The sequence below is a fragment of the Polyodon spathula genome, chromosome 17, assembly GCF_017654505.1.
Source record: "Polyodon spathula isolate WHYD16114869_AA chromosome 17, ASM1765450v1, whole genome shotgun sequence".
Lineage (NCBI taxonomy): Eukaryota > Metazoa > Chordata > Actinopteri > Acipenseriformes > Polyodontidae > Polyodon > Polyodon spathula.
Genome location: NC_054550.1, coordinates 19,978,285 through 20,090,483, shown reverse-complemented (window position 1 = coordinate 20,090,483; position 112,199 = coordinate 19,978,285). Strand labels below are relative to the sequence as shown.

Below are 112,199 nucleotides of genomic sequence, written 5' to 3'. Positions count from 1 at the left end.
TTGCACCAATGAAAGAAATTGCCCTAACGAGAACACAATTACCTTACCATTGGCCTCCACCTGTGAACCAGTAAAGTTGCTGTCACATTTTCTGGATAAAAACCCCACTGTTGAAGGATAATTGGTAAGGCTGTGAATCTGAAGGAAAATGAAGACCAAAGAGCATTCTACAGAAGTTAGAGATAAAGTAATACAAATGCATAGATTAGGGAAAGGGTACAAAATAATATCCAAGTGTTTGGATATCCCAGTGAGCACAGTTGGATCAATAATCAGAAAGTGGAAGCTGCATCACACCACCCAGGCACTGCCAAGAAAAGGCTGTCCTTCAAAACTCAGTGATCTAACAACAAGGAGACTTGTGAGAGAAGCCACAGAGAGGCCAACAATCATTTTGAAGGAGCTACAGAATTCAGTGGCTGGGAGTGGAGTAATGGTGCACCAGTCAACCATATCAAGAGCTCTGCATAACACTGGCCTGTATGCGAGGGTGGCAAGAAAGAAGCCGTTACTCAAAAAGTACCATCTGAAAGCACGTCTGGAGTTTGCCAGAAAGCATGAGAGTGACCCAGCTGCGATGTGGGAAAAGGTTTTGTGGTCAGATGAGACCAAGATAGAGCTTTTTGGCCAAAACTCAAAGCGCTATGTGTGGCGCAAACCTAACACTGCCCATGCCTCAAGACACACCATCCCTACAGTGAAGTATGGTGGTGGCAGCATCATGCTGTGGGGATGCTTCTCATCAGCAGCAGGGACTGGGCATCTTGTTACAATTGAAGGAAGAATGGATGGAGCAAAATACAGGAAAATACTGCAAGAGAATCTGCTTCAGTCCGCTAAAAAACTGAAGCTTGGGAGGAAATTCACCTTTCAGCAGGACAATGATCCCAAGCACAAGGCCAAAGCAACATTGGAATGGCTCAAGAACAAAAAGGTGAATGTCCTACAGTGGTCCAGTCAAAGTCCTGATCTCAATCCCATTGAGAATCTGTGGCACTATTTGAAAATTGCGGTCCACAAGCGTTGTCCAACCAACCTGAACAACCTGTAGCAAATCTGCCAAGAAGAATGGGCCAAAATCACTCCGACACTGTTTGCAAAGCTGGTACATACTTGCCCCAAAAGACTTAAAGCTGTTATTGCAGCGAAAGATGGCTCTAACAAATATTAATGTGTGGGGGTTGAATACTTATGCAAGCAAGATATTTCAGTTTTTTATTTTTCTTAAAAATATTTCCCAACATAAAACCAATGTCACCTTACAATAATTGATTTTGAGTTTAAGTGTTTTAAAATAAAATATTGAACAGAACAAAATTTCAATGTACCATTTGTAATTCAGTAATATGAGAGAATTGGTCAGGGGTCTGAACACTTTTGCAAGCCACTGTGTGTGTGTGTGTGTGTGTGTGTGTGTGTGTGTATATATATATATATATATATATATATATAAAACGAAACAGTTGATCAAGTTAAAGAAATCTAAAATACAGAGCAATAAATAACACAAAAGGAGAGTACTATAGATGGCAGAATGGTATGCTAATTGCATGTATTTCATTCCGAAGGCATCTGTAAAATAATGGCAAATTCGCTTTAACAATAAATAATCTTTGTCTGAGGATTACTCAGAACTGTAGTGCATTGCTGTAAAAACCACAAAAAATGCTCACACACACACACACACACACATATACATATATGACTGACAGACAGAGAGAGAGAGTGCAGGTTTCTTTAAACACTCTAAAATTAAATAGGAATGACAACAAGAGCGATAAAGTATATATCCATGACAAAAAGAAAAAAAAAATCTCCTGTTTAACTACACCTAGCCAATGCTATACGGTCTTGGCATAAACAAACAGTTTAAACATGCATCATATGAAACCATGAAAATCTTTTCTTCTCTTTTTTGGCAAGTCGTTTTCTTGTGTGTGTTTTTCTTGACTGGATTGTAATAAAGGTGTCTGACTGTCACACGGTTATGAGATGCATAGAAATATTCAACTTATAATGAATGTGTGTTAACAGGAGTGTAACCTCATGCAGCATATTGTGTTACATAGAGGGAGAACTCCATCTCCCCTTGCAGTGCTCTCCTACAATCTTGTGAAGGGGCTTGAGAGCATGCTGTCGTGTCCTCATCATCCCCCTGTAGGACGACTCCGTCCCGGGGGGCGCTGTGTGAGTGTTCTGGTCCTTTGTTCCCCCATTTCTCTGGGGCAGCTCACACTTCAGCCCCCAGCTCCATGACCCCGGTCTCAATGATGGGTACGAGCTTGTCCTCTATCTGCACCAGCAGGATGGTTTTATCAATGTGGGATCGGCTCCCTGGATCTCTACTGCAAGGCACCCAGCGGTGAATCACCTACAGAGAGACAATTCACAATTAGAAATAAGCAGAAAACAACTGAAGAGGGGTCTGAGTATAGTTGCTACTATTTAGTCGGCTTTTTAATAAACAAAACTATTTTCCTGTTATTAATATGCATTGCCCCTCTATTTTACAGTTCAAGTAATGTTGACATGAAATATGTATTTTACTGTATAAGGGTCCTTTCCTAATTGTCCATACAAACCGGCATACTTCAAGAGACAAATTGCAGAGCTCAATGAGACAGTCTTTGAACAGCCCTGCTCTAACTTACTTCATCCTGTAAAAGGAGCGCTAACTAATGATTTACAATCCAGTAACTCTTATTAGCCTTTTTATCATTATAATTGATCACCCTTTTTATTGGTTCTCACTTAAGAACATAATGTAACAAAATGATTGAACTATTGAAGGCCATTTGGCCTATCTAAGCTCGTCCGGTTCCTGATAAACTTTGTCAAGCTGTGCTGTCAAAGGATATCTGCCTCAACAACATGACTAGGTAGCTCATTCTATACTCTCACCACTCTCTGGTGAAGAAGTGTATCCTTCCCTCGGTCCTAAACCTCTCCACTCCAACTACCTGTTCTGTGGTCCTGGACCGTCAGCAGAAAAACAGGGTCCAACAATAAAATAGCTAGCGCTAATAACAGGTATAAAAACAGATTTTAAAACTATGGTAAGAACTTCTGTAAGGGGTTAAGTCAAGGGAGTTTAAAGAGTCTGGTGGGATCCTAATACCTGCTGGGAATAAATCTAGAGTGTAATGGCAGGATAAATGGACTTTACCCAATTCAAAATAAAAATGTAATCAGTAAAACAGAAAAACGACGCTGTGTTCGAAGGTTTGTTCGCTAGCTAGTTTTAAACCGTCAGGTTCGTCAGGTGGTATTCATGCTCTACTTTCTCTGTTAACAGAAACTGTTTGACAATGTGTGAATACTATAAAAATCACACATTAAATATCACTCACATGCAAAAATGGGATCTTTGATTTGATAATGCATATTACATAAACAAAAGTAGTTGTATTAAAATCTGCTACCAAAGCATACGTAGCAATTCTACATTGTGTTGCTGCCGTGTATGGAGCAGTGTATAGTATCCAAAGCATTGGGGGTACCTACAGCGGTTGTAGTGCTTCAGTAAAATATGTATGGGACAGGGTCACCCCCATCCTGTGTGTATGTTTGTTGTGTGGGTTATGTAACACCGGTGAGTTAAAAGGTATGTTGGTATAAGAGCACGGGTGTGCGTGCGTGCGTGTGTGCGTGCGTAATAGTGGGAGATACGGAGGAAGATAAAATCCTTCCTCCAAAATCACGTGGGAATGTGGCTGGAGCCGTGAATTGAGCAAGTGATTAAATAATTAAGGCTCCAGCCACAGCACCTGTGATCGGGTGATCACGGGTGATAGAAGGTTGATGTGTTCAGAGGCAGAATGTGAGTCGGGAGGTAAAGAGTAAACAGAGAAAATATGCGCTACTTGATTTTATTTCGTATGATCTGGTTGTGAGCTCTCCCTTAACCCCGGGTTGTAATTGTTTGCAGACTCACGTGTCCCTCCATGCCCTCCTGCGGGCTCCACTCCCTCCAGCAGCTCCTACCAGCTCTCAGCCTCATCACCTCGTCTGGCCACTGTAGCTCCTTGCGCTTCGACAGGTTAATGGTCTCTAGCACCTGGCTTGAGTCAATGACCTGCAGCAAAGCGCACATTGAGGGCTTACAGCCAACAAGACCAGCTCAACTTCATGAATACATTTCTGGGATTTACAAAGTAAAGGCACACAGTGATGCCTAACTCTGCATTTTAGGTGTAACAACATGCAGGAAGTCATTTAATAGAAGTGATATTACTATTGCCTTTAGCTTTTGTTCTTTAATACTAAAAAAAAAGGGACTCCTTAAATAGCGGAAAGGAGAGAAATGTCCATCTTTCACAGAATGGAAACATCTAATGCTATATGTACTGCAGCTGGAGGATCCACCAGACAGATTCAAGAAAATGTAATTGCTTCTTTAAAACGTTGGGGCTGTTTATAAATGAATATATGATGTATATTACTGTCTGCTTACTACAGTGACTTTAAAAACAATGTTGCAACATTTGTTATCATATTGTTTCTGTAATAATTATCACTGAAGGCAGGGGTATCGGTTGTGGGTTTAGATTTATACATGTATGAATCTTAAAGTTATATATTTGAGAATATATTAGTATTATACAATTGCGTGTATGTTATTTAACCCTTAGCAGTCCATTTATTCTGCGCTTGTTAGGTCCAATTTATTTTCACACACGCTGTTTATTTTACATGCACTGTTTAAAACTTTTTTTCACAGTAAAATAGGTTTAAAAGGCACTGCATATCAAAACGACCCTTAGTACTGAATCTCCCACCCCTTGTTTGCTGTGCTTTTTCACATACCTCTTCATAGTTGTGCATACTGATAAATCCTCTACTGATCGTTTTATCACCAAACTCCTCAATAATGCGATCCAAGTCATTATTTTATTACTATAACGTCTTAAAAAGCTTGGAAAATGTCTGTGATATTCTTTGAGCGGTGGATGCAGAAGCAGCTATCTTCTTTGTTTATGTCCGTGTTATCTCTGTGGTGCAGGGACTGTGTATTGCTCAGATCCGCACCCTTTTGTGATCAGATTGTGATCAGAACATTACATTCCATGGTTTTGACACTGAAAAGCCACACAGGCCCTCAGATTTCAGAACCCAGAGTATAAACCACTTTACTTGAATAGAGTATAAATCACTGTTAAAGCAACATCAAGATGACTTTAGTCATGTCTCTGGCTTCGGCTCACCTGCACCCTGTAGACGATGTCATCTCTGCGGTGTGTCTCAGGGCCACCCAGCCCCTCGCTCCCCAGTAGCCCTGCCAGCGCGTGCCTCTTGCAGGGGGGGATGCTGTGGCTGGACAGGCTGGCGGAGGGCCCAGCCGGGTCACTGCTGGCGGTTGCGACGGACAGGCGCAGCTGTAGGGAGGTGGGCAGGGTGCGCAGGGAGAGCTGGCTGGTGGAGGAGCGGCGGCAGGGCTCCAGTCCTGTGGCAGAGGTGCGCAGGGAGGAGTGACGGCTGCTGCTGTAGCGGTACGAGGACTGGCTGGCTACCGAGGCCCGGGCTGGGGAGTGACGCACCAGGCCTGACTGCACCGACTGGGAGCTGTGACTGGTGCCTGTGTGGGAGGAAAGGCGGAGAGGGAAGGGGGTCATACAGAGAACAAGAGTCACCCAAGCACTCGCAGTTCATTTTAACACTGTATTTATACTCAAAAAAGGTGTAGGTATAGAAAAAGTTATCTCCACTCAACACAGCAGAGCACTCTATTGGTATAGGAAAGAGAACTCCACTCAAAACTGTAGACCAGTAAACTATTCTATATACCAGGGGTCTCCAACCCTGGTCCTGGAGAGCCCCTATCCAGCAGGTTTTATAAGTGTCTTTACATCATCAGTGGCTAAAGATCTGGAACACCTGTAAATCTTGACTAATTAAGCCAATAATTGGTTGAATTAAGTAACAGAGATTGGTTGAAACAAAAACCAGTAGCCACAGTAGCTCTCCAGGACCAGGGCTGGAGACCCATCCTATATACCAATATGCCTTTATTTGTATTTCTTTTTTAGTATTAAAAAGACACTACTTAATTCTGTAAAGTTACTTTGTGCAGAAAGAGAGAACTTTTTTTTAAATCTATCTACACTACTGGTCAAAAGTTTTAGAACACCTCCATTTTTCCAGTTTTTATTGAAATCTACGCAGTTTAATGTCTCAATGTACTCTGAAATTAAAGCATAGAACAAATAAACAATTGGCGATAAAAAAGAAATCATGGAATCGTTTTGTTTAATAAAATTTAATCTAAATTTCTGACATCAAAGTAGCCACCTTTTGCAGATATAACAGCCGAACACACTCGTGGCATTCTTTCTACAATGGAAATCAAATATTGTTCAGAAAGTTCTTCCCAACACTGTTGCAGAAGTTCCCACAAATGTGTTGCACTTGTCTTCTCTTCACAGTTGAAACTGAGACTTGCTTACTTCGACCAGTGTTAAGCTTTGCTTGAAGCTGTTGTCCTGTGAGCCACCTATCACGCAAGCTGTTGACTCTCAGAAACTTGTCTTTTGATTCTGTTATGGCTTTGGGTCTGCCAGACCTCTTCCTGTCAGAGTTTCCTCCAGTTTCCAAGTGCCTTTTGATGGTGTAGGAAACTGTACTCACTGACACCTTGGCTTTCTTTGCAATTTCTCTAAAGGAAAGACCTACACTTTTAAGGGTTATAATGGTCTGTCTGTCTTCCTTTGTTAATTGCCTTTTTCTCGCCATTATGATAGCAATATACTACTTCCTGCAGTACAATACTGTCCAAATAATGCTTAAGAGGGTGTAGTAACACAGTCTGTTCCACCGCTGCTTTTATACAGACAGAGGGTTTGTAAGTAATCAACAAAAGTTGGGACACCTGTAGGAATTGTTAGCATCAACTTTCAAGGCTTAATTTACTTCCATTGCCTCAGAACAGCTGTAAGTTGTTACCCATTACTTGTTCCCTGAAAAAGGCCTTTTTGTATAACTCTGAAATGTACATTATTTTTCAGTTTTTGGTAACCTAAACTTTTTTTTTTAACCTCTGGCAGTTTACCGCTTACCTTTGTACCATTTCAGGTTATTCACTGGACTTGAACTGCTTAAATTTCAATAAAAACTGGACAAATGGGGGTGTTCTAAAACTTCTGACCGGTAGTGTATATTTCATAGGTATTTTGAAACACATTGCTGAGCTCCAGTCTGTGTTAAGAACAGTGCTCACCCATGGCGTGGGGCTGGTAGGAGACAGGGGGTGCCAGTCCAGCTGTCCCTCCCTGTGAGATGCCACTCTGCTGTAACTCCACCCCCACCCCATTGCTGTTACCACACAAGACCCCTCCTCCAGCGTCAGACTCCTCGATGTTCCCGCCGCTGTTGCACCCGGCTCCACAGCCTTTCCGCAACCTGCTCGGGAGAGCCAAGCAAGATTTGAGACATTATATTCTACTGTTCTCAGAGATTAAATGTTTCTAAAGCAGTGTAAAGCAGTTCTAGGCACCCCAACTAAATCTGCCAAAACAGACATTAAAAAAACAATTCTTTAAAGTTCTTTATAAATTTTTTTTTTTTTCTCAAATACAATTACTACTTATTCCCTTAACAATAGTATGGAGAAACAGTGAATTAAAGTTTCCATCAATAACAAACCTTAAGACAAGTCACATAACCTCAATATGACAGACATATTAGGTGAGAGGTCTATGCCAAGTTCACCAACACATTTACCATTAAGTGCTCATATTAGGGATCCAAGTGGTTTATGATCAGTTTGGTTATTTATCAACTCTTTCAGCCCTTTTTTGAAGTACAGTCTATAATTGTTAAAGATGCTGCTTTATTATAGACCATTAAAATAATACATATGACATCAGGGATAAGACCCTTACACTTGAATTTCATCAATATGCCAATTGAATGCAGTAACAAAGTAATCAGATTAACTGAACTAATTTCAATACACGCACACTAAATTAAAACGACCTTAATAAAAACAAACTGACCTGCTCACAGGAGCATCTAATTTAAAGCATCTTCCAGATATCTGCACTATGACTCCAAGCAGTAGGCAAGCACTCGCCTTTGAATCCAGGTGCTTCGTCCCTCAAATTACTATCAAGTTCTTTCCCTTTTTTTACTGTTTATTCCAGTTTCACAATGGTTTGGGACCTCAACTAACACTTATTTTCTTTCAAAAAATGCATTTGGCTGTTTTATTTAAATTATTAGGTCAAAATGAAGCCTAAATTAGAAACTCACTGAGGGCTGTCAAAATCAATCAGGTAAGTCTAGTCGTAACTTTTGACTTCTGCTGCTATATTAAAATTAAGGGATGGTAATATGAACTGCCTACATGCAGGAAAGTGGGGGGTGGGCTCCCAAATATGCCGCAAATGCATTTTCATTGTACATAAAATTTGGTTCGTTTTACCTTTTTAAAATAATGGGCTGATGGTTCTTGTACAATACCCAAAATCATATCCAACCCAGGAAACCACAGAATACAGCAGACTACAGAGAATGAAGCAAATATCTCAAAGGGTTTGATATTTGCAATCAAAAGGCGCAAGATATACTATATGGCACTCATATTAGGTCGTAGGTCAAAACAAAGGGTGCAGTTAGGTTTTGCCCAGGGAATTTCTAGAACACACTGAAAATATAAAAAGTCTGCATAGTAATATTTTTAAGGTATAAGCAGTGTTAGCACACTCCTCCCTCTGTACCTGTGCCAGGTGTTGACGATGAAGTTGCGGATGTTTCCGATGCTGATGGCCCCCCCCATGATGTCCCGCAGCTGGCTGTGGGAGTTGCAGTAGGACGTGGTGAGGGGGGACACGTAGATGGGGTACCCGATGGGCTGGTCGCAGGACGAGTTGATCATGTTGCGCAGAGCTTGCTTAGCGTTCTGGATGCTGCCACGCTCGGGGTTGCGGTTCCGCAGGAAAACCAGCTCCTGCTGCTGCCCGGCCCATAGCCCGCGCACGCACTCCTTATTGACCTGGAGAAAGAGAGCACACACACCCGTCCTTAACCCTTTAGCGGTCCATTTATCAGCGCTTGTCAGGTGCGTCAGGTCCAATTTATTTTCACACGCGCTGTTTAAATCCCCCTCCCCCAGAGAAAACAGGTTTACAACGCCCTGCATAGCAAAAGGACATCAGTACTGCATCTCCAGCCAAGCCCCACCCCTTGTTCCCTGTATTTTTCACATACCTCTTCATAGACGTGCATACTAATAAATCCTCTCCTGATCACTCATTTTATCACCAAACTCCTTGATAATGCGATCCAAGTCATTATTTTATTACTATAACATCTCAAAAAACTCTGCAAATGTCCGTGATATTATTTGAGCACTGGATGCGAAAGCAGCTATCTCCTATCTTTTGTTTGAGTCCATGTTACCTCTGTGGTGAAGGGGCTATGTGTATTGCTCAGATACGCCCCCATTTTTTTAGTTTCGGCTTCATTCGGCTCCTATCGGTCTCACTCGTTCATTTAAATGTTTTCTCTGCTTTTTCTGGAGAAAAAAACGACTAGAGCTGTGTCTTTTTGATGATGTCGAACATGGTTCGACATCGGACTGGAAAGGGAAAATTGTAATGTCAGACCTGGTCCGATAATACAATAAATACAAGAGAAAAAACATCTCTTCTTCCTACTTAGACATCTTTAAAGACTGGGTTACAGTAGAAAAATAAACTTTTTTTAAGAGAATTAAGAACTAAAATGATGATGAGAAACTAAAATGTTCCTTAAAAACTTTTTTTTAAGCTCCAGACAACAAGCTGCTTTTAAATTTGACCTTTACACTTATCCCCTGGTACAAACCATTGCAACATAATTGTAAGACTGCAGTACTGAGCAGCACTGGTTTTTCTCCTGCCTGCCTGCCTGTCTGCATGGTTCTCACCTTGATAACACGAAAGCTGAGGTAGCGGCGGTTCAGCATGATGATCTTGTACTCGTTGGTGCCCTCATCCATGACGTGGCGGAGTGCCAGCAGGGAGGGGGCATTAGAGAGCACCGCACTGCGCCAGGCTGGGTCCCCCTCGTGCGCGATCACCAGGGTCTGCTCGTGAGTCGAGATCGCTTCAAACAGCACAGCCGGCTCCTCGTACTCATCCGGGGAGGTGAAGTGATCCTGGGAGAGCAAGAGCCAGAGGGAGAGTTCAGGACCACACCATAGCAATAACACTTGCTGTATATATTGTCCTTCAAGCACAGGAATTCCAAGAAGCTTTATGAAAGTGATTCCTACAAAGCTAAATTTAAGATAAGGACATGGTTTTGACTTAGTGTATGTTATTTTATTTATTTTTAGGAGTGGCACATGGTTTTGACTGCGTATGATTTTTGGTGGGCTGGTGGCGAGTATGTTGTCGAGTTTTATATTCTCAATCTATATGTGGTGTTGGGGCTTCACAAATGACGGTATTATCGAGTAGCGCGTTATTTTTTATATTACCATCACAGTATGAAAATCACAATATCGATACAACTTTACAAGAAGGGGACATTTCAGGTGTCTCTTGTTATTTTTACATTCATGTATGTTTTTATTTTGTTTGATAACAATGTCTTTAAAAGGTGGATCTAAAAAACTAAATATTGTACAATTTAGAATTTACTGTTTTTCAGACAAGCATTTAAATATTTAGGGATATTTGTTGTGTAATAACTAGAGAAAATGATCAATTTTGAAAGTGATAAGGCTATTTTTTATACTTTAATAAATACTATGTTTAAATCATGACATATCTTGAAATACCTACTTTTAGAACATGAAATAAGCAATTTTTTACAGTGAGAAAATACAGCCCTAGCTACAGCTGTCAATGATGACGGCCCCAGCTCTGTGCAGCTACCTGGTGCAGTTTGAGAGACATACGTATCCCTGGAACCACCACTTTCTTGAGGAGCTCCATGTCTGCGAATATCCACTCGTCCCTGACCGAGGAGATGCGGAAATCTCCCTTGAAGAGAGCGTGCAGGCCGTACAGGAATGACTCAAGATTACTGCTGAGAAGCACACCAACAAAAAAAAGTTATTGTGCGCCTGTGATCACGTGTCGAGGATAGCTTCAAGATAAGACTTAAAGGCCTTACAATCAGATGTCTTACTTCTTAGCACCACATTATCACTGGGCCCCTTGCATTCAATATCATTTCACTTTTCTACATTAAAACATACACCTAAATCGCCTCCGGTGCTATAGTGCATTAATAATCCAGTGGTACCATGAAGTAGAGATTTAAACTTGCTTCGTCTGTTAGATAAAGGCAGGCAGTGTTACCTGGACATGTGGTGAGAGGCGGTCCCCAGAGCTCTTCTCCCCAGGACACACAGCCCGTAGCACAGAGTCACCACAGCAGAGTCCTTGTCCGAGTTCAGAGGCTGGGAAAGAGCACACAACACAAACAGTCTGATTGTGAATGGGGTTATACAGTGTATGTCAGCACCAAAAAAAGCACAGATTCAGCTATTTCAACAACACCAACAACAACATTTCTCAGCATTTTACAGCATGTCCAGATGTTGATCAAAGGTACCCTTGTCTTTAAGTTTTCAAAATGGAATCAAACTATACAAGGTAATTAAACACTTTGCACATAGTTTAGTTCATATTCTGAGGAAACAAGTATAGTAAAAAAAGAAAAATGTCTTTGGGAACTACATTAGCGTTACAAGACACCCCATGAAAACTGGGATTGTACATTAGGGTTACAAAACACCCCATGAAAACTAGGATTGTCGCAGTTTTAGCCTTAATTTGTTGTCCTGGTTGGAAACAGTAAAATTGTTAATCGTCCCAGTTTTGCTATTTTAATTAAGTACAAAAATCAGTGTGCTCTGCAAGTTAATAACAGAGTATTAGGTTGTGCGTCATTCAAAAATAAAATAAACATTTATATGGATTATTTGTTTAAATCATTCTGATGTGTATAGCATATATTTAAACAGTAATAGCGGATCTAATTTTTAAATGTGGCTTTTTGTATATTTAACATGTGCTGACTGAGACAATATAAACAAAACAATTATTTTTAACAATTTTTTAACTATTGTGTTATCATGTACTGTTATTTTAACGGCTTCAGACTTGCTGCGGCGTCAGTGAATTGAAAAAAGAAAAAAATGTCCCAGTTTTTCACACTGGAAATCTGGACAGTGGGAGAAACAGTCTGACGCTCCGACAGAAATTTGGTCAAACACCAAAACTCACAAAAAACTCACTTCATAAAATTACTCTGTTTTACCCTTTGCGGTCCATTTATTCAGCACCTGTCAACCGCATCAGGTCTAATTTATTTTCACACAAGCTGTTTATTTTACATGCGCTGTTTAAAAGTAATTTTATTCAGAGTAAAACAGGGTTAAAAGGCACTGCATATCAACATGACACTCAGTACTGCATCTCCAGCCCTGCCCCGCCCCTTATTCGCTGTATTTATAACTATGTCTTCATAGTTGTGCATACTAATAAATCATCTCCTGATCACTTGCTTTAATCACCAAACTCCTCAATAATGCTATTCAAGTCATTATTTTATTACTGTAACATCTCAAAAAGCTTGGAAAATGTTAGCGATTTTCTATGAGCGGTGAATGCGGAAGCACCTATCTTCTATGTTCATGTCTGTGCTGTCTGTGGTGAAGGGACTATGCATACTGCTCAGATCTGCCCTCATTTATTTTTCTGGCTTCTCTCGGCCATTGAAAGCTTTTCTCTGCTTTTTCTGAAAAAATATCCAACGCTAAACCGAAAATAAATTTTTTAATGTCGGATTTGGTCACAAAGGATTAATGCAGGAGAGACGTGCAGAATTGGGTAAACTGCATTATTCTCCTACTGTAAGCATTCAGTACATGTATTGATTAAATTAATGAAGTGCTCCTCCAGTAGTTTCTTCCACAGCAATAATGTGAGAATCTAAAACATGCTACATTAAAAACCGGAGCAATATATCAATAGCTGCCATCTTTCAATATGCCTTGCACTATATTATAAATATCCGGTTCACACAACATATAAAACAAACCGAGTGCACTTAAAACTGCATTGTGAACACAAACTGATTGGCCCTGAAAAAAAAAAAAAAAAAAAAAAAAAAAAATACAAGGACCAAAAAACAAACTTTAGTTTGCATCCAAACGAACTCGGTCCCTTTGTTCGCAGAGAAGTGTGAACAGCAAGCACACTGGTACATTGTTTCAAACTAAACGAACCAGACCGAGTCTGTTTGAAACTTAGTCAGTGTGAATGTAGCCTAAGAACGCTTATCCTGTCATTTTTATTGCAGGACCTGTAAATGAGCTTGCAGCCCAGCAGCCATTGCTCTGCGCGTTACCTTCACCCGGCGGGAGGCACAGTACTGGATCCAGCCCAGGTAGATCCCGCAGAAGCTTTCCCTGGAGATGCCGGCGAGCCTGTGGTCGTAGTCCTCGTCGATGTTGGGGTTGAAGGTGGGGTCCACGTCCACATAGCCCCGGTCCCGGCAGCAGCGCAGTCCCTCCTGCACGCTCTCGCTGGACAGCCACTCCTCCAGCTTTGTGGAGGCCGTAACGTAGTAGATGATCCCCTGGAGGTTGGAGAGCAGGGGAGGGGTGAACACAGAGGCAGAGGAAGAGCGGCTAGCAGACACAGCAACCTGATTCTCCCCTGATTGCGAAGCAGGGTAGGGCCTACTCAATACTTCGATGGGTCAGTTTGACACCATTTTATATATTAAAACCAAGACAGCAAAAGAGTTTATTTACATAATATAAATTTTTATTGTCATTACCAACAATTTAATTTCTCTAGATCAGTGGTTCCCAACCTTTTTCAAGGTTTGGATTTTTCCCGTGGACCACTTTTTTCACAACAGCATTTTCATACTAATTTGTATGCGTATTTGTATATGTACATGTAGAAAGTAAAATATTTAAATAACATACCTAAGTTAATGAGAACCCTGGGCTTGAACCTTCACTACCAGTTAATTAAGCAAATTTGAACACTGCTGATGGCAAAGTTTCTGTTTCTTTTGTTTAAAAAGTTTTTCACATTCTGAATGTGTGTAGATAAACGGCATCTCAATTTTGAAGATTTAAGAGCTTTATTTGACAAAACCTCCTGAAAAAAATAATGCACTGGAGCTTTGGTTCATCCTCAGATCCAGTACGTGTAAATATTCTGGATTGTATTTGTGACACGGAGGCTTCCTTTTCTTAGAAGGTAGCCGAGATTGTCATGAACCAAAACAGGAACTGACCAATGTCAAGAACAGACTGAACACATTACTTCCAGAAGTAGTTTTAAGAGAATTTCCTTTTGGCATATAGTCTTGGAAGATATTACACCTGGCTGAATAAACCCCTATAATAACATGGACTGAAATCGATCATTCCCACTACGGTACAGTTCACAAGTCAAGCAACAAATAGCTTCTTTTTGTTTCACATTAACTTCTGTTACTATTCAACTAACCTCTCAAGAGACATATAATATGGAAATAATAGGGATATTCCTTTATCCCTGGCAACACCTACACAAATTTTAAAAATGACAAGTACTAAAACTGTGATTTTTTAATTTTAATTTTAATTTATTCATTCCAACCGAGTTATGCAGAGCAAAAAGGCTGGAGACAGACTAGTTTTTTTTTTTTTTTTTTTCCAGAACAGTGAAACAGTCGTAGAATGAAAGCACAGATTAGAAAGGAACCACTGCTCTCTATATAAACGACAGACAGATACATAAACCACAATTCTGGGGTCCTATAACTTGTGCTAAAGAATGTCAATTGAAATTCAATAAGTGGTAGATGTAAGTAAATATGTTAGCTGTGCATATGTATGGACCCCCTTTATCCTGCTATAACAAAGCACAGCTGTGTTTCCACTGCAATGAACCCCGTTCTAAACCCCATTCATTTACCCCGTGCTGTTCCAATGACTGCCCTCCCCACCCTCTGCAAGCAAGCTCATTCAGGTGTCAGTGTAGAGAATGGTTAGTAAAGTATTCTCAGGGCAGGCTGATGCTCAGTGTGACAGTGGCGCTGGGAGTTACCTTGACGTAGTATGTGGTGAGGATACGGCGCAGGTCAAACACCTGCAGCATGGAGGCGGCGCTGTTGTCGGTGATGCTGTACCCCTCCAGCACGTACTTGGTGACTAGGACCTCCCAGGCCAGCCAGCGCTGCCCGAAGGCTGCATTGAAGGACAGCACGTGAGGGAGGTGACCTGGCTCACAGCAGCAGAACCCCTCGTCCTCCTCCACCCCCTCTGTGATCGCCTCCACCTCGCGCTGCTGGCAGTACGTACCTGATGACAGAGGGGAAATGGTCACTCACTACTCACTCTGTGTCTCTCACGGCTACACAGAACCCAGCCTCTGCTCTCTCTGTAAGGAATCCCAACAATGACAACCACTGGTCTGTCCTTATTCTCAGGTGGTAAGGCTGGTTCAAGATGTTTAATGCTAAATTTTCAGTCAAGGAATTGTTGTCTACACTCAAATTAATATACTTGCAGTAAAAGTCCCCATTTTTTAGAGCTCTCATTCAAAATGTGGACCATTACGTACTATCACTTAGACTGGTGAAGTCCATTTAACCTGCCACTACGATTCTCTTTCCAACAGGTGTTAAGGCCTCACCTGCTACACAAGGAGTGAATCTACAGTGTAGTGGCAGGATAAATGGACAATTCAAAGCGAAAGTCTGGAAAACTAGAACACCTTTTATGACAAGAGCAAATAACGTAACTGTAGATAGAAGCAGTTAATTTTTGGAGCACAAAACTGATTGCAATAAAAATAGTTTTTATGCCATCAGCACTGCTTCAACGCAGAGTTCATGAAGTTGCGTGCATTAAAACAGATCCACCTATATTCGCCCCATCACCAGGCTAGCCAGTCTACAAATTCATACAAATAAATTCAGAACTGAGAGAAGCAGAGCACCCTCACCCCTGAACTCCAGGCCCCTCAGCTGGAAGGTGACCAGTCCATTTCCGATCTCGATGAGGTGCACCAGTGCATTGAGGTAGTCTGATGCCAGGATGAAGCAGTCTCCCGTGCTGTAGTTACCCCAGCGCCCCAGCAGCAGGTCCCCACACAGGCTGTGCTGCAGGGAGCGGGTCAGGTGCTCATAGAAGATCGAGTTCAGGTTATTGTCATCAGAACCTGCATGGAAGAACAAAGCAATACATATGTAATGCAGGCATGAACAATGCTTTTGAGTGTTATGAAGGAATCAAATGACTGATAGGATTCACAGTTGTTGTTTTTTTTTTTTTAAAAAAGGATTAACTTAACTTTCCTATTCCCCAATCAATTACAAATTAATAGCACATCTTATAACCAATTGTCTTTAACAAAAAAACTATACCCTAGATAATTCCTTACCTCTTCCTCTTTCTTCCACCCCCTCCTGGGCCTGCAGAGAATCATCAATTGTAGTTTGGAATCTATAGTTTGGGATCAGGGAAAATTCCTAAAATGTTCCTAATCTAATTGATCAGCTGAGTAGCCAATGCTGCCCTCCATTTGCGCTTGGTTTCGCATCCCTCTAGCTTCCTCCACCATATCCTTGTAGCCATCCCTTCCTTTACTAATCCTAACAGGGCTCCGATTGCCTCGTCCACATGGCCAGACAGTCAAGGCAAACTGTCTGTATAACAACATGCACAAAATGTTACCAATAAAAAAAAAAAATCTATTCAATTCAGTTAAAGTTGTGGGCCAGTTTTATGATCTTCCAAATATATCAAATATATGGTATCTACAATTGATTCACACAGACAGGGCCAGTTTCTTTTTTCTGTGAAAACCACAACAATAGTCTAATCACTACACTGACAGCGGCACTAGATTTGTTTGTCTACTAGTTTTCCCATGAAGTGAACTTGCTTAGAATTGGTTCTTGAAATTGTAATGATTTCCTTTAATTATTTTTTGGCACCCTAAAACATCACGTTTTGTTTGTGTGATTTTAGTAAATGGATCGCTTTCTTAATGAAACTCCTTGATCCTACCTGGGTTCCTGTCAAGCTGAGATGCCAGTCTGGTGTTAGAGTTATCGACCCGCTTTGTGCTACGAGAAAGAAAAGGGAAAAAATAAGTTAATTTAACATATAAGACAGCCACTGAGGTCTTACTGCTTTCCAACCAGCAGTAGAATAAAATAAACAATGTTGATTTATTCTAGACTCTGATTACATTGTGCCCAACTTTAAAATCTGTGCAAACCCCCCCCCCCCCCCCCCCCCCCCCCCCCCCCCCCCCCCCCAGATTTAGTCTATTTTTCCTCTAACACAGGAAGTAAAACCTTGTTGTTTTGTGGTAAAGTTAGAACAGAAAGATCAACAGTAAAACTGAAGGTTCTTGTGAAAATTTTATGTGCATATCGAAAAAATGGTAAAATAAATGAGTATTCCACCGTACACTTACTATTTTATAAAAACTATGTTTTGACAATGGTTAATGTTTAACACTTGGCTAACATTGAAACTAACACTCTAACCCCAGTAAGGAGTGACCAGAAACACCTACTTGTAGTCCCTCTCCCAGAACTTGACAGGCCGCACGTAGGAGGTGATGAATATAGCGCTGCCCAGGAAAGGGTTGAGGGGAGTGGAGAAGATAGCAGAGACCACAGCCTGAACAAACAGCATCGCTGAGTCTGTACAGCGCTGGTCAAGGACAAGAACTTACCAGTCTAGCACTTCTACAATAACTCATCATTCATTAGTCCAATAAAAATATTCAATTGAGCAAGACCAAGCCTTGGAAAACCCCAAACAAGCTACAACAAAACAATAAGAGACCAAGAAGGCTGTTATGCTCAGATATCAGGTTATCAAACCCTGGAAATGGTTACTGGAAATACTTTGAGAAACTAGTGCAAAACATTACTGGTATGTGTTGAATGCAAGAGAGGTTTTCCCCACAAGGTGGGAAAGAAAAAAACAGTAGCTAACGAGCTGCACCAATGAAGCAAATTAAAATGCAACACATGTAACTGCCAAACTAAATAACTGCATTTTCTACCCGAGTTTTCAATCTGCAAATCTAGAAGCTATACTGAGCATCAAAAGAAATGTATCACTTATATTTGAGTAGCTACAGAAACATATCTCTTATATTTGAGCATCAAAGGAAAACTTATCACTTATATTTGGATAAAATGCACTAGATGCGATTGAAAAATGACAAACACCGTTTTAGATCAGGTGCAATGACTTTCTATTGTGCCGATTAACCCTCTTACCCTCCTGATACAGTAAACTACAACAGTAATGTCCTCTATCAGGGTTCTATTGCTTCAGTGAACAGCATCTCTATGATGCAACTTCCAGTGATGCAGCTTTTCCTATTGGCAAGAGGCTGGTTTGTGGTGGGAAGGATACGAGGCACAGCGAAGGGCTGGGCGAAGGCGTGGAAGGCGGATCCCCAGGTGATCTGCCAGGGTGCAATGTAGGTGTACACAAAGCGCAGCTTGTAGAACAGCTCCCATAGCTGAAAAGAGAAAAGGCCAGCCCTCACAAACCAAACCAACTCATTCCACATTCCCATGCTCTGTTATTGTGTTTGCAATCATTCCGAGTAGTTATGTTACTTCAATGTTGAGTTACTGCTGTAAACCAGCCTTTACCTTCCTGTCTTCCTCATTGTATTCAAATCATCTGACAGTGTAACCTTTCAACTCTGTCGATAAAAATGTAGAGTAGGTGGGGCTATGAGAGTTGAAGGGTAACTGTCACATGAGCTGAATGGAACAAGAAAGGTTCAGTCTAGGTACTGGGACGAACATGGGTAAAGTTTAGCCATTTAGTAAGTTAGCCAGTACCATGTTACAATACAGAAATCTCACAGGAATATAGCAAACCTGGTACCAAGCTGTTCAGTACATTAGAATGTCTGCGATATCAGATTTATTTGCAGTTTTGTTACAAGTTACAAATATACAGAGTCACTAATGGCAAATACAGTCGACACCACCTAACTGGGATATTGATAATTTGGAATTTCTCCTTAAATGGGATGAAACTGGCAGACGGTTCTTCCCAATGCTATATATGTCATTTAATTGGGATACAGTATTTTCAAATGATGAACAGAGAATGCTTTTCAGAGCAAGACAGGTTCGCATAGCACAGTGCAGTGAGTACGTGATTACGTCTCCTGTGGTTTCTCGGGAAGCTGCTGCAAAGAAAGTTGTCGTGTCAACATCTCAGGTGTCTCGCCTTATGGTAAGATCTAATTTCATTCTTTTTCTTCATGTAGATTCATTTAGCTTTTTTAGGAATAAAAAAAAAAAACAATTGACTCTTAAATTATATATTTTACATTTAATCAAGTGTGAATAAGGTAGTCTCAAATGCCTCTTGTTTAAATGGGACTGTTGCTTTTTCTGGATATTTTTACTTCTCCCGAGTCGTCCCGATAAAGCGGCACCGACTGTAGTATGAGCAGTTTCAGGGTGTGTCTGGTTTTTAAGCCAGGTCGTGGCATCAGTTTAATAGACAGTCTCAGTGTTTAAGTAGTGTATAGCTACAGAGACTGCTCTTTTTTTAAAACCACCAGGATACAAATGAATAAAATAAAATAAAACGCCAGGACCAAAGCTGAAAACCACTACACCAGGGAATTAGTGCGAGAAGCGATCAACGTCACCCCACACTACCAGTGGGTTGTGGAAGACGTCTGGAAGGGCATTTACCTTGCTGAAGACAATCGACATGAGGAAGAGGTCCAGCAGCAGAGTCTGAGAGAGGGGCTGGTAGTCGAAGGTGAAGAAGAGCACCGTGAACAGGACCGTCACGTACTGGTAGGTGGGACTGCTGAACGAGGAGCGCAGGAGCTTTAAACCAGCGATGGTGATCATCAAAGCACCCATCCTAAGGAAAACACAGGCAGGGGGCTTCAATACACAGCTACACGTACACACGCTGCCAGATACTAAACCTGCCGGACAGGTAAAACACAGGCAGGGGAACGTCAATGCACAGCTACACGTACACGCACTGCCAGATAATAAACCTGCCGGACACCTAAAACACAGGCAGGGGAACGTCAATACACATCTACAAGCATTGCAAACTATCTAACCTTTCTGATGGCTAATGCACAGGCGGGGGGAACATCTACACGCAGTAACAGGCATTAAAAACTACTGGTAACCTTTCTGACAGCTAGAACACTGTAGCTAAAGCAAGAACAGCTTGAAAGGAGTGCTAACCAATTTTTATTTTTTAGGATTAGCAATAGCAATATGATAATTTGCAGATCTTTGCTTGTATTTTATACTTAAATATACAGATACTTAAAAAACAACACTCTAGGAGTAAAAGTTGCTGCTACTTCCTGGGAAGAAATTACTTCCTGTGGTGTAGCTCAGTTTTACTACAGTGGCCTAGCTGAAATCAGGCCATGTGACATACTCCACAGTATGGAGTAATGAAAGACCCAATCGATCTTCCACCCAAAGATGTAATAGCGCTAATACAGTAGTATTGGTAATAATAAAAATGAAAATGTACTGGAACGGGTGGATAAATAGGCTGATTGATCACTCGCCCAGGTTTTATATTTGGCCATACTATTCATGACGTGACAGTGAGTACTTCTATAACAATCAGATCTGTAAAGCAGGCAACACCTGTGCACTAATGTTTCATGACAGCATGAAAATGATATAAGCCTACCGGTTACTGTCATTTATACACCGGGTATACAGCCTGAAAATGAAGACAAACTGTCCTCAAAACACCAAATAAAAGCTTTATTCAGACAGAAGATGCACCATAAATCTTGGTTTACTGAAAACACATTTACTTAGGGGGAGCTAGGCTTGATTGCCAACCAGAATTATTTCATACCAGTACGTAAGTTTGTATCTTGAATGTCAGGAGGAACACTCCAGTGGGTTTATACGTTCATAAAAGGTGGGAGCAGTTTTATTAAAACAAATTAACCTAAGTTGTATTGATACCAGTAGTAACCCAAGACAAAGATGCAAGCCCCCTGATGGTGATTTGGACTCACTCCTTGTCGAGTTTCTTAGAGCTAGCGATGACTGGGGCGCTGCCACTCAGCTCATTGAGGACAATGAGGGGGTACAGCACATTCTTCTCCATGAACAGCATCCACACGTGGATCTTCTCAAACCACTTCACCTGCGCAGCATCTGCAGAGAACAAAGAGATGGGTGTGACTGCTATCAAAGTGGGGCTGAGCAAGACTCTCTAAACTGGCTGGAAATCCATGTAACACACTTGTGTGAACTCTTTTTAGTGTTAAATATTAAGGGCTTTACTTTGTTGGTTTTTATTTCTTGTTGTGTTCGGGCAGAGGGGGGTTGTTATCGGTTTTTATTAATATTTGGCAAAACAGTTATTCTCGGTTATTAAAAATAAACACCACTCAAACACATCAATTTTCAGTTTCTAGAATACACTGAATGGATGTTTCACTAATACATATACAAACGTTAACTTACTGTGTTGCAGGGAGGATGTCCACATTAGGATTCCGGCAAGGTATAAATCTGGATGCATTTTGAATCCGAGAATTGTGAGAAGTAACATGTTACACCCATTACTGTCTGCGTTTCTATCACACCACAGTTTATGCTTTTATTTTCTGCTCACCCAATCGTATGACTATAGCGTAAGGTAGTAATTAATCTCAGCATACAAGAAGTTATTTAAATGTTTTCCTAAGATTAAACATGCATCATTGTACTCTGATTAAGATTTGATATTTATGTAGCTATAATAATAATAATATAATAATAATCATTGTACACAAGAAGATGTGTATTAGTAGAAGCAGAACTGTATAGCAGTTTTATATTTACAATAACTTTCGGTTCACCACTGAATAAAACTAACGCCATAAAAAATAACTGTCTGTGCCATGTTGCTGGTTTGTTTGGGTTCGTGGTCATTAAGTCTGTTGCTAAGCAAATGATGCACTGACATAAATTATGCTTATAACGTAGTACACAAAACTAATGATTGATCAGCAATGTCTTTGCACACCGCCCGCCTTATGAAAGCTGTTTTCTTTACATAGAAAGAGAGTAGTAAATAATTGACATGATTTAAAATATATTGCCAAAACCCACGTTTATCAATTTAAAAAAAATAAAAGCTGAAACTTCTAAATAGGCTTTCAGGGGTGTTTTTTGGTTATTGTTGGTTAAAACTGAAAACTTCAAACCCTATACATATTCTATTTAGTATTGGTATACCTGAGCAAATGGCCATTCCTTCTTGAAGGCAAGGTGAATTATCCACTGCAAAGAAATGCCTACTGCAGAGGTTATTAATTGCATTATTAACCAAAAAATGATCTTTTTTTAAAATGTTATTTTATGGCCCCTTTCTGTTGAGCAAGTGTTTTAAGATTCTAAAAGTCCAGAGTCCCATGCGGATCTACTGGAAATCCTGATTGTGGGATTCTCTCAATTTCTTTGGAATTCCAGACAGATTTGTATGGACAATATTAAAGTTTACAGTATTTCAAGGTACTGTATACAGTAGGTTACAAAGTGAAGAAGAAAAGGTTTCTGGCCATCAATGGCATTTGACTGTAGCAGACTGGATTTTCAGCAACTGCTAAAGTAGTACATGACTGTAATAGCCACCTGGGGAATAACCATCACTTGGAGAAAAGGTATTAATTACAGAGAGTGCAGAAACAGGCAGATTGCAACATGATTTTCTTCGCATTGTCACAACTTCCACTGTGGCTCCTGGATGTGCATTTACCATGAATCAGGGGTTTGATTTTTCGACTTGCTTCTATTGATAACCGGTGATGTTTGTTGGCATAATAAAAGAAAAGTGTTCAAGGGTTATTCCCTATTCACTACATTGTCTGTGACTAACGTAATAAATGCCTGGCTTACCTCGGACCTCAAACTGGTAGTACTCCTTGGTTTTGAGCAGTGGGTGGGAAAAACAGTACCAAGGCAGCTGCTTGCGGAGCTGAGGCAGCAGGTAATGCGTTCCCAAACCAACAACACCCACCAACGCATACAACACGTAGCTCAAGTAAGGCTAGAAGGGGGAGGACAGGGAGAAAAGAACACAAATGATAAGTGTCTTTTTAATTCTTTCTATTTCCAATCAGCCTGGTGGCAAATGATTGCTGCTCTTGGTACTCAATAGACAGCCCCACAACTATTAAAAAAAAAGATAGATATACAGACAGAGAGAGAGACAGACAGCATAATTGCAACAGCTTATTGTAAACGCATACAAATAATATTATCTCTTTGTAGAAGTTAATATTCCTAAAAGTAGGTACGGCCCTCTTCGTTAGGCAAATCCCAAAGCTGTTTCATCACGAAATCCAACTGCTATTTTTGTCTAAACAGTGTTTATTCATCATTCAGTCTGTTCCACATCCACATCAGCGTTGTACGGACATAGTCTTACACACATTAATATTGTAATCGTACTGTATGTTCTGAACTGTGCTGGAGTGCTTACCAACATTCCCAATATGTTGAGTTTTAAAACTAAGCAAATTTAAACGTTTAGGAAATGAAACATAATCTAGTATTTTACAACCCCCAAACTAAAACAGTCTGACACAGCTTAAATACTTGAATACAATTACCTGCAATGCAATGAACACTGTGCTGACATGGATTGCGAAGTATAAAACAGCAATCACAATGCAGATGATGAAATCAGACTGAAGGCGTTCACTCTAGAAAGAGGAGAGTATGGTTAACAGAACAGTCACTGGGTGGGAAGCTGCAAAACACACAGGAGTGGGTTATTCGTGGTGTGATGCGAAGTGTGATCAGCTGACAGCTGATTTACCAGCAGCCTGATTGTTCAAACTTCTGGAACCTGTTCATTTCAATGTATCTAAACAGGGGAAGTTCTGAAACCCAGGACTGGGTGCAGGGCTAGTACAGGTTTCAAGTTCGGTTGCTTTGGGATTGCTGGGTGGAGGAAGTCATCACTTCCTTAGCAGCAAGGGGAAAGGGAAACATGGAGGATAATTACAGACACAGACAAAAAGCAACTACAATGGCCAAAGCATACAAGTTCCTGACAGTTTCATTAGCGTGAGCTAAGAATGAACTAAGACTAAACTGTTAGCACTTGCAGTCATGGCACTCCTCACACACTTACCACAGAGTTCCTCAGTTTCTCCGGTAATGGATCCTTCACTTCAGAGAGTGGATCCTCTGGATTTTTATCCTTCAGGTTGGGAAATACCTTCAATTGCACCAATGAGCTGTGAGGAAGGGAGGCAGTGTGTAAGAACTGAATCAAATCAACTAAAACCCAACTTGAGCTAAAATCTGGACTATGCCTACTGATATACATAATATACATAAATAAATGCAGCTGTTATAGAATATCCCCTGGAGATACTGTGTGGTTATCAGGACCCATTCCATGTGGCTGCACTGCTTTTCTTTTCACTTCTTTTACTTTATGGATAGGCCCAAAACGACATACCAAATAACCACAAGGTGGCAGCACTGAATAAGGCACTAGCAAAAGGTTTGTCTACTTGAATTAGTATGTTATACTCTTGTAAAATGTATTTTATTAAATGTGTAATGGAGACACATTAAATTAATTCAAACAGTTCTAACATTTAAGCCTGGCCAATTTCTTTAATATTTCAGAACTTCTCTACATAAAAACTGTGACGTACATACAGACAGCTCCACTATATCTCAATCTCTAGGAATGTGCATCCCAAGTGGGCGATAACAATGCCTATATTCCATATTACTACATTTTACAAATAATTTTCTAAAACAGCTTTTCAGTTTGTCATTTAATTGATCAATTTAAGTTTAGTATTTAGAACTTTACTAGTTATGGATGACACTGCATTTAAACTCTGGACAGGCTAACAATACTACAGTGTGTCTTTTGCTTTGCAAGTCATTTAAATGAACACATTTCTGTTGTTTTGTTCAATAGGTGAGCCAAAGCAAAGTCATTTTGAGAACCCCTGCCCTAGACAGTAACCTGCTATGAGCCCTACAGAGTGGTGCTTACATGAGAACAGAGGGGTCGCTGCTCTGCCTGCTTAGGTGATAGGACACAGCCACTAGGAGACCACAGAACACAGAGAAGAGGACCGGAATGTGCTGGGCATCCCACGATTCCTGAAACAACATGAAAAAGCATTCACAAGCACATCATATACAACAGCCACAGTGAATACTAACACAACCCAGTCTGCAAACACATCCTATCCAACAGTCACAGCGAACACTAACACATCACACTCTCCAAACACAACATATCCAACAGTCACAGTGAATACTAACGCTACACATCACAGTTATTGAGGGAGAGATACTGCTCCCTAGTGTTGATCTAGTGGAAAACTGTCCCAAACTCAGACACTTGGGTAGCTTTTCTGCAAAACTAATTTTGAATTATGGCAGGAGATCAGACCTCTTGTTATCCAAAGGCACCAGTGACAACAACTTGACCATTTACTTGATTCTTATCAGCTGTCAGCATGCGTTAGGACACATTGACTTTGATTACAAAAAGGCAGGCAGGAAGGCATGCAGTTGCCATGACAGCATTCCCTTCAGAGAAAGATCACCTCAGTCCTGGGCCTCTATCAGGCATAGACTGACAGTTGTACAGTGTACCTCAAAGAACTGCTACTTTTCCAAACCAGAAAGTTAGACATGAGGAGAGGTTTACCTTCAAAGCACCATAGCACAGACCGTATAGCAGGGCCACCACTATGATGCTGCGAACAAAACTGTACAGGGCTGACAGAAGGCTGGTTGAGGCTGGAGAACAGAGAATACAGATGGCATTTAAATCTCTATCAAAACATGTACATAGACAGAATTAACAAAACAAATTCAATACAGTGCTTCCTTCATTATTTCGCCATTCAATAATTCACATTTGTTTAAATCACTGTTAGGCTAGGTTGACAGTAAATTGTAAAAGTCCTGTATTTTTTCTGTACAAAGGCCTTTCATTAATTTAATGTTTACGATGTTTAACGTCAGACAGCAAAATAAAAAGCGAGCCCTGTATACAGGGTTTCAAATATGTGGAGGTTCTGGTTTCATTTAGTTTTTGGATTAAATCACTAGCTTCAATTCTGTACACATACACAGCAGAGCTGAGGAAAATCAAGAATATATCCCAGCTACACATTAGCTAGTTATAAAAGCTACACAACATTAATCAGGAGGCAAGGTTATTAACTCAACTTCACATTATTTTCAGTTTTTTTTATTTTTATTTATTTTTTAAATTACTGAATTCCATTCAGTAGGTTGAGGCTTTATTGGGTTTAACTCTAAAAATCGGATCCCCTTCAGATAATGAGCAGCACTAAAAAGAAACTTGGTTATAAAATTAGAAATCACATATTCTGCTACCCGACGCCATAACGCAAAACTTACAAAGACATGCCCATGGCATCTGCACTGCACACATTTCCTTGAAAATGAATAGGAAGCAACTTCCTGTGTACAAAATGTAATGCAATTTGGATAATTGTATCCACTCTTACTTTGTGAAGTGTGAAAAAGTGATTTTATAACCACCTTGTACATGTGTGAATGGAATGGTTTAAGAAAGACAGTTCTACAGTTTTAGTTCTTTTCAAGCAGGTTATTTAGTTCAGATTCCTGAGAGCATTGGGGAATCAGCATTTAAAACTAGCTTAAAATATCTGTGAGCAGACTCACCGTTCCCACCAAAGATGTGAATGTCGATCTGCTCAAAGAAATACATCACAAAGGTGTTGACTTGAGGAAGCAGACCAATGAAGAACACAATGGGAAAGCAGAGTGTAAACACTGGGGAAAAAGAAAAGAGAAGCAAATTTAATATGTAGCTGAACTATAACATTAATAACTGCTAGTTTGTGGTGTTGGAGCATTTGATGTATGTCTTACCCCCAGCTCAGACTGGCTTGTTTACTAAATATCTAAGAATCCCTGTTCAGAGAATCATCTTCAGATATATGTAGATGATTTTAACAAGCAAGCCACCTTACAAGTGGCTCTGCAAAATCAATTTTCTAGTAATACAGTTGTCCTGCGTTATATCGCCCCCCTCGCATACCGCCAACTATTCTCTCTGAACAAACACCAATATAAAACCAGTGCTATTTGTACCTGTTATAATCACCACCTCGCTGTCCAGCACCCGCCAACTTCCCAAGAAAAGCAAAAGTAAATATAAGCATTGCTGTTTCCCTCACTGTAGCGCCAGTGAAATAATCATGGCCAATTAAAACAACAAAGTTATGCAGTTATCCTTTGACTCATACCAATGTCATCAACACTCCTGCTCCCAAAGCAAAACAGAAAGTACAACATGGCGAGTCGACCCTACGGTTAACACCAGAGCAAAATAAACAAATCTGCATGTATGCAACTGAAAATAAGAAAGCAAGTTAACAAGACATCGAAAATGTTTTCTTGTCTAAGTGAGACATACACTGTTAATCGATGGACAATTGGAGACATTAAAAAAAAATGGCTTACCATGATGGAACGAGTCGATTTGTTTAACCTGAAAAAGGCTTGATGTAGTCTAAAATAAGTGACTTTTACAAACCACAGTAAATGTAAAAAAAATAATAATTAAAAAGTATGGTATTTTGTTTGTTTGCTAACGCGCATGTTTTGTACAAATGAAGGCTGACAAACTAAAGCATCAGTTTTGTAAACAGCAGAATAGTTTTTTTCGTTTTAAAAAAGTGTTTGCCTGTACATATTCAATTTTTTTTTTTTTTTTTAACTGCTTAAAAAACAATGCTGTTGAGCTTAAATTGCTTTGTGAAATAAATAGATGGCATTGTTCAATGGGGGATAATATTCAGCAGGCCTACAAAGTTCAAATGACCAGTACAGTACAATCAAAAAAAAAAAAAGTATGTTTTTTGTTTTTAAGGAATTGTTGGGTGATTTGACACGAAATGAGTGTTTAATTTTTAACATAAACTGCTCCTCAGAAGTAACCATGTATGTTTCATACAGATGGGAAAAGATGACAAAACGTCACTAGTGGACCGACTGTTGTGTTAAGAACTAGTACTGTGGTTTTAAAAAAGATGAATGTTTTATTCAAATGGCCTGGAGATACTGTAATTGTATAACTAAAAAAAATAAACGTTTGAATGTATTGCAAACATAGAAGGTTGCGTGTGTGTGCATGTGCGTGATTTTTTTTTTTTTTTTTTTGTTGACCCTCACTATAAAGCCACCCTCGTTTTTGCCCAGGTCCCTTACCTGGTGGTATAGAGGGTTGACTGTACCTAACAAATGGGGGTGGGACATGGACTGCCCATTCAACTCCAATCAGACCCTGTGTTCACTAAAGAGCTTGATATCCTGGAAGAGATAATCTTCCCCTCAAATCAAAAAGAGTTTCCATATTGAAATGGTCCTACAAAATATTTTCCATGTACTACCAATGCAAGCAGAACGACAGGGTATAAGCTGTCAGTGTGCATTGAGTTTTATACAATTTTTGTACAGATGTTTGTTTTCATATCACCTGGTTTCACAGGACCTGAGCACCTCTAATCCTGAACTACCTCATGTTCCCTCAGGTAAAGTAGTCCAGGGTTAGTGCTAATCAGCTTCTGTGAAATCAGACTTTTAAAATGTGTGAACAACTTGTCAGATTGATTTGAAAATGTGTATTTGCCTTCATAACGGTTGAGAGAAGGAGCGCCCAACATTGCAGACTGTTGTAACAAAGCGTTCCCCTGAAAGACCCAAAACACTGTGGGTCTTATTTTCAAAGTGTTTCCTCCATTCTTTAAATTATCTGATTGTTTGAAAGGAAAAAAAATAAAATCATGCTAATATTACGAGATACAAAACACACTGAGCATGCTTAAGAGAACTCACCATTCAGATTTTTGGTTTTAATTTTGTAAAATTAACAAGTGGTTTATGTTATTCAAAAAATAGTTTGAAAATATGGTCCTGTAAGCACAATTAAAAGCACTCAATGGTTTTGTTTGCTGTGTTAGACAAACACCCTTCTTGTTCTTCATTGGCTTCTAAATGTTGTACCAGTCACCATAGCAGAGCCCCACTTTCCAGGTCTGTAGGATTACCTATGATGAGGTCCCTGGCTGAAGTCAGGAGCAGTGTGCTGGTGAAGGCCACTCCGTACAGTGTGAAGCGGGGAGTGCTAGGCCTCACACTGCCATAGTCCAGCAGCCAGATCAGCCCGCAGCACATACAGAAATACACGGGCCGGCTGTAGGCAATGACACGGTTGTGGCCCTAGAGTGAGAAGAAAAAGAGAGAGACAGAGGATACTATAGTTATTTTAAAAAGAGTACATAGATTCAAATGTCAGTTTAATTATTTTCTTTACATTTCCTCTTATTGTCTAGTGTTTGTCTTCAGGAGTGGTTCTGGTGATCCCATATTGAAAACGTTTCTCTGTATCTGCTATTACTTGGCTTTCAGCTGCTCTAACCTTGTCTGGAGAAACCCAAGTGACTGAACAGCCTTCCTCATTCCACTCAAATCATTCAAATCATGTGACACTAAGCGTTCAACTCTTTCAACTCCACCAACTCCCTCTGATTTTATACTGAAATATGCTTCCTTGGTGTTCATTTGCCACATTCATCCAGAACTGAGGCTTCTGCACACACGGTTTCAGAAATGAATGCAACTGTACATCTCTAAATATGACATGCATACTTTCAGGATCAACCACGTTATAATTATTTATATAAATAGGCACAAAAGGAGCTATTGCTTTTGTAGAGGCCGGTACTGTATACTCAGCAGTCTCATTTTCCTGAGAAATGCACAGCACTGTAAACCAGTTAGGACAGGGCAATACCAGAGACGTTTTTTTTTTTTTTTTTAATGAATAAAAAATAAATAATAAAAAACCACTTACATGTCTTGGAGATGACGAATCAGGCTGCACACTCTATAATAAACCAAAAAGTAAAGATTCATCATTAATAATAACTACAGTTTAAATACTCTAAAACCACAATGACTTACTAAGACCAAAGTCTAGTTTTCACTTGGTGTTGTGGCCAGACTAGAGTCAGCAAAGTTTTAATGTATCAGGTATCCTGTATAAGTGAGCTGTAAACGCCATATTTCAAGTGTGTTCTGTGCTGCTGAATTAAGTTACGAACTATGCTATTAATTTAATTGCTCGCCTAAATGATGACAATTGCAGTACCCCTCATATACAGACATAATGAGCTATTGGAATGTACCACGAAAGATTTCTTTGCTTGGCGCAAAGTGTACAAACGTTAGGTTACTTACCGTAACTCTGGTTCCCTGAAAGAGAAGATGACTACCACTTACATTGGTATGGGATATTCCTGCCCTTCGGGTAGGTATTGCTGAGCTCTCTATACCAGAGTTGCCAAAAGGCCCCTTCCTGTGAAGATGCACTTGGTCCCGCCTACCGAGGGAATAAAACCGTCATTCGCAGGAAGATCCTCCTCCTTTTTCCATCGAACCCATGAGGGCGACCGAAGCGGGTGGTGGTGGTCTTCTCTTTCAGGGAACCAGGGTCACGGTAAGTAACCTAACATTCCCTTTCAATTCGAATACGACCACCACTTACATTGGTATGAGATAAAGTATACCAAAGCTGTTGCGAGGGAGTAGGAATGGCAGCTCATGATGGACAACACTGCTTAACCCAGAGGTTAGCGGTGAGAACTTATACCCTCAAAGACCCTTGTGCCTACAGAAGGCAAAGCAGGGTCTACCACATTAATACGGTAGAACCAGGAGAAAGTATGCGGCATAGCCCAGCTAGCCACAGTACAAATGTCAGAAATCGAGGCACCTTTGAAAAGGGCCCAAGATGTAGCCAATCCTCTAGTGGAGTGTGCGGCTACCCTACCAGGTGGGGGCAAGCCAGCACCATCATACGCAGTCGAGACTGTGTCCACAATCCAGTGTCCACAATCCAGTGTGACAGATGCTGCTTAGAGTGGGGCTGTCCTAGGTTACGTGTCACGTGACAGACAAAGAGCTGGTCAGATTGACGCAGACCTCTTGTCCTATGCACACAGCATCTCAATGCCTGTACTGGGCAGAGCAAATTCATTATCTCATCCTCCATAGAAGCAAACAGAGGGGGATGAAAAGACTCTAGTTCCCAGACTGGTTAATGTGGAAGGCTGTAATCACCTTGGGGAGGAAAGCGGGGTTGGTGTGCAGTGACACTCTACTGCCATGACCCCAAATACGCATGCAGGAGCTGTGTACAGACAGCGCCTGCAGCTCACTGATCCACTTAGCGGAGGTGATAGCCAAGAGGAAGGCTGTCTTCATAGACATATACTTCAGCTCTATGGAGTGTAAGGGCTCAAACAGGGCCTTTGTGAGAGCCTCTAGCACAACATTAAGGCTCCATTCGGGGATAACAGTCCTCCTAGGAGGGCGTAATCATCGAGCCTTTAAGGAAATGGGCAGCCAAAATGCACACCCAGAGACATAGAATCTACGGGTGCATGGTAAGCAGAGATAGCCGCTAAATACACCTTCCAGCATCGAGCAGTTCTTGCAGAAACTGCAAAATGACTGGCATAGGGCAAGTAATGGGGTCATGGTTCCCAGCCAGACACTAAGCTTGAAAATACATCCACTTATAGTGGAGTCTGCCCTAGAGCTCTGCATTGTTCCCACAACTGCGTCCGATAGCCCTAAGGCTAGCCAGCGGTCCCTTTCAGGGGCCAGACCCACAGCTTGAACCTGCCTGGTTCCGGGTGCCAAAGAGCGCCTTTTGTATGACTGAGGAGATCCACATGAAGTGGAATCTCCCAGGGCTTGGCGTGCAACAGCTGGCACAGGGTCTAGAACCATATTCCTCTGGGCCACTTGGGAGCCACTAGGAGAACTGACGCTTTCTCTAACCGGACTTTCTCAAGAAAAGCCGGGAGCAGTGGTATAGGCGAGAAAGCGTACAAAAATGCTTTGGGCCATTCGTGCAATAGGGCGTCAGCTGACGGTCTCTGTCATGTTTAGCATTTAGGTGAAACGCATTGAGCCATGCTTGCAGCAGGTGTATGCAAAGCAGACCCAGCTGAACGGCCGAGACAGCTGCGACCATCAGAGCCAGCAGTTTCTGGCACAATCTGAGGGTGACCTGCGATCCTTGTTGAAACAGGGAGAGGCACTTCTGTATAGCTGCAACCCTGTCGTCCAACAGGTATGCGTGCATAGTATTGGAGTCCAGCCGGAGCGCCAGGTATGTGCCGCACTGCACTGGTGTAAGCAGACTCTTTGCATCGTTTATGGTGAGGCCCAGCCTGACCAGATGCTCCGTCACAATTGCCGTGTTGGCCAGTGCTCCCTCTCGTGACTGGGAACAGATCAGGTCTAAGATGGGGCAAAAGCCACCATCTTTATTGGGTACTAGAAAATACCTTGAGTAGTACCCCTCTCTGTGGGAGACGAGGTCTACGAGACCAATGGCTCGCTTTCACAGCAAGGCAGTTATTTCTTTCTGAAGTACCGAGGCTTGTACAGGGTCTGTCACAAAAGTGTTTGAGACACCTCGAAAGGGAGGAGGTCCCAAGAGAAACTGAAGCGCATAGCCGTTCTGCACGCGATCACGCAGGAGCCTGAGGTGCAAGCGCTTCAGTACTGTAGCTGCTGTGACGAAAAGGGGGTCTGAGGCAGCCAACCTTCAGGGGCCCTGCACGGGCTGCCGAGGTTGGGGCTGGGAGTATCTAGGGCGCTGGCCCTGAAAACGTCTCCTATGACGCTGGTTTGTGGACTGACCACGACCTGCGTTCCCTCTGCCTGCTGGTCAGGCTTGGTTACCTGCTGGTGTGCTCTGAAAGTGATGTCTTAAGTCACCCAGAGTCGCTGTGGGGACTGGGACTGTTCTGGTGACAGTCCGAGTCTGGGGAGCAATGCGGCCACCTGACGGTGGGATCTTTGCAATACCTCCTAAACAGCTGGTCCAAACATGACCTGGGGATATGGTCGCGTCAAGCAGCGCGACCTTATTCACATTAGGGACTCTGGCTTGCGACAGCTACAGCTGCCTACGAGCCACCACCAAGCTAGCCAGGCTCCAGCCAAAGGCTTGCCCTCGGAGACCGGAGATTTGCAGCAGTGTGTCGGACAGGAGACGCAGCTCCGTGGCCACAGGCTCGAGGAGTGGGGTGTCGCGCAGTACATCATCTAAATACGTGGTCCGCACACTTGCTGTATTAGCCAAGCGAGTTGCTTGCGCTTCTGCTGTGTCTCCGTCACCCTTCATTGACGGTTAGGGCATGCCGGGTCTATAGTAAGACCACCCACCAGCGGGTCCCTAACCAGGGCCGCGATGGTGGAGTCTACCGGGGGAAAACCCGCCAGGCCGAGCTTATCCGCGCCCTCCAAGGAGGTGAGTGATGTGGCCTGTTTCATCACACTGGGCCCCGAGGCCGGGTGGTCCCAGGAGCATAACTGCTCCAAAAATTCTGGGAAGTCCAGGAACCTCTGGAGACAGGGAACCGGCGCCTGCGTCCGGAAAACGGACCGGCGTGGTTCCGCCACTGGCGTCCAGGGGACCTTTATGTTTATAGGTCCAGGGGACATTTATGTTTAAAGCAAGTTTTAAGATTCAAAAGTCCTGCTAGCTTTTAGGGAGCATCTACCTGTGAGATAAAGGCCACTGTACTAAAAACCTGATTAGCTGATTATGTATGTTAGGTTTATAATTAATTTTATAAGACTTTTTTTTGGGGGGGGGGGTTCGATTAACTAAAACCATAAACAGGTGCTGTATCTTTTTATTGAATCAGTCACTAAGTACACGATCCGCAGTGCAGTTTGCTAGACTGAAGCAGTCGTCAGTTTTACCTTGAGCAGGGAGTACTGGCAGCTGGCGATGACCAGGCAGAACTGAAAGACCCAGATGTCTGTGAAGAAGCCAGCGATGAGAAGCACAGAGCCTAGGAAGGCTACCAGCACAGCCAGCACCACAGCCAGCACATTCTCCAACACCTCCCTGTTTCTGAACACAAACAGAGCAGAACAAGGAATCTGCAGGTTAACATTCACTGCACAAAAAAAACCTTGAAAAAACAGCTTAAGAGCTTGACTGGATTTAAATATTTGTTTAAGCACTCACATACAGAGGATCCTCATAATCGTGTAATAAATGCACGGTACCTGAAAGGTTTAAAATATAAAATCTATAGTTTATCGGATTATAGCCAAATAATAGCAGTTTATTGTGTGTCAGTCAAACGGACAGACACGATCAGCATATAAGAGTCTTCATTTATTTATTTTTTTTCTAATGACAGGGCTATTCAATGACTTTGATGACTTAAGAACATAAGAACATAAGAAAGTTTACAAACGAGAGGAGGCCATTCGGCCCATCTTGCTCGTTTGGTTGTTAGTAGCTTATTGATCCCAAAATCTCATCAAGCAGCTTCTTGAAAGATCCCAGGGTGTCAGCTTCAACAACATTACTGGGGAGTTGATTCCAGACCCTCACAATTCTCTGTGTAAAAAAGTGTCTCCTATTTTCTGTTCTGAATGCCCCTTTTTCTAAACTCCATTTGTGACCCCTGGTCCTTGTTTCTTTTTTCAGGCTGAAAAAGTCCCTTGGGTCGACACTGTCAATACCTTTTAGAATTTTGAATGCTTGAATTAGGTCGCCACGTAGTCTTCTTTGTTCAAGACTGAACAGATTCAATTCTTTTAGCCTGTCTGCATATGACATGCCTTTTAAGCCCGGAATAATTCTGGTCGCTCTTCTTTGCACTCTTTCTACAGCAGCAATATCTTTTTTATAGCGAGGTGACCAGAACTGAACACAATGTTCAAGATGAGGTCTTACTAGTGCATTGTACAGTTTTAACATTACTTCCCTTGATTTAAATTCAACACTTTTCACAATGTATCCGAGCATCTTGTTAGCCTTTTTTATAGCTTCCCCACATTGTCTAGATGAAGACATTTCTGAGTCAACAAAAACTCCTAGGTCTTTTTCACAGATTCCTTCTCCAATTTCAATATCTCCCATATGATATTTATAATGTACATTTTTATTTCCTGCGTGCAGAACCTTACACTTTTCTCTATTAAATGCCATTTGCCATGTGTCTGCCCAGTTCTGAATCTTGTCTAGATCATTTTGAATGACCTTTGCTGCTGCAACAGTGTTTGCCACTCCTCCTACTTTTGTGTCGTCTGCAAATTTAACAAGTTTGCTTACTATACCAGAATCTAAATCATTAATGTAGATTAGGAATAGCAGAGGACCTAATACTGATCCCTGTGGTACACCGCTGGTTACCACACTCCATTCTGAGGTTTTTCCTCTAATCAGTACTTGACTTGAGTGATGATGGTAATAGGTAAGAGTTCTGAAATCCTTCTACTAGCTACAACCTCTTTAAACAGAATTTGCGGGGGGGGCAGGGGTACCTGTCGAACAGGGCGATCAGGGTGAGCCGGTCGAAGTTCACCCCGATCCACACGTAAGGCATCAACCAGAAGCGGTAATAGTGCTTGGCCTTGTGGACGACCTCCTCTGGGCGCTGCATGGGGTCCTGCAGGTCGGGGCTGAGGTCAGTGTCCTGCTGCTCCAGGAGGTCATGGTCGATGGTAAGTAACTGGTTCAGACGGATCTGAGGAAGAGAGAGCTGCCAGAGAATCCACAGAGAAGCAGGGGTTGAATAATAATACAGGGTTACATATTCTTAAAATGTTATTTTACATGTTTAAAATTAAACTTATTGGTAAAACTTGTAACCAGAATCAGATAACTCAATGTCAGTGAGCTACCAGCCTCTGGACGATAAAAGCCAGCCCTGCAAGTGACCAATTGAGATCATCAGTTGGCTGGCTGGCTGCTAGGGCCCGCTGTAGTGTGATGAGGAGAAACAGTCCCTGCCAGTTTTGCCTAACTTGCGGGAGTGCTACAGCCAATGCTACGCTACTTCTGGAATCCACAGCAAAGACCGTGACTTTGCAGGATGAGAACCTGAACTCCCCTGACTGTATGACACACTGCACACCACACAGTCCTGCCTTTACCAGGAGAGTCACTCTGGGACCCCCATGTATATAGTTTTGAATGGTTAAACATTTAAGCAAAATTTTAAACAAGTACAATCTTCTAAACTAATACACCCTTTATTAAATTTAATTATTTTTACTTACTTGTGGGTGACACTGGGCACAATAAACACACTCATATCATAATGTATTAACTTATTAAACATAGACTTACACCCTAGCCAACCAAAAATGGTTCAAATAGCAGGTTTGAGTTCACTAAACACCTTTCAAACCCCTGAACAGATAATCTTGCCTTCAAAAACAACCCACAAAAACAGTAGCATCTCAAATGCTATCTTTTTACTACCAATGAAACTATAATGACTGGGAGGGATAGCTGTTCTTTTTACATGCTAAATGCCAAAACATCACACTAATATTCAGACAGTTTAAGACAAAAACACTTACCAGGTCATGTGGGTAAAATCGAACTGAGGTAGAACTGGAGAGATGGGAGTCTGTGTCCCTACAAAGACATTAAATAAAGAAATACAAAATTAACTTGGGAGTCGGGGAACTGGATTACCATTGTGTGCCAGTATATTTCATTTTTATTTGATCCTTAAACACAGCTTGGAGAGGGGGAGTGAAAGTAATATACTGTACTCTTTCAGCTCTGTAGTATACAGGTCTAGGTCTAAGTTAATTCCGCTCAAAACAGCAGACCAGTAAACACATTGCATATACTACAAAAAATGGTTACCAGGGGAGTCCTTTTGTAAAGAATAGCTCTATGGACAGATATGAATTCAAACTGTGAACACAATTCGTAACTGTAAACCTGTTTGGTCTCCAGTCAAATAAACAACCAGGTCTTTGAGGTCAGTATTGTCAGCTTGTTCATATACAATACTGTTTGAAGTGGAGGCACCTGGCTGCTCATTCACAACTATGCAACACTCAAATATATAGCCATATTAAACACATCTAATAATAAGCTGCCAGAGATAATTGTTTCTACAACAAGTCTTTATAAAATACAGTTTTTCGGCAAACCATAAGACATTGCAGCTGCGCATGGTTAAAGTTGACTGTAACACTGCTGTGTTATTTTACGGCTTGCATGTCTGGTTTTGCAAAGCAATTACAGTGCCATCTAGCGACGCTAGCCAACTTTTAAAAATACGTCAATACGTAAATTCTTTACCAGCAACTGCAGTTAAATCAATGCAGTGCCATTCTGAACTGACGTCCACACAAAGAAATGGGTTAGTTATATTTTCGTATTACTTCCAGAAAACAAACATTTCTATACCACACGTGGATACTCAGCAAGTTATTTTATATTATGTCATGAAAAGTTAGTGACCAGATCTTTTTTTCATTGTAACACACTGCAAAATACATTCTACTGCTAAGCATACTGCCTATCATTAAAATAAGCTATTTACAAAATGTTGATATTCACAAAATATTTCAAGATGGAAGCATACTTTCACCTGTTCGAACAGACGAGCTCCCTGTTGACTCTGTAAGCCTTGTAAAAAGATTACCTTACAATCCCTTCAAATAAGTTAGGGTACAGTATTCTTACCAATATCTTATTTAGAGCTAATGTAAACATTTGTGGCATAAACATCAGACATGAAAATCCAGCAAACACCTTTCTTGGTCGTTTCGCTTGGGGACCCACATCAATGCCAGCAGCTTGCTGTTGCTTCAGAATGGTTGTACCACGGTTGGTTTTAAAATATGCCTTCTTTTTACATCCAGGCCCATCTCTGCCACCATCATCGGCCTTTCTTCAAAATTACCTGGCGCGAAACATACGCTACATATATAGGTGTACTGCCAGTTTGACACATACCACTTCGCTCGGGGTGTTTAAACTTCTTTCTCCCATATACACTGCATTTTTGTGTCCTTCGGAAAACGTTGAATACTAATATTTTTTAGTTCATTTGCCTGATTGGACCAACCAGCTACAACACAAATACAAGCTATTTTATTATTAAAAATGGGTCTCTCTGTGAATGAATGTCAATCTGTCTTTTGTTCACCACCTCCTCTGCGATGTCACTACCAGTATTCTGAGGCTGCTTTAAAACCGAGACAGGAAGTTGCGCCCGTTGCAATAAAATTTGCATTTTATTAAAAAAAACTGTATCCCTGCCAACAATTTTCAATCTCGTTTGGGAATACTTGTTAGTCATACATTACGTTTCTTAAAAATGGTTCGGAGAGTGTCACAGGCACTTTAATGTGTGGCGAGCAGCTACAGGATAACAAAAACTCACCCAACGGCTTGTTTGTTAATGCTAGTCTTCCGGTAACATCCCTGTGATTTCTCATGACATAGCCTCCGTTTCCCGCGTACTCACCAGATGTTGTTTGATGTGCGTCTCCTGGTAGGTTCAAAGTTCACCAGAGACATGTCACAGCCCCCTGTCTCATAGAGAGGAGGTGTGAACTTCCCTACAAAATAAAAACAGAGTCTTACTATTGACTATCAGTTGATAGGAGTGAGATTCAAGTTCTTTATTACCAAGAGCACTTGTATAAACAGCAGTAAAGCCTCCATTCCCAGTCATTCATCATAATGGTGGCTGATTTCAGGAACTTGTTTTACCCATAAAATACGCTTACTCCCCTGTGGATAGTGTAGTGTGGCTCAAACCAAAAACAAAAGATGGCTGGCCATTTCTAATTTTGTATGCCATGTTCCAACCTCAATATCCTATCATAAAACACTGTATTCTGGACCTCTATATTAGTGCTAACTTTCACAAAAATACATCTTTAAGGTATGCCCTTATGGTTGTGTATTAGTACTTGGAATGATTCCATGACAAAATTACACTTGCCAGTAGGGGTGTCATAATATTAACTTGTTCATTCTCACGACTTTAGTCCAGAAATTATCATGATATATTGAGTACTGCAATATTACATGTCTGTTTCTAAAATAATTGAAATAAGGTTTTCCATCATTTTTTTCTGAAAGGAAAAAATATCAATATTATGAGACTATCAAACATTTTGTTGCAGGTTGGAGCAATTATGGTATTCTTTTGAGTTGTTTCTTTTAGTTTTACAATCTCAAAATGGTTTTATTCTTTTCAGAAAAATGTGGCCCTTAGTGTTCTTAATAAATATCTCTATAAAAACAAACACCTTTTTTGGAAATCAGGCCTGCCCAAAATAAAAGCAAGCGGTTCTACTGATATTAGGCATACAACAATGAGAAACAGAATCATCAATTTGGGTCTGTTTTTTGTTTAAAAAATATACCCACAATTGTATGTTTATTTTAGTAGTACTAAAATACCCAAAGAAATGTCTTATGCAGCTTATTCACACTCAAGCATCATAAATAAAAAAATTAAAAATTAAAATTTAAAAAAACCCAAGCAGATGTTCCGTGCTTCGGGGTGAACGAAAAGCTGTTAGAAAGTGCCCACCAGTGCTAAAATACGCTATGAGATTACACCATTAGCTGAAATGCTCAAATATTTGCTGGCCAAATTGATTTTAGATTTTATTTATTTAATAGCACTTCTTTGAGTTACTTTTCCATTGCGTTTCATATCTACACCACACAGGCTAATTTTACTGATTTTTTAATTTATTTTTAGACTATGCCATGGATACAGTATTATACTTGCTTAATGACGCATTTTATCCGAACCTGTACAATGAAACCGTGATTAAAAGGCAGTGTAAACCCATAACACAAGTTAGAACACTACCCCAGTTACAAAATTCAACATAGCAGAACACCTACTGTATCTGGTGGACTGCTTTAAATCATTATCCGAACCTGTACAATGAAACCGTGATTAAAAGGCAGTGTAAACCCATAACACGTTAGAACACTACCCCAGTTACAAAGACAGAACAGCTGACCTCTATAATTAATATATATATATATATACACACACACACACACACACACACACACACACACACACATACAGTGGCTTGAAAAAGTATTCAGACCCCTGACCAATTCTCTCATATTACTGAATTACAAATGGTACATTGAAATTTCGTTCTGTTTGATAGTTTATTTTTAAACACTGAAACTCAGAATCAATTATTGTAAGGTGACATTGGTTTTATGTTGGGAAATATTTTTAAGAAAAATAAAAAAAACATATCTTGCTTGCATAAGTATTCAACCCCTGTGCTGTGGAAGCTCCCAGTTTGCACCAATGAAAGAAATTGCCCTAACGAGCACACAATTACCTTACCATTGACCTCCACCTGTGAACCATTAAAGTTGCTGTCACATTTTCTGGATAAAAACCCCACTGTTGAAGGATCATTGGTAAAGCTGTGAATCTGAAGGAAAATGAAGACCAAAGAGCATTCTACAGAAGTTAAAGAGATAAAGTAATACAAATGTATAGATTAGGGAAAGGTTACAAAATAATATCCATGTGTTTGGATATCCCAGCGAGCACAGTTGGATCAATAATCAGGAAGTGGAAGCTGCATCACACCACCCAGGCACTGCCAAGAAAAGGCCGTCCCTCAAAACTCAGCGCTCAAACAAGAAGGAGACTTGTGAGAGAAGCCACAGAGAGTCCAACAATCACTTTGAAGGAGCTACAGAGTTCAGTGGCTGGGAGTGGAGTAATGGTGCACCAGTCAACCATATCAAGAGCTCTGCATAAGACTGGCCTGTATGGGAGGGTGGCAAGAAAGAAGCTGTTACTCAAAAAGTACCATCTGAAAGCACGGCTGGAGTTTGCCAGAAAGTATGAGAGTGACCCAGCTGCAATGTGGGAAAAGGTTCGGTGGTCAGATGAGACCAAGATAGAGCTTTTTGGTCAAAACTCAAAGTGCTATGTTTGACACAAACCTAACTGCCCAGGACTCGAGACACACCATCCCTGAAGTATGAAGTATGGTGGTGGCAGCATCATGCTGAGGGGATGCTTCTCATCAGCAGGGACTGGGCATCTTGTTACAATTGAAGGAAGAATGGATGGAGCAAAATACAGGGAAATACTGCAAGATAATCTGCTTCGGTCCACTAAAAAACTGAAGCTTAGGAGGAAATTCACCTTTCAGCAGGACAATGATCCCAAGCACAAGGCCAAAGCAACATTGGAATGTCTCAAGAACAAAAAGGTGAATGTCCTACAGTGGTCCAGTCAAAGTCCTGATCTCAATCCCATTGAGAATCTGTGGCACTATTTGAAAATTGCGGTCCACAAGCGTCGTCCAACCAACCTGAACAACCTGGAGCAAATCTGCCAAGAAGAATGAGCCAAAATCACTCCGACACTGTGTGCAAAGCTGGTACATATTTACCCCAAAAGACTTAAAGCTGTTATTGCAGCGAAAGGTTGCTCTAACAAATATTAATGTATGGGGGTTGAATACTTATGCAAGCAAGATATTTCAGTTTTTTCTTTTTCTTAAAAATATTTCCCAACATAAAACCAATGTCACCTTACAATAATTGATTTTGAATTTAAGTGTTTTAAAATAAAATATCAAACAGAACAAAATTTCAATGTACTATTTGTAATTCAGTAATATGAGAGAATTGTTCAGGGGTCTGAATACTTTTGCAATGCACTGTGTATATATATATATATATATATATATAATATATATATATATATATATATATATATATATATATATATATATATATATACACACACACACACACACACACACACTGTATTACTTCAATTTGACGCCACAGCGTTAATTTTAAATTGATCAAAATGACTGTGGCGCTTAAAAGAGGGCGGCCATTATACGGGGGCGACCTTTACTAATATTATTACAATTTTCAAAGGCTGCAATATTTTATTACATGATTTATGACATTTTAGAAGTATTGCCGTTGCTTATTTTCTGTAATAGGGTAGCCTACCTGTATGTAACAGCGTGTGGCTAACCTACTTTGACTACAGTACATTTATCGGTGACAGTTACCGGGAGCATATTAAGTGGGAGTTGGAAGGTCAGGCGAGTACTGTACCAGCGAATCAAGAGTGTGTATTGGTTGTTATGGGGCAGGACAATGCTGGTGTGGCAGTTAAGTCCAAGAGTGTGATGTAGATGTTTTTCTGCACCAAAAATTACCTCAGAATATCAGCTTGTAAAACCTACAATATATCCTACTCGGTTATTTTTTTTCTCACTGTAACTTGATTGTAATGTCACTGCAAGAGAAACCAAAACTAAATCTCCTCAGATAGTAAGCACGTTGTTTTAATTTGTACGGGATTCAGTACGGGAATTACAATTGAACTAAAAACAAAACAACAAAACCACCTGTAAGAACTTCAGAAGGACTGCTGTTCTGTACGTAGTTTATCTTTGCAAGTTTGCTTCAGAAATGTACTACCATAAAATAAAATGTGCTTACTATGTGTGTATACATTAGTTTGTAATTTATGTGCTAGCTTGAGGTGCCCATCCCTTCAGGGTGTTACATGTACATAGTCAGTATTGTGCATTTCTTTGTTTACTGTGTGTGTGTGGTTTTTTTTTTTAGTAGGGGGAGAAAAAAATACCTTAGTGTTTCTTTATTGATAGTGGCGTTTATTCAAGGGCGGCTATTATAAAGCTGACATGACTGTGGTGTCAATATGAGGGCATCTTTAATTCGAAGGTGGCGCCAAATTGAAGTAACAATATTTTTTACTACAGTATTAATACCGTGGTGAATTAATATGACGTCCCTACTTGCCAGTGACATTTTTCATTTGGGAGCCTTTGGAACTTTTAGAATACCGCTGCTCAGGAACTTTAAAGTTAAAGGTGTCTGTTTTTAGGTGAAGTTATTTGTTTTTGGGTACGGTACAGTTGTAACCTACATATGTTTCTTTTTTTAACTACTAAATATGTCAGGAATCCAATTCAATTAATAAAACTACAGTTACAATAAACATTTTTTTAATAATATAATACAAAAAGCAAATTTAGGATTTTTGTTTGATTTTTGATAAACCAAAATGCATGCTGTAATTCCAGCAGTGAGAAAAACAGAAATGCACTGTCAAACCTGTGTTAATGGGTAAATGGCAATTGCAAAAGGTTGCAAGTACAATATTGATTTTCAAACAACCAGTCAAAATTGGATCAAAATCATTTTAAAAGTTTGCATGATCTTTAAAAAAAACATTTATTCCAAAATGAACTAGATAAATCAATACTGTAATATGGTAAAGTACAGTAGTTATTTCAAAGTCTTGGAGAGGTCTGGCACTGTTAAATACACTGTAACACGAATAGCACATTTGTCAACATGTCAAACATGTACTGGATCCTTCAGGGTCCTATCCAGAGTCCTGCACATGGCATTAATGTTTGTATTGTGCACGTCTTCTTGTGGGTAGGCAAGCCTGGTAAACTCTCTTTAGTGATCAGAGGACTGAACGGATGAGAAATCCCTTAAAGCCCGCACACACCAGACGTGACACAATTTTTACTGGGGCAACATGACAAATTTGCTGCGAAAACACAGTGCACACCAGAAGCGATCACAGAAACGACGCGACAGCTTGACATTTGCCAGATCTTTCAGAAAGTATGATTACTAACTTATTATTATTATAGGTCAGGGAAATTAGGTACTGCAAATATGATCTTTACCTCCATTTTCAGAGAAAGTGTGTGATGGGGTACCTACCCCTTGTGTGCATTTTATTATTTATGTAGGTATTCATTTATTATTATTATTATTATTATTATTATTATTTATTATTATTATTATTAGTAGTAGTAGTATTAGTGGTAGTAGCAGTAGTCATAGTAGTATATAAATATATTGTGTTTATGTGCGAACGGATGAAAGCCTTCTGACATGATTATTATTTAAGATGACGGTGAAAAGCAGTGTTTTGTGTTTTGTTTATTTATTTAAAAACCTTGTGGAGAAGGTGACCATCTCCCAAGTTAATTAATTGATCAATTGTTGCTAATTGGGAGATGTTCACCTGTATAAAAGTGAAACAAACACTAACAATTCTAAACAAGTATATTTTAGATATAGCAATTGTTTCTCTATTAATTTAGACTCGCATCTCGTCTGACACTTCTCCTGGAGTGCAGAAAGCTGCAGGTTTTTATACAGTTAACCATCTCTGGTCACTGGTCTCCTTCTGCTTGAGCTTTTTAAATAAATATTTAAAACACAAATGCAAGCTTTTCGCCGTCACCTTAAATAATAAATAATCATGTTGGACAGCCTTCGTCCATCCGCACATAAACACAATATATTTATATAAAAATAATAATAATAATAATAATAAATAATAATAATAATAATAACAACAACAACCTACATAAAAAATAACATACACGCAAGGGGTGGGCACGCCATCACAAAGAGAAACAGTGCTTGATTTCAAACCACGTGACATGAAGCTGTTCTCTGAATGGTCAGTTTTGTATTTGTCGCTCGACGAATTCGCAAAAATAGGATCAGTTTCTATTTTTTTTCATAGCTCGCGTTGGAATTTGTGTCGCGGCAACGCTGCTTGTCGTGTCGCCTTTGGTGTGAAGGGCACTACTGAAAAGGTTTTATTGATTGTCTCACGTCGCTTTGTCGTGTTGCTCATCGTGTCGCGTCTGGTGTGAAAAGGCATTTAATGTTGCCATTAAATGCAACCAAATCAATACATGCAAGGCCTTTTTAAAAATAATGTTTTCTTACTATAAATGACAACCACCTTGTTTAAATGGTATACACACCACTAAAACAAAAAATACTGCTTCCTGCCGCCTTGTGAAATTAATGAAATCTACTTATATCACAGTAAGTGCTTGACCCAGTTCTGGAATTTTATTTACACACAAACCAGTGAAAATAACTGTGCTTTAACAGAACAAAAAATGCTGTTATTAATATCCCTATATTATTATATTCATTTGTATTTTTATTTTGTTGTTGCTTGTGAATTTAGAGCTTTCCCTCAGCTCTTCAAGCAAGTGAGAGACAGAGCACCTCAACCCTGACCTGAAATCCCCCTGCCTACCTGCCTGCCATTCAGTCCTGGGATGACAATGTAATTATTGTACTTCCCCTAAAAATAAATAAATAAATTGCACCTAAACAACTGGAATAAAATAAACTAAGATGGAATTGAAAATGTATTTAATACACGCTTCAGTTCCAGGTGTTTTGAGACTTGATCGAACTGAATTGAGTGCTCATAAAAAAAAAAAAGATTAAGACATTTTATATGTAAAATGTGTCTTTGTTACTTATGTAGTAGGTCCCCCTTTTGTATTGCTAAAGATATTTTGGTTTTATTTTATACAGCAATTTGAAACATGGAGATAGACACGGCTATAGATGAAAAGTTGCTTCCTCGTACCTAATCACTTCATGTAGTTCAAGCTAGTTGCAATCATAATTAGACATACTAAAAGAAACATATAGGGTATCTAACACATTTACAAAGTTTCTTTAAATAGTTCTACGTAGCTGTAATCAGACTACCAGAGGTACCAGGATGTAGCAGTTTTGTGTTTTAAAAATATTCATATATCTTCAATTAAGTGAAGAACCACAAAAAATGCAGCACAATAAAAGCACTGGTTAGCACTTCTTACTCTGGGGGAAAAAAAGTTACATACAAAAAATGTTTTGCCACCGCCATTGTTGCTGCTGCGTACCGAACTCATCGTGCAAACTGGCTCCGCCAATGGCAGACACGTTGTCTGGAAAGCCCTCCTGGTGGACACTTCCGTTCCTGGCCAGCAGGGAGGAGCTCTCGCTGAGCACAGCTGACTGTGAGGGGGGGTGGGACTGCAGTTTGAGCTGGGAGGTGGAGAGCTGGGGACCCTGTGCAGCTTCCTGAAGGCTGTGGGGTTAGAGGGGGATGGGTTAGTAAAAAAATAAAAAGGGGAGGGTTTAGTAAAAGGGGGAGTGGATTAAAGTGGGGGATAAAGGTAGGAGGTTGAGAGGGAAAGGGTTAGAGAGTGATAAGGTGGGATCGGGAGGCATGTTAGAGAGAGAGGGGTTAAGTGGGAGGGTGTGGGTGAGAAGGAAGAATGGAAGTGTAATACAAAGATGGCGAAAGGGAAAAGGGAAAGAGTTAGGACAGATACAAACAGAGAGGGAGATGAAGCAAGAAAGAAAAGTATTGAGGAAAGGGAGAAGGAAGGAGAAAAAGCAGACAGAAAATAAACAAACAAACAAACATTCACAAGGAAATCTTGAACACTATTAAACAAAGGAAATTTAATAGAACCGCAGACACAGAAGACCTTTCAGAAACTTGATGGTAAAAGAGTTAATATCTCAAGTCCCCCTCAAACCATATGACAGAGAACATTTCCAAACACTCTTTAATAAAGTGCAAATTCAAATGAGGTGACCCACAGCATTTAGCAGATTAACAAAAAGGATATTTGTTTGGCATTCATTGGTTTTAAAATCCATTTTCTTAGTTGTTATATTATCACTATTATAGAAAAAAAAATGGTTCTTTGTTATACTTTAAATTCCCCCAATAATGGTCTGTCTATAACCACTCCAAAATAAAAGAAAAACATAGTAATCAATAATTTTTATCATAATGAAAGGGTGAGAAAGTTGCTTTTGCAGAAAAGTAGTAAGGAAATGGATTTGAAAGCCTAGGTTATCTCTACTTAAAGTAGGCAAAAAAAGGACCAAGGATTGTAAGCAGTTGACCAAAACCCACAGCTATAATCCTTGCTCTTTTGGCCAGTGCCTCTGTCTCCTAGGCTTCAGTATGTTTTTTTTTTTTCCACAGCAACATAACCAAGTTACTTTAGACGCCTCGTTAGACCTACCACACAACCTCCAAATCATGCAGCAATACTATCAAGTTTCCTTAGTAAAGAACAAGAGACATGCAGCAGCAATGAACATACAAAAAAACAGGGTTAGCAGTTGGAGAAAAAACTACAGGCAGCTTGCTGAAGATCATGGGTAGTGCTATGGTAAATTCCCCAATTAACTCACTGATCAGTTGTGCTGCACAGATGCTGCAGCTTGTATTAAATCAGAGCCTTCAGAATGATCAAGTTAATCAACCATAAGCTACATCACATGTATGATGTTCACAGAAAACACACACCCCTCCTTTTAAGGATTGTAAAATAAAGAGAAAAAAAACCCACACCCAGTCTTTCTGCATTTATTCATCCCAATACTGGATAGAAGAATGTATAAACCTTTGTCTGTTTACCCTTGGCCAGCCTTTCGGGACTTTGGTTAGTGTACCCAAAAATATTTAGGCAGCTATCTAAAGCATTAAGTGGTAAGTGATCACAGGACATTAAAAGTTCAAGCCTGATCCCATTACAGAGATCCTGAGCAAGCTTGCCTGTTTGAAGAGTATATGAGCTGGTAAGACATAGTGGAGAAAATGAAAGGAAGTGGAGAAGGAAAAAACAAGTAACAGCAGGGGAAGTGCATTGTCTTCCAATTTCAAAGCTTTGGTTAGCATTCCTAAAAGCAACTGAAACTTTAAATGGCTACACACAGTTGTTGTATAATGCTTAACAAAAAAAGTAAAAGAAAAAACTGCTCCCAAAAATGAAGACAGTTTGAAGTACAGACACATGCAAATGGAATCATGCAGCAACTGTGGGAGCCTCAAGCCATCCCACTACAATGGACTTGGGTTGCGTGGTGTGAGCACTGGGATTGATGGGTGAGGGACGGCAGGAGGGGGCTTGGCTGCGTGCAGCGCTGCCCGGCAGTGTCCGAGGCATACCTGAGTGGAGATCCGATGAGGGAGGCCGGGGGGGTGGGGTTACTCCCGGCGTTGTGCCGGCGCCGGACAGCCTGCCGCCTGAACGTGCTGCGCTCACGGCGAAACGTTACTGCCTCCTCGCTCGACCGGGCGGCTACAGCAAGAAAGAGTGTCAGCAAGCATAGGGGCTGTGACTGAAGAGTCCCGCAACCCAAACCAATAATCATGCTCCCCAAACCTGCAGGGCAGAACTGGGACTCACACCTTTACAATTACGGATCAGTGTCTTTTAGGAAAGGCTTTTAAACTGAAAACACACAATAATACATACCGTATTCCCTTTGTGCAAAACTGAAACTTCAAGAAAACAGAAAAACTTTCTCAAACTAAACTTAATACTAATACTTAACACTGCCATTTTAGTCTGTATCCCACTTTTGCCCTTTAAACATGTGATGGCTTTCTCAGTGCAAACTCATTTTTAAGGTTTACTAAATCTGAATATAGATATCCGAAAATGCATTCAGGGAATGATGAAATCAAAATGTAAAAAATGATCTTGAAAATTTCACAGTTTCATTTTGAATTTTCTTTTTTGTTTCTTGGAGGGACCACAAAAACACCACACACAGAGGCAAAGGGGAGAATCACAGGTTCCAGTTTATGGCAACCAAACCATTCTTATTTTCAATGACACAAAACTAAAAAGTAAAGAATATGGACTGAAATCTGTATCCTTTTTTCAGACGCAAACAGAAAAGCGAAACTTCCATTCATTAAGGACATTAACGGACAGAAATGGGAATCCAAGTTGCATTATTTACATCCCAGAAAGTGTAGACATATGGGAAAAACTCAGGATTGCTTGCCTTACCAATACAATACAGTAATCTGTCGCATATCCGACTGCAGTGGGACCAGAGTAAGGGTGGATATGTAAAAAGTCAGATTAATTTGTCCTGTTTTAAATACCATTATACATACAGTAACAATTACTATATTCACACAATTATTGTTTTGAGATTCGGCTTTTATTAGAGAGTTCATCTAAATTCCTTCTTTAGAGAGATACAAGGTATTAATGCTTGTGACAGAGTCGCCATCCGCTGTGTGGATGCATGCATTCTCTGCTGAGTGACAGGCAGGAGAGCGAGATGGAGGTTGAAGTTGATACGCCCCGCAGGCAAACAGGGTTTATTTACATATTAAGTCAACACACTAAACAGCTTGTGACACTACCAGCAATGGTAGCGTACGGAGCACATACAACATAGTGTATGAAAATTTTGGTAGGAGCTACAATATCTGAACTAATCTTCTCTTTTCAATAATTAACTAACATTGCTGAAGAGGCTGACCGTTGCGGATAAGGGCGGATATGTGACGGATTACTGTACCTGGATAAGGGCGTCTGGTAAGAAATAAATAAATAAATAAATAAATAAATAATAATGAGAAAAAAAAAAATTGGTTTCCCTTTCAACCGTTACACTTTATTGAAAATGCCTTTAGGGAGTCTATAGAAGGGCTGATGTTCTAGCTCTGCTGTCCAGGAGGAGTGTCAAAGGGGTGACCAAATAGTATCTGCCCAAAGTAACGAGTATGTACTGATGTCTACAAAGAAAATAACTATTATAAACAATGACAATTAAGATTTAAATATTCTTAATAGTAAAAAAATAAACAAAAAAACAAAAAAAACCCTTTTAGGTTACCTGAAAAAGAATTTTTTTTTACTTGATTTAAAAGAAACTTAGTTTACACCTGTGGTACTCAGCTTTGGCCCCCAGTCCAGTCCAGGCTTTTACTCCATGCAGGTTCTTATGTAGTTAATTGAAGCTGCTAAGACTTTGTTTGAACGTTACCCTGCACCATTATAATAAAGAATGATCCAAATAAAAAATAAAAAAATAGAGATACCAAAAATGATAATTGCCATACTCCTGATCTTTGGGCTTGAAAAGCTGTGCTCTTAAATAATAAATAAATAAACAAATAAACAACTATTGCATTGCACTGCATGTTTCAGGGTCTGACAACTGAAGAGAGTTTCAACACGTAAGTGATTAGGATGTAGGACCAGAAGCAACTTTTAATCAGAGTTTGAACAGAACTACCAATAGAAATACCTATAACCCTATTTTTTATTTATTTATTTTTTAAATCACGCAGAAATATTAAGCTCCCGTTTTGGGAGGGAGTGACTATTTTTATTTAGATTTATAGTACTTGATTAATAGAAAATAACTGTGGTTTTCATTAAGGGTTGAATGCAACTTTTTTGCTCCTGAAAGTATGGGTTTAACTTGTTTAAGGAAAACTTAATTTCTATGAATACAGTATACTAAATTAAATTATCAAGTAGAAGCTAAGACCCAGATCTTCAACACAAGAGGAAAGAAAGGGGATTTTAAAGCTTTGGTAAACACTCCTTTACAATTTTAATATAGTGTACGTCAGCAAAGAATTACAAACCTTAATGACAGACATCCCTCGCTTTGAAGTGTTTCTACTGCGAAGGATAGCGCCAGTTCCAAGAAACTCAGAATTACAGTAGTGTGCAAATTGTTTTGAACGCCTCAGGATTTTTCATTTATACACCTATCTGCATGAATACCTTGGTGCAAGAATTTAAATTTGCAGTTAGTAAATAAATCAGTGATACAGAAACAATAGGCACTCGTGTGAAATGCTAGCTAGACCACTTTGTCCTTTAATTAGGCTTCTTAAACAATTTCTCAAAAGTCTTATGCATTTTACCATTTGTGGCAATACGTTATGTTTCTCTTACTACTGTACATTAAACAAATTCCATGAGCTATTAAAGTCATCAATAAAATTAGACACTCATTAATTTGCCTATTTTGACAATTTTCCAAGATTCTGTTACAGTGGTTTGATTTCATATGCACAAGAAATCAAAACAACAGAAGCAATGGGCTATGGGCTATTCTAATTAATTTGCACACTACTGTAGATGCCATAAATATTATTGTTAAAAGAATATAACAGCTGTTGCATTGTATTTAGTACAGTGCAATTACCAGTCATTTAAGTCACTGACTAAATCAAACTAGTTACATTAGCTTTTATAATAATGCTAATAATTCTGAAAAATCCCCTGAACTACATCAAAATGGGAAGCAAGAGAGAATCTGATATTCAAGATAAGAACTCCAAAGGACTTTGTGATCACATTGTCTTAAACTTGTATCCCTTGCCTTTAAGGACTGGAAGCTACAAAAAATAACCAAACACTTCAGACCCCAAAATGAATCAAATAAGATCAAACACATCTTTCTGAAGTATACTTTGTGGACATCAAAAAATTATTTATCAATCGAGCAACAAAAAAAAAAAAAAAAAGCAGCCAAGCAACTAATCACCCATGGCAGGGCATGCTTAGAAACACTTTTGGCCTGGTTGTGTGTAATTAACCAAATGGCCATTATTGGTAATATCTATCATTTTGTTTAAACTTAAGCTTGTAAAAAACACAACAGATAAACCCAAAATTCTAACTCTGAGCCAGCAATTCTATTGTTGGTTTCAGCAAACACACATCGCTCGAGCACAGCTGTTTAAAAGTTATGGTACCAATGCTGAGTACACCCTCATTCGTAAATGCCACTAACGTGAAAACAGAAAAACTAACCCACCTCCGCCAGTGACCTCAGTCTTCTCGCTCTCTGGGAACGCCACATGGCTGGGCAGGCTGTTTCGGGACCGTGTCACTGACTCGAGCTGTGAGGCCCGGCCCAGCAGGGATAGCTCGTCCAGAACCTCCCCCTCTTTGGCCTCCAGGTCCGATTTGGAGGTGGTGAGTGGACGGGCGCTGGCCGGAGCCCCTAGTCGGTTGGGGTCGTTAAGGCAGGCGGCGGTGCCACTGTCCAGGCTCAGCACACGGGTGTGAGTCTTTGCGCTGCCTGTGCTGGGGGTGCGGCGAGAGGAATGCCTGCGCCCTCCTGCGCCCCCCTCCGAGCAGGACTGGCCCTTGGAGGAGGAGGCCGCTCCCCTCCGCCCTGCCTCAGAGTCACGGCCCCTCTCCCGTGCACTGCCCCCATACTTGGCCTTCAGGACACGGTATCGTCCCTCTGGGGACTGGCAGGAGTGAGAGGTGGTGCTGGAAGAGCTGTCTGTACTGAAGCGGTGGGCCGAATGCAGGCTGGAGGTACGACTCAAGTCACTTTGGTCGCTGGAGTCCTCCTCTGTGGCAAACACAGCACTGCGCGGCTTGGCCATGCCCCGTAGCGAGATGTAATCTCGATGCCGGCTGGCGTCGAAGCTGCTCGCCCGCTTCTTCCCTGTGCGCCTCCGACCATTGCCGCCACCAGCCTTGTGCCTCGAGGAAGACACCCGGTGGATCAAGTTGGCAGACTTAGGCCTCACATCATCTTTTTCCCTTTCCTTCACGCTAGCTTTCTCTTTCCTGGCCCTGGCACGTGGTTCCTCTGTGCCGGGGTCACCTGGTTCCGCAGGACTGGGAGCCGGCTGCTGCTTGGCCGTCAGCTCGTTGGCGTGCGGGTTCTTGTTAGCCTCCCCTGCCAGGGCGCCTAGCCCTCGGGAGCTGCTGCTGCGACTCTGGCAGCCGGGCGAGCTACCTTCCCCTCGTGTCCTGCTCTCGGTGTTGGCCGAGAAGCTGGAGTCCCCTGGCTGCTCCTTGCTCTTCTCATCCCCGGACAGCGAGAGCAGGCTCTCCACGTGTGTTGAGCTAGTCTGCTCGCTGCGGAAGCTGCTGACCGTGCTGTTTGTGTCGCGGTCGGTGCCGCTACAGTAGCTCTCCGTCGAGCCGCTGCTTCTCGTGCTAAGACTCCGCAGGCTATCCGCGCTGCAATCCCCTTTCAGATCTTTCCGGGAGTCGTGCCCGGCCAGATAGAGCCCAGAACTCTCCTTGCCAGCCTCACGGGAAATGGTGATGGCAAGTGTCCTGTCCTCCAGTTGATAGTGCCTGCAGCAGTCTCCCATTTCCAGCCCCCTCGAGGTAGAGGTAGAGGCAGTGGGCTCCAGCTGATATAGCCCTTCCTCAACTTCTCTCGAGTTAGAGGGCTTGGAGGCCTCCAGTTCACACACAGGGTCTAGCCCACCCCTCCTGGGCTGGGGGTAAATGCCAAAGTCCGGTAGCGAGGGGTCGGGGAAGGCAGATCCGGCAGAGCTAGATGTGCGAGGGACTCCTCGGGGACGAGGGTCCTTGCGGTAGGACTGGGAGTGCAGTGGGATGAGGGAGGCCGTCTGGGTGTCACAGGCTGCAGACAGAGACTGGTCCACGTGGTGTGAGGAGGGGATGCAGGGCAGCTCCACAGGGTCTCGGGACAGCTCAGGGGGTCCCAGAGAGGTGGACGGCTGCATCGAGGCGAACGAGTCATTGGAGACCAGACAGTACATCTTTGGGTCCGATGTCAGATCTGGGGGAAGAGATTACAAGTTGTTGGATGTCTTTCATCACTGGAGATCGAGATTTGGATCAGTACTGGCGATCAGTAAAATTAGTGTGTTGGTCTCAACCTAGAACCCACAAGACATTTTCAATCTGTGCTTGAGAGAGACCTGGGACTGATTGACAAACATCAACTGAATTAAAGTATCACTGATTGATCACTTTCTTACTTGCAGAGCTATGAGGGGAAGTTGTAATGGCATCTGTCTGTCACTGGTTCTCACCTATTATGAACCCCTACTTTTTAAATAAATACATGTATCAGAAATCCCAAATTTCACAATAGTTTCAAACATGAACAATGAACAATTTAGCTCAATTTTTCAAATAGTTTTACTGCAGTTTCAGTTCATTTAGAAGCTGTGATGGCCTCACAAGCAGTCTGTAAAGTACACTACATTCAAACTTGCGTACAGCTGAACGTCAAATCTGAATGGCTCTGAAATCTGTACAGGCTTTGGTGTACATTCTATTGTATCCATAATGTACTGTGAACCTCAAACAACTTGAGAAAACATATTGCTGATGACATGCTTGCTTCAACAAACTTGTTTATTTGTCGCTTGATTATTCTTGTATTTTTGTATGGTTTTTAGTGTTCTCTTTAGTCTAGATCTGTCAGTCTTGTCATATGTAAGTTTGCTCTCTCTAATGTTTTCACTAAAAAATTTGGATTTCGATCGACCTGTAATATGCCTACTTCCATGTCCCGATACGTCCCACGCACAGAAAATATCTACGCTTCGCCTTTCAAGGCAACGCGTATGAATTCTGCGTGCTGCCGTTTGGCCTCTTGCTGGCGCCTCACACATTTTCAAAGTGCATGGCTGCGGGGTATTCGGATCCTGAACTACCTGGATGATTGGCTAGTTTGCACGCATTCCAAAGCACGCGCCAAGGCGCAAGCCAAACAGGTCATAGATCATGTGACAAAGTTAAGGCTCTCCATACATCAACAGAAGAGCAACTTTGTATCGTCTCAGTCCACAGTGTTCTTGGGGTTCAAACTGAACCCTGTGAGCATGCTTACCTCACTGTCAGAAGACAGGATTCGGTCATTGGAAGTCACACTCTCCCAATTCAGAAAGGATGCTCTTCTACAAGTCAGAATATTCCAAAGGGGCTGATGGCAGCCCCCTTGAGAATCCTTCCCTTAGAGCTGCTGAGAATGCGCCCGCTTCAAGCCTGGGTAAATACGCTCAAGTTGCACCTGGTCTGCGATCGATACCGGCTGGTGCGAGTGTCCAGACAATGCCGAAGACACTGGAGTGGTTGCTTCGTCCCAGCAATCTGGACCTCGGATCTCCCCTCACAGAAGGGAAGTTGTCACCATGGACGCCTCCAGCCTGGGCTGGGGAGTGGTCTGGAATGGGAGACAGTAGCCCTGGCGCTATCTCATTTTCGCCAGCAGTTAACGCACAAACATGTACTGGTCAGGATGGACAACACTACAGTGGTAGCCTACATAAACCACCAAGGTGGCCTGCGCTCTCGGGGCCTTCACCACGCAGCGCACAGACTCCTGTCCTGGACGCACAGAAACTTGCGTTCCATCAGGGCGGTTCACCTCCCCATTGTGGAAAACAAAGCAGAAGACCTCCTGTCCAAAGGGGCTCCAGTCAGCTCGGAATATATTTGGGAGAGATTTCATACTGCTCAAGTCGACCTCTTCGCCACAGCCGAGTCCACTCATTGCACCCTATGGTTCTCTATGGAGAGAGATGGGGGTCCCCTGGGAGTAGACGCCCTAGCTCACCCCCGGCCACAGGAGCTCTTGTATGCGTTCCCTCCGCTACAGCGATTACCCCTGACACTAGAGAGGATCAGGGTGGAGAAAGCAGAGGTTTTGATGGTTGCACCCAGATGGCCAAGGCGCCCCTGGTTTGCTCTCCTCTCCAACATATTGTTGGGTCAACTGTGGCAGCTCCCGCTCTGCAATGACCTCCTGAGCCAAGCGGAGGGGTTATTATGGCACCAGAACCAAGCCCAGCTCCAACTCTGGTTCTGGCCATTGAATGGAGCTGTCTATCCAGATGAGGTTTGCCACATGCAATGGGAGAGACACTACAGTCTGCTAGGGCACCTAGCGCTAGAGCCCAGTATTCATATAAATGAAAAGTTTTCCAAGACTGGTGCATTGCTGAAGGTCACGATCCTGTGATCTGCCCTATTGAGACAATTCTAACCGTCTTACAACACCTGTTTGATGCGGGAAAATCCGCGTCCGCTCTGAAGGTATACCTGACAGCAATATCAGTGTAACACGATAAAATTGACTCTGTGTCCCCTGAGGCACACTTCCTGGCAGTGCAATTTCTTAAAGGGGCTCGGAGGCTTTGTCCTCCCATGAAAAGAATGGTCCCTAAGTGGGATCTGGAAATGGTACTGCAGGTCCTTATGGGTCCCCCATTTGAGCCCATGGCGTCAGCAGAGCTGCGCCCTGTTTCCTTGAAAGTGGCGTTTTTAATAGCCATTACATCTGCCAGACAAGGAAGTGAGCTTCATGCGCTGTCCATCGATAACATGTATAGCTTTCACTGTAAATGACTCACGGGTGTCATTATGAACAAACCTAGTTTTTTTGCCAAAGGTGGTATCCTCATTCCATATTAACCAACCACAGGTTCTGGAAACTTTCAGAGCTCCCCCGCACGGGTCAGAGGAGGACCGTAGACAGCACACGCTATGCCCGGTCCAGGCTCTGCGTTGTTACCTGGATAGGACAGCGTCCTGGAGACAGTCCAACCAGCTGTGTCTGCTATGGGTCCCGCTCTAGAGGTCAGGCCCTAACGAAGCAATGTCTAGAACTGGGTGGTAGATGCCATATGCTTGGCGTATGAACAGACGGACTCCCCCTTGCCGGAGGACATTACAGCCCATTGTACCAGGGGCCAAGTGACTTCGGGGGATCTCTTTCATAGCGCCTCCTTGGATGAGCTTTGCAATGCTGCTACACGGACAGGTCAGACATTTGCGCGTTTTTACCACCTTGATATTGCAAACTGAGCGAGGCCCTCTCTGGGGGCATACCCTTAGATGTCATGAGGGCTCTGAGGCTATTGTCGTGAGGCTGTACTGTCAGTAATCTGGAGCCATGAAACGTTTTCAGTTACACAGTTTCCTAAGTAAAATACTTGAATTACAAATTATGAAGTAAAATATGAATGTTAAATATGTTTTTGAGAACAAATAGTTACAAACTATTTTCTGCTTCATGAAAAAAATAAGTGAAAGGATTTTTATTTTATTTTTATTTTTTATTTTTATAAATCCATAACATAACTACATGTATGTGTATCAGATTAGCAGTGGTCAGGTGTCCGGCAAATGAGGAAAGGCTGGGCAGTGACAGCAGAGATGCAACAACACAGTGGAGGCCTCACCTTGCTCCTGACTCCCGTCCTTGCAGAGGCTGCAGCTCTGAGCCAGGCTCAAGCTAATGTCATCTGAGATCTTTCCCATCTCTGACCCTCCTGCAGCAAAGGCGACAAGTCTAGTTAATAGAGAACTTATTTGTTTTCTTTCCCTGGGACACACGCTGCACGGCAGCTCTTTCTCCATGGTCAGCTCTTGAATCAGATGCCCAGAGCTCATAATAGAGCACAGTCAGTATGCTCTAATGCAGTCACAAATCCAGAGTTCTGTAGTACTATGCTGGAGCAAACGGGAGCGAAGCTAAACAATCAGCATGCACGCGCCTCTTTCATGGTCTGCAAAAAAACACTTGTGTTCCTGGATAACTTGCGCATTAAAAAACAGATCCAATACAAATGCACCAGACAACTTTCAATAGTGACAAGGTAACTAAATTGGAAATGAAAGTGACCAGGGAAAGTGAACTGAACTAAAAAAAGCAAGTGAGAAGAAAATCATATTATCAACCAAGATACTAGTCAAGTTATTATTTAAATAATGATCATTTTAATAAAGACGTTAAGATAATAAAAGGCAGTAGTGCACAGAACAAACTAATGTAACATGTTTGAGTGAATACCATTTCAAGCATCATATTTGTTCAATAAGTTCACTGTTGACCTGTACAACTTTCATTTTCACCTGCAGTATTAAATGATAGTGGTATGTAACGTATCAAAATATGTTTCTTTTTGTTTGTTGTGTAACTTTCTTACCTTTGGCTGTGGTGGTGACTTCACCTTCCAAAGATGCAATCTAGAAACAAAACAATGACAGCCTGATGTAGAAGGTATCATTATATATACATTATATATATAATTTAGCTCAAAGAGCCAGCTGCACTACACACACACACACATACCCATTGCACAATGAACAAGTTTCATGATGTTTCAATAAAGAGCACGAGTGAGCTCAAAAATAACACATTAGGTGAGTGGTTTATTGCGGTATTTTGTGAACTGTCTGCCTAACCTTTAAATCCAAATGCATTCTGAATTGTATCTCTGGTGTCCTGACTTAATGAGCTCACCACCTGCCTGAGAAAGGTATTGGGTCCAAAATATGAATCTTTGGCATTCGTTGAACAGATTAATATAGTTTCAATTTGATCTCTCCCCCCACTCCTCCTCCAGCTTTGTGAAGAAGAACCAGGTTTCTCACTGGCTATGGGTCTCAGTTTTTCACAATGTAAACCAAGACTTAAAATAACAGACACTGGGATGACATAAGGTCCATCCTATTCAAGTGGGTCAAGGGGTGGGGTGGCAAGACCCCTTACATCAATGGAACATGCCAATTAAACCATCATTTTTTTTAGCCTTCATACGATAATCCTGTTCTTTGTCTAGGTCATTCTTGACATGGAGAAAAAAATTGATAAAATAGGCATTATCCTCACTTTTAATTCTTTTGCATACGCACAACACCTACGAATTAACCCTTTTTTCCATTGCATGTGGCCTACCTATCTTAAACTATTGCAAGTATCAGTTATCAGTTTTATTTTGTGCTACAGTACCAGGATGTCGGGACCTCGATTTCAAAATTCATTAAGGAGATGACTCCCACTTCCTACCTGGTTGATGGAGTCCATGCCTGCAAATGAATTCCTTGAGCTGCATTCCACTGGAGGAGTGACTTCCCTGATGAAATCAGTCATTTCGATCCCCCCTCCGGGATCGCTGGAAAACACACAGGGAGCAAGCCTTGTTATTAACGCTAAGGATAGACACATTACATGTGCCAGACATGCACTGCGACCTATAGCCACAGCAAGTGGAACGTAAACTGCAAATGTATCATTTCATCAAATCTGCACAATATACACTGACTGTCCAAACAACTAGTGAATGCAAGTCCTCTAGTCTGCAAGGTATGCAAATGTATGTGGTGACGTGTCATCCGCTAGATCTAAGCTGTGTGAGTGTTGTGTAGAACTATTCAGCAACAATCCTGGGAAATCAGAAGGATATATAAACAGTAAGCGAAATAACTTCTTGTAACAAATCAAAACAGATTTAAGGCAATGTTAATTTGCAATCTCCTTAGCCTCATTCCAAGCAGCGGGACCTACACTAATCCTTTTCAATACATAACATATGCAAGGCTTGTGCTGTGTACCCCTTAGATAAATCAGCGTTTGCAGACTTCATAGATAAGTTTTAGCCTCACTAGAACATACAGAAACATATTTCTTTAATGTTTTAAATTGTTTAACTAGGAAAGCTTGTGGGAGTGGATTGCAGTAAATTTGTGTCCTGCACACAGTGTAACAAAGGCATCAATTAAAGAACTTAAACTCAGGACAGAGAAAAATAAACTGTGGTACTTAAAGGAAAAATGTAGCCCTTAATGACCTGGTGGGTTGCCCACAATTATTATAATAATGTTAACCCTGTATTGGCCATTGGTGTATCACATACAATGTTTTGCCATTGTGTAGCATACCAGGTTTCCAATTCTGACTCACAAGCAGCGTTCCCTCTAAGGCTAAAATGTGCATATTTTTCACAGTACCTGACAACAACCTTCCCACTCAGTTTACTAACTTTCACAAGTTATTATCATAAATATCAACCTCAAATCGAGACTCCAGTCTCTCAAGGTAAACCTATTATTTTGAGACCATTCTTACAAAGCATTTAAGCGTATTTGTGTCTATCTTGAAGCTGATTCTCTGATTTCCCTCTGTAAAAATGCACGTCACATTAGTGCAGAGCTCGCTCGGGCACCAGCGACTCTACTGGTACAGGGTGGGCGAAGCCGGAGTCTCTGCCTCTATAGAGAGTGTTGCTAGGTGTTGCTTACAGTTTTTAACTTGTCGTATGATTGAATACTAAAATCAGTGAAGCACAATCTTTTTGCATTATTCAGAAGTATAAATACTCGGTAAACATAAATAAAAATCACAGTACTCACACCTTGACAGTTTGTTTTATTTACCTTTTAAAAAACAACCATTTCAGAAATCATCTCAAGCGTTTTGAAACTGGTGAAAATGTAATCAGCACATTAGTTGAAAATACACATTTAAGTGTATAGTAATTGAAGATTATTCATCACGTGACTTCACTCTATGTCTCTGCTGAAACGCAGCATGGCGGCTGCACCAAGGAAGCTCAGTAAGACAGATCTAAAAGAAATCTGATTATTTATATGAGGATTGTGTGATAGTATTCTTAAAGTTCTGCTGTAATTTGCGTGATCATGTACAAGTTAATACCATTAAACATCATAATGCCAGTCGTAAACACGTAGAGAATAAGGAAGCAAATAAGATGGCAACAATGGTAAAGCATTGCATTCTTCTATACTGAAAAACTAATACCCAAGGTACTGCGCTCAAGGCGGAGCTTTCCCACAGTAAGTAAGCTAAATTCATTGAGTATTTCATTATTGTTTAATTTATTTCTTTCCACGCTACCTGCCTTTAATGAAGCTACAATTAGCAATTTTAAACCATGGCATTTTCTTAATTGAATTATATTTTCTGACAACAAAGAAATGAGCTCAAAACTTTTTCTAGCGATACAATCCTTAAAGGAAATCAATCACTTTACTGTGTAAAGGATGTAGTCACTACACTACACACCATTGGTTTCATAAAGACATTCTCTCTGGAGACACGCTACTCTTTAAATCTTTTGCAAATAACACTGCAGAATTAGGAAAGAAACAACTGAGAGGATTAATTATGTGTTTACATGAAAAGGGGCACTATTTAAATTACAATCGGATAATACATACCAGCAAACCTGTTTTAGAGCAGAGAGTCAGTCAATACGCCTTTATCAGTGTTTCATATTTTATCCTGGTTATTATTATAATGCCAGTAAAACGCTAAACTTAATTTCTGGAGTACTGTACATAGGATTACTCTCACAAGACATTGGTGGACTGTTACTAAACTGTTTCATATTTTTTTTATTGTTAATGTAAATGCCAGCAACAAGCTAAAAAGGTATTTTCAAAACACCTTTATTTGTAGACTGAACTACTGCGATAGTGGAAGACTGTAAATATGGTTCTCACAAAAGTACTGGACACATGGTTTTCTGAACTGTTGTAATATAATTCTTAGGTTTTCCTGCTTATTTTAATGCCAGCAATGAGCTAAGTGATGTCTATAAACATTATGACAGGTTATATGTGTCTTCAGGTGCTTTACTTACTATTACAACAAAAAAAAAAAAATTGTGGCAATATTTATTAAGTTTATTTATTTTAACTACCAACGCTATATTTATGTAATTGTTAAATATGTTGACAAAAAGTGGGAACAAACAGAATTGGAAAAAATGAATTTGGTATTTCCAAAAATGTAACAATCAGTAGCCCTAAAGCTGGTTACAAATGAAGGCAGGGCCGATGCCAGTATTTTATGCAGTAGTATAAAGCAATTTCATGCAGGCCACCAGTTAAGCATGCAGTCTATCTATGATAACAACTGACAGGGCTGCATAGGATCAGGATGATAAAAAATCTGAGGCAGAAACACAGTAAATGTCTTTAAAGTAAATTGTAAAATTGTTGAGATACTTGTGTTGGAATATTGTTTCAAAATTGTATACTGCAACAAAAATATATTAAAAGGGTTAATGCGTGGCCGAAGGTTTCTCACTGATAATTTACCCTCTCAGTCAAAACGGCAAGTTTGTCAGTATCAAAAAAGCTTAGAGGGAACGCTGCTCACAAGCCAACATTTTCATAGGAAACACATGCAATGTCAATCTTTGATTATATGTTTGGTTCATGGAACAGAGTCTAGTTACACAAATAATAGCTTTTCTCCAAGATATTTGGATATTACAAAGGAGTGTTTTTTCAGTTTCAGCATTTCAATTCAGTTTAAGTTTATGTTTAGTTGGTAAGATAATAATTATTTGGTTTCTATTTAGTTTTCTTTTTAAAATTATTGTTTAGTTTTAGTTGTTCAGAAATAAATATTTTAGTTTTATAAACATTTTTTCAGTTCCAGTATCTTTTAATTTTAAGAGACTGACAGGGTGCAACCTGTCTGTGCGTTTTGTGTTGTTTAGAATGGATGTGAGTAAGTCTGCAGGGTGGATCTTTGAGTAAATTAGTTTGTGTGAGGAATGCGTGGAATGTGCCTGGACTAATGAGGTGTTAATTAATCAATTAGTCCAGGCACCTGTATAAAAGGAGAGTGACTGGGAGTGTGAGAGGACCTGTTTGGTAACAATGAGTGAGAGCATGTTAGCTGTGTTTTTCTAGTTGTCTATTAGTAACTGTTTAGATTGTTTTGTGTGTCTTTTTATTTGGCCATCGTGCCCTTTTGTTTTGTGTGGTGATTATTATTTAATTAAAAGTATTTATTTGCTGCACTTTCTAACTCAAGTCTGCTCACATTGGCTATCCTGATATTCACGCTGCCAACTGATATTATACAATATTAAAATACTCTACTATATAAGAAAACATAAACCCAATTTGCCTTACAATAAATGTCTAATTGTACATACTAAAGTTAAGGAGGCTAATCAATCATGTCATATAGCTAGAGACTACAAAAATCTATAGCCTACATACTCGCCACGTACTTTGCTCCCAGATTGAGCACTATCTTTGTCTGCCGCTTGTTGACTTCAGACATAAACCGGGTACTTGAGCACGAAATCATACCATGACCCGTTATCACTATGGGGCAGGACGACCTGGAAACGTACTTGGAGGCATTCGAACGGCTGGCTACCACTGCGGAGGGAGTTCTGGGCAAGCCAGCTGGGACCCTGCCTGATTAAGGAACCTCAGGCAGCCTAAGGGGCTTCGAGCGATCTCAACGCCACCAACTACGACCTAGTGAAATAGGCCACCCTTTGCCGTCTCAACATAACGGCAGAAACCCATAGGGTACACTTTAGGGAGTACCGAAGATCCCCGGAAACATGCCCCAGGTCGCAGAGCGGTTGTGTGACCACATGGTGCACCGGCTGCCCCGGAAAATAAGACCGTGGCACAGATGGGGGAGGAAATAGTGGTGGAGCAGTCCTGCCATGTGGTCGGCACCAATACCCAGGCTTGTATTCGGTGCCACAACACCGACACCCTGGAGGAGACTGTGCAGCTGGCGGAAAACTTCAATGACTCCCTAGTTTCTGTCCGGATTGAGATACTATTGGCCCCTGCTCTTCGGAGCAGCCGACCCCTACCTCTCTCTCCTCCAACACCACCCCCACCATCCGTCCCGGGACCCAGACCTCCGAGACCGCCGACCCCAATGGGCCCCCCTGCCTCCCCCCATGGCGACCAAGGTTGGCCCCCAGCTCGGATAGAGGTCCTGCCCCTGCCCCGTTGCCATACCAGAAGCGGGACAAATTCTTAACCCTGTTTCCCTCTGTCCCCCCGATTTGTTTTAGGTGCCACCAACCAGTACATATGGCCAAGTCATGCCCCGCTGCCATGGAGTGTGACGTGACCGCGTGTAATTGGGCACCTGAAATAGGTAAGCGTGGGGAAAATGGTCAGGAGGGGCCTTGTATGATTGATGTGGTTTTAGGAAATGTGAAAACCCGCGCATTAGTGGACATGGGTTTTGAGCAAACCTTAATTCGGACAGCTCTCCTGGGCGGTGTGTCGTGGTGGCCACGCGGTCAGGTGGCCATCTCCTGTATCCATGGAGACACAGCAGCATACCCCACCCTAAAAGTATACTTATCCGTAGGACCAATAAAACGTCAACTCATAGTAGGGGTGGTGGAAAGGTTGCCACACCCAGTTATTCTGGGCCGAGACTGGCCAAAGAATTGATGCAAATAATGGCAGTTTCAGCCATACATGTAAACATGGTAGGAAGAAAGAAAAGGGAACAAATTGGTGATGCATTTCCTTTTCATCCTGAAATGTTTTCCCCTATTTTCCATCCTAGACAAACGAATAGAGAGAGATGGACCGCGAAATGGGAGGGAGCATCTTTGAGACAAGGCTGGGGTCTGGTGGGAAAGTGCCTGAATGGTAACAAACGTCAGTCAAAGGGAGTCGGAACGCAGTGTGACCGAGAGGGCGAGGTTACTGGGCCAACCAGGGCAGATGCTACTCCAGCCCCTCTCAATGTACTGGACATGTGGTACTCAAGCGCGGACATAGTGTGGGGCCAACACAATGATCCGTCACTAGTGCATGCTTGGGGGCAGGTCTGGTCTATTGAAGGTAAGGATGTTGATGGCGCTGGGGCGCTAGTAAATCCACATTTCAGTATCAAGGGGCGATTACTGTATAGAGTAAATCTGGCCATGGGCACAGGACAGCCTGTAACACAATTATTGGTTCCCTCATCTTGTAGGACCAAGGTCATGAGGCTGGCGCATGATATCCCTTTTGCGGGGTACCTCGGAGCCGAGAAAACGAGGGAACGGATATTGGTCCAATTCTATTGGTTAGGTCTTCATACTGATGTGTCGAGATACGTAGCCACATGCCCAGACTGCCAGCGAGTAGCACCGGGTATACGCATATATTAGTAGTGACAGAGTATGCATCGCGATACCCAGAGGCAGTTCCATTGAGATCCACTAGTGCCGCTGCAATAGCCAACGAATTAGTACAGATTATGGCCAGAGTAGGGATCCCCAAAGAGATTTTGACTGATCATGGAACCAATTTTTTGTCTAATACATTACAGCAGGTATATAAAATATTAAAAATACATCCCATCAGGATGTCTGTTTATCATCCACAGGCGGTTTAGTGGAACGCTTTAATCAGACCTTGAAATCGATGCTGAGACAGTTTGTAACACAAGAGCAAAAACATTGGGCATCGCTTCTTCCCTACCTCCTTTTTGCAGTGAGGTGCCGCAGAGTGCGACAGGGTTCTCCTCCTTCGATTGATTTCCATTACACGAGAGTAGATGTTAAAACTTCATGCTGATTTGAGTACCAACTAAGACTAAGTACCAACTAAGATGTAGCTTTACAGTAAACTAATGTGATCCATATGTGTCTCCATCCATTTGCATTTCTTTCCATATAATGATGTAGATATCTTTCTGTCTGGTGTTAATGGCTGAAGTGTAATGCTGGCTCCAGGGATCAGCTTATTGCCTCCCTGGCGCATCAGCACACACAATGGCTGCGATGCTGGCTCCGGGGATCAACCACAGTGCGGCCTCCCTAGCGCATCAGCATGACAACCGTCTGGATTGAGCTAAGTAGGGTACATCTCTGGGGTCTTCAAGTGGGCACCTTCCATCCTCAGTGTTTCGTCGACTAGCCCACGACACCTCAAGAGGGCTCGACGGTGATTCTGGCGTCCCAGCATCACCCCCCTCCATCCCCCGCTCAACTCAGCCCAGCTTACTTACCTGTACATCAGCGTTTCTTTCTTTCTATTGTGCTTGAGATCCCCAGCCAGAATCTTTCCGTCTCAACCACAGCCAGTTGCTGCTCCTCTCTGCTGCTTCAGATAAGTTCTTCACTGTGTGACGCAACTCTTGGCCACTGAATCCGACATCTCTGAGAAACTGGGTTGTAGAGTGTGCCACAAATCCTCGACAACCCACTTCCACTGGGTAAACCCAGACTCTCCACCCTCGCTGTTCCGCTTCAGTGGCTAGTTGAGCATACCGCAGTTTCTTCCTCTCGTACAGCTCATCTACAGCATCCTCCCATGGCACTGTTAACTCTACCAGATGAACAAGGTGTGCTGATCCAGACCACAAGACAATATCTGGTCGAAGGTTAGTGGTGGCAATCTCAGGTGGAAAAATAAGCCGTTGACCAACATCTGCCAGCATTTTCCAGTCTCTAGCAGCTTCCAGTTGTCCTGGGCGAGGATTGGTTTTAACACCTTTTCTTGGTGGTTGCTCTCCTGGGCGGAGGAATGTTGTCTTTTGTGTGTAATGTTTTGATGGAACTGGTGGCAACTTATTGGTCAGGTTACACTTGTCTTCCAATGCTAAGGCCAAACATCGCAGCACCTGGTCATGGCGCCAAGTAAACCATCCTTGGCTAAGACCCACCTTACATCCTGTCAAAATGTGCCTTAATGTTGCAGGTGATGAACACAAAGGACATGAGGGATCCTCACCCACCCAGAGGTTTAGGTTCTGTGGTGATGGGAGAACATCATATGTTGATCTGATGAGGAAACTGATCCTGCTCTGTTCCATTGTCCATAGGTCTTGCCAGCCAATCTTGCATTGTTCCACACTCTCCCATCTCATCCATTCTCCCTGCTTGGCCTGGGAAATGGCCTTTACACACCTCATCCTCTCCTCCTGCTTTTGCACCTCGTTGACTACCAGCTTCCTCCTTTGAGCTGGGGCTGCCTTGTGCCATGTAGGAGGAGCTGAACTGAGACCAAGACCCCCTCTTCCATGCTGAACTTGCCCCATGATATCACCAATTCGAAGGGCAGCCTTTGCATCTTCTACAGCTTTCTTTGCCTCCCACTTTCTTCCAGTTTTCAACACAGGTGCTGCCTCCCTTACGCATTTGTCACGTGACTCTACTAATGTCATTTCCAGTCTGACCTTGGCGCTCTTAAATTCCTCGGTTAGAGCGGAGACTGGTAGCTGCAGTATTCCTTTACCATAAAGTCCCACTCTGCTGAGGCAGCGTGGAACTCCCAACCATTTCCTGATGTATGAACTGATTAAAGCTTCCAGCTTCTCTACTGTTGTCAAAGAAACCTCGTACACAGTCAGTGGCCACAGCAACCTCGTCAGTAGACCACACTGAAAGCACCAGAGTTTTAGTTTGCCTGGTAGAGCGCAGCTGTCTATGCTCTTCAACCTTTCCACTGCTTGTTGTCTAACTTCTCCCACACGAACTGTGTCCTTTCGATCCCCGTCGTACCATCTCCCAAGACTCTTCACTGGCTTCTCAGAGACTGTTGGTATTGTCTCACCATTAACGAAGAACGTTTTATCTACTACTTTGACTTTAATTATAGAGATGCTCCTTGATTTAGTGGGCTTAAATTGCATTCGTGCCCATTCAATGTTATTGGTTAATTTGCCCAATAACCGATTAGTGCAGGCTACTGTTGTAGTCATGGTTGTCATGTCATCCATGTATGCTCGAATTGGTGGTAGTCGCATTCCAGAAGCCAAGCGCTCTCCTCCTACTACCCATTTTGATGCCCTAATGATTACTTCCATTGCCATGGTAAAAGCCAGTGGAGAAATGGTGCATCCTGCCATTATTCCAACCTCTAGGCATTGCCATGTAGTGCTGAATTGTGAAGTTGAAAAACTAAATTGCAAATCTCCAAAGTAGGCTTTCACTAAATTTGTTATTGTTATCGGTACACTGAAAAAATCAAATGCTGCCCAAAGAAGTTCATGTGGCACTGAACCATAGGCGTTAGCCAAATCCAGGAATGTCACATGGAGCTCCTTCCTCTCCTTTTTAGCTGATTGAATTTGTTGACAGATTATTGATGTGTTCTAAGCATCCTGGGAAACCTGGAATGCCCGCTTTTTGTATTGAAGTGTCAATGAAGCAGTTCTTTAATAGGTAAGTTGACAATCTCTGAGCAATAGTGCTGAAGAAAATCTTGCCTTCTACGTTTAATAGGGAAATAGGACGAAACTGATTGATGCTTGTAGAATCTTTTTCTTTTGGTATAAAGACTCCACCTGCTCGGCGCCATGCTCTTGGTACAACCTGTTTTTCCCATGCCACTTTCATCAATTTCCACAGGATTCGTAGAACTCCAGAAGCACTCTTGTACACTCTGTACGGAACTCCATTAGGCCCTGGAGATGATGATGCCTTTGCTTTTTTCACAGCTTGCTCTACTTCTTTCCACTTAGGTGCACAGTCCTCCATTTGGTATTCTGGTGGATTGATAGGTGGGATATCTGAAGGAATTGACACAGGCTCCTGCCTTTTTGAATCTGTATGTGTTTCCTCCAAATATCTCTCCAGCTCAACCTTAGATGCTTTTAGTGTGCCATTCTTCTCACTGGTGAATAACTTCTTTACAAATTTGAATGGGTCTTTATAAAAGTTAGTTCTCGCACGCTCCTTCTTTTTGTAGCGTTTCCGTAGGTGCTCAGCTCTGCGCAATGTTGCAAGCTTATCTTTTATGACCCTTTGTAAGAGATTGAGTCCCTCCTTCTGACTTTGTTCTGCTCTTCTCCACTGCTTCCTCAGCTGTCTCCTTTCTCTAACTAAGCGTTCAATCTCCTGCTGCCGTCTAGACCTTCCAGGAATAGTTTGTACTTTTTCCTTCCTTTTTTCAATTCCAAACCTCTCACTTCCATATGCGTAGATGATGTCCCCAAATTTATCCAGCTTCTTTTCAACTGTTCCACTTAACCTTTCCAACGCAAAACAGAGATCTGTATTTACTGTGTCCCATGCAGTTTTTCAAGCTCTTGGCCATTTAACTCCAGGCTTGTGCCCGTTGAGGTTCTTTTCTCTCTTATGCTGGTTTGTCTGACCGGGTTCACAAGGATCATTAGGTTCATCACTAATTGTGTCCATGCAAGTCCTCCTGACGCCTATGACAGGGGTGCCGATATCCTGCGAACTGTGGTTTGCTTCCTGTCACTGGATTTCATTCGACTGATTTGACTGACTTCGTAAGAAGTACTGATCAATGCGAGGCCCTTGTCCCTTCTCCCTCAAGCATTTCATTCTTCCTTGATGAATCTTCAAACCCCTGACCGTTGTCGCCTTGCTCCAGCCGCAGACACAAACCTGGAGTTCCATGTCTTTGCTAACTGCAGATCTTGAACTAGTCTTTTGTGAAGTACTCTCCATCCTCATATCCGTTTCCATTCCTAAGTCGTTAACCGTGTTGTCCAACGTTGAGTCATCTTCTGCCCCTGCTCTCGCAGACTCTAGGGGTATTTTTCTCTTTAATTTCTTAGAAGCCTTGGTCGGGTGTCTCTAGCATCCTGTAAACGCAGAGCTGGATACTGCCGACAAGGGCAGCTAACCCTTGCCAGCCCCAATGGGGTCTCTTTCCTCCTGTCAGCTGTCTCTCCAGGCTGTCACAAGGTCTTTCCCTTGTTGCCAGCTGCACTATTCACAGCAGTCACTGGATGTATCCAGATCTTCATGATTTCCATTACACGAGAGTAGATGTTAAAACTTCATGCCGAGCTTTAGTACAGCCGAAGGCCTCGCGGCATCCTCGATCTGTTGAGAGAGGGGTGGGAGGAGAACAAAGCCCAAAAATGTAGTGAAGCATGTGCTCCTACTAACAGATCGTCTAGATCTGGTCAGTCGTTTGGCCCAGGACAACCTCACATCGGCTCAGCACCGACAACAGCAGCATTACATCAAAAATGCACTAATTCGAACCTTTCGACCAGGAGACAAGGTAATGCTGCTACTTCACTCACCAGAATCGAAATTGTGTGCTAAATGGCAGGGGCCATATGAAGTGATTCGGGCTATAGGGAAAGTGCATTATGAAATTAGACAGCTAGATCGCCATAATGAACGTGAAATTTATCATTATTATTAAAGCCCTGGCAGGCAAGGGAGGTCTTGTTCATAGCCCCAAGCAATACATAGGACGATTTAGGCCACTGTCCAAAGACTCCTAGCACAAAAGTCATTTTGATGGGGGAACAATTGGTTCCAGATCAGCAAAGGGAGCTGCGTAAGCTTATTGAGGAGTTCAGTGATGTTTTTTCTGACTTGCCCGGCAGAACTAATTTGGTTGAATATGACATTATCTCTCCACCAGGTGTCACCGTGCGAGAGAGACCGTACCGGATCCCAGAAAGTCGACAAAGTGGCATTCGCAAAGAGGTATGGGACATGCTCGAGCTTGGGGTGACTGAGTCTTCCAGGAGCGAGTGGTGCAGTCCTATTGTCATAGTGGCCAAGAAGAATGGCACTAACCGCTTCTGTGTAGATTTCAGAAAGGTAAATGCTATTGCCAAGATCGATGTGTACCCCATGCCTCGGGTCGACGAACTTTTAGATAGACTGGGAAAAGCGAGGTTTATCTCCACTCTGGACCTGACAAAGGGATACTGGCAAATCCCTTTAACCCGCAGCTCTAGAGAGAAAAACGCATTTTCAACACCAGAAGGGCTGTTTCACTTTAAAACCATGCCGTTTGGGTTACACGATGCACCCACTGCCTTTCAGAGACTGATGGACCAGGTTTTACGCCCAGATCATAAATATGCAGCAGCGTATACTGATGACATGGTTATTTACAGCTCCACCTGGCGAGAGCATTTGGCTAGGATTGCAGCCGTCCTTCAGTCTCTAAGGGCAGCCCAGCTGACAGCTAACTTGAGGAAATGTGCACTTGCCAAAAAAGAAACTCAATATTTGGGATTTTTAATGGAGAATGGATGGGCGAGACCTGTAGTCACCAAAATCCAGGCTTTGGTTGACGCAGCGATCCCCAAAACCAAGACACAGGTGAGGCCACTTCTGGGATTAGACGATTAAGCGTAGACTTTGCCAGGCCCCCACTCTTGTCACACCAGATTTCACCAAGAGATTCATCCTCCACACCAACGTATTGAATGTAGGTTTGGGTGCTGTCTTGTCCCAAAAGATAGCTGAAGTAGAACACCCAATACTGTACATCAGCAAAAAGATACTACCTCGGGAACGCAACTACTCCGTAGTCTAAAAGGAGTGTTTAGCCATTAAATGGGATACTCACTCTTTACGATACTACCTGCTGCGGCACTTGTTTGATCTTGTCACAGACCACAACCCACTCAAGTGGTTAAGCATGATGAAGTACAGCAATGCCCTAATAACTCGGTGGTATCTGGCATTGGAGTAATGGGAAAGGTAGATTCAGTCCAACTCTAAGCGGTTGGATATGTGACAGAAATACAATGAGTTCTGGTTGTAAATCTCCCTCTCGACCTCTGAGGGTGCTAAATAGGGAAAGGAAAAGTATCTGGACGGGCTGGCCTGACAGTTCATTTCCGAGGTCGGGAAGTAGGTCAGCCTGGATGGAAGCAAGACTCTGTTGCAGGAACGTATTGCCCTAGAAGGTAAACGAGGTAGCAGCTGCAAGCAATAGACGCAGCTGTAATCGTTTACCATGGGGTCATGCGGAATAGCATAAGGGGCCAGAGAAACGCTAATCTTTTCCTTCGCTTTGTTTAAGATACAAGGAACTGGAAGGACTGGGAGATTGTCCTTTGAAAATAAGAGAAAGTATTCATGAGTGTTCTGTGTTTTGTTTCATCATCAGACAGCTAACACGGACCTGGGGCTGTTGCTTTGAGCCAGCACTAACAGGATCATCACTGCACTCGCACTTACTGTTTTTGTAAAAGATTATCACCCACCACGAGCACTATAGCACGCACCCAGACTGTATTATTGTGGGGCGGATAAAAGACGCTTATTATTTAGTTGTGCAGAACCAGTTGTATTTTATTCCATGCTTTACACATAGGTGTGTATTGTTGGAGGTTTATTGTCTGGTTTATAAATTGGATTATAAATTGCCTGCCTGTGATTATTCCTGCACTGCATCACCCGTCACCTGTTCACAATCAGCAGCCACTTTGCCACACAAACATATAGACAGATTTATAATAGCAACTGTTAACATTTATATGTACATTAATAATAGTGTAAGTAATAAACAGCTGACTTATGTGCATATCTCAGAAAAATGCAAAACGGATGGCCAATGGTGCTTAATGCAGCACGCAAATAGCGTTTGGTACCTAAATGCCAATCAATGGACTAAAATTGTTAAATAATATTTTAGTGTGTGATGTTTGCCTATGAGACTGCCAATGATTGGTACGTATAGTGTTTGCTGTATATTAAAATAAACTTGATTATTCTACATTTGTATTTTTAGCAGTATTAGTAGACCCATGAATTATTTTTTTTTTTTTACAAATTTGTTTTATTTTTCACAATTTTATTTTTATTTTTCAAATTCCATTTTATTTTGTTTTATTACAGATACACCTTAATAAAACTCAAATAGATGTACAGTACCTATAGAAAGTCTACACCCCCTTTCAAAATATTCACCTTTTGTTTTCTTATAGCCTGGAATTAAAATGCATTAAAGTAGGTTTTTTTTCATTTATCTACACATCCTACCCCACAACTTCCAAGTGAAAAAAATAGTCTAGAAATTTGTAGAAAATGATTTAAAAATAAAAACTGAAATAGCTTGGTTGGATAAATGTTCACCCCCCTTGTAATAGAAATCCTAAATTAGCTCAGGTGTAACCAATCTCCTTCAAAATCACACACCAGTTTCAAAGGAACTCCGGGACAAAGTTGTTGAAAGGCACAGATCAGGAGATGGGTATAAGAAAATATCAAAGACCTTGAATATCTGGCCTGGTCATGGTATTAAGGTGGAAGGTGTAACCACCAAGGCCTAATCAGGCCCCTCCAAACTACTCAAAAAAGCCCCACCTTGAATCCCAACATTATACCAAACATTCCACAAATCTGGCCTTTGAAGTAAGAGTGCATGTGACAACATTATCCCAAGCACTCCACAAATAAAAAAAAAAAAAAAAAAAAGCAGGAGATTCTGTAGCCATGCGGCAAAAAGTTTTGTGGTCTGACTAAACTAAAACAGAACTTTTTGGTCTAAATGCAAAGAGTTATGTTTGGTGCAATCCCAGGGATCGCAAAATTTTGGTAATGGTACTTGCCCTTCTGGCAGTCCATTGTCAACATTTGGTTGTCCAAAAAAAATGTCAAGTTGCCCATAATTGACCTATGGAGTGTGATTTGTACCAAGTTCACTGTACTCAATAAAGGTATAGTATCTCAGGGTTCACACACTTTTTCAACATCAAAATTCCATACTTTCTCCAGATTTCCATTTGTTTTTCCCAGACTTGTGTTTTAATTAGTTTCTACTAGTTTTCTGATAGTTATCCTCATAGGTGGGCCACCGCAAAGCATTATAGCTTTATAGACAATGCAGGTATGCAAAAGAGAAGTAAGATACAATCTAAGAAATGTCCAATATTTGAGAACTATGTTGCATTATTTGCAAAAAGAATATTAAACAAAGTTGTATACTGCAAGTATACTTGTGCCAAAATAGGATAGAATATTGGTTTCACAGTAACAGTATACTAAAACCAGACAATTCTGGCACAAGTATAATTGCTGTCGATATTGGATTCTCATCCAAACCTCTTTATAACTTCTTAAATGTTGAACAATATGTGAGGTGAAAAATAACAAAAATGAAATAAAAAATGTGCACAAATTATATAGTAACATGTGCAAGTGTTGTCTATTAAGCATATAAGTCAAATACCAAACACAGTACACCCTCGCTATAGGAACCCTGTTTGGGTCCAAAGCCTTTTGTTCTCTACAGTAAAAGAACAATCCAAAACAAACAATATAAGCTGCTGGAGTAAGTTAAGGAAATCACCTTGGATAAAGGCATTAGCTAAACTATTAATAATATTAGAACTGTTTTATTCTTTGATTCTTTATTATTACATTATTTGTCACTACTAGCACTAATAATAATAATAATAACGATAACAATAATATTAATAATAATAATGCTGAGATTGTGAATAAAAGTAGAATTACAAGTACAGTACCTATTTGTGGCAAGCTGCATCCAGTATTCTGGCTATATCCTATTCGTTGAAGAACACAGTACAACAATCCCCCCCCCCCCCAGAAAAAAAGTGCATCAACAAATGTCTGTTTGGTTTCAATTGCAAATGTTAATTCCAATCTTGGTTCCTTATTTAAAAAAAAAAAGAAAAGAAATGTTGCTTTGCCGTGCCGGTTGCATAGACCAGCAGTTTGATTTTTATTTATTTTTTTAATCGTTATGTAATTGTATAATGAAGACCATATATATATAGCGAGGATGTAAATAGTCTATCTACACTTGGCTGACGGTTTGGACCCTGACCGTTGCTGCACTCGGTACAATAAGTTTCAAGAAAGCACCATACATTTAAAATAAAATTACCAGTAGATTTTACTAATCACTTTTAAAAAAAGTGAAAACAGCGATGTCAACATGCTACATGCTAAATCTGAGTCAGTGACAATAACTATCGTATTCGATTTTTTTAATTTTTTTTTTTTTCCTGGGTTGGGAAATAACGTTAACGATTTAATACAGATAAGAAGAAGAAAACAAAATGTGAGTCTTGGTGAGCAGAGTAGAGTAAGCAATGTTTACGTGAACGTCACCCCGGAAATCACTCAAGCATTACCAACGAAAAACACTGATCCCTCTAAACATGTTTTACCGGGATGATCTGTGAGCAGAATCTCGATTGAGAAACCGCTGTTTGATTAAAGCACAGAACGTTATCTTGTTATAGAGTAAAAAAAAAAATCGGATTGTCCACCGGGCAAGCAGATAAAAAAACATGTTGTCCGACAGATTTCTCGGAACGTCCAGCTAACGATTTTGCGAGCCCTGTAACCCAACACAGCGCATCACCCAAAGAACACCATCCCTTATGTGAAGCATGGTGGTGGCATCATCATGTTATGGGGGTGTTTATTATTCGCAGGGACTGGGGCACTTGTCATAATAGAAGGGAAAATGAATGGCGCAAACTGCAGAGAAGTCTTTGAGGAAAACTTTACTGCCCTCTGCAGGAAAGCTGAAACTGGGAAGGGCGTTCACCTTTCAGCATGACAACGACCCAAAGTACACAGCCAGAGCTACACTGGGGTGGAAAGGAACAAAAAGGTAAATGTCCTTGAGTGGCCCAGTCAGAGCCCCGACCTAAATCCAATCAAAAATTTGTGGCATGACTTGAAGATTGCTGTCCATCAAAGGAACTTAACAGAGCTTGAAAAATGGTCAAATATGGCCAAATCTAGGTGTGCAAAGTTGATAGAGACCTATCCCAACAGACTCACAGCTGTAATTGCTGCCAAAGGTGCTTCCACCAAGTATTAACTCGGGGGTGGAGACTTATCCAATTATGATCTTTCAGTTTTGTAATATATAATTTTTTTCTTAATAAACTTTTTTTCCCCTTAACAGTGCGGACTATGATGTGTAGATAATGCATTTAAATGCATGAAACTGAGGCACTGACACAACAAAATGTGAAAAAAATTTAAGGGGGTGTAGACTTTCTATAGGCACTGTATATCAATAATAGCAGAGTATACATCATGTTTTAAATATACAGATTTTTTATTAAACATTATTTGCTTTTTTTTTTTGTTTGTTTTTAACATTCTGACAAACAGACCTCGCACAGAAAAATTATTTAGTTACCACAATTTCTCACTAGCGGCAATAAAGGTAAAGTACACTCCCCCACTAACTGTAAATACTGCCCACGCCCTCTATAAAAACATAATAACATAAAATATAAAAAATATATATTTACACTGTCCTACTGTGGGGCTGTCATAATTATTGCACATACAGTAATCTACCCATAAAAATTGTATTTCAATCCCACTGCACTGATGCAGGGCCCCAGTATAAGCTTGGGGTTTCTCAGTATTTAAACCAAAAGCAAAGCAGATTCACTCATTCAAAATCCTTCAAAACCAAAACAGCATTTGCTCAAGTGCAAAGTTTGCACCTCTTGAAATAACAAATAATTAGCATACTAATACAAAATATAAGCAAACAAGCCCCATAAAGGTAAACAGCTAATACTTAACGACAGTATCTTTCAACTCCTATCGCAGCTGACTGCTGCAGCATGCATACTCTCATGATCAAATTCTCTGTAGCGCTGTTTAATTGTTATGTGTGGTTTAGGCATTTTAGAAACAAACTTCTCTTCCATCACAATTTGAATTCCCAAACGACTGCTCCAAACTATACATCTGCACAAGTGCTAGATCAGGGCTTCCGTTTCCCTTCAGAGGGTGTCCATGGTAACGGCTAAGCCTTGACAACTACAATTGCAAGTTTTTGTATATACCTCCCAATTTAAAAATGTCATTCTACGTTTGCTTTATAATGATTTTTCTTTTTATATTTCGTGCCATTTCGTATTTGCACGGGGCTATTATTAGCAATAAAAAGTATTTATCTGCGAGCGTCCTTGAAATATTTTTTTATCCCACGATATCGTGATAGGTAATTATTGATATAATATCAAAGTATCGATATTGGTGCCCATCCCTACTAGAAATGTATGGTAGTGTGAACAAATCTACCTCCCGACCAGGTAGGGTGCAAATTAAGGTTGGTGGCACACCTTCACAGGGATGGGCTGACTCGATGGTAGGACGGAAGCGGAAGTTGGCCATCCTGGGAAGAGGCAGTAGCTGTAAGACTGCTGAATAGCTACAGAATGTCTGTACCAAGTTTTAACACAATTTCATAACCGGATCTCCCAGCAGATGTAAAAATAGTGTGACACACTTGTGTGCATATGTACACCCCCAGATTATGTTACTCTTGTGCTATGGAATGTTTGTAGCAAGTTTCATTACAATTAGCAATGTGTATAACTGAAGGAACACAAAGCCACTTTTTCAGGAACTGTGGCTTGAAACCTGGTTCCAGGAAACCTAGTTTGAGGCAACTTTGCTGTATCAAACCCCAAGTCTCCCATGGTGTGCCATGCAGTGGCCTGAAACCTAATCTCTTGAAGCCAAGTTCCAAGCCACAAAGTGGCTTTGTGTTCCCTCAGCTTAAGAGTGTAAGTGTCGTACCCAGGGCCGTTGCTGTCCTCACGGCAGGTAGCGTTTCTGTCATTGCCCCCTTCCAGCTTGGCCCCACGGTTGGTCAGCTGGCTGGCGCTGCGCTCCACCACCTCTCCCTCGTCCAGTGCCCGGTGCAGACGGTAATTCACCACCTTGAGTAGTAGGAAGACAGCGGCGATCACGCTGCAATAGATCCCAACGATCAACATGGAGGACGGCAGGGCCTGTGAGAAAACAGACACAGATCGTGAGGACCAAGCATTGCCGCAGTGATGCCATGACAAAGACAAGACGGTTGACATTATGCAATACTAAAGCAGCTGAAGCAATGCATTTACTGTACAAAAGATAATTCCACCAGACAATGATTAAACAGGCTGCAAGGAACAAGGAAGCAATTAATTTATTAGGCCACAAAGGGCAAACAATCAAAAATGCACCATCCCCATTTGCTGCATTTATGGTAAACTATATAAAACGGGAGGCATTTACCTAGATATTTAGTGATCAATGGGCCTCAGTGGGTAAAAACTGGGTGATAAAATATCCAGTTCTTCCTTCCTAAAAATTGATCACATTTTGAGGTACCACTGTACTTGTGTGATGGCTTGATCTTTAAAATTTTTATTTTAAGAGATTTTGACTAGCTATTCAGGGATAGCAAGATATGCATTTGGAAGGTGTATTTGGAACCACATTACAGCTGTATTACGTCTTGACACAACATTAAACCAATCAGAGAATTGAAGGGGTGGGGTTTCTGTGTTAAGCACTTTCAGAGGCTAAAACATTAAACTGACTGCTAAAAAAATAACCGATTATTTTCAAAGCAAAAATAGTGACAATGAATGTAGGGTTTTCAAAATAAGCCGGTGATTGGCGCAATCCACCACCTAATACTATATTTGCGCCGGCTACTTTATTAAAAAAATATTATGATTATTTTCAGGTATTATCATTCAGCCCATTTTTTGTCGTATTATTGTACTGCAAGGTTATAGTACATAACAGCTATACATATGCACCCAAAAAAAAAAAAAAAAAGCATACTCTTTTTGTTGCGAGATCGTAAACAAATATGTACCCTGGTGCTTGTCAATTGGGGGTTCACGTATAGAGGCTGTACGCCTTTAAGAAGAAAGGCATGCTAGGATATCAGCTGAACACTTGTCAGCTGACATACAAATGCTTAAGTGCAGAGGTGTTGGATTATTACACTCTGGTTTCATGCAACAGTTATGATGGTGACCAAACATGTGTGAGTACTGTTATGTAAAAAAAATGGTTAAAATGAACAGCTGCATTCAAAAAATGTACAACAGCGAAAAACAAAAATGGACATGCATTAAAAAAATTCCCTGAAAACTTAAAGAAAGCAATTTAAATGAAGCAATAAGCTCAATAATTATACTAAAAAGGAAGACAAAAGGTTAGCGTTTATCTTTTTATTCTTTTGTTAACTCTAATAATCTGACGTTATCTTTCCCCAGTCAAATCGCAGAGTGCCTAAATGAGCACGGTTATTTACTATAATAAAAAACAATAATGAAAAAGAAAATGTAGAATATAAAAAACCGCAAGCAGATATAGTCAACAAAAGACAACACATTATTAAAATTCTTTGTCGTATTATATGTTTACTGTAAGGCAAGTTTATTTCTCTGTTAAAAGTGCTCCCAGCTATAATGTTCTGCCGCCCAGTTTGAACAGAATTCCGGGGGAGAACTCTGAAAAGGGGAGACAAATATCCCACCCCCAGTAATTCTGTTTCTAAGCTGTTAACACCATCATTTTGACCACTAGAGTACATTCTTATCGATGCATTGTACTTCTATAATAAACACAATACCACTTGAAAGTACAATGTAAAATGCCTCTCTCTCTCTGTTATTTGAGAAATAACAATCAGTGTGAATGTTCATCTAGTATACTCTATTCAGTTGTACATGTGCAATCACAATTTACAGATTTTATGGTTTCCAGACAACAGGCACGCTGCTTTGTGTTTTATTTGTTGTAGAATTGTATATTGCAAGGAAAGACTGAGTGTTCTGTTGCTCACTGTAAAAGAAGTAGGCCTCATCTAGACTCATATCACTGTCCCTGTTAATTGGCATTCAACATACTTTTGGCCAATGTTGCACACAAACTAGGTCATGTGATGGAATGAATTCTCATTTGGTGCCAGAAATTGTCTTCGTGGATAAATATTCAATTTAAAGTAAAACTGGAGAATAGGTTAACCATAATATTGACGAGAGAGAAAGAGAATATTGCAGGGGATGTACAGGGGCTAGATAACAAATCAAAATTATGATGTGCATTAACACTAGGAAGAAAGTCACAATTAAAACAAGACTTGAGCTAATCTTGATCATTTATTTTATTGTTATTTAAAAACTTAATTGATGTCCAACTATTTCTATTTGCTTCAACTTTATCCACTCTAGGCATGTTCGGAGCATCGTCACTGCAAGGGCTCGGAGTAATTCTTGATTCCCGGTGATGACCTCTTAAAGCTGCAGCAGCATAGCTGAACGTGACTTAGTTCCTGTACAGTAATGCAACATTTTTGCAAATTAGGGTTGCACAGCATGAGGAAACACTAGCTTCCATCTCTCTCTCTCTCTCTCTCTCTCTGTGACTAATACTGCAAACATTGCTGCCTGGTGCCCTGGAGACTTTGCAACCAGGCTGTATGTAAAAAGAGAAACAGACAAACAAGTGGGACTGGCAAAGGAAAGGGCAACCACATATGGTAGATAGTGTGAAAGCCTGGCAGTTGGAGATTTAAAACAGGAATCAGTGTGTGTTATCTTATAAATTAATGTGCCGTGTGCTGGGATTCTCCTATTGTTATGTGCTCCCTTGCAGTTTGGTTCTGGCTGCTAAATCTGTGCTACATCATTTCTATTATAATACAAGGACACCCTACAATGTATTCAATAAATGAAAAAAAATATATTAAAAAAAAAAATCACAAAATACTCAAGAGCTACTACAGTATTAAACATTTTTTTCCAACTTTGTGCAGTTCAGTACAAAACTACCCCAGGGTAAAAGCGACAGCTTTACAGCCTTATCACTCTGGCTGACAAGCATCAGTACAGTTGCTACAATAATGCACAGTGCAATTAAACACAAAACACCTGTCAAACGTAGAATCGCTCACAGGAATCTGAAGTATCACTGTACTTATGTTGCAACTGTTAAATGAAATCACCTGTATTCGCAACAACTATAGATTCAACGTATTTACCATTTAATATGGATTTGGTACAAGAAACACATAATATACAGGACTGGTTCGCTTTAAAGGCAAGTCACCTTAAAATGGTTGTAGTTATCACAATAATTCGGTACATGTTACCTGTCAGGCACTTCCATTTGCTATCTGAAATGTAGTTTTGAAAAACACATAAATAAATTTCCATTTGAAAACATTATCTGGTATGACACTACTGTAGGTAAAAAGAAATTTGTTGTTTTCTTGCCTCGGGTTATCTGTTACTGTTTCACCTCAGCAGTGTCTTCAGGGTCAAAGCATGCGAGTCAATAAGGGAAGCAGCTGGTTGTGCAATGACCATTGAAGGGGTCACTTTCACTTTCCAGGTGACCAAGGAAGTGCAAGAGTATGCAAGGACTGTTTGGAAACAGATTAATTTAACCTAGTGTAGTACCAGGTAGCATGTTTTAAAAAAAAAAATCTAATGTTTGATATAACGTGTTTCTTTCAAAACTGCACATTTGAGACCTAAATCACAAATGGAAATGGACAACAGAGGAACCACTTTAAAGGTCTCGTGTCCAGTACGTTTTAAAAGACATTTAAAGTATGAGGTGTAATCGACCACTCCAAGCATTTAAATGATTAATTAAACAACTAGTCACACATATGAAATGGAATTGAGGGGCACACTGTATTGGAAACACAGTTTATGATGCCATGAAAAAATATATTTTATTAAACTAAACGACTTCAGCAGTAAGACGTTTCCTAGCTGCCTGTTCATAAGCTGACATTACAGCACCTTTATTTTCAAGTATCACAATAAGGTTTCTGTACATTGGATGCTGTACAACAGCTTTTAATTTGTTAAAGCTGAACAACAAATAAATAATTGGACTGAATGTCTTTTCACCATATACATTTTAAAACGGCATGTCCTTTAAAACTCCCAAAAACAGTTTTGATTAACAGGCCTGTCAGACAGGGGCAAATAATTAATGTTATCAGAAAAAAAAAACTTTGTTAAGCTAGCTAGGGAATGTAAACAAACTGGAAAACCAACCAGGTTTTTTGCTGATAAAATAGTGTTAACAGACTGCTGGAATGTTTAATTTCAAATGGAATATTATTATTATGGGGTACAGCAGATATGTGTGCGTGTGTGGTTCTGATATGTATTGTAAAGGTATTGTATAAGGCGAAGTATATATTAGACGCTAACCTAAACCACCAACAAACAACCACAGCTATACAAAATATTACATTTTGCACGAGTGGTCAAAAACTGACAGTTACAGTATCGTACTTAAACAGCCTTGCTACAACAGACAACCCTCACAAAGCAATACATATCAATAATAACAATAAAAAACTTCCCTTCGTTATTGAAAAGCTGTGCCATCAAACCCGACCATCTGTGTAATATAAAGTGAATTTACAATACACCCCCTCCACCCTGAGCAATTAATATAACGGTTTTCTATCCAGGCACCACATTCCACTTCCAGTTGCAGACCACAAAACCAGCAGTGCAGTACAACTCAATTTAGCGTTACTTCCGTGTGTAAAGACGAAACGCCAGCTAATGTTATAAGTGCATTACAATAATAATACCCACGGTGATGATAGCAAGGGCTCTGTACAACAAAGAGAAGGTACCATCTGTACTAGTACTACACACCGAGCACTAAGCTAGTACGCAACATCAAGCAATACAAAAGTACACGCATAGGAAACTTATTTAGATTTTACAATTCATGCACATTAAAACCTAAACAGAAAACACTCACCATGTACAGCGTAAACGGAAAACAAAGGAGGAACACCCAGATGTACAGGTGCAAGGCATTGACAAATGTATTTTGATGCGGGTCATAATACCAGCCGCCCGTAACTGAAGCCCACACGCCCTGTCTCAGGATCTGTAAAGTCTGACACCCCATGTCTTGTCTCCCTTAAATCCTTATAATAACGAAATAAAATTTAAAATTAAAAATCCCGGGTCGAGAAGGGAATGTTACCCCTCTCGATACAACAAGAACCGAGCTCTGTTGTGACAGACTGGCCTGGAAACGCCAGCCACAGCCATCTTATCTCCGAGAACCCGGAGGACTGCTCTCGGTCCTCCACGGAGAGGCTGTCTATCCCGCCGCGCCCTGCGCGCTTCGTACTCTGTTAGATTATTTGGTGACTCAAATCAAGAAGAGGACGATCTGCCGAGTAGGAGGTTAGCGTTTGCTCGCCAGTGCCATACCGTGGCCCAAGTGCGGTATTGCGTATTGTTTTCAAATCGGTTCCTATTATGAGTAAATAAATATAAATACTATGTTTTTCGGGAAGCGAGCAGTGATTTGGTTGAGTAGTGCCCCTTGCGAGTGGAAGACTAGATTGTAGGCTGTATGAATAAATACAAAATAAACAAATAAATAAATAGTGATGAATGCCCTCCGTAGCCTACCCAGGGACGGAAATAAGACTCCCGTCGCATAGCCGTTTGATCCAGTCCTGATGCTACTATGAAGTTGTTATCAAACAAAGCATTGTGGCTAATCATTGAGTGAAGGTGGAGAGTCAAACTACCGGTATATGGATCACGTTTGTATTAAAAAAAAAAATGTAAAGGAAAATATCAATAATTTTCTTTTGATGGGCACTTGAACAACCAATGATAGCCGGTATCTCTATAAACCGTCCATTCACAGAAGAGGGATGCAGTTACTGGAATGGGATGTGGAAACTTTGCTCGCTCACGCTTGGCTTCATAAACTGAGCGCGGGTAAGATGAGGTGTCGGTGAATTCAGAGCTATTTGAAACGACGTTAACGTGAGTTTAAAATACATTTACATAAGCATTTTACTTAAAATAATACTGTTTCCCCATATGTCCTTGTATATTACAGTTGTGCTGTCAAACTAACACGTTCAACAAGTGACCAAGTGTTTCGATTTTTGCTTTTGAATACCCAGGGCGGGAATATGAGGCTATTAAAATAAACCGAGAACTGTCTACAGTGCTCAAATTCACGGAGATAAGCAGTAAATGTGAGTTGTGTATATATTAATTTAGTTGATTATTAGTTTTTTGGCATCGTGTTTGGTTGTATATATTTTAATAATGCAGTACTGCTGTAGATCAATACTGAGCCGCACAACACGGTTGCAAAAAAAAACAACAAAAAAAAACTTATTGGCTCATAATTGGCCAGGCCTTGTTTCCATCCCTGCTATGAAATATATGGTTTGTAGTGTGACTCCCCGATTTTAATTCCCTCATTTTTAGAAACTTTTTGGCAGTGCATTTTTAACTGAGTAATCCTGTTAAAAAATGTCACTCCTAATTTTCTGTTGAATGGCTTGTTAACTAATTTACTGTAACCCTGTTTGACCTGCCTGTCAGTCATGGCGATGACACAGAGAGGTTGAGTGAGATTGTGTAGCGCAAACCTCTTTGATTGGTTGAGAGGCGGGTCTTGGGGAAGGATGGTCCATCCTAAAATAATGACGCTGTCCTATCCCTTCAGTGTCCCTTTCAGGATACAGTTCAGTGGAAGCTCTGGCCACAGAACTGGGCTAACAACCCAAAAGAGACAGAGTACCAAGGCAGAGACACAGAAACTACAGGCGGTAGAATAAGGCAACCGCTATAAATGGGAGACCTACCCCCATTGGGAAGGAACATAGTTGAGCTTACTGGATCTTGGCAACCCCACTTGAAAGTGAGGCTAGAGGAGAGAGTCCGTGACACTCGAGCCACAATGGTTAGCGGAGGCTGTGAGACATTGTATAGAGCAGCATTTTTGTTTGTAGTTTTTTTTACAGTGTTTATTTTCTCTTGTTTTCGCTTTCTGTTTTTGGGTTATTCTCTTCCAGTGGGTGGCTAAACCGACTTATACTGCCCCATTCTTACCGTTGTCGGTATAGGACTCCCCAAACACGGCTGCCCCCTTGTGTTTAAATAAATCATGTGCGTCTGTGTGCATTATCAAAGAAAACTGTCTGACTCGTGTCCATTTGTGAATCACCACACCACACTGCCACATACTTTCATAAACTTTAATAAATGATATTGCTGTACAGTTAGGTTACAACACACTGTAAACAGAATTGTATTGTAAAATATTACTTTATTCTAGTTATGTTAATTTCTGTGTAAATTCAGTCGTTTGCAGCAACACTTTAGTCTGTATTTTGTCTGTAGTTGTTTATATTTATTATATATAAATATTTATATTTATTATACTATATATTTTGAGTGTCACAAAAAGTGTAGTTTATTATGCAGTGAAAACCTTTTAATGTTGATCATGCTGACATACCATCACTTTGAACACATTGATAAAACATTTGGTTTTGTGCTGGCTGACTAGCAAAAGAAAGTACAGTTTTGTATTACTAGATGCAGTTGATTCAACTCATTATATTACGCAGTTTCAAGTTAATTGCCAATTACCGTAAATGTCAGAAATGGTATTTATGATATGATATTATTGTGATATGAGTGCACAAATCCCAATACCTTGTTGTGATGTTTGTAATCATTCTTAATGACTTATATTGCAATTCATGAAACACTGGGTTTTCTTCTTACGTTTCTGTTAAGGTTCTTTGACTATTTAATAGCTGCTCTTCAGTTCTAGTTGCCTGCCACAGGCATATTTAAACTGTGCTATATTAGCCAAGGCATCTTTCTCTTAGTGAGTATCAGCAGCACCATCTAGTGCACAGCATTGTATTGCCAGCAAAACTGAAGGAAACTGGTTTCCAATATAGCAGTTGCCCGCTGCCCCATCCTTTTATAAAGACACATTGGCTAAGACTATGTTACATATGTCTATGGCAACTAATGTAGAACTGAAGAGCAACTAATTTCAATTAGTACCTACTCAGAATTATTACAAACATCATCAAAAGCAAAGAGGCATTAAAAAAAGTAGGGAAATTAAATATGAAGGTTCCTGCGCTTTATAATTCATAAGCTGGCAATGTACATCTCTGTTTTCATTAAAAGGGTTAACTGTTTTTAGACACATCTCAAATATCGGTGCTAGTGTACAGTGGCTCATTAAGATCAAGGGAATTATCTGAGGATCTTGAAGAACCGCGATTTGAGATCTTGTGAATTATATTGTGAGCTAAACATTTCAAACATTTTATCTTGTGAACTCCACATAACCTTTTTTTTCCTTGTGTCCTCAATGAGCCATGTAACGTGGTACACCTCATACAGTTAATCAAATAACCATGACAGCGCTTTCTGTATTCTCCACTAGAGGGCAGCAACCTTATTAGTTATGGAGCCCAAGCCAAAAACAACCAAGTTGGATATGCCTTTACTTTGTAAGCTAGTTAATAAGTGCTTTGGAAATGAGAATAAACTAAACTTATTTAACTCACTTTAACCGTAGATCAAATCATGTAAACATCAAGCATATTTTAGGCGCTTCCAATAGCATATCCAGTCGTCAGTTGATTAGCTGGTATCTTATTTGTCCTTCAATAAACAATATGTCCAATGTAAGGAATGCATGGAAAGGATTTATATCTAACCTCAATCCATTAGTTCTGTGCACCAGAGTTTGCCTCCTCCCCTGCATCCACCTGCTTTTTGGTTTCGTCTAACGGTGGAGGGCAGCGGTACCTTGTAAGGCAAGGCCAAAGAATGCAGTGTAAGAGATACTGTAAATACAGTATAATCGAAAAAACTACTCACTTCTAAATCTTTTGTAGTCATTTTTGTATTACTTTAGTATAAATACATGTTAATTTGGATTCATATGTTGTTTTTTTCTGACTTTATGTGAATGAAAAGACACATTTGCCCGTTTTCCCATTGGAAATAGTGATATTTTGAAATATCACTGTCATGGTCACAAAAGCAAAGTTTGTGGGGAATAATAGACATTTTCTATACTTTTGAGGCATAAGCAATTAGGAAATAACACTTACTATCCAGGAAAAAAAAAAAAAAAAAATTGTTACACGGTGTAATCTATCGCATGAGTTTCCTGACAACATTCATTCTCTGAGCTTGAGTCAACACAACCCTTACCATTTTGAACAACTTTTTTCTCAGAGATATAAGCATTTATCGCATTATTTTGACCTGGTTGATATGAGCATGTATTGCATTATTTTGACCTGGTTGATATAAGCGTGTATTCCATTATTTTGACCTGGTTGATATGAGCATGTATTGCATTATTTTGACCTGGTTGATATGAGCATGTATTGCATTATTTTGACCTGGTTGATATAAGCGTGTATTCCATTATTTTGACCTGGTTGATATGAGCGTGTATTCCATTATTTTGACCTGGTTGCTTTTGCCGCCCGGCCTTGCCTTGCTGCTGCCTCAATTTTGATTCAAAGCTGACTTGAGAGATACTGTAGGCAGGGCGGGTTCAACTGCCACCTCTCTGGTCAATTAACCTGTCAATTAAATGAGCATATTTTCAAGTCAGTTTAGAGTTTCCTGTCTGAAACTTTGCCTAGCTTTACATTCATGTTTTGTAGACCCCTGAAAATGTGATAATCGTCCCCCACACCCTCTGATTTTTGCCTTCCTCTGGTTTGTGTGGCGGAACATTACTGCAGTCACTTGGGAGGCAAAGATACCCAACAGTAAAAGCACAGGAAAGTGTAACAAAGCCTATTGAAAGCATGGTGAAGCATAGGTAAGCATTGTAAAAATAATAGCAAGATATGATAAAGCATAATAATAAACAAGGGAAACCTGGGTACTTTATGGTAAATGCATAGTATAACTATGGTAAAACCGGACAAATGCCATGCATAACTATGATAAACTTTTACAAGGGTAGCAGTCAAAGCTAAATAAATTAGTGCCACACAAAATGTGTGTATTGTAATACTGAAGGTAGATGAATTCATTTATAAATGGCAGATTATATTGGGCTACTACATACAGGTTAAATTTTACTTTTTGCTTAATGTCTGGTTGCAGATTGGATTGTAGACTGCTGATGGACCCAAGTAGGCAGCCAACCCCAGTTTGATACCTGGGGAAGAGATTCTGTTTTTACAGACTGGTTTCATGGTGCAGGTGAAAACAAATAAGAGCAGAGAGGAGTGCGGAAGATTGTGTGCTTACAGCTAAGACGTGAGGTAAACAAACTGGGAAGCAAATAATGCCTGGTTTCACAGGGCATAAAGGGTATGAAACAATGTAATAAACATTCAGACAGAAAGCACATTTTTAGTATTTGAGGGGCACTGCATCTTTACATGTGTGACCTTGTCTTCAGAGTCAGTTTCCTGTTGATGCAGGGTGCTTTTTAATTTGAAAATAACTCTGCCCATCGGTGCCATTGACTGGGCATGCTATCCTAACCATTGGCAAATAAATAAATACATAAATCAGGGGAATTTATTTGTTAAAAAATGCTGGCTACAAAGGAGACTAATCCTGAAACTGAATTGCAAAACTGTAGAAGGTGGAGCAAGACTTATCAAGGTATAATTTTATTTTGTTTCATTGCCGTTAAAACTGACGTGGTTCAACAAAGTTTCTACTTTTTTAGTTGTTTTATTTGAAACCTTTAAATCTGCTGGAATTACTGTCCTGTTTAATAGAGAAAGACTTTGCAATTAAATTGCACATAATGCCATAGAATTGCTTGTAGTGTTATGTTTTTGATTGTTCTGCTCTTCAGTGGCAAACAGCAGTGTTCGAAATGTAGGGGTTATTACTGTGAGAGAAAGGGGAAAGCTTTATTAAATATTTTTTAAAGGAGAGAGTAATTATTAATAAAGTGAGATCTGAAGGTTCGCATCAGAATGGTTTACTTGAAACGCAGTAGAGGTTAATGCTTTCTAATAGAAAACTCAAACTTAGTTTAAAAAAACACATAAAGGCTTAGTTAGCCCAAATAAAAGACTGATATACAGTATTAGTAAATTACACTCAAAATATACAAAAGCAATGTTTTAGAAAGCAGGAAGCGTTGCTCAGATCTGAAGTGGTGGTAAACCCTGCACCTGAAAAAAATTAAAAAACCTGATTTCTTTATATTTTTTTTTATTTTTTATGTTTTATTTAACACAGGGTAGATGTTCACTGTAGTTCGGTTTAGTTCCAAAAAGGTTTTACACCAAGTTGTTATTCAATAAGGAACTACTATGTTAACAAGCATTGAATCAAATGTCTGTAACTTTATCCAACTGTATCCATGTTTTCCTTTTTTTAACAATGATGTGAATGACAGGGTTTTTTGTGTAAACGTTTAAATGTTCTCAGAAATATGTGGGTGAAATATAGATCTTAGCTTTTGTGTCTATACAGTGGTAACATAGAGTAATGTTATTTATTTCATATTTATTAGTTAAAAGCACATATACAAACATTAGTTTTGTACATGTAGTGGTATACACATTTATACGTATATCTAGTGCCATCTAGTGATCAGCCACTTTTGCTGAAGTTTTTATTTTGCTGAGTATAGTGTATTCTAGATGGTAACTAGATGACAATCCTCTCACAACCCAGTGCCCTGAGGCAAGGTTGCTGGGTTTGTGAGTGTAATAAATTTACCATTGTTTGTATGTTTATTAATAGGTTTTGCCATTGCTAGTCTTTACAGTGCCTACCTATGCATTATCATGCTTTCACTGTGCTTTATTACACTTTTCTGAGCTTTTACTATGGGAAACATTTATAATGGTTCTCACAACCCTATTCCCTGAGGTGCGAGTGTAAATGCCTATTGAACTGGTCTCTAGTTTCAAAAAGGTTGAGAAACATTGGTGTAGAGGATTGTGTAATATTTTTGTGTATGACTACGCTGATAAAGATGAGAGAGACAGATTTTACTGTATTTGAAATACCCAGAATTTTTTACACACCTGCATCAAACTATAATTATGAGAAATGGACGAGAAGACATCAAAACAGGATAATTAAAATGTTGCTCTGATTTCTGATTTTTTTCTCTGTTCATGTTAAGATAGCCTGCTGGGACGCAACCTCTCTTACTGTATGTGGCAGGCTGGCGAGTGGATAGAGGCCCAGAGACAGACTGCAGTTCAAAAAAATATACTTTTATTATAAATAAAAACACAAAAATAAAAGGGCACAAGGGCCAAAACAAATGGATTTAAACACAAAAAGAAAGACAAAAAGCAAAACTTACAAAATTAAGGTTCCCAGGCTGGGCGATGCCTTCACTTGATTCAAAAAATTCAAAAATCACAAACAACAAAACACCAACCTACTTCCTCAGCTCCCTCCTCTTAATGGGAAGCAGAGGTCTCCTTTTATGTCAGGTGGCTGGGCACTGATTGATCGTTAATTAAGCTAATCAACTAATCAACCCCAGCCACCTGAACACAATAAAGGCAGGCAGGTAGGGGAATTTAACCTCATCCCTGCCAGTTTCTAAAGGGCAGAGCTGTGCTCTGCCACACTACCTCATCAGTCATGGATTCCTGGAGAACAAGGTAACACTGTTGTTCTCTGTTACTACTTTCTTTAAGAAAAAGTGTCTTTTGATGCCACATTTAGAGAGTAGTTTAGAGTGCCACTGTTCATATTTGTTCTTCATTGACCAGGGAGAGTGCTTTACACACGCCAGCTCTTTAACAAAGTTGTTGGAGCTACTCATTTCAGTCATCGAAAGCTAAAAAGCATTCTTCGTTCTTCTCAATTTCTGTAAGCACCTGATTTGTCCATAAAGAGATGCTGGGTTGGGAGTTATTTATAGTATATTTATTGAATGTCATGGATATTTAAAAGTAAATTGGCCAAATGTTGTTAAAAGCTGAAAATATGGGTTATTAATGATTTAATATGTTCATTTTGCAGAAAAGAGGTCAATTGAAAGTCAGGAACTTAATTAAACATTTTGTTGCTTTCTTTAAGGTATGGTCTGCATAACAAAGGAACTAAGGACCTAGAGGAAAGCCTTACAGATCTACAACTGGAGGATGAAGATGAGAAGGAAACACACAAATCTGAGACCTTTGAGAAAATTCATGTCCTTGAAAGTGGTCTGCTGCTTTCCAAAGGGATGTACGACCGCTTGTATGAATACCAGAAACAAGGCTTAGCTTTCCTTTACAGTCTACATCAACTTGAGAAAAAGGGAGGGATCTTGACAGATGACATGGGCTTGGGGAAAACAGTCCAGATTGTAACATTTCTTTCCGGATTGCTAGAAATGGACCTGATCAAATCTGTGCTACTGGTAATGCCCTGCAGCTGATTAGGGAACTGGATTACGGAGTTTCAAAGTGGATTAATGTTTCAAAGTGCTTCATCATGGTGAGAGAAATCCAGATAAGAACTTGAAGGATGTCCAAACAATCAGAGATGTGCTTCATATGAAACACTACCTCAAAACTAGCAGACATTTTCAAAACATAATGAGACAGCGTTCACCTGGGATATGGTAATATTTGACAAGGCCCACAAGATTAAAACACCAACTACCAAAAATTTTAAAGCTGTGTGTTTAATTCCAGCACACACCCGAATCCTTCTCTATGTTCTCTCAGTCTAGAAAAATGTTGGATATCATTGAGAGCATTTTAGATGATCAAGGGTTTAAGGTGGTATAATAAAGACTACTCAGTCTTTCTGTTTACTACTCAATGGGTGGCTTTGGGCTCAACCTGAAGGCTACCAGTGGGGTTGTCATCTTTGTGCTGGAATCCAACTACAGATGACCACGCTGTGGATATTGTGTACAGAATTGGACAGAAGAAGGCTGTGGTGATCTACAGGCTCATTACATGTTGGACAGTGGAAGAGAAAATATACCAAAGGCGAGTCTTTAAGAATTCACTGATCACAGGCAACGGGAGATGAGAAAAACCCAGTTCTACAATCAAGAATTGAAAAACACGCAGTCTGCTTCAACACAGATTCAAATGCAGGAAATGCATGCAGCTCAAAGACAGACAGATAAAGAACTGGTCACCCATATAGCCTACCTGTGCTCACTGAAGATTTTGGGGATTTCAGACCACAACCTCCTATTCTCTGAGACACAGGAAGATGAAAATGAAACTGAAGCAGCTCAGAATGACATTCGTCTCAAAGTTGAAAAATCCCAAGGAATGATTGAAGCAGAATCTCAGGTGGTTCGACACCACTGTATACATGAAGCAGTCATGACACTTTCAAAGCCTCAGAAGAAATCCCCTAAAAACACCTGGGATGAAAGAGACACAGGTAGGTCTTCCCCTGAAGGAGAATGTTTATAAGGTGTTGCATTACAAAAAATTCAAATGCATTACCTCAGAAAGAAGCCACTAAACCCACCTGGAGTTAAAGAGACACAGGTGTGTCTTCAATCATAGTCCCAGACCAAAGACAAGAAAGCTCTGAAATGGAAAATGACTCGTACAATGCAAGTGACAAAAGTTCCCCCCTCGTGGGCGGGTCAGTCTGTGAATGGCACAGTGTGGGATCATCTTTTCATAGGACTCTGGACAATATGTCAGTAATTCAATCTTCTGAAAAAGACAGCTTTTCTAATACGAACACAGCATCCTATAATCCATTGAACGCTATTGAACGCTGGTCCTTGTGACAGAACTGAAAATGCAGATTCTCCATTTGCTGAACACAGATGCAAGTCCAGAGATGCATTTGCTGCAACTAATGTGAATAATGGAAAGAGCAAAGGAGTGACTGTCATGGGCGTGTTCGAATAACCAACAGAGAAGGAGTCATTGGCCATACCAGTTCTCTGCAACTCCTCACTGACTCCAGAGAGTAAATCAATCTACATGGAGAGTTTTTCTCATAGCAATATCAGATCTCCCTATATTGTGACATCCACTCCTGGTCCATTTATTGAAAACAAAATGTATCTATGCTGGGAACATGGAAGGAATCAAAAGCATTTTTACAAATTCGGGAGATACTAAAGAGAGTGGATGCTTATTCCCTGTGCTATGTGATTATTCACTAACTCGTGATTCCAAGTCAATTAAAGTGGAATGTTTTTCCACAAGTAATATAGAATCTGCACATGTTCCACAAGGAAATGAACCTGCAGTCTCGCCACATGCTAAAAACAGAGCAGTCATAGGAAACAAAACCCAATTAACTGAAATTGAAACATGTTCCTCCAGTTATATGGAGTCTCCTGATAGTATGCAATATATTGCTATTCTACAAGGAAAGTTGTTTGATGACACTGAAAATTAAATATTATTGACTAAAAATACAGCAGTCATAGAAAACAAAAATAAATCAATTAACATGGTACGTTTTCCCACCAGTAATACAGACCCTCATTATTCTACAGTAATCCTCCCTGTTCTGGAAATTGATGATACTGGAAGTGAACTTTCGGTCTCAGCCACTAACTTTCCAGTAAGTCGATCACTGCTTCTCAAAGACTTACAACTGATTTTGGATGACAGTCAAGAAGATCCACAAGACAGTGTAATGGGAATACAAAAGGAGTTTCTGCAACATGTGCTGGATAGCTCAAATAAATTCAAAGAAGCACCATGTGAAAAAGAAGAAATTACACCAACCACCGACCTGCAGAGTTGAATTGGCACCGGTCAAGCTCCCCAGATTCAAGGCGAGGACTTTCACTGGCGAGGACGTTCAAACGCATGAATGTGGGATTCAAAAGGCCACAGAGAATAGTATAGAGACCGAGACGACAACTTGCTTTATTAATATTAATGAAACCGAGAATTATAATTCCATGTTAGAGATCAGGGGTGCTAGAAAAAGCTCTTCCTATCTTACATTCACTGAAAGATGGACTAATGATTTTCCTTTATACAGAGGCTTCATGAAAGAGTCTGCAGCCACTGCTAACCCATGCATCGATGACACAAGCAGGGCTGCTACCCCTGAAACTTCACTCATAAGTGTTAATAATAGCATTGAAGATACAAACCACTTGAGGCATAATTTAGTAACATCTCTGACAATGGAATCACCTGTAGGAATTGTAAAAGTAGAGGAAGATGAAGGCTGGGATCCAATTCAGCTTCCTTTCAAAGGAGTTATCATGAAAAGACCCAAAGAGATACCTGGGGACAGTTGATTGGAGGCAGCTTCCAATCATTTGCAGGCAAAATAAATTGGACAGGATTTAAAGGATAAGAGTCCATACATCAATCAGGAATCTGACAACAGTAGTTGACAATCCCCCATTAGTATTGTTGTCTGACAGTAATACTAATGGGGAATTTTAACTTCCCCCATATAAAAAGGGAAAACCAGGTGGGGAGCACGACGGATGAAATTGAAATGGTGGAAATGACAAATGACTGCTTCCTAACACAATATGTCAAGGCACCGACTAGAGGGGAGGCATGCCTTGATTTAGTCTTTTCAAATAAAGACAGAATAACTAAAACAGAGGTCAGAGAACCACTAGCAAACTCAGACCACAACATGGTATCATTTGAAGTGCTTTTTAAAACCCCAAAAGTAATGACTAAAGCTAAGGTTTACAATTTTAGAAAAGCAAACTATGAAGGTGTGAAACAGAGACTAACAGAAATAGATTGGAGTAAAATAGAGAAAACATCCACAGAAAAAGGATGTCTGTTCTTCAAAAATGTAGTACTATAGGCCAAAACAATTAAACAAACAAACAATCCTTAAAGTAGACAAATCTAAATGTAAAACTAAATTGCCAAAATGGTTTAATAGATCAATTAAAAAAATATTCAGCGAAAAAAGACACTTTACAGAGCGTTAAAAAGGGACCAAAAAGAAAATACACAGAAAGATTACATGGAACTGCAAACGCAAGTCAAAAAGGAAGTTAGAAAGGCCAAGAGAGAAATAGAAATGAACATTGCTAAGGGGGCTAAAACCAATTCCAAAATGTTTTTCCAATATTACAACAGCAAGAGAACATTCAAAGAGGGGATTAAATGTTTAAGAGATACAAACGGCAAAATCGTAGATGAAAAAATAGCAAATATATTAAATGATTACTTTTCACAAGTTTTTACAAAGGAAGATACGGACAACATGCCCCACATGTCATCCAGTTCCTATCCAGTTTTAAATAACTTTAGCATAACCAAGGCAGAAGTGTTAAAGGGACTAGGAGCTCTTAAAATAAACAAATCCCCTGGGCCAGATGAGATCCTCCCAATAATACTCAAAGAAATAAAAGAAGTTATTTACAAACCACTAACCAAGGTCATGCAGCAGTCTCTTGACGCAGGGGTGGTACCGACAGACTGGAAAATTGCAAATGTAATACCGATCCACAAAAAGGGAAACAAAACTGAACCAGGTAACTACAGACCAGTAAGCCTGACTTCTATTATATGCAAACTTATGGAAACTATAATAAGATCCAAAATGGAAAATTACCTATATGGTAACAGGGTCCTGGGAGACAGTCAACATGGTTTTAGGAAAGGGAGATCGTGCCTAACTAACTTGCTTGATTTTTTTGAGGATGCAACAACAATAATGGATAATTGGAAAGCATGTGACATGGTTTATTTAGCTTTCCAGAAAGCTTTTGACAAAGTCCCGCACAAAAGATTAATTCTCAAACTGAACGCAGTAGGGATTAAAGGAAAAACATGTACATGGATTAGGGAGTGGTTAACATGTAGAAACAGAAAGTACTGATTAGAGGAGAAACCTCAGAATGAAGTGTGGTAACCAGTGGAGTACCACAGGGATCAGTATTACGTCCTCTGCTATTCCCAATCTACATTAATGATTTAGATTCTGGTATAGTAAGCAAACCTGTTAAATTTGCAGACGACACAAAAGTAGGAGTGGCAAACACTGTTGCAGCAGCAGAGGTCATTCAAAATGATCTAGACAAGATTCAGAACTGGGCAGACACATGGCAAATGACATTTAATAGAGAAAAGTGTAAGGTACTGCACGCAGGAAATAAAAATGTGCATTATAAATATATGGGAGATACTGAAATTGGAGAAGGAATCTATGAACAAGACCTAGGAGTTTTTGTTGACTCAGAAATGTCTTCATCTAAACAATGTGGGGAAGCTATAAAAAAGGACAACAAGATGCTCGGATACATTGTGAAAAGTGTTGAATTTAAATCAAGAAGTAATGTTAAAACTGTACAATGCATTATTAAGACCTCATCTTGAATACTGTGTTCAGTTCTGGTCACCTTGCTATAAAAAGGATATTGCTGCTTTAGAAAGAGTGCAAAGAAGAGCGACCAGAATTATTCTGGGTTTAAAAGGCATGTCATATGCAGACAGGCTAAAAGAATTGAATCTGTTCAGTCTTAAATAAAGAAGACTACGCGGCGACCTAATTCAACCATTCAAAATTCTAAAAGGTATTGACAATGTCCACCCAAGGGACTTTTTCGACCTGAAAAAAGAAACAAGGACCAGGGGTCACAAATGGAGATTAGACAAAGGGGCATTCAGAACAGAAAATAGGAGGCACTTTTTTACACAGAGAATCGTGAGGGTCTGGAATCAACTCCCCAGTAATGTTGTTGAAGCAGACACCCTGGGATCCTTCAAGAAGCTTCTTGATGAGATTCTGGGATCAATAAGCTAATAACAACCAAACGAGCAAGATGGGCCGAATGGCCTCCTCTCGTTTGTAAACTTTCTTATGTTCTTATGTTCTTAAGTGTTAGAATAGCCCTATCCTGAAGATATTAATGACTCTCTGTTTATGCAAGTGAAAGAATTGAAACAGAAAGGAAAGCTGTAAGTCCATCACTCTTTTATACAGCCCCTACAAGGACCACCTCATGACAATACAATGTAGCTTCTATGTCAACTAGGTGTGCTGCTGACATACAGGGGTCTAAGAACTGGTGGAGGGGGGCATTTATAATACAAACAAACATAAAATGCTCACTAGTTTTACAGTCATTGACAGGATCCATTGAAACTGTTTTTCAAAGCTCTTTAGGTGAAATTGTTTAACCCCATTGTTTCAGAAAATAATAAAATTACCAAACCAAAAATATACTACACCCTGCTAATGAGAAGGTTTTTTTTTGGGGGGGGGGGGGGTTTGTTTTTTTTTTCTCGTTAGTTTTAGATTTTGTAATTGGTGTTTTTTGTCTTCCAGTAAGCAAGCTTTGAGAATCTCTACCTAATTTATTTTTAAATATAGTAAATATCAATTTTGTAATGGTGACAGTTTTGGGGGGGCTGGGGTAGGGTGAAAATATTTTTTTTAATAGTTGGGTTTAACTCGATTATGGGTGTTTTTATATTTTGTAAAATGTTTTTTGTGCATAAAATAAGTGTGCTCACCAAAGCGCTAGCCACACCCTAGCCTCCTCATTGTTTGAACCCAGGTTTTTAAGAGTAAGATCCATAACAAATAATTAGTAATGCATCTATAAATGTGTTATAAGAGGTGTTATAAACACACTTAGGCAGTTATTAGAAGCAGGCTAACAACACAGTGTAATAAGAGCATATCTCTAAAGCATGTATCAGAAACTAATACTACTTGTTTGTGAAGGGAGATAAACTGAGAAATAATCGACTTGAGAGAACTTGTATTATATTACATCGTTGTTAGGTTGTAGTGTTGTAAAATAAACAGGTGTCTCCTCTTAAAGTAGTACATTAAAAACTTTCAAATGTCCTCCATAATGCACTAGCTGGAGAGCAGAAAGCAAATCCCAAGATCCGATAGCCTTTCTGACAGAGCAGCTAGACCAGCAGAAGGTAGTGAAAGGAGTTAGACCAGTTTGTAGACTTGGGTTGAGGTGTATGTGGAGGCAGAATAAAAATATATTGCTTTGAATTGTTGTTATTTACCTGCCTTGCTTCCACTTCTATCACTTCTATAAGTGACAGCATTATTATAACAGTATTAGTGCTCGCCCCATGTTACAGGTCATACACCTAACTTAATAATCACGCAAGGTTTCAAACAATCAGCTTTCCCCTCACTTTCACATATCACTTACTGAAGGACTATCATAGAGTTACACTTTGGAGAGAGATGATATTTATAAATGCCAAAATAATAATAATAATAATAATAATAATAATAATAATAAATAAATAATAATAATAATAATAATAGTAATTTGACAAATATTGGAGGTCTTTGATCTGTGTGTAACATCTGGTCGCAGCCCCATTTTGATATTGAGATGAGAGTCTTACAGACTGGTAACATGGTTCAGATAGAAACAAGATATAATTAATAGTATATATTCTTGAATACATATAAAAAAATTTTAAAAAAAAGACGAGTTGGATTAATCTTTTATTTTTAAATATCATGATATTACAAAATTGTTGCCAACTGCAAAATCCATAACCTCTGAACCCTTACAGTTATTCAAGCATTAGTCCTGTACATTTTAGAAGAATACTGTCATTCAGTAACGCTCAGAAGTATGGAGAATCTGTTAGTCAACTTCAAAACATCAGGCACTGTATTATATATTAGAGAAATAAGGACAATGACGAAGTAGAGGAATCTTCAAGTTATTTCTATTTGGTTAGTTTTAGGAGTCTCTGGATGTCCGGTTCTATGTCAATTGTTTTAAACTTTTTACTGTAGCGTTTGAATGGCTCTCCCTCAGGACCAATCAGAAACTTCTCGAAATTCCAGGCGATGTCGGATCTGTTCACGGGGCTCCAGATAATGAACCTGGGGTCTTGGATGTAGGAGGTGGGGTCGTCATCTGGGTAAGGCAGCTTGTCTTTCAGGTAAGCAAAGACCGGGTGAGTATCCTTTCCGTTTACCACACATTTCTGAAACATGGTAAAATTGGGTTGGAAACCCCCCCCCGGGCGCACATACTGCAGTGAATTCAGGATTTCTTCATTCTGACAGTTTTCCTGGCAAGCAAAGAAACGTTTTTACATTATTGTTTTTGTAATCTGACAGCATTAATTAATTGATTATATTCCTACACAATAAAAAATGCAACCCATTGACTATCTGCACCACACATCAAAATGATCTGACTTCATTCCTCTTTGCTTATAGACATTTCAAACTTGAAAGAAATAGAGAGATTAACAGTTGTGCTTGTGATGTGTGACTCCCTGTAGAAAGTACAAATGTCCAAATATTCTCTACTTTCCTTTAATAGTTTATGATTTTTTTTGTAAAATTTAGAGTAAATGGATATTCATAAGCAAAATACATTGTCAAGGGTTTAAAATATATTTCTCTACTTTTTGCTAACGGGGCTACCATGTTCCCTACCATGGGGGCATTACAAATTTCAACTCTAACAAATTCATAAAAGGTGTGGAGTAAAAATGTGTTGACTAAAATTATGAACAATATTGTATCTATTTAAACCCTTTTATTCACCAATAAGGAAGCTTCATTAAAGAGCATGCCTGCATGGTAGACGGCAGCGGAACATTCAGGTGGAATTTCTAATTTTAAAAAGTTAAACAGAAGGAAAATTAAACATTGGATGTGTAAAATATTCTGTAAACTAAATTAAAGATGTCAAACTTACATCCCTGGCTGTAAACTAAAAGAAAAAGAGAAAACAAAAGATGATGGCCATGGCATATATAAACTGTATTTACAGAATTATACAGAACGACAATGAATAGTTTAATGAAAATTGGATAAGTTGTATTTAAGACCTAGAGGTCATCAGGTCAATAAATTAGGTGTTAGTATTTCAACCCCCAAATTAGACAAACGTTTTTATTGACAAGAAGTCTTTGTTGTTTGTGTTCGGACAAATACTTCATGTACTCCTGTCAAATTGTACTACTGTTTTGTAGCACTTTTGTTTTTTTTTGTTGAAATTGCTTTCCAATGGGGAGCCCTTGTTATTTTCAGCATCCTTAACAGTCCAGCAATGTCATCTATTTTACTCTTCAAAACAGATTCTTTAAATTAAATTCATTTCTACCTTACAAAAGTTTACAATCACAATTTTCCATAGTTACACTATGGTATGTTTTTTAATGTGCCTTACCATCCCTCTCTGGGCTTTCCGATGCTTACTTATGCTTCACCATGCTTTCACTGTGCTGTCTCGCACTTGCTGTGTTTCCATGAAGCACTCACCTGGTATCCAAACTGGTTACAGGGGAACCCCAGCACAGTGAGCCGATGAGGATACTTGCTCTGCAGCTCATTTAGTTGGGTGTAGTCCCTCGTGGTTGTCCCTCAGAGAGAAGCCACGTTCTCAATGAGGACAACTCTCCCCCGAAAGATGTTGAAATCCACGCTGTCCCCATCCAGCTTGGTAGCATGCAGGTCATAGAAGGTCTTTGCGATGTAGGCCATTGTTTCAGCAGTGCAGAGACACAGCAGAGTGGGGGCCTCTGAAAAACACTACCTTGTTAAAACCGATTGGAGACGGTCACATGATGACAGGTACAAAGGGCTCTTGTGTTCAGAACAATGACTGTGCAGAAAATTGATACTGTTTCTGATACACCTGAATAGCTGATACAATGCAGTAACTCTAGGACGGGTTACATTTCACCAAGCAGTTTCAATATTGTATACTGCCTTGTACAAGGGGATTACCCAAATGTACAAAAACAGTACTCTAAATATGTGGTTTCCCTTATAAAAGTTTACCACAGTTGGTAATAGGGTACAAGAATTGTTTTTCAATTGAAATTATATTTCTTTTTCCAGGACACCCCTCCAAAACTGGTGCTCAAAACTTGTAGCTCGAACCACAACAAAATGGAACAAGCATATACCTGCACCTACTGCCTCTTATCAATCTCCAATCTAAACCTGCATTGTGGAGTTGGACCAATATATTCAAAACATTATTGTCACATTATTTCATACAAAGCTTCAAAATGATATTATTTATTAGTTCTCAATAACTACAGTAAAAGTGTTGATGGCTAACAAGTCAGACATACACTTGAAATGCTCAGTTTTCAATTCCAGTACATTTAGTTTGTAACATAACATTACTTCTATGTATGTCTTGTTGGTTTTCAGGATCTTTAGGATAATTCCACTTTGCTGACTAACACACCCAGTTTCCACTTTCTAATGTGTGTAGAATGTACGCCTAGTGAATGAGATCAGGGAAGCCAGTTGGTAAAGTTTAATTGCAAACATCGGTAACAAATGCAGTACAGTGTATGGGGGGCAACATACTGTAGAAAGTGAAATGTTTCACAATTAAACTCAGTTGTAGAAATTGCCTCATGTCATCATACAGTAGTTATTGCATCTTCAAATGTATCACCTGGTTTGCACAGTTAGAGCTCAAGGTGTAAAGTGTAATCTAATGACAGGCATTGCTTTCTTAACTATAAAACATGGATGTGTCTTTAGCAGACTGCACTACTTAATTCCAAAGCTGATACTGGACTTGAATTAAATATACATGAAGTGCATTGCAATGTAGGTTCTATACGGATATATCCTGTTTACATGATTGGTAACAAAACTAGGAAACCTACAACAGCCTTAAGCGATAGTGGTCAAAGCCTGGTTGGCACTACTGTCTGGTAGTTGACCACATACAGAGAAGATCAGCTGTCAAGGTAATGCTCCGTAATCAGTGTTTTTTTGATATTACAAACCAGTAAACAGCTTCTTTATTGTAATTTTAAACATTTGAAGTCTTAAATATGCAGCTTTCATTCTGTTTATGCTGGTATTCCATCTGAATGTTCCATGGTCAACCACTGTGTGCTTGTGCCCTGCTGTGTAGCTTCCTGATTGGTTTCAAAGGCTCATATAGCAGCAGGTATTGGGCAGATGAATAAATAAATGTAAAACCATTGCTAACCCTGAATGTGTAGAGGATACGTTATGAACACGGAGTACTGTATTTGTCTACAGCCATCCTCATGGTTATTCTGTTTTTTATAAAAAGTACAATGCGTGGAAAAGCATGTATGTTTAAACCTAAATTTAAAAACTAAATTTGTAGAATTAGTTTCCTTAGATCAAGCTCTGTAGCTGCTTAGCGATTTGCCCGGTCATTCGTTTGTTGGATTTGAATGAATGATATAGGTCTGATTTAAAATCATTACTCACCAACATTAAGTATAAAAATTAAATAAGTTATTTAATGCTTGATTGCATACATGTAAAATATAACGGAAAAGTTGTGCAGTGGCACCCAAATTCTTATGTCTTAATCATTTGCCCTTGCACTCTGGAAGAGAGTCTGACAACATCGAACAGTTTTCATTGGTCAAAAATTAAAAAATATAAATAGTCAATGTTTTACTCTGTAGCTGACAATCTTTTGGTCTCCCCTGTACTAAAGATAACATTTTAAGTGTGACCACAAGAGGGCAGAAATTACAACAAAATTCTCCCTTATTCGTCACTATGACTGTTGTAATTTCATGGAGCGCCTTTACGTCCTTTTAAGCTATCTAATGACTTTAAATCAACTTCCTGCTCTTTCCTTAATGTATTAGCAGCATTTTCACCCCCTGATGGATGTGTTGAGGGTCTTTTCTTCTTTGCCCCGGTACTGTACAGAATTTCATGTAGCCCGATTTTGATTAACGTGGCACTTACAAGCTGGCCCGTTTGTCTGGTTTCTTGATGTTGTACTGCAACTCGTAAAAATGAAAGCCTTGGAAGCCATGAGAAATCTCAACAAGAATAAAAAGTGGATAATTACATTTTACATTACATCTGTACATCCCCCCTAGTGCTCATTTTTCAAACCACCTCACAACAGAAATTCAGCTTTCAGGAGTTTTTTCATCAGAAACAATATGGAATGACAGAACACACAATGAAAATATTAAGTATGCAAGAATTAATTAAATATGAATATGATGTAGATGTTGTAAATTATCCCTTTAGGCTATAACTGACAGCAACCACATGCAGATAGTTATTCAGAATAGTGCAGCCAATATTTGCTTACCTCGAAAATTGATGTCAGTTACAGCAACTATACCACATGTCACTTTTCCTTCTTTTAAGGAGAATTGAAAGTCAGTGGGAATCCTCCAATCCCGTGACCAAGCCTCTTTACACCCAGGTGTGAGCTACCGCCCCCTGGATGACATAGGCTTGCCCTGCAGGGGTCCAGCTCAGCTCATCGGGAGCCTTGCCAGTAGGTCTGTTGGAGTGCAATGTAGAGAAACAGCCCCTGACAGTTTTGACTCCCTGTGGCAAAGTGCCCCGCCCCTGGGCTATTTATTTGTGTTGTGTGTTATGTGTAGTGTGTTAATGTTGGTGTATAGTCATTGGTACACGGGATATAAATGTGTCTGTGTAATACGAGTGTTTAAAATGTATATTTGTATTTAGGCACGAGGATTGCACAGCACTTCACGTGCAGGTAAACTGTAATAATATGTGAGCGCGGGGAATTGCACTTTTATTAATTCACGTGCAGTTGTACCGAGACTCCAACTGAATGATTGATTAGCAATTGAGTCTCGGTACAGCTGCATAAAAGCAGCATGTTTTTACTCACTCGGGGATGTGTGTTCGGTGAGTGGAGAACGGGTGGGGAGAAGGAGAAAACAAAAAGTAAAGTAAATAATTGATTTCACTCACCGTGTTTGTCTGTTCGTCCGCAGTTTGTTAGTGTCTGTTTCGTCTAGTGTTAATTTGCTTTGTTTGTCTGTTTGTTTTGGCTACCAGTGCCGTGTCCTGTGTTGTGTTTATTTAGTTCATCCTTTTTATTTTACAATAAACCGGCGCAAGCAAGCACCTTTTTGCACTATACCTGCGGTGTCTGTCTCTTCCTGCTTCTGGCCTGATGCCACCATTCACGCCATCCTGTCACACACAGTCAGATTTTTTCGGATATTTACAAGCCTGTTTACAAGCCAGTTTTGTAAAATGTAAATTCACCCAGTTTCCCTCTTTACCTTCTGGATCAACTGTTGATTCTCTGTTGAACCTGAACCCGGAGTGTAATGGCTTAATATCACAAATTTACAATACCATCTCCTCTTTGCATTGCCCATCACTATCTCATGTAAAAACTTTATGGGAACAGGACCTAAATTTCGAACTTTCTGATTATGTTTGGGGCTCTCTCCTCTACAGAGTACATGCCTCTTCTATTTGTGCAAGACATGGACTGCTGCAGTTTAAAGTTTTACATCGCATTCATTTATGCAAAGTCAAATTGATGAAAATATATCCTGAACTTGACCCAATGACCCAAAATTCAAGCAGCTCGGCTTTGTTTGATGGCTTGTGACCATGGCTTGTTTTCACCCCCTTTGCTATTAAGCCTCTAAATAAGATCTGGTGCAACCAATTATCTTCAGAAGTCACATAATTAGTTAAATAAAGTCCACCTGTGTGCAATCTAAGTGTCACATGATCTGTCACACGATCTCAGTATATATACACCTGTTCTGAAAGGCCCCAGAGTCTGCAACACCACTAAGCAAGGTGCACCACCAAGCAAGCGGCACCATGAAGACCAAGGAGCTCTCCAAACAGGTCAGGGACAAAGTTGTGGAGAAGTACAGATCAGGGTTGGGTTATAAAAAAATATCCGAAACTTTGAACATCCCACGGAGCACCATTAAAGTTATTATTAAAAAATGGAAAGAATATGACACCACAACAAACCTGGCAAGAGAGGGCCGCCCACCAAAACTCACAGACCAGGCAAGGAGGGCATTAATCAGAGGGGCAACAAAGAGACCAAAGATAACCCTGAAGAAACTGCAAAGCTCCACAGCGGAGATTGGAGTATCTGTCCATAGGATCACTTTAAGCCGTACACCCCACAGAGCTGGGCTTTACAGAAGAGTGGCCAGAAAAAAGCCATTGTTTAAAGAAAAAAATAAGCAAACACGTTTGGTGTTTGCCAAAAGGCATGTGGGAGACTCCCCAAACACATGGAAGAAGGTACTCTGGTCAGATGAGACTAAAATTGAGCTTTTTGGCCATCAAGGAAAGCGTTATGTCTGGCACAAACCCAACACCTCTCAACACCCTGAGAACACCATCCCCACAGTGAAGCATGGTGGTGGCAGCATCATACTGTGGGGATGTTTTTCATCGGCAGGGACTGGGAAACTGGTCAGAATTGAAGGAATGATGGATGGCGCTAAATACAGGGAAATTCTTGAGGGAAACCTGTTTCAGTCTTCCAGAGATTTGAGACTGGGACGGAGGTTCACCTTCCAGCAGGACAATGACCCTAAGCATACTGCTAAAGCAACACTTGAGTAGTTTAAGGGGAAACATTTAAATGTCTTGGAATGGCCTAGTCAAAGCCCAGACATTAATCCAATTGAGAATCTGTGGTATGACTTAAAGATTGCTGTACACCAGCAGAACCCATACAACTTGAAGGAACTGGAGCAGTTTTGCCTTGAAGAATGGGCAAAAATCCCAGTGGCTAGATGTGCCAAGCTTATAGATACATACCCCAAGAGACTTGCAGCTGTAATTGCTGCAAAAGGTGGCTCTACAAAGTATTGACTTTGGGGGGGTGAATACTTATGCACGCTCAAGTTTTCTGTTTTTTTGTGTTATTTCTTGTTTGTTTCACAATAAAAAATATTTTGCATCTTCAAAGTGGTAGGCATGTTGTGTAAATCAAATGATACAAACCCCCAAAAAATCCATTTTAATTCCAGGTTGTAAGGCAACAAAATAGGAAAAATGCCAAGGGGGGTCAATACTTTCGCAAGCCACTGTATGGGATACACAAGTGTCCCTCCTTTAACTTGGGCATTTTAGTATGATAACTTGTCATGCAAATCCTCCTTTAGTTACTATGTGGTTTGTTTTATTTATTCACCTTAGTCTATTACAGAAATGTGTTTTTTTCATCATCAAATAAGAATTTAGGTAGATTTCTCCTACAGTGTAATTCCATGACACATCACTGTGTTATGTATACAAATTTAAATTTGCCTAATTTAAACTCAGGTGGAAACTTTCATTGGTGTCAGATCATTTATAAGGGTGTTCAAAATCGAATGTCAGTTTACCTAACCTGTGACAGTGTTGCCTACTCATTATGCTCCATAGCTAGTCTGAACTTCCATCTGTCAAGAAGGTTCTTTGAAAAGGTTCTTTTGCTAATCTTGCCCCACCAACTGGAACAACAGCTACTCTCTCTGTCTTCAAGGACTTGTGACTCCAATATTTAAAAACTTGTTTTTTACTTTTTAAAACTTGTGTAAGTAGTTGTGCTTGGCCGCCTCCTCTGATATGCTAATCTGTATTAACTAGAAACTATTAGGAATCTTGTCAATTAATCTTTGAATTTTTGTTTCACCCTGAGATGCTTATTCTGCTAATTATCAAATGCCACTTAATGGCAAATGTATGCATATTTATTTACACGACTCTGGTACAACGACAAAAAACAGTACCATTTCTGATAACACTTCACTGTAAGTGTAATTCATGTGTATTCACACGGTATTTACTTAGTAAATACATGTATACTTACACATAATTACAATATTATTATGCATAGCTACAATGTCCAAAAAAAAAAAAGTTACTGTCCCCATGTGTTGCTACAAATGTTTAAATAACGTACCTTTAATTTTTCTTTTCATTGTTAACATCATGACAACTTTTTACACTTAAAACTTTAAAGTGTGTTTCAGTGCTCTTTCAAAATGGCCGCTTTAGTGCACTGATAGTGTCAGGATTATTGACCACCTTGTAACACATCAATGACAATCTACAGAACTGAAAAGCCACAGCAGTTGTTTTTTTTATTATTTTTTTATTGCTCTTCCTGCAGTGATTTAGAAGACAGATCTCAAACCACAGTGCACTAGAGCAACCATTAAAAAAAAAAATGGAAACAGACTTTGACGTTATAAATGTAAAAAGTTGTCAGTTGTAGCAACACGTGGGGTTGTATAACGCTATATTTTTTGGAGCCCCATTACTTACTATTTAATGTGGACATTTTTTTTGCATGATATTACCCTATCCCTTATGCTAACCCTAACCCTTTTCTAATACATTAGTGTACTTACCTAGATCGTGCAAAAACATTTACACATTAAGTACATTGTAATTTTGTATAATAACATTGTAATTATGAATAAGTAAACTTGTATTTACTAAGTAACTACTATGTAAATACATAGTAATTAGAGACACTAAAAACTGACAAATTTAAAATGTTACATTTCAAAATCTAACATGAAATACAGTACTACTATTATGGCTTCCAGTAGACCATTTGGTAGTTTATTTGATTACACAATTTTAAATAAAATATCTAAATTATATTCATATAGTTTTGTTTTTTTATGTCTTAATCCTAAAATTCTAGGTGATGCAAAAATTTTTGCCATAGCTGTACGCTTCTACCAAGATCATTGTCAAAATCAGTAGCTATACACTTCTGCCAAGATCATAGTCAAAATCAGTAGCTGTATGCATTTTAATGTGTTTACCAGTTTGTTTGCTGCAGCATTTAGTGTCAAGGGTCCTCTCATGCATATTTAGGAAGATGTAATATTTAACATTAATACCTCAATATCCTAGGCAACACCCTCTCTATGTTGTACTATACAAACAGTAGTGAATATTAATTTCTTAATATAAAGGAAGATGCTTCCATTATATGATTGCTATTTAAATATATGACTAGGCTTTTAGTCCTTCACAAATTTCATATTTCTTATAAAATTATATTTACAATTTTCTCAAATATATCAAAAAGAACTATATACAAAATAGAAAAGAAATATGAGGCTAAGTTATAAACAATATGCTTTTCAGATTTAGGATCAAGATAGGTTAACTAGTCAAATAACTAGGTCAATAAACTAACACTAAGCTTAAATATATATAATGTTTAAGGATCTCAGATCAATCATAAATGCTTACTTCAGTACTCATAACAGGCAAAAAGAAACTAAAACATGATTACGTTTATTGAGGCTAACAAAAGTAAGAAGTAAAAGTTAGAAATAATGGTACCAGAATTATAAGTATAGACACAAGCAGGAATGAAACATTTAAACAAACATGTTCATAAGCAAGCAGGCTTCAATATGGTTACATACATGTGCAAGCAGGATTCACACACATTAGGTACATTACGTACAGTAACTGTGTTAAGCAGCGTCTGTTGTGTTGGGTGGAATCAATTGCATTTAGTATTAAGTTGGGATCTAGAGTTACTTCAAAACTTAAACTCACTCAATGTTGAAATGGTTCCGACATTCATAGTTGTTGTTTTCAAATACAATATTATCAGTTCAGTTTGTAGCAATTCACTTGCTCCGTAAAGTGGGTGTAAGTTTCACCCACCTGTCCCTTTAATTTGGGTCAGTAGCCTGGCCAGATTAAAACTCAAATTCCCATAGTTCCTTGCTGTCACCCTCTGTTCATCCTCTCCCCCCATTGGCTCATTCAAATATCGACTCCTCCAATCACAGAGCTCCTTGGAAGCCAGTATTGGTATTAAAGCTGGCTGGCTCCTGGTATTCATTTCGAGTTGAACAAGGTGCTACACATGATGGTAGCATCTAAGTTGAGCCCAGGGTGATTTTTCTGGTCAGGGTCACTTTTTCACTTTAGTTTGACCATTGCCAGGTCACAGCTCAAAGGGGAAGTTAAAAAAAGAAAAAAAAAAGAATTATTAGCATTTCTAAACTCAGTGGGCCCGAAACCCACCATGTGGATTTTTCTACCAAAATCTGGGACCTGCATGGGCCTCTCAGAACTACATTTCCCAACATCCTCCTGCTCACTGGTAATGCATCTCAGTTACATATGTGAGCAGGATGGGAAATGTAGTTTTGAGAGGTCCATGTGGGTACATGGGAAGCTCTCTGGATATCATTTTACTGCACAATAAAACAGCAAATGGCTTGAATTATACTGTATTCAATGTAAAAATCCCACCTAAAGTACTGAGAACACTGTAACAGCTATGATATGAGTTCCTATTCTTGCTGCTGTAATTATGTAGAACCTGGCATGCAACTCTTTATAATTATATTGTCAGCTTTCTATTGCAATAAAAGCTTCATGCATTACAGTGCTGTCAGTTTTCTTTTTGTTTTCCCTTTGTTCACATTGATTCAGGTGAAGCTCATTTTTTCCTGCTATATATAAATGCTCTTCCTCTGTTACATCTAATAGGATCCCATCAGTCTTTCACTTGTATCCTAATACCTGTAATAAAGGAAGTGGACAGGAGACATACAGCACTGTGGCAGGGGGAAGGAGATTATTGTGAGTCAAAGTGAAAATTAAGTTCATTACAATGGCAATGAAGTAATGAACAATTACAATTAGAAATAACTGCAAGTGTTTGGGGTGATATTCTCAAAACAGCTCAATATTCATGTTTGACTTTTTTAAACTGGAACTAACTCTCTCTTTAATTTGTTCCTGTCTTTTCTACCTCAGAAGTGTATAAATAGGAAATGTGAAGCCAACCTATTGAGCTGAGTGATGGTTAGCCAGTGTCAAGTGCTATCTAAAGTTAAAGCTACACAATAGATCTGCGTCTCAGTGTAAACTTGTAGTAATACAATTAAGAAAGCTAGCACTACAAAGTGCATCCAGCAGAGGTCACCCTTACACAGGTGAACTGAAATTGGTGAAGCCTAAACTGGGTGCACTTCTCCAGAGCTGAAGGAAAAGGACACAGTCTGATATTAGCTGATAATCTTTATGGCAGTAAATTTTGTGATTTTTATAAGATTTGTAAGTCTGCAGTTGTTGTCAACATTTTGTCAATAGCACTTGAATGCAATATTAATGGTCATTCCACATTGATATGGTGACATTAGGAAGTCAATACTTTGTTTTATGTAAGAAACACCCAAGACAATGTCAGCTACCCTCCTGACCAACAGTTAATTAAAACATTTCTGTATTAGTATATATATTAGTCTGTACCAGTCACATCTATGACTTGGGTCCCACATGTGTTTTGTTATATTGCACTGATTTATACATTCTTTGATTGGATTTGTATTGTATTTATTGAGGTGTTGGCTGAAGGATTGACTGATGACTTTTGTAACCAAATAAAGCCAGACTGGAACTGCAATAGTGTCTGTATACCTTTAAATAGTAAATGTCAGTGATTTTCTAATTTCATAATTTTCATAAAGGATGGTATATTTTTGTATTGCTTTTCGGTTCTCCCCAATCAGCTCAAATGACATTTACCTACGCCTTATGCGATGGCAGTGAAAAGTATCACGAGAAGAATGTCAATTAAAAATACTGTGCTGAAATTAGTATTATGCGTTCTTCTATCTACCAAGTAGCCAAAGCACAGCGAGCTCGGGAGACATCGTCCAGCTTGCAATGCTTTTCCGAGACTGTTCTTAGAAATATGGATGGCCTCGACATTTAAGTTCTGCGGTACCAAGTGATCTGGTGGTCGATAAATACTGCCACACAGTACTGCAGAATTAGAACAAGTTTTTTTTTTTTTTTTTTTCTCAGATGAACCTTATAAAAACAGATTTAAGTAATCAACTGTCCACAGACATTGGGAATGGCACTCTTACTGTCAAGACTACTGTTAGAAACAGCACCAGAATCAGACCAAGGAAGCAAATGATCCAATCTGCAAATGTGTCCATGTATGACCATGTAAATAAGACCTAAAGGCCTACTAACTGGAGATCTCGTAGTGAGTACGGAGGACAGGGCTAACAATAGTCTGCAAGATAGTACCAACTGCAATGAACTAACCCTCTGCAGATAGTCTGCAGGTGGGTGTTAAAGGTTATCTCAATTGCAATAAACAATGTAACAGCAGCATGCCCCCTGAGGTGTGTACAGTTGGTACAAAGTCCAACAGCTCTTCAGAACTGTCACATGAGCAGCAAAGATAAATGTATTTCCCAGATAGCGGTAATTCAATTAAATGTGAAGGATATAATTGTCTATAAAAAGTAAATGAGTGAAATGTTATCTTAAAATTAATAAATGTGTAAATGCATCACTGAAATCTTTATTGATGTATGCATGAAGTATTCCACATGAACATAAACATTCTGATATTAAACTCTGACAAGTTATACTTGCAATACTGTCTCCAATTACAAAGGTTTTTTATTATTAATAATAATAATAATAATAATAATAATAATAATAATAATAATAATAATATTTCTTGCAGTCCCATGCCTTGTCCCACTGGTTTTGCTCTTACCCCATAGATAGCTCATAGCTGGCTCTATTCAACACGGTAATCGCTTCAAACAAAACACAATAATTGAAGAGCGCCATTTGTGCCAAAACTATTCAGCCATTTGTCAATTTTTTTTGTCAATTCATGAATTGGTCCATTTGTTCAGCAATTTGTCTATAAATTTGTCAGTTCATACAGTAATTCATAAATGTATTTGTTAATTCATCTAATAATTAATTAATTAATTTGTCAATTCATTAATACGAAAGGCTGTACGGATTTGCAAATTTCCAATCAGCCAGACAAACTTCCTGTTATGTATTTGGGTCCAGAAATAAGTGAGCCCAGGCAAAGAGACCCGTACAAATTCGAACGTTGTTTATTAAACAGTTACACACAGAACACACCAACACAGAACCCCAAGAACACCCTTTTATACTGCTCCAAACACGCGGCCTTACATATGCTGACATACAATGTAACCATTTCTGTGCTTGCTGTGCACGTGAACACGCTCTGAACCTACAACAGTAGCATAATATTGCGCAAACCACCAAATAATAATTTTTTGCTGTAGTGTATTCAGAATATAATAACACCTATCACATAGCAACCTAAATATTCTACATCTGTTTAATTCTAACAAATAATATTTATAAAATTATCTTAATAGCGTAAACATTGTAACCTGGCCAAAACAATAGAAAATACATTCCAACATTACAATAGTTTAACATTACTAATTACAACTAGCCATATACTGACATTAGATGAATCTAAGTCAAGTTACTTTGTTCATTCAATAACCTGTAAATAATTCAAAACAAGAATACCTGATTGTACTTTTAATGGTACAAATGTTTACGTTACTCCATCCATTCACAAAAAGTGAACAGTAGATGTTTTACATTCAACTTCAGTCCAGAGTTAAAAAAGAACTCCTTTCCAACTCCAGGTATCTTGTCTTTTCTTATTAGTCACTGCATTTTTCTGCTTAACATTTAATATGATCTCTTTATGTTCATCATAACGTTAAATTACCTTTCTAATTTCAATCTTACCCAAATTTGGATTGCTTCTTTTAGCACTTGTAATGTGTATTATTTTATTTCAGTTCACCAGTGCCATGCTCCCGGAAGCTGTTTCATAACTGGCTAGCAACAGCTGCAGAAGCTGCTGTATAAAGTCATTACAGAGGAACTCATGTTAACATTAGCTAAAAACAAGGCAATAAAATTGGCAACAGTTTCAAACAGAACACAATTACTATAGAATGTTGCTATTACAAGCATTGCATAATTATCTAGGGGCCTTAAATTTAATATGCAAATAACGACAGGTTTAAGACTGACATAAAACTTGTTAAGCATCAGCATTAAAAAAAAATAAAAGAAAGACGCGTTTCTACTAGTAGCTAATGTATAAGGCCTATTTGTGTACTCGAATATGTAATATGCTATTCGAACAGTTTATTTTTCATGTAATCGTTTATTCGACTACACTGACCCACGGATGTCTAATTAGGATTATTATAATTTAGTTTTAGACCAGTTGCTGTGACCATATGACAGCTCGGTTGCATGTTTGTTTGAGAAAAAAATGAGTATCATTTGTACACATACATTTTCAAATCTTAATAGTATTTTCATTTTCTGACAAGCACACAAATATGTGCATGTTAAATGGCTGAAGTAACATATATTGAAAGGCTTTGTTTATCTACTTTCTTTTGTGATGTAGGCTCTCTTCGGTTCCATACACAGTTAGAAACATACTGAAAATAAAAACATCGTGAAAAACATATAGAAATATATTGGGCCAGATAAAATTGCATCCAGGCCAGTTACAACAGAACTTAAGAACATAAGAACATAAGAAAGTTTACAAACGAGAGGAGGCCATTCGGCCCATCTTGCTCGTTTGGTTGTTAGTAGCTTATTGATCCCAAAATCTCATCAAGCAGCTTCTTGAAGGATCCCAGGGTGTCAGCTTCAACAACATTACTGGGGAGTTGATTCCAGACCCTCACAATTCTCTGTGTAAAAAAGTGTCTCCTATTTTCTGTTCTGAATGCCCCTTTTTCTAAACTCCATCATTGTTGTACATGACTCTGTATTTACATTTTCCCCATTTGAAACAGTTACAGACATTGGCATTTCAGAGTTACCTACACTTTCAGCATTTCCAACATTTTCAGAGTTACATCCAATTGACTCAGTGAATACAGAAACATCATCATCATCATCATCATACCACGCAGTATTTCTTTCACGTGTTTCAATCTCAGATACATCATTTTCTTTCACAGCCCACATTTGATTAATGTAGGCTGTGAAAGAGAATCATATATGTATATATAAAACCATGTACGTTATTGGACCTAGTACCATCTTAATTATCCCATTTTGCCATTTGTTTCCTCCTCCCCTTTTATCTTTTACCAGTACACATTGTTCAGGAAGCAGAGACCTGAGTGTAGATCTAGAATTTGCATTCTGCCACCGCATTAGTTTTTGTTGTTGAAGCTGCATGTGTTGTGATGTGTCCGGTCTCAGCAATGAGAAACGCATGCAAAGCTGTCTCTTTAAAAACAGCTCTTCTGGAGTTTTCATTGTTGTCGACTGCGGAGTCGATCTGTAAGCTAACAGAAAATTTGTAACTTCATGCTGTACAGACAAGCCAGGTTTGTTACTTTTTTCAAAAGCTCGTTTAGATGTCTGCACCAGTCGTTCTGCAGCACCGTTGGAAGCTGGATGGTATGGAGCCGATCGAGTATGTCTAATACCATTTAGCCTGAGGATTTGTTGAAACTCCTCGAAAGTAACTGAGGCCCATTGTCAGAGA

General features: G+C 40.0%; 2 protein-coding genes and 1 pseudogene across 12 annotated transcripts; 1 reads left to right on the top strand and 2 right to left on the bottom strand.

Moving 5' to 3' along the window:
- Positions 1 to 1,385: 1,385 nt before the first annotated feature.
- On the bottom strand, positions 1,386 to 81,472 carry LOC121329786 (pecanex-like protein 1). Of its 11 annotated transcripts, none has more exons than XM_041275579.1 (36): positions 81,141 to 81,472; positions 76,131 to 76,345; positions 58,124 to 58,229; positions 57,261 to 57,300; positions 56,514 to 56,603; positions 51,356 to 53,098; positions 47,718 to 47,850; positions 45,607 to 45,833; positions 38,373 to 38,466; positions 36,460 to 36,517; positions 35,416 to 35,633; positions 33,835 to 33,988; positions 29,900 to 29,932; positions 29,094 to 29,265; positions 26,704 to 26,814; positions 25,694 to 25,785; positions 25,028 to 25,137; positions 24,140 to 24,245; positions 23,613 to 23,705; positions 22,897 to 23,047; positions 21,027 to 21,168; positions 19,702 to 19,879; positions 18,389 to 18,497; positions 17,532 to 17,661; positions 17,015 to 17,073; positions 15,948 to 16,163; positions 15,048 to 15,301; positions 13,345 to 13,575; positions 11,289 to 11,389; positions 10,860 to 11,013; positions 9,905 to 10,135; positions 8,715 to 8,989; positions 7,214 to 7,395; positions 5,205 to 5,575; positions 3,935 to 4,075; positions 1,386 to 2,371 (listed from the first exon to the last, which is right to left on the bottom strand). In XM_041275579.1, the coding sequence occupies exons 1-36, from the start codon at positions 81,291 to 81,293 to the stop codon at positions 2,231 to 2,233; spliced, it is 7,014 nt and encodes a 2,337-aa protein (XP_041131513.1). In that variant the 5' UTR covers positions 81,294 to 81,472; the 3' UTR covers positions 1,386 to 2,230. The 11 variants fall into 11 exon arrangements, with proteins under 11 accessions (XP_041131513.1, XP_041131514.1, XP_041131515.1 ...); XM_041275580.1 differs by having other exon boundaries at positions 10,860 to 11,010; XM_041275581.1 differs by having other exon boundaries at positions 35,416 to 35,618.
- Positions 81,473 to 88,786: 7,314 nt separating this feature from the next.
- On the top strand, positions 88,787 to 92,387 carry LOC121329663 (annotated as a pseudogene).
- Positions 92,388 to 96,578: 4,191 nt separating this feature from the next.
- On the bottom strand, positions 96,579 to 98,630 carry LOC121330208 (glutathione peroxidase 2-like). The gene is made up of 2 exons (XM_041276550.1): positions 98,342 to 98,630; positions 96,579 to 97,137 (listed from the first exon to the last, which is right to left on the bottom strand). The coding sequence occupies exons 1-2, from the start codon at positions 98,561 to 98,563 to the stop codon at positions 96,787 to 96,789; spliced, it is 573 nt and encodes a 190-aa protein (XP_041132484.1). The 5' UTR covers positions 98,564 to 98,630; the 3' UTR covers positions 96,579 to 96,786.
- Between the last annotated feature and the right edge of the window lie 13,569 nt (positions 98,631 to 112,199).

Excerpts from the sequence above, each read along its gene's own strand:
- LOC121329786 (XM_041275579.1), bottom strand. The coding sequence starts at position 81,293 with ATGGGGTGTCAGACTTTACAGATCCTGAGACAGGGCGTGTGGGCTTCA. Across the intron at positions 38,467-45,606 it reads GCGGTGGCAAAACATTTTTT|GGAAGTTCACACCTCCTCTC; the intron begins GTATGTAACTTT and ends TTTATTTTGTAG. Across the intron at positions 26,815-29,093 it reads AGCCAGGGACCTCATCATAG|TGTTTACACTCTGCTTTCCC; the intron begins GTAATCCTACAG and ends CTTTTTCCCCAG.